At 49.9% G+C, this 144,179-nt stretch overlaps 2 protein-coding genes across 2 annotated transcripts; both read left to right on the forward strand.

Moving 5' to 3' along the window:
* The first annotated feature begins 25,741 nt into the window (after window positions 1-25,741).
* Window positions 25,742-26,985, forward strand: LOC149344199 (uncharacterized). The gene is made up of 2 exons (XM_089547173.1): window positions 25,742-26,570; window positions 26,780-26,985. The coding sequence occupies exons 1-2, from the start codon at window positions 25,775-25,777 to the stop codon at window positions 26,983-26,985; spliced, it is 1,002 nt and encodes a 333-aa protein (XP_089403299.1). The 5' UTR covers window positions 25,742-25,774.
* A 28,960-nt stretch (window positions 26,986-55,945) lies between these two features.
* LOC149344200 (nose resistant to fluoxetine protein 6-like) lies at window positions 55,946-114,894 on the forward strand. The gene is made up of 15 exons (XM_089547174.1): window positions 55,946-56,321; window positions 66,732-66,955; window positions 72,354-72,465; window positions 80,589-80,673; window positions 83,404-83,492; window positions 85,012-85,191; window positions 86,846-86,939; window positions 87,754-87,840; window positions 88,920-89,085; window positions 90,956-91,038; window positions 98,162-98,287; window positions 107,041-107,161; window positions 112,569-112,758; window positions 112,918-113,060; window positions 114,688-114,894. The coding sequence occupies exons 1-15, from the start codon at window positions 55,946-55,948 to the stop codon at window positions 114,892-114,894; spliced, it is 2,283 nt and encodes a 760-aa protein (XP_089403300.1).
* The last annotated feature ends 29,285 nt before the right edge of the window (window positions 114,895-144,179 follow it).

Raw genomic sequence — 144,179 nt, forward strand, 5'->3', positions numbered from 1 at the left:
GATTATCGGCGGTGCGCCAAGGGTTCGTAGGGCGTCGTCGTATGCGAGGAAACGAGGCGGGGGGAAGTGGCATGGACTGGGGTGGAGCATAATAGGCAGGGCTGCTGCGATACGTGGGGGAGGCAAGCGAGCCCGGTGTCCGGGTGACGGCTTCAGCATAGGTGAGTGGTGCTGCGACAGGAGGAGGCGGGGGGCTGGATGGCAGGACTGCAGCGACCTGCTCCTGAACAACACGGCGGATAGTCGGCGCAAGGGAGGGCGCGAGGTCGGCAGTAGGGCACACAGGGTCTGGAACGTGATGGAGAAGAGAAAGCTGGCGGGCGACTTCCTCGCGTATAAAATCTTTTACGCGCTCCATGAATAGGGATTGGTCCGAAGACGAGGGACCAAGAGACAAGCCAGCAAGACTCTCGGTAGGCGCACCAGACTGCCGCGTAGAAACGCGTTGCTTGCGCAACTCGTCATAGCTCTGGCACAGCTCGATGACGGCACTGACGGAGGTGGGATTCTTCGCCAGGAGCATTTGGAAAGCGTCATCGGCTATCCCTTTGAGAATGTTGTTAACTTTGTCAGTCTCTGGCATCGAAGGGTTGACGCGCTTACATAAATCGACCACGTCTTCAATGTAGCTGGTGAATGTTTCAGCCGGTAGCTGGGCTCGAGCACGGAGACGTTGCTCGGAGCGAAGTTTCCGCACGGCGGGGCGGCCGAAAACGTCCGCGAAGCTTGCCTTGAATGAAGACCAGGTGGGAAGGTCGGCCTCATGGTTACGAAACTATAAGTTTGCAACGTCTGTGAGGTAGAAAAGGACGTTGCTCAACTTCACGGCGTCGTCCCACCGGTTGTAAGTGCTGACGCGCTCGTAGGAGGCCAGCCAATCGTCGACGTCCTGGTCGTCCGTACCGCTAAATGGGGAAGGGTCGCGCTGGCGTTGGACTCCGGAACAGAGGACGGTGGGAGGGATGGCCGGCGATGACTGCGTCGAAGTGTTTGGCATTGTTGGCGGTGCAAGTTGCGTTCCGCTCCGAAGTTCCCGGTTGAGCACCGGGACGGGGATCGAAGCACCTCCACCAAGTGTACAGGTGCGTCTTCGAAGCGCAGGCCGGAGGCCGTTCATCAAAGACGCGTCATGGCAGGCACACACCCAGAGTCACTCCGGAACCAGCACAGCACTTCGTTCACCTCTTCGTCGCACCGCGTGAACGGATGCCGGTCGTTCCCATTGCAATAGTACAAATAAATTTTTTACACCACCACCTAGCCACCACCGCTGCCACATGCAGATAGAGGAGAGTAAAAGATCACAGGAAAGAGAAAAAGGAAGAAAAGACGCGCATCGCAGCAACAACTGCGTCCGCCGGGGCGGACGCTGCTGAAAAAACAGATAAGCGGCCGAAGCCGCGCTCGCCGAAGCGAGAACAGATACACCCCTCATTGCCAATCCATTAAAGATCCCCAGGTGGTCGAAATTAATACCGGAGACCTCCGCTCGGCTGAGGCCTATGACTGGAGAAGACTCCAAGCTAGAAACTTCGCATCCCCGCTCTGGAGGAGCTGGACAGGAGGTGACACGAGGGAGGATGCGGAGGTGTGCGATTTCTGCGGGCATACCGCTACACTCGAACACATACTATGGAGATGCCCCAGTGCCCCAGGATATGGCAGAATCAATAATGCAGAGGAATGGGAGACCATACTCAGAAGTGCCGACCTTAGCATACAACGATACGCTACCCGCCTGGCAGCAGAAGCTGCGCGACTATACCGTTGCTAGTCTTCCAGCTGCGACGCTGCCCCTCCCCGGACGCTCCCCAAAGCAGGTAAAGCCGTGACTACGGACAACTTGAGACCCATCTCATTAACCTCGTGTGTGGGAAAGCTCATGGAGACGATGGTTCGGGATCGCCTCTCTCCATACATGGAGGGTAAGGGCCTCTTTGCAGACACTATGTTCGGGTTCCGCCCGCACATGTCTGCACAGGATGTCCTACTCCAACTACACAGGGACATAATACGACCCACAGCCATGCAACAAAACGACAAGGCCATTCTCGCCCTCGATCTTAAGGGGGCGTTTGACAATGTTAAACATGCCACCATACTCTCTAACTTGAACACCACTAACTGCGGGGCGAAGGTCTTCGCCTATGTCAGAGACTTCCTCTCTGCGCGTCAGGCACTCCTCCGGATCGAGGACGAGGAGTACGGCCCGTACTCTATGGGTACACGAGGTACACCACAGGGGGCGGTGTTATCACCGCTCCTTTTCAACATCGCCATGATGCACCTGCCCGGCCGACTGGCTCAGGTAGATGGCATAAAACACGCACTCTACGCAGACGACATTACAATCTGGACCACCGAGGGGAGCCTTGGGGAGATAGAGGACCGCCTTCAGCAGGCCGCCACCATAGTCGAAGCATATGCTGCCGACTGTGGTCTCCAATGTGCTCCCGCCAAATCAGAGCTTCTACACGTCAGGACAAACCACAAGGACAACACGTCTCTACACATATCTCTGTCAGGCGGTCCCATCAGAGAAGTGGCGGAGCTCCGGATCCTGGGTCTGTTCATCAATAACAAACTTAGGCCGGACTCTACTATAGCGAAACTCAAGAGCATAGGTGAACAGGTAGGGCGCATGATCCGCCGTGTTTCCAACAAGCGGGGTGGTCTGCGGGGCAGGGACGCGCTACGGCTCGCCTATGCCTTCGTGACCAGCCGGATCCTCTACGCCGTGCCGTACCTACGCACCACCAAACAACAAGACGAGCGCATTGACGCCATCATCAGGAAGGCAACAAAGCGAGCACTGGACCTTCCGGTGGCTACCTCCAACGCCAAACTGAAGGCGTTGGGAGTGGTAAACTCCTATTAGGAGTTGCGGGAGGCCCACCTCGTGAACCATTATACGCGGCTATCGCAGACGGTGCCTGGGCGCCGCCTGCTAAACCGCTTACACATCCAACACACATGCATACCAGAGGGGACGGAGAACATCCCGGTGCTTGGCGCCACATGCTCTTGGTCGCTCCGCTCCCGCGTAACATGGACATGGCTTCACATGAAGGCAGACGACAAGCGCGGGTTCGCACGCTTGAGAGGCAATAAGGGTATAAAGAGGGCGTCTATTACGTGGACATCACAGGACCGTCGCCCGCAGGATAATTCACGGCTGCCGTAGTCCACCGGGGAATGAATGTCGATGGGCTATCTTTTCGGGCCCCAAATTCAACACGAGCGGAGGAAGTCGCAATAGCTCTCGCTGCCGCCGATCCAAAATCGAAAACGGTTATTACAGACTCTCGCCGGGCCTGTGAACATTATCTTGCAGGCGAAATATAACCTCTGGCCTCGCAAATTCTAAGGCGCGCTCTCGCCGATCCAACTCGCACAAAAGTGATCTGGGCTCCTGGCCACCAGGGTCTACGAGGCAATGAGGCCGCTGATGCGGCCGCCCGAGCGCTCACACACCGGGCTCCTCATCCTAGCTCTCATGGCTCAGAAGCTCATAAACCGCTTCTGCGGTTCCGCGAAATCCTAATTTATTATTGCGACAGCCACCGTCTCTACCCGGCACCTGCCAAGGGGCTGAGTAAGGCGGAGGAGCGAACTCTGCGGCGCCTGCAGACAGGAACCCTTCTCTGTCCTGCAATAGCAAAACACTTCGATCCGAACACAGATGGGCGCTGCCCGCACTGTGGAGAGATCTGCGATATCTTTCACATGGTGTGGGCATGTACTCAGAATCCTCACCTTCCCCCCTCCCCCACCCCCACCCGAGAGGCATGGGAGACTGCCCTCCTCAACTGCTCCACACTGGAGTCCCAAAGGGCTCTGGTCAAGCGGGCGCGAGACGGGGCCTCGTCATGCGGTGTCCCGGACTAAGGATACCGACCATGCAGCAGGGTTATTTATTTTTTTATTTTTTTTTTATTTTTTTTAACCCTCAAGCTCTCTTGATTAAAGTTTTTCACCACCACCACCATCCCCGGACGCCTGCGTGCGGACCCGGAGGGGCACGGGTCTTCTTCTGGCGGAAATAAAGTTTCTTCACTCACTCACTCACTCCACTACGGAACCTCTTTCTCTCTTTCTTCCTTCACTCCCACCTTCCTCCCTTCCCTTACGGCGCGGTTCAGGTGTCCGCCGAGTTATGTATGACAGATACTGCGCCATTTTCTTTCCTCAAAAAACAATTTACCAATTTACAGGCGCCAAGTCGCTGATATTCCATAGCTCTCGCTCTCTGACCGGGTTCAGCTGTACTTGATAGGCAGCATTCTATTGCGTAAGGAATACTGCGCCAGGTTTCGAGCTGTCGCGTAGCTCCCGGCGGTGGCCATGGTTGACCTTGAACTCTTGAACGGCGTTGCTTCAGCCGCGCTCCGCCAGATGGCAGCGCCGGCGGCGCGCCGCGCGGCAGCGCCGAGCAGTTTGCTCTGTCTGCGACAGATGGCGCCACTAGGAGATCCGCCACTTTTGGGCTTTGAAGCCGGCGTTAGCAGCATTGGCGTGCAGTGAATCGACGGCATTCGAATCATATCAGTTAAGACCGCATAAGTAACACCGAGTAGGAAATTGCTCGAGTTGGGGAATCGAACCAGTGTCTCCAGAGTGCGAGACGAGCACGCTTACCACTCCGCCATGCACTCCATCATTCCATAGGTTACATCAATACTCGCCATTGCATCCTTAGTACCCATTTCATGGCCGCATTTTACCTTCGTTTTTTTTAACCTCTTCCACTCTGCTCTCCTTCTGTCTTTATCTCCCAAATTCCCCTCCCTACGCAGAGTAGCATGACAGCGATTTTTAAACCCCGGCTAAATTCTCTGCTCTTCATTAAATAGTCTCTCTCTCTCTCATGCCAGCTCGATGGTTGGAATGAAAAAAGGCGCGTCTATTGAATACGGTGTCTTCATTAACTCCCATCTTCCTCCCTTCCCATTAGGGCAAAGTTCAGGTGTCCACCGAGATACGACAGGCAGATACATTTCCTTTCCTCAAAAACCAATTTACCGATGAGCAAGGCATACAGCCGAATGGGCGATGGCGTTCTATGGAGGCCGCCACAGATTCCATAATTCTGCAGCGCGAAAGACGAAGACAAACGAGGCGAGACAAACGAGCGTTATTAAGCGTGCAAGACACAACACTTTTAACATCGGTGGAATATCAGCATCTGAAATATTCATGGAGCAGGAAAATTTGTCCATCTCGGCAGCTAGAAGTATCTCTGACGAGGTTGCGCTGCCGCATCCCCCCTCTAAATTTCTATCTGCACAGATCTGGTTTGGCGCTATCTCCCCTCTGTGCATTTTGCCGTGAGCCTGAATCTATCGATCATTTTTGGCTCCATTGTCGTCGTTTCACCTCTTTGAGAAGAAGACTGCTGGAGTTGCCCTTACAGCAACTTGGCCTCAGTTTGAGCAGCCCACATTTGCTATCATTTGGTGCCACCACACTTGGGTTCAGCCACAGGTCTGTTTGTGATGCTGTTCAAAATTTCTTGCTGGAATCTCATCGACTACCTTGCTAACGCTTTCAGTATTTTCTTTTTATGCTTCATTTTTTTTTCTTCGAATTATTCTCTTTTCTGTCTTTCTCTCTCTCTCCAATCCAATCTCCTTTATATATATATATATATATATATATATATATATATATATATATATATATATATTATTATTATTATTATTTGTTTTCAGTTTCGTTTTTTTTTAATCCTCTCCGTGCCCTTCTTGTGGTAGACTCCCCGGTGTTCCTCTACCGTGTGCTTTCCTTTTGCCTTTACTACGTACAGGTGAATTCCAACCTTTTCCACCCGATTCTTGGCCGATCCCCCAGAGTGGGTATGTGCCATTCTGTCGTAGGCTACAACAACAACAACAACAACAACAACAAACACGGCGCTGTATTTGCTGGAGCCTTCTTGCCAAAATAAATCTTGTTAAAGCAGCTTATTGCGAGTAGGTTGGGGCTGAAGTGATCACCTTAAAATCGCCTTTGATCTGCGATACGTTTTTGTGCCTGCACGTCGAACTGCTTACTGAGCAAGCGCCTTTTTCTGGGCCCCAGCATTGTCTTTACTCCTCTTTATGCACCCGCACTGAAACAGATGAATGAAAAGTAAAAGAGTTTGTTGGGGCCGTAGGGGCCCTGGAGTTGGGTGTGTAGTTCAGTACCGCAGGCCCCGTACTCCGATCTTAACAAGTTAGAGGAGAGAGAGAGAGAGAAAACTTTATTTACACAGGTATTCGGGGAACGCCCCAGGGTCCCCGCACGACCCCACTGCACTCAAGTGTTTATGTTCCTGAGGTCCATAACGCTGGCAGCACGGCCGGTGGCGATGGTCTGCACGGCCGGGTCTTCCGAGCGCAGCAGGGTCTCCCAGTCCTCCCAGGTCTTGAGGTTCTCTAGGTCCCGCGGGGGAGGCTCCGCCGGGCAGAGGGAAAGGATGTGGAGGGAAGAAGCGAAGGGTTCTGGGCATAGGGCACAAGCGGAAGTGGGAAAGGATGGATCATAGTGGGCTAGGTTAAGGGGTGAGGGGAGAGTGTGTGTTTGTAGTCTTCGCCAGAGTGTTGCGTGTTTGTTATCTAGGGAGGGGTGGGGCGGGGGGTAGAGCTGGCGTGAGGCTCTGTATGCCTGGGTCAGCTCACTGAATGTGTGCATGCGCTCCTTCGTGAATCCCCGATCCGAGGCCACCTGAGCCCGGTTTAAAGAACCTCGGGTAAAAGGTTGGCGGCCTCGTTTCCGGGATTCCCGGAGTGCGCAGGCATCCATATCAGCTCCACATGGCGGGGCGGGGGTGCATCGGGCGAGTCCAGTATGCCAAAAGCAGGGACATGAACTCGGCCTCGAGCAAAATTTAAGATCGCAGTTTTAGAGTCACTTAATATATACCGGGCTTCCGTGCGAGTGATAGCAAGTGCAATGGCGGCTTCCTCTGCAGCCTCTGGGGACGTGTCTGGAGGGAGAGGTAGTGTGAGGTGGGTGGATGAAGAGTCCACCACAGCTGCTATCGCTTCATCACCCGTGCAGGCAGCGTCCACCCATACGGCGTCCGGCTCGGGGCCGTACGCTCGATGGAGTGCCTCCGCACGGGCTCTGCGGCGCTGCTCATGGTGGGACGGGTGCATATTCCTCGGGAGCGGCCTAATGAGAAGCTCCCGGTGAAAGGGTCTTGGGATTGCGAGAAGGGTTGGGTCGTTGGCCAGTATTCTGATGCCGAGGGAGTCCAGGATATACCGACCTGTGGAAGTTCGTGTGAGCCTGATGTATTGGACCTGTCGGTGGGCCTACACCAGTTCCCCGACCGTGTTGTGGAGGCCCAGGCCTAGTAATCTTTCTGTGGGTGTGTTGAGGGGAAGGTGAAGTGCTACTTTGAATGCCTTGCGAATCAAAGCATTCAAAGTGTTTATGTCATGTTTGGATAGTTGTAAGTATGGGGTAGTGTACAGCACACGGCTGAGGACAAATGCATGAATGAGGCGACATAGGTCGCGCTCCTTCATGCCTCTATGACGCCCCGAAACCCTGCGGATGAGGTGCGATATCGCGCCTACAACCTGCTTGAGTTTCTTGAGGGTAGTGGTGTTTTTGCCATCGTTCTGGATGTGCAGGCCCAATACACGGAGGGTGCCAACCTCAGGTACTGGGTCACCATTCAGTTCAATGGCAATGGGGGAGCGGGGACAGCGGTGGTTCTTAGGACGGATGAGGAGCAGTTCGGACTTCTCTGGGGAGCAAGACAGTCCGATGGTCCGTGCGTAATTTTGGGTGAGGTTGGCTGCTTTCTGTAAGGTGTTCTCTATGTCGCCGTCACTGCCATGAGTGGTCCACAGGGTGATATCGTCGGCATAAAGAGTGTGCTTCAGGTGGGGAATAGTTGCCAATTTTCGGGCAAAGGGGATGAGGGTAATGTTAAAGAGAAAGGGGGAAAGGACGGACCTTTGAGGGGTGCCGATACTCTGAAGCGTATAGAGGGGGAAGACAGAGGGCCGAAGTGTATCTCAGCCGTGCGGTCAGTGAGGAAGGCTTGAATGTAGGCATACGTGCGTGCACCCACATTCAATGGGGATAGAGCAGTCATGATAGCCTGATGTTCAATGCGATCAAAAGCTTTGGAGAGATCCAAAGCTAAGACTGCCTTGGTGTGACCTGGAGGAAGCGGGTCGAAAATGTCGTGCGTGAGTTGCAGCATGGCGTCCTGTGCGGATAGATGGGGGCGAAATCCCACCATGGTATGCGGGTAAAGATTGTTGTCCGTCATGTGACTTGTGAGTCTCGCTAACACAACATGCTCGAGGAGCTTCCCGAGGCATGAGGTTAGCGAATTCGGACGAAGGTTTTGAAGTGTAAGTGGTTTGTTGGGTTTAGGTATGAATCTTACCTTCGCGTGGCGCCACGACTGCGGGAGGTTACCCTCCCTCCAGCACTGGTTGAAGTATTTTGTAATGTGGGTGATCGATTGGTCATCCAGATTACGGAGCATCGAGTTTGTTATCTGGTCTGCACCAGGTGTGGAGTTGGCGCGGAGAATCAGGAGGGCCGCTCTGACTTCCGTCTCTGTGATGTCGGTGTCGAGTGTGGGATTTGCTTGTCCTGTGTAGTGTGGTAGAGTATGGGGCCGCTTGGAGATGTGTACATGGTTTGAAGTGTGTCTAGAAGGGTGTCGGGATCGTCAATGTGTTCATGTGTGAGGCGTGTCACGTGGTGCTGTGTTGCTGATTTGGTGCGTGTGGGGTCAATGAGGTGTCGGAGAAGTTGCCATGCGCGTTTGCTGGACAGGTTTCCGGCGATGCCGTCACATATCTGTCCCCAGTTGGATCGGCAGAGCTTCTCAGAGTGCTGTTGGATTTGCGTCTGCAGCGCGGCCAGCCACTTTTTAAGCGTTCTGTTGAGTTTGTTGCATTTCCAGCGTACCAGGATGCTGTGATAAGGCTCCCAGAGGTGGGCTAGGCGTGTGTCAAGGGTAGGGGTTTCGGTTGTAGTTTCAATGTGTCGCGTGTTGTGGTGAACGTCATGCTTGAGTGACTGCACCCATGCGTCGATGTCTGCGATGGGAGTGTCTGGGAGGGCGGTGCGTGCAGCGCGAAAGGCATCCCAGTTGATGAGTTTGTGTGTTGTATTTGCGTGACGGGGTGGTTTGTACGGGACAGTGATTTGTATATTGTAATGATCACTGCCCAGTGTATATTGTGTTCTGTTCCAGGTAACGCCGCGGATGCAGCGGCTCAGCTTCAGGTCCGGACTGGTGTCCATGCTGACACTGTTGCCGATCCGCGTAGGCGTCTGAAACGTGTTGTGCACAGTGAGTTGGAGGTTCTGCAGGAGCAGCCAGAGCCTGCGACCTCGATGTGTAGTGGTTGTGCATCCCCAGTCAGTATGCTGACTGTTGAAGTCCCCACCGATGAGTAGGGGATGTTTCCCTGCTAGATGGTGTAGCTTTTGCAGAAGTGATTCTAGCGGGGCCATCGGCAGGGACGGGGGGTGGTATATGTTTGCTATAAATATAGAAGGAAGTGAATGTGTGTGATGTATAAGTCCTGTGATCACGCAGGGCGTCTCAGACGTGATGTGATGTGTTTTGTAGGTGAGGCTGCGGTGTATGAGTGTGGACGCCCTGGGTGTGTTAGTGGTATCTGAGTGTGTAGATGTGTAGCTTGGGAGGGTTGCCCGGTGTGCAGTCTCCTGGAGAAGAAGTATGTGGGGCGTTGGTGTGATGGTGGGAAGGAGAAGTTTCAGAGGTGCGCGCTTGGCCCGGAAGCCGCAGCAGTTCCAAATTAAAATTGGGACATGATTAGTGCTCCCCCCCACCATATTGGATAGTGGGGGGATTGAGGAGGGTAGTAAGACGGGTGTCAATTGGTATGTGTGGCTCAAGAAAGGTGGTTTGTGCTTGCGGAGGTAGCATGGGGGGAGTGGAGGGGGTTTGAAGTTGGGTGAAGCGATGGGTAAGGTTATGTTCCAAGAGCTCCATCATATTGTTAAGCATAGCGTCCATGCGCTGCTCTAGTTTTTCGGTGAGGGTGGCAGCAAGGTGATTGAATCTGGCCTTGAGGCGGGCGTCTAGCTCTTTTAGTTTGTGGTCAAATTTGGCCTCGAGTGCTGCTAATTTAGCGTCTATTTCTGGGGGCACGGGAGGGGGTGTAGCGTCTGAGGTGCGCTGCTGCTTTGCAGGAGGGGTGCTCGAAGTGTCTGTAGATGATGAGGTCGGGTTAATGACAGGGGGTGCGGGTTGAGGGGGCATGGAGGCGGCGGGGGTAATTAGGAGGGAGGAAAGGCGGCTTACCTCGTCACGCAAGGCCTTGAGTTTCTGGTCTCTCGGATCTGCCTGGGAGGACTGGTGTGGTGGGGGTTGACGGGTAGCCTTGCCAGAAACGCGGTCTGCCCAGGTGAGACGCGAGGAGTTGTTGCTGCCATTCTGTCTGGTTCTAGACGATGACCGGGAAGGCGTCGAGCTGCGTCCGTTGCCTGTGCTGGGTTGATTGCAGCGGCAAAGCCGTGATGCAGACGGGGGAGAGAGAGCGTTCCTCCGGGACGCTGGTTTACGGCCCCGTGCCTTACAGCTCCCAGTTCCGGTCATATGGGGGCCTCCGCAGAGAATACAGCTGGGGGTGCATGAGGGCACATCTTCTTTGGGATGCGACAGCCCACAGCGGGGGCACTTATGCGATCTTGGGTGGACGCACACATCTGTCCGGTGACCTGGGACGCGGCAGTTCGTGCAGGCCTCTATATGCCCTCGGTACGGTGTGCATCTGTGGAGGGCTCCTCCATAAAGAACGGCGCGTGGGACAGGTCCAGCCCGGAAAGTGATTAAAATAGAAGGCGTAGAACCCATTCGGCGGGCGTCCACGATGAGGGCGTCTGGGTTGCCGGTGAGCAGGTCTTGCAGGAGCTCTGTCGGGGTTTCATTCCAATACGCATTGGAGATGACTTCGCGTACCGCTCCATCCGGCGGGGCTATATAAGCTGCGACGCCGAAGTCCTTGCCTTGGTTTTTGATGTTTGTCACGCGAAGGAGGGCAAGCGCGTCATCTTTTAGGGGCGTGCTTACCGTGCAGGTATTGTTGACCGGGTGTACCCTGATTTGGATATGAGTTGGTTCTTGGAGCGGGGACGCGGCTTGGAGGATGGTCTCCCGTAGTTGTCGGGGCGGAAGCAGGTCCAGCTGCAGCCCGCCTCGTGACCTAAACACCACCTTGTAGTCTGCAGCAGGAAGCGGCGGCTGCTGCCGCGAACGCTGCGCAGCTGAGCGCGTTGCTTTCAGGTGCGCCGACGTGTCAGGGCTAGCAGGCTTGAGGGTAGTGGTAGCAGAGGCTGCGGCCTTCTGGCGTCTGGTTGTTGAAGGGACGTCCTTGGAGCGGGTAGGCACACTAAGAATGTGCGTCCAGTCCCTTGTGTCGTAGTTGTGGGGGTTAAGAACCTCTCCCTGCACCTGCACCTCCATGATGGCGTTGGTGGTGGAAGCGTCCGTCGCAGTAGGCCTAGCTTCCAGCGGAGCGAGGCCTAGCTCAGGCGAAGAGGTCACAGAGAGAAAGGGCCGTGGATGCCCGAAAAATGGCGTAGTCGGGCCAAAAATTGATGGCGTGTGGCACTCACATTCGCTGATCAGTGGGTGGTGAAATTTGGGCCGATGATGCTGGCGTTTGGCGAATTCCGCTGTCTTTGTGCGGAGCCGATGTGGGGTGCGTCTTTACTACACGGCCCCCTAGCCTTAGAGGATTGCATTTAAGTGTGCTTAAGAGCGGAAATGCGAAACCCTGTCCTCTTTTTCTCCCTCCATTTGTTTTCTTTTTTCTTCGTTTGTTGTAGATCACTGCGGCGACCCGCACTGGAGCAGTGTGAAATCAAAACGTCCACATTCCATAAAGACGCCATGGCTATAGCGACGACTTAATGTATTTTTGGCGTTTAATTTATTAATTACTCCACACCAACCAAATTTTGAATTTAGCGAGATTTTTTTACCCACTACCCAATGCAATCAAACTTTTTGTCATATATCGTATAGAACGGCATAAACGTGCGGATAAAATCTGCGGACACTTTGATGACGCGTACATAGCCACATAGTGCTCTCACATTTAAAAACGAATGACGCTTGTACAGCGGCCCGTACGCTTGACACGAACGCCCAAGCGAATGGCTTGGGCTGGTATTAGCGCCGCTTAGCGCTAACCGTTCAGACCGAGTCCGTGATGCACGGCACGTTTGCGACGGCTGATGGTGGCTCGCAGCTTGCCGCCGCCGTAAAATTGTCTCACACTTACCGGTCAACGCTCAGAGGCGATAATGTCAGTCCAAGCAACGCGTTCGAGCGTTGGTGTCAAGCATGCGGGGGGTGATAGAGTTGATGAAACACATGTTGATATGTACTAGCAGCTTGATATGCGCTGCTGCAGTAACAATATAATGTGTCAAAATTTAATGAAAGTAATAAATTTAACAGCACAAAGTAATAATTACCACTATTTTTTACCACGACTCGCTGTTGATTGCACTCAACATTCTTTAATGGGCCACTAAGGAGCAAATCATATACGTTTAAAGGGGCCTAAATAGAGGGGAATTTACACGTGGAGAAAGCAGATGTGAAGAGTGTAAACTGATCTCGCATCCGCCATTGTTTGAAATCCTGTTCGGAGCATCCTTGCTTGTTGGATTCTACCACCTCAAAACTCCGGCGTTACTGTAGTAACTACTTCGCCTCTTTGCTTGTGCTCTTCAAGCGTTGTGACACAGCATGAACCGCGCTTGAGGTGTACACCCCTTTCTGCAGAATGATTAGCGGCGGTCTGTCTCTTGGCGGTGTTGCTGTTTCTGGCAATAAGGCAAAAAAATATAAATTGGCTGTCTTGAACCCAAATCAGTTTCCACTGTAAATATACGCTGCTATATATTCTGCGAAAACCATATGTTGGGTTGTCATTAAAGCAACAGTTACTGCATTTTTCTAGCGCATAGCATTGTTTTTTATAGCGCCGAAATCGTAGCAGTAAACGGCATTCTTCGGGGTAATAGACGCTGGCAATATTCAACATGAAGAGTGGCAATCTATTTAAGCAGCTTCATAATAGACATGTAATTTATATGAATACCCCTCGTATAATTGTTTCAGTCACTAAGCTAATTTAGGCATGTTGAAAATTCAGGTGTTTCACTTGGATGCCCCAAAACGCTTTAAGCAGGGCAATACTTTCTACGGTGGCCCTAATTGTAGACATGTGAAAATAAACTTTACGAACAGATATAATGAATGTCAGGGATTACCAGTGGAAACTAAGAAAAGTAAGGAGCAGGTTATAGCAGTTACTAAAGAATATTAGAATCGGAGGCGGTTTGCTGTGCCAGAAGTAAGTACTAAACCCAAGGGACCGAAAACTTAACATGCCGCAGGATTCAGTAACTAACCAAATAGGACGCTTTAGCTTTAACTTTGCCCACACATACCAGTCTATACTTCAGTGAAATGTGTTTTTTTGTTCAGTCACTGACTCGAGGTCATTTGGAGTGAAGAAGCAGTCCTCGTAATAGTAAATAACGACCATGGTTTTGTAACTGTGTCCGTATATAGTCGCTATTTTGTGTACACGCAGTAGTGTGAAGACCATTTATTTGGCAGAAGGGATACAGCATGACCAATAACCACAGCGCGATCATTACTTTTACCGAGAAAAGTAACATTACCACTGCTTGGTATTCACAAAAAAAGATGCCTGTGTGCAAGCTCTTAATTCGAAAGCGACTCAGCCCACTGAATCTGATAATGGCATTGCTCCGGGAGAAAGCGTGAACTGATTGGCCTTGCGGGCAAGGACGCGGGATAAAGAAAAAGAAAAATCCCGAGGCGAGGCCCGAAGTACAGATCGAAGATGATAAGCAGACGAGTAACGGCAAGGTCCTGCTTGCTTAGCTTACTGATGAGCGCATGGTCGTGCCTCTCATGTAGTTGGACGCGCGCCTGTCGCTTCGTTCTTCGTCAGAACGTTACTTTACTGCTGTTACGAAACTGCATAAGCATACCGAAGAACACGGCCGTCAGTGGCTTTCTCATTCATTCTTGATCCAGCGAACGGTGCATGTGCGGTGCGATTGGGTACTTGAATGCGCAAAAACGGTCTATTTCCGTGTGCTTGCTCATGTTTGCAGTAACTTTTTTCAGAGATTCGTGTTTTCAATCACTGGGTGTTTGATATTGTCGGCGGCAGTTTTTAACGTCTCGCAGCGACTCCAGAAAAAACAACTGCGGCTTAACCCGAGTAGGGGCCTTTTTGTACCGAAGATTTCCGTGCAGCGGCCTACCGACATCAATTTTTTTTCGACAGGCGACGGGAACGTTCAGAAGCTGCTGCATCGAAAGACACGCTGAGGAAGCAGAAGTACCTACGGAGCGAACCCGGGTGCTACAAGGTGATTTGTACAACAGGCAACTGCTGCTTCGACACAAACATACACACACAAAAAATGAAACTGGGTTGACGTTCCAATACTCATTTCACTCAGACTCTGCATGAGTACGCGTCAGAATCGGCGTCACGAAATCATTACCTTTCAGCACACCTATTGAAAAACGTTGCCTGCAATGTGTTCCCTGCTCTCGACGAAAAGAGGCGGCTACAACCTCCCTTCAGGCGTAAAGTCTGTACTCGTGGGCATGTGCATGATGTTGCCGGTCGTCTTTGCTCAGCTGTCTACAGCCGGAAATACAACCGTGGCCCACATGGAAAGCCAGGAGTCGGTCTCATTCGTTGGGACAACAAGTGCAGTGGCCTCGGAAGAAGAAGGGGAAAACGTGGATTACGCACAAGCTCTGCGGGACGTTGTGGCCTGCGGCATGGCCAGCATACCGGCGTCACTACGGACCAGGCTCTTAGGCGCGGAGATCCGACCCGAGTGCAGTGTTGCCCTGCTCCGGACCATGCGTGGTTTCCAGAACCTCGAGCCGTGGGCGTTGAGGCGTGAGTGAAATCATTATTTTTTTACCATTTTGTTTTTGGGTTGTGACAGCACTCTTTAAAAGAGTGATAAAAGCTCAGAAAATGCAACCGTAACACATTCTAATGTTGATTACCTAAAGACTGCCTAGTGTTCTCACAATGCGCCACCAAAAGTCATCGAGGCCCCAGTCATCATAGTTATGGTGCGCTGATAACTTATAGTGCTTGAGCACCGAAACTCTACAAACTGCTTCTGAATTTAAACTTAGGGTACTGTGCAGAAATATTGGCCTCTATTTTGCTTAGTAACCGGACAGACCTCTCCTGTATTCGTTAATGTTTCTCTCTCTCCTCCTCCGAAGCGCAAGCTTTGTTCTCAGAAGTGCTGTGTAATATTCACGCGATAATTTATAATAATAAATATAATTATTTTTTTGCGCAAAAATTGAGTGCATCCTTATTACAGTGGAGGCGGCGCTAGCACATGCATACCCAACAATTCTGGACAAAAACATTTTTGATCGATAGTTCTATAATGAAAGCAGTTTTTTCATATACTATAAGGTTTCACTATAACAATAAAGTTATCCGACCATCACACGACGGCAGTCTTGCATCTTCTTCTGTTAATGTTTTCGTTACCGTCAATAGCGTTCCAATTGGTTGTCTATGGCAGTTCGGTGCGGTCGATGAAAAGACTTTAAAAGAAAGATTTTGCTACATATCAGAAGAATGGACCAGTACCTTCAATATTTCCGTAACAGTACCATACAATTTTCAAATTTTCAAATCTTTTCTCCTAGAATGCTGGACGTGCTAAATACACCAGTGACCTTTATCCTGATTGGCGATCTCGCCAGAAGAAACCGACAGCGCGGTTGCTGTTCTTTATTTTTTTTACGAAGAATATTTTTGACAAAATACGCATATATCATCTGTGGGCATGATGACGTCATTAGGTTTAAATAAATGTTTTTACCATGCTCGAAAAATAAAATACAACATCCGGCAGTGGGACGAGAAGACTTGCTCGAGTATGGCCACGGCGGCTTCCGAAGGGCAGGCATAATTGGAGATAAAAGTTTCAAATCAAATCAAATCAAATCAAACCAAATCGTCTTTATTTTCTCTCTCAAGGAGAAAAGGGGGTGACGGGTAAAAGCCGCATAACTGCGGCTTGACAAAGCCCGGCCCCCTCTATGTACAGTTCGGCAGTAGTGCTCGTGCAGATTATACAGGATTCAACTTTGCACTTCATCTCACAGACCTAAAATTTGCACCCTAAAGATCAAAAACCCTCCAAATGAAAGCACATGCAGTTTGAAATACTTTCGAAACACACATTCTAAAACAAGTCAGGTTTGAAACATAAAAATTTCAAACACACTCAGATTGAAACACGTTCAGTTTAATAATTTTAAGTTTTTAAAATTCTGGAAAACATAACCTTTAGCGGTAGTAGAAATAAGAAGACATTTTACAGCAAAACAAAGCATCAATTAAAAAAATAATAATGAAAAATAAAAGGCACCGAGAAAACACAAAACATACTCACGCAGGAGATCATGGGACGCTGGGTTTGGTTTCTTCGCGTTTAACGTCCCGAAGTACCTCCGGCTATGAGAGACGCCGTAGTGAAGGGCTCCGGAAATTTCGACCATCTGGGGTTCTTCAACGCGCACTGACATCGCATAGTACACGATTTCTCCTTCATCGAAATTCAGCCGCCGCGGCCGGGGTCGAGCCCGCGTCTTTCGGGTCAGCAGCCGAGCGCCGTAACCACTGAGATAAAGGAGCTGCGCATAATCCTCCTCACGATAAAGGAGCAGGTCATGATAAGATCTAACAGTGCTAACTTTACCATGGCTGCATGCGCTATATTGTTGCAAAAGAGGGCTTTTGGAATGAAAGCCACCATAAGCCATGCAGCAAGCATTTTATTCTTTTCGATTTGATGCGGCCCCTCTCTACTGCGCGCTTCCCGGGGTACCTTCGCATAGAGACCTGGCGCTCTTAACTGCCGCGCGTAGCAATTCAGTTGCTTTGTTCCTTTATTTTTCAGCATATATATTGGCACATGAGGTATGCCGATCGAGGCGCTGAAAGTGTCGCATGTCATATTTATTATACGTAACACTTCCCAGCACGCCGTGATTTCGCAACGTTCGAGTGGTGCGTTCAATGCAAATAACATGACATACCTAATCAAAAGGTTCGTCCTTCGCCGGATTGAACACAAAAGCTAAATATTGCGCTGGGTATTACGTAAGGCAAAATCTCCCGCACGGTGATTACAACGCATACTTATTAGCGTCTATGGCTGGCTGCCTGCCAGTCTTTCCAGTGGCAGAACAAGCGCGTTTGCTTGCGCCGGCAGGTGTACTCTAGTGTTGCAGAGTATTTGGCGTTCCTCTGGTCGAAAAGCTTGTTTGTTTGTTTGTTTGTTTGTTTGTTTGTTTGTTTGTTGGGCTTTAACGTCCCAAAGACACTAAGGCTATGAGAGACGCCGTAGTGAAGGGATCCGGAAATTTCGACCCCCTGGGGTTCTTTAACGGGCACTGACATCGCGCAGTACACGGGCCTCTAGAATTTCGCCTTCATCGAAATTCGGCCGCCGCGGCCGGGATCGAACCCGCGTCTTTCGGGTCAGCAGCTGAGCGCCGTAACCACTGAGCCACCGCGGCGGGTGGTCGAAAAGCTATGCCTCACTTAAGTAAAACAAAACCATTGGTGGAGGCGTAGTGCCCGAATGAATAGACCAGAACTGAAACTTCCTTCAGATTGTTCTAGAAGCACTGCACCGTACAGGATTCGGAAACGTTGAGCGGGGAAACAGCCCTCTTGCATAAAATTAGCCCGTATTCGCAAAGATAAGAGGGAAAGTTGCCACGCAGCACAAGAAAAGGGCGCTAGCACTGAGGGGAAGCTTGCAGCTGTCTCTCTCTCTCTCTCTCTCTCTCTCACACACACACACACACACACACACACACACACACACACACACACACAAACACACACATACACGCACACGCACACGCACAAACACGCACGCACACGCACAAACACGCACACGCACACACACGCGCGCGCGCACGCACGCACACACACACGCACACACACGCACGCACGCACACACATTTTTTTTGTCCTGAGGAACAACTAACATGAGTAATAGCGGAAAAAACAACTAGAAAAGGGCAATAACTGGTATTCAGCAAGTATATAAATGTGGCGGAACAACAAACCGCAAAATGAACACAATGAAAAAAAAAACAAATAAAAACAAAGATATAACAACGTAATAAACAGAATGAGAAAACAAAACTCAATCATATTACGGTGAGCAAAACAGAACCTGAAGAAAACTACACATCGCTCTGATTTGTTAAAAGTTCATCAAATGATGTCGCGTCATCGCAGTTGCGATTGTGGAAGGCAGCCGGTTCTAATCAATAATGGTCTTGGGTATGAATGATTTGGCAAAACTTGAAGTGCGTCATGTGAAGCGTTTGATCTTGAAAGGATGGTCCCGGCGTGGAAACACTGCTGAGGGTAAGTGAAGGAAATCGTCGTGAAGAAACCGCGGTAAGTAATACTTTCCCACTAAAAAAGTTCAGCCGCGGTTGACCTCAGGGCATGGAGAGTGGGCGGCGTTAACTGGCTCACGAAATGATTAACACAATGATGACGCCAAGCCAGGCCGGACTATAAGAGTGCAAATAGCCGCAGTATCCAACGAACGTTTGGGCAAATTCATGGCTGAGCGGAAGTACACTATTGGTCACGATCCGGGTAGGAAGCTCCACTTCGAATGCGGTTGCCCAAACTGTCCTCCGCAGGAGGGTGGAGCTCTTACACGGGTGACCAGGCTGCCGAGCCAGCAACTTTCTTGTGAAAACTCTTGTGAAAACAACGATGGCGACTTAGCTAGGGGCAATATACTTTTTTTTAATTTTTATCTGAGCCTTGCTTTGGTGGGGCATTCCTACCCTGGGGAGGAAGAGGCATGCGGATGAGGTAACGGGGCTAATACAGCGAGCGCGCACCCAGTTCCTCTTGTGCTGCACCGAACAGAATGTGCACTAGTTAAAGGTTTAACGCTGTGATACTTGGCCATTTATCCAACGCACGCACACTACATCATATCAAAGTGGTAGGTTATACAGTTAAGACAGTGCTATTAACTAAGCCACCTTCCTCCACCCCTCATCACTGCTTAGTACCAGGCACGCCTGGGAGCGCATGCGTCTGACTATATCAGAGTACCCCAGCTGTCACAGCCAAATTACCACATACCTCGAGCGGGCAGAAATAAGACCAAAATGGCGCACTAAAAGCCGGCGATCAAAAAGTAGATGCTGAATGCGTATCTTTCGAATAGAAACAGCGCAGTAGACGGGACCAAGAAGAGAGAACACACAGACACAGGCGCTGACTGTCAACTGAAAACTGTCTTGTGTGTTCTCTCTTCTTGGTCCCGTCTACTGCGCCGTTTCTATTCAAATGAAGTACCAACTATCCCGGCTTATTCCTCTCTTGGCGTATCTTTCGTTTTGCAAATACTACCGGCAGTGTTTTTTTTCTTTTTTCAAATTTATACATTTCTACATATATATTTACATAAGCATATGTATGTATATGCATATGTATGTATATTTACATACATATTTGCATATATATTTACATACATATACATATGTGTATAATTTATGCATATATATATTATTTAGGCGGAAGCCTTTTTTATCAAGGCAAGAGGCGACATGTGTGTCGGCACCACCTCTGTCTTCCCACACACCAGCGAATTCACTTTGCTTAAAAATAGAGGACGAAATGGAGTCTGTCATCACTGGGGAAAAAAAACTTTCCTCCCTTTTTTCCTTTCCTGCAGTCGTAGATGTGCGTGCGCTCACTGTGGTCTTTCTTATATGTTCAACAAAAATACGTGTCAATAAACATAGTTGGAGTCAGCGCCCGTCCTGTCATGTCTATCTGTGTATTCGTCTTAAAAGTTAGCGCTGTATAAATTTGAAGAAAAGGAAATGCATCACCAACTAGACGTATTTTACTACCGGCAATGTATTTCTCTGGAGCTATCCGTTCCTATCTAAACATCTCCTGCCCATTGTTGTGTGTTTGCAGTGCTCGATGCGACGGGAAAGTACCCGACAGGACTGCTCCAAGGGTCGCGCGCAGATTCGGGAGCATTCGACGAGTGCATTGAGACCGTCGTCAAGGACAACTACGGCAACGACCTTTCGCATGGCCAATACTGCAACCTAGTGTTGTACATGAAGAATTCTACGGTTTTTGGGGAAGCTCTTGAGTCCGTCTTGAGCGTCATGCATCCGACGGTGAGACTGCATGCTACTTGATCACGCTGCGTAGCCGCTTGACTCTCATCGGTGTACTTTAGATCGATGTTTTATTTCCAACTTATCGCTGGGGGTCGCCCGGCGAAAGAACCATTCATAAGCAGTTTGTGATTGCCTGGGGCCCGTACGAGGCAGCAGCGTACAGGATGTCACAATGATTTAATGCTGCACACACAAAAACAGTCAAAACTTTTTTTTTTACCACAAATGTCAGTAGCGGAATCGAAACAAAGATTACGAATAGCGTTAACAGAAAATACTAACAGACAAAAATAATTAGTGAGCGTCATTTTTTTGCGAACATAGTGAACATAGAAAATTGTTAAAGCCGTCTTCATTTAGGCACACAAAATTTGATTATTTGTTTTTGGATTGGAGTTGTCACGTTATGGTGTGAAATATCATATAAGTAGAAATGCTACGCAAAGAATTTTGTGCTTTCTAACTATTTAAGTTGGTGTATCGCCTAGCGATATGCATTGTGGTGCGCGTACTTACTGCAGGGCAATAAACGATGGAGGCCTGTGAAGCGATTCATTAGCTGAGGGCCTCTGGACAGCCGGCTGAGCGAGAGCTTTAGGCGATTAGTGACGTCTCGGTGCTGTACTTATCGACGCAGAACAGTGCGCGACAAGCGCAATGTGCATTTCAGAAGTCGATTTCGTTCGAGAAAGTATTGTCATAGCTAGGCTATGACCCCAAAAAAATAACGTGTAGGGGGGAAAGTTTGTGTACGCTACTCCATCGCCGGTGTACGCGAAACACAGGAACAAAACTTCGCCTCACTGATACAGGACCAGATGTAGGCTGCATCTTGAGTTTCATGAAGAAAAAGCACTATTACAAGGGCCTGTCTGGATCAGTGGTCGAGTGAAAGCCAAACCTCGAGTCAAAACCACACGGAACCTGATCAATCGGTGTTGAGGAGCATCTTGGCCAAATGACATTCTGACTAATGGTGGGCTAAAATAACACTGCTTCGGCAGATTCTTGAGCAGAGAGGCACAAGATCCATAAGTCATCGCTGCGGGGGTGTACCATGCCGAAGACAGACAGATCCGGACCCACCCAGAAGCTGCAGACCTTACGAATACCGTGCAGAGGACACTTTCTGGTCGGATGCTCAGCACACTGGTACTGCCGACCACCAGTAGGACCCAAGCGGGCAGGTTGAACAAAACTACGCTAGCTCGTAGTGCTACGGATGAAGGGGCTGTGTACGTCACAGCCGCATACGCCCGGCACCTGTTCCGTATTAACCTAAATACTGGCCGCCGGTAACTAACAAGAATCGCGCAGCGCCCCGCCATTGCTGCTATCATCAGGCAACAAAGTAGGATCTGCGGAACTTAGCTGATGTCGCCCGCGTCACTCAAACTTCGAACCCATGTGTGAGCATGTGTGACGAATTTACTGCAGGGCCGATTCCTACTTCATGCAAATTAATAACTTTTCGAAACCTTGAGACCCTATTTGGTTCATTTCGAATCATTTTGAACATGCACTATTTGATTCGTTTCGGCGACTGAAATAGCGAATTAAATAGCGTAATTTTAGATAGAAAATCGTATATCTTCTTTTTAGTTACGCGAATAAAATAGGAGGATATTCGATTCGCTGTGCGAACTTTTTCGCATATTCGCACTTTATTATTCGGGACTGCCAGAACCGCGGCCCTCGTTAACCGATTCAGCAGACGACGGGTGGTCGAATGAGGCACTCCTCGTGACATACATATTAATTAAGCGAGCATATTGAGAAAGTCATTCAAAACCAAGCAAAACGTAGCGGCATGCATTTTGGTTAAATGATGTGCATTAAGGGGAAGTGAACAGTATAAAAAGCGATAAGGTGTAAACACCTTATCGCTGCAAATTATTTCTTAAGCAACTAGTGCAAAAAATGAGGGTCGATTTGCGTAGAAATGCCGAATGCGAAATACGTGAGCAAGCATTTCGGTTTTCACCGGAGTTCCGTATCCAGTCTTCGTGGAGTGCAGCTGTTCAGATAGCGATAATGCGTTTATGTCCATATATGCAGAATTGGCGATTCCGTAAATTACGTTCATATACCCCTTAGAGTCATTATACCACTCCTAGTGCAGCAGTAATGCCATGCGCTGCTATGGCAGGTGCTGACATCGTGGGAGTTAGGTTGCTTGCGTTGGGTCCCATTTGGCTGTTCCAGCGTAATCTTTCGCGATGAATTGAACTTCCATGTGCCACGGTTGACAGGTTGCTAGGTGTGTATATACAGGGTGTCCCAGCTAACTTGGAGCAAGATTTATAAAAAAAAAAACTATGCGTTCTTCAGAACTGAAATTGCATGGATGTTGTTAGGGTTTATCTAAAGTTACAGTACTATTTTTTCGGTCCTCCTATTTGAATAACAGTCGAGATAAAAAAATTAACTTTTTAAATATAGCTTGAAACGTTCAGGAGTCAATAGGAAAGTTGTGGAGCTCCCCAAATATTGTCTAAACAAGGCACTCCCAACGAGGTAGACTTAGCGTGGCCGTTTTTATTTGGGGTAAAAGGAATCCCGCGGAGTTTAAAAAACACCACGTGACAGCGCGCTCGGTGCGCCCGAATGCGCCGAGATTACAGCGCTCTCATCCGAGCTTTGTATAAACCATCACTAGCTTCGCGCGTTTCGTGCTACCCAAGACAGGGACTTCGCGTTGCGCCTGGTTCCAAGATAAGCGCCAGTGGGTTTGGGCGGCAATTGAAAGAAAGCGCGGCTGCTGTTCTTCAGCGTAATTCACACGACATTATCAGGCTTGTTATATGCATCTTTGCTTGTTGGGATCTTGTTCCCGAATTCAAACTCATGAGATTGTCATCGTTCTTTCGCATGCATTCTGCTAAACCTGACAGCGCAATTATCGCCGCAGAAACGGCAGCCGTGCTTTCTTTCAACTGCCGCCCGTACCCACTGGCGCTTATCTTGGAACCAAGCACAACGCGAAACCCTGTCTTGGGCAGCACGAAACGCCCGAAGCTAGTGATGGTTTTTACAAATCACGGATGAGAGCGCTGTAATCTCGGCGCATTCGGGCGCACGGAGCACGCGGTCACGTGGTATTTTTAAACTCCGCGGGCTTTCGTTTTTAAGAAAGAGGTGCCGTAGTGGTCTCCGGAATATTGTCGACCACATGGGGATCTTTTACGTGCACTGACGTCGCGCAGCACACGCGCGCCTCTTGCGTTTCGCTTCCATCGAAACGCGGCCGCCGCGGTCGGGTTCGAACCCGGGTACTCCTTCTCGGTAGACGAGCGCCTTACCACAGAGCCACCGCGGCGGGTTCGCTGTGTGTCCTGTTCTCCTTTTCGTGACGTCGTTTTTGCGCTGTGACCACGTTACCATGGCGATTCCAAAGGTGGCGCTGCAGTGACGCTCTCTAGCAATCAGGCATTGCAAAACGCAAGTTCGGCAACGGCTCTCATGTAGCATGTCTCTAAGTAGAAGTAAAGTAAAAAGCTCTTTCGCACTCTCTACGTATAACGTCGCCAATTGGCGGGTGCTATTTTATTTAAGAAATCCCGCGATTACAGGGCATGAATTCTGCTCAAAACTAGTTCACATGCACGTGTTTTGCGCCGTGGCTTGGTTCAAGCAAGTGGTTGTGACAGTCGTTGCTTTGAGAGCGGTTTCCAATTGCTCACTGCGTCCAGTGTACCGACTATCTGCAAATAGAGCGCACGGTAAGTTATTCGAAACAAACTCTCTGCTTATCGAGGAGCGCGACCTATGTCGCCTCATTCATGCCTTTGTCCTCAGCCGTGTGCCGTACACTACCCCATACAACTATCCAAACATGACATAAATGCTTTGGATGCTTTGATTCGCAAGGCATTCAAGGTAGCACTTCATCTTCCCCTCAACACACCCACAGACAGACTACTAGGCCTGGGCCTCCACAACACGATCTGGGAACTGGTGGAGGCCCACAGACAGGCCCAATACATCAGGCTCACTTCAACCTCCACAGGTCGGTATATCCTGGACTCCCTCAGAATCAGAATACCGGCCAACGACCCAACCCTCCTCGCCATCCCACGACTCCTTCATCAGGAGCTCCTCATCAGGCCGCTCCCGAGGAATATGCACCCGTCCCACCATGAGCAGCGCCGCAGAGCCCGTGCGAAGGCACTCCATCGAGCGTACGGCCCCGAGCCGGACGCCGTATGGGTGGACGCTGCCTGCACGGGTGATGAAGCGACAGCAGCTGTGGTGGACTCCTCTTTATCCGCCCTTCTCACACTACCTCTCCCTCCAGACACCTCCCCAGAAGCTGCAGAGGAAGCCGCCATTGCACTTGCTATCACCCGCACGGAAGCCCGGTACATTTTAAGTGATTCTAAAACTGCGATTCTAAATTTTGCTCGAGGCCGAGTCCATGTCCCTGCTTTTGGCATACTAGACTCGCCCGATGCACCCCCGCCCCGCCAAGTGGAGCTGATATTGTTACGCGGCGGCCAGCCGAAGAATGAGGCGTGGTGAACGATGGCTATGAGATGATTTAATGGCCGCTGGCCTAGCGCGGGCGCTCCGTCCCGCGCCACTGCCAGCTTCGTCTTCGTCACACTACCCGGGGCCTCCGAGCGATCGTCCCTATCGGTGACGAACAGACGGCGAAATGGCGATGGTCTTGAGTGGGGGGTCGAACATGTAGAAGATGGTGCAGTGCTGGCCGCCACGATGAGAAAGATGAGAGAATGAGTCCCGGTCCACGAAGCATCCGGGCCGTAGGGTGCCAGGAGCTGACGGCCGAGGTCCGTGGACGCACCGGACGGCAGGGGCAGGGGGGCGGTGTCTACACGTTTGGGTCTTGGGTCAGTGGGGTCTTGGGTCGGTGGGGTCTTGGGTCGGTGGGGTCTTGGGTCGGTGGGGTCTTGGGTCGTCGTGTCGTGTGGTCCGGGCGGTTGACGGGGCTGGGGTGAGCGTCGGGGTCGGTTCAGGTCGGGCAGGCTGGGGCGCGGCCGTGCGGCGCTGACCAGGTACTCACGGCCGACGTCCACGGCAGGCCCAGGACGCCGAAGCTCCGTGACCAGGATGGCGATGAAGAGACCCCAGCACCTCACACCAAATATTACGGGGGGTTAGCCCAGCGGCAGACGGTACAGGCCACAGTCAGAAGGCACACCGAGCTAAATCACTCCAGCACAAACTGCCACGTCCTCGTCGTCGTTCACTGCCGAACGTCCCAAAACAACGTCGTCTTCTCCTAGCAACTATGCACCGTAACCGTGACGAAGACGAAGCTGGCAGTGGCGCGGGACGGAGCGCCCGCGCTAGGCCAGCGGCCATTAAATCATCTCATAGCCATCGTTCACCACGCCTCATTCTTCGGCTGGCCGCCGCGTAATATTTGGTGGAGGTCGTGCTGGGTATCAAAACCGGGACCCTGCCCTGGACCTCCGCAGCGGTCGTCAGCTTCGAGCCACCACTATGCCGTCCAACCCACCTCCGGCCGCAGCATCACCACCAGCGCCGACCGTTGTCGTGGCGCAGCCTCGCGACCCAGGCACCTTTTGTGGCACCGATGACGTCGATGTCGAGGATTGGCTCGCCATGTATGAGCGAGTCAGCAAGCACAACCGCTGGGACGCGACGCTCATGCTTGCTAACGTTATTTTCTACCTGGCGGGCACGGCGCGCGTCTGGTTTGAGACGAATGAGGAAGACCTCACCTCTTGGGACAACTGCAAAGAAAAGCTCAGAGACTTATTTGGCAAACCAATTGGGCGCAAGCTGGGAGCTAAAAAAGACCTTGCTTCTCGAGCACAGTCATCTACGGAGTCATATCTCTCCTACATCCAGGACGTCCTCGCTCTGTGCCGAAAAGTAGACAGCGCCATTCCAGAGACCGACAAGGTGGGCCACATCCTGAAGGGGATTGCTGATGATGCATTCAACCTTCTTCTTTGTAAAGATTGTGCAACGGTTGACTCCGTCCTCCAGGTATGCCGGCAATTCGAGCAGGCAAAACAACGCCGTATTGCTTCTCGTTTTGATCGCCTTCCGAACACTGCGGCGACATCCTCCTGCGAAGACCTGCCAACACTGCGACAACCGTCCCATCCTGCCAATTTAACTAGAATCGTCCGCAGAGAACTGGAAGCTATGACTCCCGTCACCTTCGCCCCTCAAGCGGCCGACTCTACGATTGCGCTGATCCAGGCCGTCGTTCGCCAGGAGTTTGCGAACGTGGGCCTGAATTCTGGCCTGCCGTCTGCGTCACCCTGTTTGCCAAACACCGCTCCACTGGTTGTGCTGCTTCACCGACTCCGACCGTACTACCACGTTACGGCTACCGGAATCCTGCGGATTGGCGCACCCCGGACGACCGCCCAATCTGCTTCACATGTGCGCGTGTCGGCCACATTTCCCGTCACTGCCGCGGCCGTTGGTTTTCGCCACCTCACCTCCGTTCCACTTACGATCGTCGTGCAGACTACGGACCTAGCTCCAATTATGATCGCCGGGCCGGCTTCGAACCACGCCAGACGTCTTCTCATGCTGAGTCTCCGCACGCTTTCGACACTTCGGCCCCGCGAAGGTCCAGCCGCTCGCCTTCCCCTCAGATCCGCCGCTCTCGTTCGCCGCAATTTCGACCCCCGTCCACTCCACCCTTACCTGGCTCTCACTCGGAAAACTAACCAATGCAGCTCCCGGAGGTGATGCTGCATTGATGACCCGGCCCGAAAATCCTCTCCTGACCCTCGCTCCTCGCCGCAACCTTCTTGATATCTTCGTGGACGGTGCACCAGTTACCGCGCTTATTGACACTGGCGCCCAAATTTCTGTCCTGAGCTCCTCGTTTCGCCGTCGTCTGAAGAAGGTTGTGACACCTGCCGTTTCCTCAGCCGTTCGCGTCGCCGACGGAAGTGCTGCTGCCGTTGTTGGACTGTGCACTGCGCGTGTTTCCATTGCTGGTCGTACAACCCCTGTCGCATTCACTGTCCTCGACCATTGCCCCCACGATGTGATCCTCGGTATCGACTTTTTAACGACGCACGCGGCTCTAATTGATTGCGCCACTGGCCTTCTTCGTTTGGACTTGCCGCTCTGCTCCGAAAGCGCCGATACCAAGCCGCCTCGCTTACGTGCCGCTGAATTTACTCGCTTGCCGCGTGACGCTGCAGTCTATGTCCCTATGTCCCCGTTTCCCGCCGTTCCTGATGGTGTCTACGTCACGTACCCAATCAAGGACGTTGTCCTCCAGCGTAACGTCATCCTTCCACACACAGTCCTGACCGTCACCGGCAACCGCACCTACCTTCCGATTCTGAACTTCAGTCTCTCTCCCCAAGTTTTACCCTGTGGCATCGCGCTCGCTGAACTGGTTCCATTGGCCGAATGTACAGTTTCTGCCCTAACAGCTGTGCCTAACGCTGATCTCCATGCCCTTCCCCGCTCGGCCGCTTCACGCCCGGACCCTACTTTTGCGATGATCGCGGCGGATTTGCCACCTGACCCCGCCAACGCCCTCTGCACTCTTTTAGCTTCCTACAGTGATGTCTTCGATTTCGGGAATCGTCCTCTTGGCCAAACTTCTGTCGTGACCCATCGCATCAATACGGGCGATGCCAGCCCTATACACAGAAGGCCCTATCGTGTTTCTCTTCCTGAGCGCCATGTCATCCAAACCGAGGTGGACAAGATGCTGGCGAACAACATTATCGAGCCTTCTAGCAGCCCTTGGGCATCCCCTGTAGTGTTGGTCAAAAAGAAAGATGGCAGCTGGCGCTTCTGTGTCGACTATCGTCATCTTAATCAAGTAAAGAAGAAAGACGTCTATCCTCTTCCGAGAATTGATGACGCCCTCGACTGTCTACATGGTGCCAGCTACTTTTCTTCTATTGATCTCCGTTCAGGCTACTGGCAAATCGTTGTTGACGAACGGGATCGTGAGAAGACTGCCTTTATCACCCCCGATGGCCTGTACCAATTCAAAGTTATGCCTTTCGGCCTCTGCAACGCTCCTGCCACCTTCGAGCGCATGATGGACTCGCTTCTGCGTGGCTTCAAATGGACAACGTGCTTGCGCTACCTAGATGACGTTGTCGTTTTCTCCTCAACGTTCGAAAGCCACATACGCCGTCTTGCTACTATCCTTGCGGTCTTCCGTCGCGCTGGTCTCCAACTGAACTCCAAGAAGTGCACCTTTGGCCAGCGCCAAATTAAGGTCCTCGGCCACTTGGTTGATGCGTCTGGTGTAAAGCCCGACCCTGACAAAGTTCGTGCCGTTCGTGAGTTCCCCACTCCCCGTTCCTCGAGCGATGTGCGCAGTTTCCTCGGGCTCTGCTCGTATTTTCGCCGGTTTATCCCGAACTTCGCCGACACGGCCCGTCCCCTTACCACCCTCCTGAAGAAGGATGTCCCTTTCTCCTGGGGCCTTGACCAAGCTCGCTCCTTCACGGCACTTGTTGCGGCCCTCACGGCTCCACCTGTGTTGGCCCATTTCGACCCATCTGCGCCTACGGAACTTCGCACAGACGCCAGTGGCCATGGTATTGGCGCCATTCTTGCGCAGCGGCAACACGAGCACTTTCGTGTGATTGCTTACGCCAGCCGCCTGCTCTCTCCTTCCGAACGTAACTACTCTATTACGGAGCGGGAGTGCCTTGCTCTTGTTTGGGCGATAACAAAATTCCGCCCTTATTTATTTGGAAGGCCCTTCTGCGTACTTACAGATCACCATGCTTTGTGCTGGCTGTCCTCTCTTAAAGACCCTACAGGACGTCTGGGTCGCTGGGCCTTGCGTTTGCAAGAATACACATTTAATGTTGTCTACAAGTCCGGCCAGCTGCACCAAGACGCTGACTGTCTGTCCCGCCATCCTGTCGATCCCCCTGACTCCCACACACGTGATACCGACGACTGTGTACTGTCCGTATCAGACTTTCTGAACATTGGTGACGAGCAGCGCCGTGATCCAACTCTGCGCCTCATAGTCGACCGCCTCCGCAGCGACCCTTCCGATCCTGCTCTACGAATGTTCGTGCTGCATCACGATATTTTGTACCGGCGCAATATGCACCCAGATGGCGCCGACCTCCTGCTCGTCGTCCCGACCCATCTCCGCTCCAGAGTACTTGCCCAACTTCATGACGCTCCTACTGCCGGGCACCTAGGCGTCTCACGCACGTACGACAGCGTGCGCAGGCGGTTCTTCTGGCCTGGCCTTTACCGCTCTGTCCGCGGTTATGTTGCTGCTTGTGATCAATGCCAGCGCCGGAAAACGCCCCCACTTCCACCCAGTGGCCAGCTTCAGCCCATCGACATCCCGACTGACCCATTTTTCCGTGTTGGTCTCGACCTGCTTGGTCCTTTCCCCCCATCAACATCCGGGAACAAGTGGATTGCCGTTGCGACCGATTACACTACCCGTACGCTATCACGCGCGCTATCCCTACCAGCTGTGCCTCCGATGTCGCCGACTTTCTTCTCCATGACGTCGTCCTACTTCATGGCGCTCCTCGTCAACTGCTTACGGATCGCGGCCCCTGCTTTCTTTCTAAAGTGGTCCTCGACCTTCTGCGCTCCTGCTCTACCCGCCACAAGTTCACGACGGCCTACCATCCTCAGACCAACGGCCTTACTGAGCGTCTTAATCGCACCCTGACGGACATGCTGTCTATGTATGTCTCAGACCACCATCGAGACTGGGACGTCAGCTTACCTTTCGTGACGTTCGTCTACAATTCCACACGCCACGATACCACCGGCTACTCTCCCTTCTGCCTGCTCTTTGGCCGCGACCCGTTGCTACCCTTCGACAGCCTCCTGCCTCACGACCCTTGTACCAGCAGTTACGCTGGTGACGCCATTGCCCGAGCTGACGCCGCCCGCCAAATCGCTCGAGATCGCCTCGACGCTTCACAAGTCGCTCAAAAACGACGGTACGACCTTCATCACCGTGACGCCCATTACCCTCCCGACTCCCTCGTACTCCTCTGGCTCCCTGCGCGTCGTGTGGGCCTGTGTGAGAAGTTGCTGCCTCGTTACGTGGGTCCTTACCGCGTCTTGCGGCAACTGAGCGATGTCACCTACGAGATCGCGCCCCTGCAACCCCACACTCCTCGTGCGGCCTCCTCCACACAGCTCGTACACGTCGCCCGTCTTAAGCCCTACCATCCAAACCCACCATCTTAGGACACCCAGGGACTGTGCTTCCTTCCGCCCGGCGGAGGAGGGGGGAGTAGTGTTACGGTGCATAGTTGCTAGGAGAAGACGACATTGTTTTGGGACGTTCGGCAGTGAACGACGACGAGGACGTGGCAGTTTGTGCTGGAGTGATTTAGCTCGGTGTGCCTTCTGACTGTGGCCTGTACCGTCTGCCGCTGGGCTAACTCCCCGTAATAATATGGGTGCCCGCGCACTCCGGGAATCCCGGAAACGAGGCCGCCAACCTTTTAGCCCGAGGTTCTTTAAACCGGGCTCAGGTGCCCTCGGATCGGGGATTCACGAAGGAGCGCATGCACTCATTCAGCGAGCTGACGCAGGCCTACAGAGCCTCACGCCAGCTCTACCCTCCGCCCCACCCCTCCCTAGATAACAAACACGCAACGCTCTGGCGCAGACTACAGACACACTCTCTTCCCTCATTCCTTACCCTAGCCCACTATCATCCCTCCTTCCCCACTCCGGCATGCTCCTTATGCCAAGAACCCTTCGCCTCTTCCCTGCACATCCTGTCCCTCTGCCTGGCGGACCCTCCCCCGCGGGACCTAGAGAACCTCAAGACCTGGGAGGACTGGGAGACCCTGCTGCGCTCGGAGGACCCGGCCGTGCAGACCATCGCAACCGGCCGGGCTGCCAGTGTTATGGACCTTAGGAACATAAACACTTGAGTACGGTGGGGCCGTGCGGGGACCCTGGGGCGTGCCCCTAATTCCTTGTGCAATAAAGTTTTTTCTCTCTCTCTCGAGGGAAAGATTCACTACGAGACATCACTTCAAATTACCTTGAGCTTCGGACGCAAACACGCATAACTGGCCCCCTGGAACAGTGGACACCTTAGTCTCAATTTAACCTACGAAACCAATGGACCGGAAGCTAGTCACATGGCCAACAACAATTTTTTCCCGCATAGCATGGTGGGATTTGCCCCCATCTATCCGCACAGGACGACATGCTGCAACTCACACACGACATTTTCGACCCGCTTCTTCCAGGTCACACCAAGGCAGTCTTAGCTTTGGATCTCTCCAAAGCTTTTGATCGCATTGAACGTCAGGTGATCATGACTGCTCTATCTATCCCCATTGAATGTTGGTGCGCGCACGTATGCCTACATTCAAGCAATCCTCACTGAACAACGCGGATACGACCCCACGACTCTGTCGTGGTCATCTGTCCCTGTAAGCCAGCCAGAGGACGGCCCATCCACCATTTCGGCGCAGCAAGCTGCCCTTTTCCAAATCGTTGAGAGCCGGCGCCGCCGCCGGCAGAACGCACGAGGAGCGGCAATGCCCAAGACTCCTCTCAACAATTCAACAACGGGAGACGCTCGCGCTCCGTCTTCTACACCTCCACAGAAGACTTCTTCACCGGTCTCGAAGTGGACTCCCAAGCCAACGGTCAGGATGAACCCTGACGACTACGTGGTCGTGCTGCGGCCACGCAGTACGGTCTCCCTCAAGACGGCCTTCCAGCAAGGTGAGCTCGGCGCTGCCATTTCGCAACTCATCGGTAGGCAGCACATGAACACCATCACCATTTCACCAAATTGGGAACAGAACATCATCGTCTGTGGCACGCAGAACCCAGAGGTGGTTAAAAAGCTGCTCACGGACCTTCAACTCAACACCAGCAGAGGATCGCTCGCATTTCACGGCCACCTCAAGCTCACCGGTGATGTGTGTCGCGGTGTGATATCTGTTCACAACTTAGAAACCAGTGAGTCACTAAAACATAATGTGCAGTGGCGCGGTGGTGAACTAGTTCATGTGCGCAAGCTGGTACAATCAAACGTAGCTGTGCTGACTTTCGAGGGACGCACCGTTCCGCGTTACGTCCACTATAACGCAGAACTGACTCCCGTCAAGGAGTACAAAAAAACAGTGCCAGCGTGCTACCGTTGCGGCACACTGGGGCACCGGGTGGACAACTGTCCCACCCCGGTCAAGGAAAGATGCGGCATTTGTGGCCAAAACGTGGGGCTTGGTACTGAGGGGATGGCCCCCCACGTCTGCAATCCTATGTGCTTAATCTGCGGGGGCCCGCACCTCACCAGCTCCCGCGAATGCACCGCCAAATTCATTAAGTTGCCGCAGCCAGGGCCCAGGACGCCATCCAAGGGAGCCAATGCCGGCGCTACACGGGGAGGGCGGCAGCAAAACAACCAGAAGACGCCACCGCGTGGCGTGATGCCTCCCCCTGCCAAGACAGCAACGGTAACGCCACCACCCGGAGCAGCGGAGTTCCCAGCTCTCAGCGCTTCATCTGGCGGCGCCGCCTGCAACCAAGCCAAGGTAGGCAGCTGGGCGAGGGTCGCCTCCTCTCCTTCCCCTCCTCCCTCCTCCCCCACCAGCACCGCCGAGACGCAGGAACTCAAGCGCGAGCTCGCCCTCTTGCGAGCTCAAAACGAAAAACTAGCCAGCGAGCTTAACTCGCTCAAATCCCAATTCCATACTCCGCCCGCGTCGAGCGACGAGGCAGAAAACATCGCGCCGCGGCCATGGAGACCTGGGTGACCGCAATTGAAACACAATTGGCTGACCTCCCCAAAATTATCCATGATACCATCGCGCGTCAGGTGGAGAGTGTCATCGCACAGGTGACACAAGCCGTAACGCGCATTATCCAAAAATGGATAAAACACAATCCGCGCGTCCTCAAACGCGTAGGACCCATCAGGGACGCTAACCGCCCCTCAAATTTCAATAGAGCTATTCCCGATGACTTTGACTTTTCGGAAGACTCCTGCACGTCTGCGCCGGGCACTAGCGGACTGGGGAGTCTTAACAACGTTACCCCACCCTCCGCCTCCGACCATGGCCCCCAACCCTAAGTCGCGAGCAAGAACAACTCAGCCGCTTACACTAACGCAGTGGAACTGCCGGGGTCTCAAGAACCACAAGAAGCGGACTCATCTCCGCCTCTTTCTTGAGAACCTGGAGTTCCTCGTCGCCGTGGTTGCCCTTCAGGAACCCGGCGCCGGTACCAAACTCACAAACTACACTACATTTCAACACAACCCGCAGACATGTATACTTGTTCACAAGCGATACACTGCGCAGGAGGTCACACTTCCCACAACACCGTCTTTCCCATACACGATGGTTTCAGTGCTGCCTCTAAAGCGGTCTGACCCACCTGTACACATTCTAAATATTTACTGCCCACCGAAACTTAAGAACGTCACGTTCAATGAAATTTTCACTCAAGCTATGCAGGTGGCGGGTACGGATCCCCTCCTAATCGTCGGCGATTTCAACGCCCTGAGAAGGCTGTGGGGATACCCCCGGGAGGACAGGCATGGGAGGAAGCTTGCGGAACTTCTTTCCGCACTTGGACTCACCCTGCACACTGACCCCGCATACCCAACACGTGTCGGCAATTCCATTCAATGAGATACTTGCCCGGACCTCAAATTTACACGCAACATACGCCATGCCGACTGGCTGAATACAGAGGACACTCTAGGTAGTGATCACTGTATAATCAACACAACCATTTACATGCGTCCCCTGAAACGCCCACTAAAACAAGCTCGTATCCCTGACTCGACGACTTTCCGCACCTCTCTACCTATCGTAGACCCCCTCCAGTCGGGATACGACGCCTGGTCCAGGTCGCTCACGTCTACACTCACACAACACGATAAGCAGATACAGCTCACAGAAACACAAACAGACGTGGACAACCACCTTCTCCATCTTTAGGAGGCCCGTCGAAGCCTCACGAAGCGATGGAAGAAACAGAAACATAACAGACGCCTAAAGAACCGCATCCTCGAACTCACACAACAGGCAGCGGAATATGCTACTCAGCTAGCCGACACTAACTGGGTGGACCGGTGCAACGCGGCTGCTCGCCAGATGTCTGGCCGCAACACGTGGCGCCTGTTCCGCGCTCTCATCGATCCAACACAAACACGCACGGAAACCCAACGCCAATTACATAGGGCCTTGCACAACTTTACAGGAACGACAAAACAGCTAGCGCACACGCTCAGGGATCGATACGTGTGCACCACTAAGGACCCCCGGCAGGCGGCGTTCTCGTATGCAGGCGAAGAGAACACGGAGCTGGACAAGCCTTTCCAACTCCACGACCTCCGGGCAGCCTTATGCAAAATGAAGCGGGGCACTGCACCCGGGCGCGACAAGGTTACGGTCAAGCTCTTGGCCAACCTTCCCGACGCAGCCTACGCCGCGCTCCTCAAATACATCAATAGCATTTGGAACGGAGAGACTCCTCTCCCTCTCGATTGGAAATCGGCTCTCGTGACCTTTATTCCGAAGGCCGGAAAACCTATTGATGTGGAGAACCTTCGCCCCATCTCCCTCAGGTCTTGTGTCGGCAAGCTGATGGAGACGATGGTGCGCGACAGACTATCCGATTTTCTCGAAACACAGCACACTTTCGCAGACACCATTTTCGGTTTTCGCCCTCACAAGTCAGCACAGGATATACTTCTGCAACTTCACCACGACATCTTAGATCCTGTCGAATGTCCCCACAACGACAAGGTGGTCCTGGCCTTGGATCTTAAAGGCGCATTCGACAAAGTCAAACACGAAGTAATCCTGGACCACCTCAGTAACACCAACTGTGGCCACAAAACATTCACCTACATAAAACAATTTCTTACAGACGGTCAAGCCTACATACGCATACAAGGTGCGGAACACGGGCCATACACCATCGGCTCGAGGGGAACACCTCAAGGCGCGGTCCTGTCTCCCCTCCTCTTCAATTTGGCAATGCTTCGCCTTCCCTCCAAATTGTCTTCTCTGCCCGGGATACATCACGCTCTTTATGCGGATGACATTACAATCTGGGCCACGCAAGGTAACCTGGGCCACATGGAGTCCTGCCTGCAAGTAGCGGCGACCCTAGTCGACGACTACGCGGCCTACTGCGGACTCCAGTGCGCGCCAGCTAAATCAGAATTTCTGCACTTACGTCCCTCCCCTCGGGACACAACACCGCTTCGCATCAGTCTCCCCTCGGGACCGATCCGGGAGGCCAAGGAGATCCGCGTCCTTGGCCTCTTCATACACCACCGACGCAGAGTCGACACCACCCTAGCCAAACTTCGCCCGGTGGGAGACCAGGTGGGCCGAATGGTCCGCCGGGTCTCCAATAAGCGGGGCGGATTACGAAGCAAAGATGCACTGCGTCTTGCCCATGCTTTCGTAACGAGTAGAATCCTCTACTCAACTCCCTACTTGCACCTACGCAAACACGATGATCACCAACTGGAGGTCATCCTGCGGAAAGTCATCAAGCGGGCTCTCGATCTCCCGGTCACCACATCCAACCAGATACTTCTGGCCTTGGGCGTGGTGAACACATTCCGGGAGCTTCGAGAAGCCCACTTAGTCAACCAATACACGCGTCTTGCACAGACCACGTCCGGTCGCCGCCTCTTGGACCGGCTACACATCAAACACGACTGCCACATTGAGGAAAGAGAGAGAGTGCCAGAACCCTGGAGACGCGCCCTCCGGGTCCGACCCCTTCCCCGCAACATGTCCAGAGAAGACCATAGCGGTCGTCGCCAGGCGCGCGCGGAAGCGTTGGCGCGATACTATGGTAACCAAGAACATGTGTATTACGCAGACGTTGCCGGCCCACACCACGGGGGGTGGTACACGGCCGCAGTCGTACACAACACAAACACAGTTAACAGGCTCACTTTCAAAGCCTACAGCGCAACACACGCGGAGGAGATTGCCATTGCTCTGGCTCTCACCAATCCCAAGTCAAAACACGTCATCACCGACTCGCGAGGGGCCTGTCGGAACTACGAGTTGGGCTGGGCTCCCCCGCTTGCCTGGCGCATACTGGAATATAGCTGTCGATCTGAAGATCCAACTCCACGCAACCTGATTTGGGCCCCCGGTCACCAGGGACTCCAGGGAAACGAACAGGCCGATCGGGCCGCCCGCGCACTCTCTCCCCGGGCTATCTCCCTGTCCTTGGAAGGGTACTCCCAATCACACAATCTGGCCATTACATTCAAACAAATCACCGATTACTACAAGGAGGAGCACCGGCGCTACCCGGCCCCTTGTAAGGGTCTGGATCGCGCTGACGAGCGCCTCCTCATCAAAATTCTCACTAACACTGTACTGTGCCCGGCGGTGCTTAAACATTTCAATACATCCTTTGATGGCGCGTGCCAGTTCTGTGGGGAGGTGTCTGACACCTTCCACATGGTTTGGGCGTGTCAAACTAACCCATCTATCCCCCCAACCCCACCAGAGAGGACTGGGAGGCGGCCCTGCTCGGCTGTCAAGATCTAAAGAGCCAAAAGGCCTTGGTTCAACGGACGCGGGCGGCGTTGCTTGCCAATGGGGCCCCGGAATAGGGGCTCCACCTAGTACTGTGAGGGGAAAGGGCCAATAGGGTCCTACCCCAATCATCTTTCTGTAAAATATTCAGTTGCCCATAAATGTTTTTCACCACCACCACTGACCGCATGGCTGAGATACACTTCTGCCCTCTGTCTTTCCCCTCCTACACGCTTCAGAGTATCGGTACCCCTCAAGGGTCCGTCTTTTCTCCCTTTCTCTTTAACATTACCCTCATACCCCTCACCCGAAAATTGGCAACTATTCCCCACCTCAAGCACACTCTTTGTGCCGACGATATCAGCCTGTGGACCACCCACGGCAGTGACGGCGACATAGAGAACACCTTACAGGAAGCAGCCAGCCTCACCCAAAATTACGCACGGACCATCGGACTGACTTGCTCCCCAGAGAAGTCCGAACTGCTCCTCATCCGGCCTAAGAACCACCGCTGTCCCCGCTCCCCCATTGCCATTGAATTGAATGGTTACCCGGTACCTGAGGTTGGCCTTCTCCGTGTATTGGGCCTGCACTTCCAGAACGATGGCAAAAACACCACTACCCTCAAGAAACTCAAGCAGGTTGCAGGCGCCATATCGCACCTCATCCGCAGGGTTTCGGAACGTCATAGAGGCATGAAGGAGCGCGAACTATATCGCCTCATTCATGCCTTTGTCCTCAGCCGTGTGCTGTATACTACCCCATACTTACAACTATCCAAACATGACATAAACGCTTTAGATGCTTTGATTCGCAAGGCATTCAAGGTAGCACTTCATCTTCCCCTCAACACACCCACAGACAGATTACTAGGCCTCGGCCTCCACAACACGATCGGGGAACTGGTGGAGGCCCACCGACAGGCCCAATACATCAGGCTCACAAAAACTTCCACAGGTCGGTATATCCTGGACTCCCTTGGCCGGTACTCTGATTCCGAATCAGAATACCGGTCGACGACCCAACCCTCCTCGCCATCCTATGACCCCTTCACCGGGAGCTTCTCATCAGGCCGCTCCCGAGGTATATGCACCCGTCCCACCATGAGCAGCGCCGCAGAGCCCGCGCGAAGGCACTCCATCGAGCGTACGGCCCCGAGCCAGACGCCGTATGGGTGGACGCTGCCTGCATGGGCGATGAAGCGACAGCACCTGCGGTGGACTCCTCTTCATCCACCCTCTTCACACTACCTCTCCCTCCAGACACGTCCCCAGAGGCTGCAGAGGAAGCCGCCATTGCACTAGCTATCACTCGCACGGAAGCCCGGTATATTTTAAGTGACTCTAAATCTGCTATTCTAAATTTTGCGCGAGGACAAGTTCATGTCCCTGCTTTTGACATACTGGAATCGCCCGATGCACCCCCGCCCCGCCAAGTGGAGCTGATATGGATGCCTGCGCACTCCGGGAATTTCGGATACGAGGCCGACAACCATTTAGCCCGAGGTTCTTTAAACCGGGCTCAGGTGGCCTCGGATCGGGGATTCACGAAGGAGCGCATGCACTCATTCAGTGAGCAGACCCAGGCATACAGAGCCTCACGCCAGCTCTACACCCCGCCCCATCCCTCCCTAGATAACAGACACGCAACACTCTGGCGCAGATTACAGACACACACTCTCCCCTCGCCCCTTACCCTAACCCACCATCATCCCTCCTTCACCAGTCCTACTTGTGCCCTATGCCCAGAACCCTTCGCCTCTTCCCTCCACATCCTTTCTCTCTGCCCGGCGGACCCTCCCCCGCGGGACCTAGAGAACATCAAGATCTGGGAGGACTGGGAGAGCTTGCTATGCTCGGAGGACCCGGCCGTGCAGACCAACGGCACCAGCCGGGCTGCCATTGTTATGGACCTTAGGAACATCAACACTTGAGTGCAGTGGGGTCGTGCGGGGACCCTGGGGCGTGCCCCGAATTCCTCTTACAATAAAGTTTTTCTCTCTCTCAGTCGTGTTTTAAGCTACATGGCAGTGGAGACAGATTTAGCATTGACAACGTTGAGCCAGAAACGCGGCACTGAAGTCATGGCCGTCAGCGTTCATTTTGTTCGTTGGCGTTGGCAACGTATGATGATTTTAAGAAAAGAAAGTGCGCATAACCAGCTTCCAGGGTCAGTGGACGCCAGAATCGCGCTTATAGCTGCGTGGAGTGATGAGAGAGAGATGTGAGCTTGCGTTAGCGCTGACAACGTTGTGGCAGACACGCGGCACGACTGCAATAGGCCGCGGCGTTCATTGGGAGCAAACTCTCGCGATCAACCATTAACTGCCACCTTCCAGGATGGCAGGGCGGTTGCGCTGCCTATCGAGTGTCCTGAACGTACTCAACTTACCCACCGCGGTGGCTCAGTGGTAAGGCGCTCGTCTACCAAGCCGGAATACCCGGGGTCGAACCCGACCGCGGCGGCCGCGTTTCGATGGAGGCGAAACGCAAGAGGCGCCGGTGTGCTGTGCGATGTCAGTGCACGTTAAAGATGTGTTGTTGTTGTTGTTGTTGTGACTGAGAGAAGGATGAAAAGAAAATTGCACGGGCCTGCCAACTGGCTCCAGCCTAGCCACCCTGCTTTCCCACCCCACCCCCCACCCCACCCGAGAGGACTGGGAGGTGGTGGTGGTGAAAAACTTTAATCAAAGAGAGCTTGAGGGTAAAAAAAACCCTGCTGCATGGTCGGTATCCTTAGTCCGGGACACCGCATGACGAGGCCCCGTCTCGCGCCCGCTTGACCAGAGCCCTTTGGGACTCCAGTGTGGAGCAGTTGAGGAGGGCAGTCTCCCATGCCTCTCGGGTGGGGGTGGGGGAGGGGGGAAGGTGAGGATTCTGAGTACATGCCCACACCATGTGAAAGATATCGCAGATCTCTCCACAGTGCGGGCAGCGCCCATCTGTGTTCGGATCGAATTGTTTTGCTATTGCAGGACAGAGAAGGGTTCCTGTCTGCAGGCGCCGCAGAGTTCGCTCCTCCGCCTTACTCAGCCCCTTGGCGGGTGCCGGGTAGAGACGATGGCTGTCACAATAATAAATTAGGATTTCGCGGAACCGCAGAAGCGGTTTATGAGCTTCTGAGCCATGAGAGCTAGGATGAGGAGCCCGGTGTGTGAGCGCTCGGGCGGCCGCATCAGCGGCCTCATTGCCTCGTAGACCCTGGTGGCCAGGAGCCCAGATCACTTTTGTGCGAGTTGGATCGGCGAGAGCGCGTCTTAGAATTTTGCGAGGAAAGAGGTGATATTTCGCCTGCAAGATAATGTTCACAGGCCCGGCGAGAGTCTGTGATTACCGTTTTCGATTTTGGATCGGCGGCAGCGAGAGCTATTGCGACTTCCTCCGCTCGTGTTGAATTTGGGGCCCGAAAAGATAGCCCATCGACATTCATTCCCTGGTGGACTACGGCAGCCGTGAAGAATCCCGCGGGCGACGGCCCTGTGATGTCCACGTAATAGACGCCCTCTTTATAACCATATTGCCTCTCAAGCGTGCGAACCCGCGCTTGTCGTCTGCCTTCATGTGAAGCCATGTCCATGTTACGTGGTGGTGGTGGTGAAAACATTTATTACGAATGAGCAGGAGGTACCCTACTGAAAAATCCGGTATGAATTTTAAACCGGAACCGCATACCGGGTTATTGTACAGGATTTGCGATACCGGACTACTGGAATACCCTGTATAAAACAGGACAGTCCTGTATAATACAGGACTCTCCTGTTTTGTACAGGATACTCCGGTATCGCAAATCCTGTACAATAACCCGGTATGCGGTTCCGGTTTAAAATTCATACCGGAATACAGGACAGTCCTGTATTAAACAGGCTAGGCCCGTATTATACAGGAGGGCCCTGTATCACAGGACAAAGGCAGAATAAAATGCTTCAAATATATCCCACTTGGACTAAATCTGCCCAAAAACTGGGGCCATAAGTGTACATGCCAAATGCTGAAATATACAGAGCCTCAGAAACTGGTAATCTGCGATTATCAGCAACTCGCATTGCAGTCGATGTGCCATTGTGTTATTTGCTCCCACCTTTTACCAAAGTATTGTTAGCTTGGTGAGTATTATAATGCATCAAAAACTCCAAAAGATGTTTATTTTTTCCGCATGTCTTGAACCAGCTCACTAAGGTAATAATTTAACTCTTTGCGACGATCTACCGGCGCTGGGGTCTCTACAGGGTGCTGGCCAATGAAGTAGTCAAAAGCACCTGCAGAAAAGAAAATATGATTGGTAGTACATAATGCCCCCAGCTTATCATTTAATTGCGCACTGATACACAACATAATGCATTGAGCACTGTGACATGCAACTTACGGTCAATGGCTTGTAGCTTTTCAGGGGTCATTGGCTTTCTGCCCACTGTGGAGGCTTCTGACTTCAGGTTCCGATGGCAAGCTTGCCCTGTAACGCCCCTTTCCAGGAGTTGTGGAGTCGTCCAAAGGCTGCGTCTTTACAGAAACGCGAATCTTTGGGTGCCACCATAACTGCTGCGCACGTTGCCGAAGGAATAAAAATTCCATTCCCGAGGTGGACCTGTATGCAATAACAAATGCATACCCCAGTAGCACAAACGGGGCTCTGAATTGCGGGCCCCCGTGGGCCCAGACAAGCCACAGACAAGCCAGGCGTCTCAAGACGCCAGGCCCTGAGCAGTGGCAATGCTCAGTATCGTGAATGCACCTACCGCCTTCCATATTTGAATCAATAATGTATTGCAAATCTGCGTCGTAACATTGTTGGTGTGTAAACAGGTTGCTCAGACGATTGCGATGCTTGCGTGGTCATCCTCCATTATTTACGGCACATACCGCAGCATTGATGCGATGCGTGATGTTTGTTCAAGGTCTTGAGCCGCTCCCCCTCAGGACGCTTATCAATTATTGCTCTCGCACGTATACACCATGTGCCTCTGTAAAGAAATAATACAAACTATAAAACTAATTTTAGTCGTGCTATCATGAAGGACAAGCAATTTCGGTATGTAACTGAAAGAAAATTTTGCGCTATTTCGTCCCTCTACGCTGTGCAGTCTACAAATTTTTAGTTAAAAAGACACTGAACAGTTAGAACGTTTCTGTTGACGCCGAGCATATAACCGAGACGGAGGCAGTACTTAAAGAACAGAGTGATTTAAAATGCGTACTTACGTCCTAGCAGCACGACGTCGCCGTCATAAAATCCGCCTTCCACCGGTCAAATGTTCACCACTCACGCCTTTCGGAGCGAAGTCATTCATCACTGAGACAAGGATGATAGGGTTCCATCATATTTGCACTGGACGTACGAATGAAAGGCGATGTCATCTTTAATCATGGATTGATCAAGGCAACACGAAGAAAGTCGCAAAAAATTGTATAACACAAATTCAACGCCAACGAGCGAGTGCCAGCGTGTTTTCCCAGCTACCTTCATCGCTTGACACTCAACCCAGCCGCAGGAGAGAAGTAAAAACCTGTTCCAAACAAACGCAGGAAAGGCGGGGGGGGGGGGGGGGGGGGGGGGGGCACTTTTGCAAAAAGTCACCGCGAAGCGGCCGGGGACAGTGAACAAGTAGAATCGGAACCTCCTCGCCACTTCATGGAAGTCGCGGGAAGCGTGGTCGGGAGGGCGGCTTAAAATGTTCGGTCGTGGGTTGACAGACACAGAGGAGCCCAAGGGGAAGGAACAAAGCCCGATAGAAAGACCAGGAATGCGCAGGTTTTTTTGTTGTGACGGACCCAGGAAAAGCAGAGAAGGCAGTGATGAGAGAAAAAAAAAAGCTTTAAAAAATTTGCGTAAAGACGGGTTACTCGTGTAAGGTTTCTACAGGTGGTTTTTGTTTTTATTTTGTTCTCTCGAGCGCTGTATCTTCTAGCTAGCACGAAGCGTCGCCCTTAAGGGAACACCGCAAGCTGCCGGCTCCGTTGATATCTTGTTCGTCGATAGAAATGTTCTGGGCGATTTGTGATTAGTATGCCTTCCTGATAAAGTGAAGGGTGGGGCCGCTCGGGATGGCACTTGGACAAGTTGCGTTATCAATGGGCAATCACTTGACGAAGAAGAAGTGCAAAGAATTCCTGCCCGAAAACCAAGAATTTTCTTTCTTCATTGATGCGTCGCTACAGACTGCCGCTAGCGAACAGCTGCTGCAATGAACGCGACAGTAACAAACCTTTTGGAGCCTCTGGCGCAGTCACCGGAGGCTCGCGATGTTTATCAGCCAGTCGTGAAGTTCTGCACTGTGAAATCCAGAGTAATCTGCGCAGGACTTACGAAGGCTGTTGGCGGATATATACTAGCCGTGTGCCCGCACACAGCCGCCTTGACTTTGTCAGGGTGCTGCACGGGAAGCCAATATGGCGGTTGCCCTCAAATCACCAAATCATGCACAAACTGCATGTTTTGCCACTGCGAAGCTCACGCTTAGCCCTTTTCTTTTCCTAGCCCTTTCAATAAAACCGTGTATGTGTTGATTATCGCACTTATGCGCGCGCTGCCCCCACCTTTCCCCTAAAAAATATCTGCTGGCGTACAACAGTCAATCTGCAGACCAAGCACCAAAACCGCGGCACATATCGCTCTGAATACAGGCTGGTATGTCCGGTTTGAGCTCCGTACCGGACTAGTCTGTCCGGTTTGAGCTCCGTACCGTACTGGTCTGTCCAGTTTGAGCTTCGAACCGGGAATGGACTGTCCGGTATGAGCTCCGTACCGGAGCGGTCTGTCCGGTTTGGGATCGATACCGGACCGGTATGAACCGGTATAGCCATCAAACCGGACGGGTCTCGCCGGTATGAGAGTGATACCGGACCGGTATGAAACCGATATGTTCCGGTAAAATCCGGTTTGCCGCGATACCGGATTTTTCAATAGGGTATGTTTGGATCAGCCCGTAAGGGACCGATCCTTACAAACACTAGGTGGAGGTCCCTAGTATGGGACCCCTTGGCGGTTGCCGCCGCCCGGGCGCGCCCGACTAAGGCTTGTTGGGCCTGTAAGTCGTGGCAGCCGAGCAGGGTCGCCTCCCAGTCCTCCCGGGTTGGGTTGGGGATGGGGCGAATAGCGGGGTTGGAGGGGCAGGCCCACACCATGTGATAAGTGTCAGAAGACACTGCACTACAGTGTGGGCAGCTGCCGCTAAAGGAGGGGTCAAAATGTTCTAGCGCTGCCGGGCACAGCAATGTATTGGTGAGAAGGCGGAGAAGGAGCCGCTCATCCGCCTTCTTAAGGCCTTTACATGGGCTAGGGTAAAGGCGATGACAATTTTGATAATATGTTGTAATATCTTTGAATGTATAGACCGGATTAAAATCGGGTTCCTGATCGGACGGGGAGGAGAAACGTGGGAGCGGAGCGACCAAGAGCATGTGGCGCCACAGCACCGGGTTTCTCCGTCCCCTCTGGTATGCATGTGTGTTGGATGTGTAAGCGGTTTAGCAGGCGGCGCCCAGGCACCGTCTGCGATAGCCGCGTATATTGGTTCACGAGGTGGGCCTCCCGCAACTCCTGATAGGAGTTTACCACTCCTAGCGCCTTCAGTTTGGCGTTGGAGGTAGCCACCGGGAGGTCCAGTGCTCGCTTTGTTGCCTTCCTGATGATGGCGGCAATGCGCTCGTCTTTTTGTTTGGTGGTGCGTAGGTACGGCACGGCGTAGAGGATCCGGCTGTTCACGAAGGCATAGGCGAGCCGTAGCGCGTCCCTGCCCCGCAGACCACCCCGCTTGTTGGAAAAACGGCGGATCATGCGCCCTACCTGTTCACCTATGCTCTTGAGTTTCGCTATAGTAGAGTCCGGCCTAAGTTTGTTATTGATGAACAGACCCAGGATCCGGAGCTCCGCCACTTCTCTGATGGGACCGCCCAACAGAGATATGTGTAGAGACGTGTTGTCCTTGTGGTTTGTCCTGACGTGTAGAAGCTCTTATTTGGCGGGAGCACATTGGAGACCACAGTCGGAAGCATATGCTTCGGCTATGGAGGCGGCCTGCTGAAGGCGGTCCTCCATCTCCCCAAGGCTCCCCTCGGTGGTCCAGATTGTAATGTCGTCTGCGTAGAGTGCGTGTTTTATGCCTTCCACCTGAGCCAGTCGGCCGGGCAGGTGCATCATGGCGATGTTGAAAAGGAGCGGTGATAACACCGCCCCCTGTGGTGTACCTCGTGTACCCATAGAGTACGGGCCGTATTCCTCGTCCTCGATCCGTAGGAGTGCCTGACGCGCAGAGAGGAAGTCTCTGACATGGGCGAAGACCTTCGCCCCGCAGTTAGTGGTGTTCAAGTTAGAGAGTATGGTGCCATGTTTAACATTGTCAAACGCCCCTTAAGATCGAGGGCGAGAATGGCCTTGTCGTTTTGTTGCATGGCTGTGGGTCGTATTATGTCCCTGTGTAGTTGGAGTAGGACATCCTGTGCAGACATGTGCGGGCGGAACCCGAACATAGTGTCTGCAAAGAGGCCCTTACCCTCCATGTATGGAGAGAGGCGATCCCGAACCATTGTCTCCATGAGCTTTCCCACACACGAGGTTAATGAGATGGGTCTCAAGTTGTTTGTAGTCCCGGCTTTACCTGCTTTGGGGATGAACGTTACAAGCGATATTTTCCATTCGAGTGGGAGCGGACACCCATCCCAGATCTGATTTATGTATTGTAGCAAATGTAGGTATGCAGAGTCGGAGAGGTTCGCCTACAGTTTCACTGTTATGCGATCCCGACCCGGTGCCCCACCTCGGCGCATTTTAGCCAGGGCCGCCTTAAGGTCATTCAACTCAAAAGGGGCGTCTAAATCCTGATTTGGCTTGCCGGAGTACGTGTACTCGGGCCCAACCGGGTCATTTGTGCGGCAGAGATACCTGTCGCACAAATTGTCCGCAAGTTGCGCCTTCGTACCTTGGTACCCGTGCAGAGCCCGCCGGAGCTGTTTTTGCGTCTCCCCTTTCGTTTGAGAAGGGTCGATGAGGCTGCGCAAGAGACGCCAAGTCCCCTTCGAGCTCATCGGACGCGCTGCGGAGTTGCAGCGTTCTATCCAATTGGTGTCTGTGAGCTGGACTGGGAGGCTGCCTTGCTGCTCAACTCTCCAGGACCAACGAGCCCTGGTGACAAGAGCCCGGGCTGCCGCGGAGGCCACAGGGGTCCCGGACTAGGGATCCCTTCTAGTGATTGTGAGGGCCGGGCCCTTCAGGCACAGTCCAAGCAATAGCTCTGTATATAGTACAAATAAATTTTTTACACCACCACCTAGCCACCACCGCTGCCACGTGCAGATAGAGGAGAGTAAAAGATCACAGGAAAGAGAAAAAGGAAGAAAAGACGCGCATCGCAGCAACAACTGCGTCCGCCGGAGCGGACGCTGCTGAAAAAACAGATAAGCGGCCGAAGCCGCGCTCGCCGAAGCGAGAACAGATACACCCCTCATTGCCAGTCCATTAAAGATCCCCAGGTGGTCGAAATTATATCGGAGACCTCCACTACGGAACCTCTTTCTCTCTTTCTTCCTTCACTCCCACCTTCCTCCCTTCCCTTACGGCGCGGTTCAGGTGTCCGCCGAGTTATGTACGACAGATACTGCGCCGTTTTCTTTCCTCAAAAACCAATTTACGAATTTACAGGCGCCAAGTCGCTGATATTCCATAGCTCTCGCTCTCTGACCGGGTTCAGCAGTACTTGATAGGCAGCATTCTATTGCGTAAGGAATACTGCGCCAGGTTTCGAGCTGTCGCGTAGCTCCCGGCGGTGGCCATGGTTGACCTTGAACTCTTCAACGGCGTTGCTTCAGCCGCGCTCCGCCAGATGGCAGCGCCGTCGGCGCGCCGCGCGGCAGCGCCGAGCAGTTTGCTCTGTCTGCGACAGATGGCGCCACTAGGAGATCCGCCACTTTTGGGCTTTGAAGCCGGCGTTAGCAGCATTGGCGTGCAGTGAATCGACGGCATTCGAATCATATCAGTTAAGACCGCATAAGTAACACCGAGTAGGAAATTGCTCGAGTTGGGGAATCGAACCAGTGTCTCCGGAGTGCGAGACGAGCACGCTTACCACTCCGCCATGCACTCCATCATTCCATAGGTTACATCAATACTCGCCATTGCATCCTTAGTACCCATTTCATGGCCGCATTTTAACTTCGTTTTTTTAACCTCTTCCACTCTGCTCTCCTTCTGTCTTTATCTCCCAAATTCCCCTCCCTACGCAGAGTAGCATGCCAGCGATTTTTAAACGCCGGCTAAATTCTCTGCTCTTCATTAAATAGTCTCTCTCTCTCTCTCATGCCAGCTCGATAGTTGGAATGAAAAAAGGCGCGTCTATTGAATACGGTGTCTTCATTAACTCCCACTTCCTCCCTTACCATTAGGGCAAGGTTCAGGTGTCCACCGAGATACGACAGGCAGATACATTTCCTTTCCTCAAAAACCAATTTACCGATGAGCAAGGCATGCATCCGAACGGGCGATGGCGTTCTATGGAGGCCGCAACAGATTCCATAATTCTGCAGCGCGAAAGACGAAGACAAACGAAAACGAGGCGAGACAAACACGGCGCTGTATTTGCTGGAGCCTTCTTGCCAAAATAAATCTTGTTAAAGCAGCTTATTGCGAGTAGGTTAGGGCTGAAGTGATCACCTTAAAATCGCCTTTGATCAGCGATACGTTTTTGTGCCTGCACGTCGAACTGCTTACTGAGCAAGCGCCTTTTTCTGGGCCCCAGCATTGTCTTTACTCCTCTTTATGCACCCGCACTGAAACAGATGAATGAAAAGTATAAGACTTTGTTGGGGCCGTAGGGGCCCTGGAGTTGGGTGTGTAGTTCAGTACCGCAGGCCCCGTACTCCGATCTTAACAAGTTAGAGGAGAGAGAGAGAAAAAACTTTATTTACACAGGTATTCGGGGAACGCCCCAGGGTCCCCGCACGACCCCACTGCACTCAAGTGTTTATGTTCCTGAGGTCCATAACGCTGGCAGCACGGCCGGTGGCGATGGTCTGCACGGCCGGGTCTTCCGAGCGCAGCAGGGTCTCCCAGTCCTCCCAGGTCTTGAGGTTCTCTAGGTCCCGCGGGGGAGGCTCCGCCGGGCAGCGGGAAAGGATGTGGAGGGAACAAGCGAAGGGTTCTGGGCATAGGGCACAAGCGGAAGTGGGAAAGGATGGATCATAGTGGGCTAGGTTAAGGGGTGAGGGGAGAGTGTGTGTTTGTAGTCTTCGCCAGAGTGTTGCGTGTTTGTTATCTAGGGAGGGGTGGGGCGGGGGGTAGAGTGGCGTAAGGCTCTGTATGCCTGGTTCAGCTCACTGAATGTGTGCATGCGCTCCGTCGTGAATCCCCGATCCGAGGCCACCTGAGCTCGGTTTATAGAACCTCGGGTAAAAGGTTGGCGGCCTCGTTTCCGGGATTCCCGGAGTGCGCAGGCATCCATATCAGCTCCACATGGCGGGGCGGGGGTGCATCGGGCGAGTCCAGTATGCCAAAAGCAGGGACATGAACTCGGCCTCGAGCAAAATTTAAGACCGCAGTTTTAGAGTCACTTAATATATACCGGGCTTCCGTGCGAGTGATAGCAAGTGCAATGGCGGCTTCCTCTGCAGCCTCTGGGGACGTGTCTGGAGGGAGAGGTAGTGTGAGGTGGGTGGATGAAGAGTCCACCACAGCTGCTATCGCTTCATCACCCGTGCAGGCAGCGTCCACCCATACGGCGTCCGGCTCGGGGCCGTACGCTCGATGGAGTGCCTCCGCACGGGCTCTGCGGCGCTGCTCATGGTGGGACGGGTGCATATTCCTCGGGAGCGGCCTAATGAGAAGCTCCCGGTGAAAGGGTCTTGGGATTGCGAGAAGGGTTGGGTCGTTGGCCGGTATTCTGATGCCGAGCGAGTCCAGGATATACCGACCTGTGGAAGTTCGTGTGAGCCTGATGTATTGGACCTGTCGGTGGGCCTCCACCAGTTCCCCGACCGTGTTGTGGAGGCCCAGGCCTAGTAATCTTTCTGTTGGTGTGTTGAGGGGAAGATGAAGTGCTACTTTGAATGCCTTGCGAATCAAAGCATTCAAAGTGTTTATGTCATGTTTGGATAGTTGTAAGTATGGGGTAATGTACAGCACACGGCTGAGGACAAAGGCATGAATGAGGCGACATAGGTCGCGCTCCTTCTTGCCTCTATGACGCCCCGAAACCCTGCGGATGAGGTGCGATATCGCGCCTACAACCTGCTTGAGTTTCTTGCGGGTAGTGGTGTTTTTGCCATCGTTCTGGATGTGCAGGCCCAATACACGGAGAGTGCCAACCTCAGGTACTGGGTCACCATTCAGTTCAATGGCAATGGGGGAGCGTGGATAGCGGTGGTTCTTAGGACGGATGAGGAGCAGTTCGGACTTCTCTGGGGAGCAAGACAGTCCGATGGTCCGTGCGTAATTTTGGGTGAGGGTGGCTGCTTCCTGTAAGGTGTTCTCTATGTCGCCGTCACTGCCGTGAGTGGTCCACAGGGTGATATCGTCGGCATAAAGAGTGTGCTTCAGGTGGGGAATAGTTGCCAATTTTCGGGCAAGGGGGATGAGGGTAATGTTAAAGAGAAAGGGGGAAAGGACGGACCCTTGAGGGGTGCCGATACTCTGAAGCGTGTAGGAGGGGGAAGACAGAGGGCCGAAGTGTATCTCAGCCGTGCGGTCAGTGAGGAATGATTGAATGTAGGCATACGTGCGTGCACCCACATTCAATGGCGATAGAGCAGTCATGATCGCCTGATGTTCAATGCGATCAAAAGCATGGTGTCCTGTGCGGATAGATGGGGGCGAAATCCCACCATGGTATGCGGGTAAAGATTGTTGTCCGTCATGTGACTTGTGAGTCTCGCTAAGACAACATGCTCGAGGAGCTTCCCGAGGCATGAGGTTAGCGAATTCGGACGAAGGTTTTGAAGTGTAAGTGGTTTGTTGGGTTTAGGTATGAATCTTACCTTCGCGTGGCGCCAGAACTGCGGGAGGTTACCCTCCCTCCAGCACTGGTTGAAGTATTTTGTAATGTGGGTGATCGATTGGTCATCCAGATTACGGAGCATCGAGTTTGTTATCTGGTCTGCACCAGGTGTGGAGTTGGCGCGGAGAATCAGGAGGGCCGCTCTGACTTCCGTCTCTGTGATGTCGGTGTCGAGTGTGGGATTTGCTTGTCCTGTGTAGTGTGGTAGAGTATGGGGCCGCCTGGAGATGTGTACATGGTTTGAAGTGTGTCTAGAAGTCTGTCGGGATCGTCAATGTGTTCATGTGTGAGGCGTGTCACGTGGTGCTGTGTTGCTGATTTGGTGCGTGTGGGGTCAATGAGGTGTCGGAGAAGTTGCCATGCGCGTTTGCTGGACAGGTTTCCGGCGATGCCGTCACATATCTGTCCCCAGTTGGATCGGCAGAGCTCCTCAGAGTGCTGTTGGATTTGCGTCTGCAGCGCGGCCAGCCACTTTATAAGCGTTCTGTTGAGTTTGTTGCCTTTCCAGCGTACCAGGATGCTGTGATAAGGCTCCCAGAGGTGGGCTAGGCGTGTGTCAAGGGTAGGGGTTTCGGTTGTAGTTTCAATGTGTCGCGTGTTGTGGTGAACGTCATGCTTGAGTGACTGCACCCATGCGTCGATGTCTGCGATGGGAGTGTCTGGGAGGGCGGTGCGTGCAGTGCGAAAGGCGTCCCAGTTGATGAGTTTGTGTGTTGTATTTGCGTGACGGGGTGGTTTGTACGGGACAGTGATTTGTATAATGTAATGATCACTGCCCAGTGTATGTTGTGTTCTGTTCCAGGTAACGCCGCGGATGCAGCGGCTCAGCGTCAGGTCCGGACTGGTGTCCATGCTGACACTGTTGCCGATCCGCGTAGGCGTCTGAAACGTGTTGTGCACAGTGAGTTGGAGGTTCTGCAGGAGCAGCCAGAGCCTGCGACCTCGATGTGTAGTGGTTGTGCATCCCCAGTCAGTATGCTGACTGTTGAAGTCCCCACCGTTGAGTAGGGGATGTTTCCCTGCTAGATGGTGTAGCTTTCGCAGAAGTGATTCTAGCGGGGCCATCGGCAGGGACGGGGGGTGGTATATGTTTGCTATAAATATAGAAGGAAGTGAATGTGTGTGATGTATAAGTCCTGTGACCACGCAGGGCGTCTCAGACGTGATGTGATGTGTTTTGTAGGTGAGGCTGCGGTGCATGAGTGTGGACGCCCTGGGTGTGTTAGTGGTATCTGAGTGTGTAGATGTGTAGCTTGGGAGGGTTGCCAGGTGTGCAGTCTCCTGGAGAAGAAGTATGTGGGGCGTTGGTGTGATGGTGGGAAGGAGAATTTCTGAGGTGCGCGCTTGACCCGGAAGCTGCAGCAGTTCCAAATTAAAATTGGGACATGATTAGTGCTTCCCCCCACCATATTGGATAGTGCGGGGATTGAGGAGGGTAGTAAGACGGGTGTCAATTGGTATGTGTGGCTCAGGAAAGGTGGTTTGTGCTTGCGGAGGTAGCATGGGGGGAGTGGAGGGGGTTTGAAGTTGGGTGAAGCGATGGGTAAGGTTATGTTCCAAGAGCTCCATCATATTGTTAAGCATAGCGTCCATGCGCTGCTCTAGTTTTTCGGTGAGGGTGGCGGCAAGGTGATTGAATCTGGCCTTGAGGCGAGCGTCTAGCTCTTTTAGTTTGTGGTCAAATTTGGCCTCGAGTGCTGCAAATTTAGCGTCTATTTCTGGGGGCACGGGAGGGGGTGTAGCGTCTGAGGTGCGCTGCTGCTTTGCAGGAGGGGTGCTCGAAGTGTCTGTAGATGATGAGGTCGGGTTAATGACAGGGGGTGCGGGTTGAGGGGGCATGGAGGCGGCGGGGGTGATTAGGAGGGAGGAAAGGCGGCTTACCTCGTCACGCAAGGCCTTGAGTTTCTGGTCTCTCGGATCTGCCTGGGAGGACAGGTGTGGTGGGGGTTGACGGGTAGCCTTGCCAGAAACGCGGTCTGCCCAGGTGAGACGCGAGGAGTTGTTGCTGCCATTCTGTCTGGTTCTAGACGATGACCGGGAGGGCGTCGATGTGCGTCCGTTGCCTGTGCTGGGTTGATTGCAGTGGCAAAGCCGTGATGCAGGCGGGGGAGAGAGAGCGTTCCTCCGGGACGCTGGTTTAAGGCCCCGTGCCTTACAGCTCCCAGTTCCGGCCATATGGGGGCCTCCGCAGAGAATACAGCTGGGGGTGCATGAGGGCACATCTTTGGGATGCGACAGCCCACAGCGGGGGCACTTATGCGATCTTGGGTGGACGCACACATCCGTCCGGTGACCTGGGACGCGGCAGTTCGTGCAGGCCTCTATATGCCCTCGGTACGGTGTGCATCTGTGGAGGGCTCCTCCATAAATAACGACGCGTGGGACAGGTCCAGCCCGGAAAGTGATTAAAATAGAAGGCGTGGAACCCATTCGGCGGGCGTCCACGATGAGGGCGTCTGGGTTGCCGGTGAGCAGGTCTTGCAGGAGCTCTGTCGGGGTTTCATTCCAATACGCATTGGAGATGACTTCGCGTGCCGCTCCATCCGGCGGGGCTATATAAGCTGCGACGCCGAAGTCCTTGCCTTGGTTTTTGATGTTTGTCACGCGAAGGAGGGCAAGCGCGTCATCTTTTAGGGGCGTGCTTACCGTGCAGGTATTGTTGACCGGGTGTAGCCTGATTTGGATATGAGTTGGTTCTTGGAGCGGGGACGCGGCTTGGAGGATGGTCTCCCGTAGTTGTCGGGGCGGAAGCAGGTCCAGCTGCAGCCCGCCTCGTGACCTAAACACCACCTTGTAGTCTGCAGCAGGAAGCGGCGGCTGCTGCCGCGAACGCTGCGCAGCTGAGCGCGTTGCTTTCAGGTGCGCCGACGTGTCAGGGCTAGCAGGCTTGAGGGTAGTGGTAGCAGAGGCTGCGGCCTCCTGGCGTCTGGTTGTTGAAGGGACGTCCTTGGAGCGGGTAGGCACACTAAGAATGTGCGTCCAGTCCCTTGTGTCGTAGTTGTGGGGGTTAAGAACCTCTCCCTGCACCTGCACCTCCATGATGGCGTTGGTGGCGGAAGCGTCCGTCGCAGTAGGCCTAGCTTCCAGCGGGGCGAGGCCTAGCTCAGGCGAAGAGGTCACAGAGAGAAAGGGCCGTGGATGCCCGAAAAATGGCGTAGTCGGGCCAAAAATTGATGGCGTGTGGCGCTCACATTCGCAGATCAGTGGGTGGTGAGATTTGGGCCGATGATGCTGGCGTTTGGCGAATTCCGCTGTCTTTGTGCGGAGCCGATGGGGGGTGCGTCTTTACTACACAGCCCCCTAGCCTTAGAGGATTGCATTTAAGTGTGCTTAAGAGCGGAAATGCGAAACCCTGTCCTCTTTTTCTCCCTCCATTTGTTTTCTTTTTTCTTCGTTTGTTGTAGATCACTGCGGCGATCCGCACTGGAGCAGTGTGAAATCAAAACGTCCACATTCCATAAAGACGCCATGGCTATAGCGACGACTTAATGTATTTTTGGCGTTTAATTTATTAATTACTCCACACCAACCAAATTTTGAATTTAGCGAGATTTTTTTACCCACTGCCCAATGCAATCAAACTTTTTGTCATATATCGTTATAGAACGGCATAAACGTGCGGATAAAATCTGCGGACACTTTGATGACGCGTACATAGCCACATATTGCTCTCACATTTAAAAACGAATGACGCTTGTACAGCGGCCCGTACGCTTGACACGAACGCCCAAGCGAATGGCTTGGGCTGGTATTAGCGCCGCTTAGCGCTAACCGTTCAGACCGAGTCCGTGATGCACGGCACGTTTGCGACGGCTGATGGTGGCTCGCAGCTTGCCGCCGCCGTAAAATTGTCTCACACTTACTGGTCAACGCTCAGAGGCGATAATGTCAGTCCAAGCAACGCGTTCGAGCGTTGGTGTCAAGCATGCAAGGGGTGATAGAGTTGATGAAACACATGTTGATATGTACTAGCAGCTTGATATGCGCTGCTGCAGTAACAATATAATGTGTCAAAATTTAATGAAAGTAATAAATTTAACAGCACAAAGTAATAATTACCACTATTTTTTACCACGACTCGCTGTTGATTGCACTCAACATTCTTTAATGGGCCACTAAGGAGCAAATCATATACGTTTAAAGGGGCTTAAATAGAGGGGAATTTACACGTGGAGAAAGCAGATGTGAAGAGTGTAAACTGATCTCGCATCCGCCATTGTTTGAAATCCTGTTCGGAGCATCCTTGCTTCTTGGATTCTACCATCTCAAAAGTCCGGCGTTACTGTAGTAACTACTTCGCCTCTTTGCTTGTGCTCTTCAAGCGTTGTGACACAGTATGAACCGCGCTTGAGGTGTGCACCCTTTTCTGCAGAATGATTAGCGGAGGTCTGTCTCTTGGAGGTCTTGCTGTTTCTGGCAATAAGGCAAAAAAAAATACAAATTGGCTGTCTTGAACCCAAATCAATTTCCACTTAAAATATACGCTGCTATATATTCTGTGAAAACCATATATTGGGTTGTCATTAAAGCAACAGTTACTGCATTTTTCTAGCGCATAACATTGTTTTTTATAGCGCCCAAATCGTAGGAGTAAACGGCTTTCTTCGGGGTAATAGACGCCGGCAATATTCAAAATGAAGAGTGGCAATATATTTAAAAAGCTTCATAATAGACACGTAATTTATATGAACACCCCTCGTATAATTCTTTCAGTCACTCAGCTAATTTAGGCATGGTGAAAATTCAGGTGTTTCAATTGGATGCCCCAATACGCTTTAAGCAGGGCAATACTTTTTACGGTGTTGCTAATTGTAGACATGTGAAAATAAACTTTACGAACAGATATAATGAATGTCAGGGATTACTAGTGGCAACTATCAAGAGTAATTAGCAAGCTATAGTAGTTACTAATGAATATCCAAAACCGGAGGCGGTTTGCTGTGGCAGAAGGAAGTACTAAACCCAAGAGACCGAAAACTCAACATGCCGCGGGATTCAGTAACTAACCAAATAGCACGCTTTAGCTTTAACTTTGCCCACACATACCGGTCTATTCTTCAGTGCAATGTGCTTTTTTGTTATTCAGTCACTGACTCGAGGTCATTTGGAGTGAAGTAGTCCTCGTAATAGTGAATAACGACCGTGGTTTTGTAACTGTGTCCGTATATAGTCGCTATTTTGTGTACACGCAGTAGTGTGAAGACCATGTATTTGGCAGAAGGGATACAGCATGACCAATAACAACAGCGCGATCATTACTTTTACCGAGAAAAGTAACATTACCACTGCTTGGTCTTCACAAAAAAAGATGCCTGTGTGCAAGCTCTTAATTCGAAAGCGACTCAGCCCACTGAATCTGATAATGGCATTGCTCCGGGAGAAAGCGTGAACTGATTGGCCTTGCGGGCAAGGACGCGGTATAAAGAAAAAGCAAAATCCCGAGGCGAGGCCCGAGGTACAGATCGAAGATGATAAGTAGCCGAGTAACGGCAAGGTCATGCTTGCTTAGCTTACTGATGAGCGCATGGTCGTGCCTCTCATGTAGTTGGACGCGCGCCTGTCGCTTCGTTCTTCGTCAGGACGTGACTTTATTGCTGTTACGAAACTGCATAAGCGTACCGAAGAACACGGCCGTCAGTGGCTTTCTCATTCATTCTTGATCCAGGAACGGTGCGTGTACGGTGCGATTGGGTACTTGAATGCGCAGAAACGGTCTATTTCCGTGTGCTTGCTCATGTTTGCAGTAACTTTTTTCAGAGATTCGTGTTTTCAATCACTGGGTGTTTGATATTGTCGGCGGCAGTTTTTAACGTCTCGCAGCGACTCCAGAAAAAACAACTGCGGCTTAACCCGAGCCTTTTTGTACCGAAGATTTCCGTGAAGCAGCCTACCGACATCAATTTTTTTTCGACAGGCGACGGGAACATTCAGAAGCTGCTGCATCGAAAGACACGCTCAGGAAGCAGAAGTACCTACGGAGCAAACCCGGGTGCTACAAGGTGATTTGTACAACAGGCAACTGCTGCTTCGACGCAAACAAACACACACACTAAATGAAACTGGGCTGACGTTCCAATACTCGTATCACTCAGACTCTGCATGCGTACGCGTCAGAATCGGCGTCACGAAATCATTCCCTCTCAGCACACCTACTGAAAAACGTTGCCTGCAATGTGTTCCCTGCTCTTGACGAAAAGAGGCGGCTACAACTTCCCTTCAGGCGTAAAGTCTGTGCTCGTGGGCATGTGCGTGATGTTGCCGGTCGTCTTTGCTCAGCTGTCTACAGCCGGAATTACAACCGTGGCCCACATGGAAAGCCAGGAGCCGGTCTCATTCGTTGGGACAACAAGTGCAGTGGCCTCGGAAGAAGAAGGGGAAAACGTGGATTACGCACAAGCTCTGCGGGACGTTGTGGCCTGCGGCATGGCCAGCATACCGGCGTCACTACGGACCAGGCTCTTAGGCGCGGAGATCCGACCCGAGTGCAGTGTTGCCCTGCTCCGGACCATGCGTGGTTTCCAGAACCTTGAGCCGTGGGCGTTGAGGCGTGAGTGAAATCATTATTTTTTTACCATTTTGTTTTTGGGTTATGACAGCACTCTTTAAAAGAGTGATAAAAGCTCAGCAAATGCAACCGTAACACATTCTAATGTTGATTACCTAAAGACTGCCTAGTGTTCTCACAATGCGCCACCAAAAGTCATCGAGGCCCCAGTCATCATAGTTATGGTGCGCTGATAACTTATAGTGCTTGAGCACCGAAACTCTACAAACTGCTTCTGAATTTAAACTTAGGGTACTGTGCAGAAATATTGGCCTCTATTTTGCTTAGTAACCGGACAGACCTCTCCTGTATTCGTTAATGTTTCTCTCTCTCCTCCTCCGAAGCGCAAGCTTTGTTCTCAGAAGTTCTGTGTACTATTCACGCGATAATTTATAATAATAAATATAATTATTTTTTGCGCAAAAATTGAGTGCATCCTTATTACAGTGGAGGCGGCGCTAGCACATGCATACCCAACAATTCTGGACAAAAACATTTTTGATCGGGAGTTCTATAATGAAAGCAGTTTTTTCATATACTATAAGGTTTCACTATAGCAATAAAGTTATCCGACCATCACACGACGGCAGTCTTGCATCTCCTTCTGTTAATGTTTTCGTTACCGTCAATAGCGTTCCACATTGGTTGTCTATGGCAGTTCGATGCGGTCGATGAAAAGACTTTAAAAGAAAGATTTTGCTACATATCTGAAGAATGGACCAGTACCTTCAATATTTCCGTAACAGTACCATACAATTTTCCAATTTTCAAATCTTTTCTCCTAGAATGCTGGACGTGCTAAATACACCAGTGACCTTTATCCTGATTGGCGATCTCGCCAGAAGAAACCGACAGCGCGGTTGCTGTTCTTTATTTTTTTTACGAAGAATATTTTTGACAAAATACGCATATATCATCTGTGGGCATGATGACGTCATTAGGTTTAAATAAATGTTTTTACCATGCTCTAAAAATAAAATACAACATCCGGCAGTGGGACGAGAAGACTTGCTCGAGTATGGCCACGGCGGCGTCCGAAGGGCAGGCATAATTGGAGATAAAGGTTTCAAATCAAATCAAATCAAATCAAACCAAATCGTCTTTATTTTCTCTCTCAAGGAGAAAAGGGGGTGACGGGTAAAAGCCGCATAACTGCGGCTTGACAAAGCCCGGCCCCCTCTATGTACAGTTCGGCAGTAGTGCTCGTGCAGATTATACAGGATTCAACTTTGCACTTCATCTCACAGACCTAAAATTTGCACCCTACAGATCAAAAACCCTCCAAATGAAAGCACATGCAGTTTGAAATACTTTCGAAACACACATGCTAAAACAAGTCAGGTTTGAAACATAAAAATTTCAAACACACTCAGATTGAAACACGTTCAGTTTAATAATTTTAAGTTTTTAAAATTCTGGAAAACATAACCTTTAGCGGTAGTAGAAATAAGAAGACATTTTACAGCAAAACAAAGCATCAATTAAAAAAATAATAATGAAAAATAAAAGGCACCGAGAAAACACAAAACATACTCACGCAGGAGATCATGGGACGCTGGGTTTGGTTTCTTGGCGTTTAACGTCCCGAAGTACCTCCGGCTATGAGGAACGCCGTAGTGAAGGGCTCCGGAAATTTCGACCATCTGGGGTTCTTCAACGCGCACTGACATCGCATAGTACACGATTTCTCCTTCATCGAAATTCAGCCGCCGCGGCCGGGGTCGAGCCCGCGTCTTTCGGGTCAGCAGCCGAGCGCCGTAACCACTGAGATAAAAGAGCTGCGCATAATCCTCCTCACGATAAAGGAGCAGGTCATGATAAGATCTAACAGTGCTAACTTTACCATAGCTGCATGCGCTATATTGTTGCAAAAGAGGGCTTTTGGAATGAAAGCCACCACAAGCCATGCAGCAAGCATTTTATTCTTTTCGATTTGATGCGGCCCCTCTCTACTGCGCGCTTCCCGGGGTACCTTCGCATAGAGACCTGGCGCTCTTAACTGCCGCGCGTAGCAATTCAGTTGCTTTGTTCCTTTCTTTTTTCAGCATATATATTGGCACATGAGGTATGCCGATCGAGGCGCTGAAAGTGTCGCATGTCATATTTATTATACGTAACACTTCCCAGCACGCCGTGATTTCGCAACGTTCGAGTGGTGCGTTCAATGCAAATAACATGACATACCTAATCAAAAGGTTCGTCCTTCGCCGGATTGAACACAAAAGCTAAATATTGCGCTGGGTATTACGTAAGGCAAAATCTCCCGTACGGTGATTACAACGCATACTTATTAGCGTCTATGGCTGGCTGCCTGCCAGTCTTTCCAGTGGCAGAACAAGCGCGTTTGCTTGCGCCGGCAGTTGTACTCTAGTGTTGCAGAGTATTTGGCGTTCCTCTGGTCGAAAAGCTTGTTTGTTTGTTTGTTGGGCTTTAACGTCCCAAAGACACTAAGGCTATGAGAGACGCCGTAGTGAAGGGATCCGGAAATTTCGACCCCCTGGGGTTCTTTAACGGGCACTGACATCGCGCAGTACACGGGCCTCTAGAATTTCGCCTTCATCGAAATTCGGCCGCCGCGGCCGGGATCGAACCCGCGTCTTTCGGGTCAGCAGCTGAGCGCCGTAACCACTGAGCCACCGCGGCGGGTGGTCGAAAAGCTATGCCTCACTTAAGTAAAACAAAACCATTGGTGGAGGCGTAGTGCCCGAATGAATAGACCAGAACTGAAACTTCCTTCAGATTGTTCTAGAAGCACTGCACCGTACAGGATTCGGAAACGTTGAGCGGGGAAACAGCCCTCTTGCATAAAATTAGCCCGTATTCGCAAAGATAAGAGGGAAAGTTGCCACGCAGCACAAGAAAAGGGCGCTAGCACTGAGGGGAAGCTTGCAGCTGTCTCTCTCTCTCACACACACACACACACACACACACACACACACACACACACACACACACACACACACACACACGCGCGCGCGCGCGCGCACACACGCGCACACACACACACATACACGCACACGCACAAACACGCACACGCACACACACACACACACACACACACACGCGCGCGCGCGCGCACGCACGCACACACACGCACACACACGCACACACACGCACACACACGCACACACACGCACACACACGCACACACACGCACGCACGCACACACATTTTTTTTTGTCCTGAGGAACAACTCACATGAGTAATAGCGGGAAAAACAACTAGAAAAGGGCAATAACTGGTATTCAGCAAGTATATAAATGTGGCGGAACAACAAACCGCAAAATGAACACAATGAAAAAAAACAAATAAAAACAAAGATATAACAACGTAATAAACAGAATGAGAAAACAAAACTCAAACATATTACGGTGAGCAAAACAGAACTAGAAGAAAACTACACATCGCTCTGATTTGTTAAAAGTTCATCAAATGATGTCGCGTCGTCGCAGTTGCGATTGTGGAAGGCAGCCGGTTCCAATCAATAATGGTCTTGGGTATGAATGATTTGGCAAAACTTGAAGTGCGTCATGTGAAGCGTTTGATCTTGAAAGGATGGTCCCGGCGTGGAAACACTGCTGAGGGTAAGTGAAGGAAATCGTCGTGAAGAAACCGCGGTAAGTAATACTTTCCCACTAAAAAAGTTCAGCCGCGGTTGACCTCAGGGCATGGAGAGTGGGCGGCGTTAACTGGCTCGCGAAATGATTTACACAATGATGACGCCAAGCCAGGCCGGACTATAAGAGTGCAAATAGCCGCAGTATCCAACGTACGTTTGGGCAAATTCATGGCTGAGCGGAAGTACACTATTGGTCACGATCCGGGTAGGAAGCTCCACTTCGAATGCGGTTGCCCAAACTGTCCTCCGCAGGAGGGTGGAGCTCTTACACGGGTGATCAGGCTGCCGAGCCAGCAACTTTCTTGTGAAAACTCTTGTGAAAACAACGATGGCGACTTAGCTAGGGGCAATATACTTTTTTTTAATTTTTATCTGAGCCTTGCTGTGGTGGGGCATTCCTACCCTGTGGAGGAAGAGGCATGCGGATGAGGTAACGGGGCTAATACAGCGAGCGCGCACCCAGTTCCTCTTGTGCTGCACCGAACAGAATGTGCACTAGTTAAAGGTTTAACGCTGTGATACTTGGCCATTTATCCAAAGCACGCACACTACATCATATCGAAGTGGTAGGTTATACAGTTAAGACAGTGCTATTAACTAAGCCACCTTCCTCCACCCCTCATCACTGCTTAGTACCAGGCACGCCTGGGAGCGCATGCGTCTGGCTATATCAGAGTACCCCAGCTGTCACAGCCAAATTACCACATACCTCGAGCGGGCAGAAATAAGACCAAAATGGCGCACTAAAAGCCGGCGATCAAAAAGTAGATGCTGAATGCGTATCTTTCGAATAGAAACAGCGCAGTAGACGGGACCAAGAAGAGAGAACACACAGACACAGGCGCTGACTGTCAACTGAAAACTGTCTTGTGTGTTCTCTCTTCTTGGTCCCGTCTACTGCGCCGTTTCTATTCAAATGAAGTACCAACTATCCCGGCTTATTCCTCTCTTGGCGTATCTTTCGTTTTGCAAATACTACCGGCAGTGTTTTTTTTTCTTTTTTCAAATTTATACATTTCTACATATATATTTACATAAGCATATGTATGTATATGCATATGTATGTATTGTAGCGGCCTTTATTGGCAAGAGATGACTGGTTGTTAAGGCCGGTTAGAGCGGGCAAGGGCAGGTCCGGTCCCGGAACAGTTGATGCTTTTGCCGCGCGTCGGTTCTGCTGCTTCAGCTGCCGATCGTCTTCTTCTCGCCTCGCGCCGCGCATCGGTTCTGTTGCTCCGTCTGCTAAGCGTCTTCCTCTTTACATTGGCCCCCGGGGGAAAAAGAGCCATCCTGGCGATTTAGGGAGTCAACAGGACGCAGGGGTCGTAATACGGCTTCAAACGCGAAACGTGCACGGTCTCGCGCCCACGTCGTCGGAGATCGGGTGATGGCGTCACGGGCTCAACGATGTAAGTGACGGGAGAAGTGCGCTCAAGGACACGGTAGGGTCCGTGGTATTTTGGCAGCAACTTGGTAGAGAGACCTGGGGCAGCAGAAGGCACACGGAGCCAAACAAGGGATTGCGGCTGAAAAGTGTCTGTGCCATGGGAGTGGTCGAAACGGTATTTCTGGCGCCCTTGGTCGTCAGACGTGAATGACCGGGCGAGCTGGCGGCACTCTTCAGCGTGTCTGGAGGCTTCAGATACGGTTGTGGATTCCGACGAATCAGGATGGTACGGAAGAATAGTGTCGAGCGGCGAGGATGGTTCACGGCCGTATAGAAGGAAGAATGGTGAGAAACCAGTAGTGCTCTGCGTAGCGGTGTTGTAGGCATATGTGACGAAGGGGAGGACGACGTCCCAGTTAGAATGGTCTGCCGCGACGTACATTGACAACATGTCACCTAATGTTCGATTGAAACGTTCTGTCAAGCCTTTCGTCTGGGGATGATAGGCAGTAGTGGTGCGGCGAGTAATGTTGCATTGCTGCAGAAGAGATGAAACTACGTCTGACAGAAACACCCGCCCACGGTCGCTCAACAGTTCACGCGGGGCTCCGTGCCGAAGTATGAAATGGTGCAAGAGGAAGGCTGCAACATCCCGCGCCGTAGCAGCTGGGAGGGCGGCTGTTTCGGCGTACCGTGTCAGGTGGTCTACAGCGACGATGACCCAGCGGTTTCCTGCAGCAGTGTAGGGAAGTGGTCCATACAGGTCAATGCCAACTCGGTCAAATGGCCTGGATGGGCAAGACAAAGGCTGCATAGGGCCGGTCGAATGGTGATGAGCGAGCTTGCGGCGCTGGCAATCGGGGCAGGAAAGGACGAATTTTCGTACGTAGTTATACATGCCGCGCCAGTATTAGCGGAGGCGAAGCCGGTTGTAGGTCTTAAAAGCACCGCCGTGACCAGCTTGCGGGTCGCTATGAAAGGCTGCGCATATTTCTGAGCGTAAATGTCCAGGGATCACTAGGAGCCATTTGCGCCCATCAGAGAGGTAATTTCGGCGGTACAAAATCCCATCATAAACAGTGAAGTGGGCAGCCTGACGGCGGATTGCGCGCGGTACCGGCACGACAGAACGGTCTGAAAGATAACGTACAAGAGAAGTGATCCAAGGGTCCTTGGACTGCTCGTTGGGCATATCGTCCAATGACAAGGAGGCGCAGTCGATGGCGGGAGGAGAGGCACGTTCATTGGCTAGAGGTGAACGAGACAGAGCGTCGGCGTCGTTATGCTTCCTGCCAGAGCGATAGATCACACGAATATCGTACTCTTGAAGGCGTAAGGCCCATCGAGCGAGGCGGCCATTTGGGTCTTTTAGGGAGGACAGCCAACATAGGGAATGGTGGTCCGTGACGACCGCGAAAGGCCGGCCGTACACGTAAGGCCGAAATTTCCCGATCGCCCAAACGATCGCCAAGCACTCTTTTTCAGTTACTGAGTAGTTTTGCTCTGGCTTCGTCAGGGTGCGGCTCGCGTATGCAACAACATACTCCGCATACGCCGGTTTGCGTTGAGCAAGAACAGCACCGATACCAACGCCACTGGCATCTGTGTGGATTTCAGTTGGAGAAGCAGGGTCAAAGTGGCGCAGTGTGGGCGGAGAGGTAAGTAGACGGCGCAACGTGATGAACGCGTCGTCACCGGCAGGACTCCAGCTTGATAGGTCGCTACTGCCACGAAGAAGTGCAGTCAGAGGTGCGATGATACAAGCGAAATTTCGGATAAAGCGCCGGAAGTAAGAACATAAGCCGATGAAACTGCGAAGTTCCTTCATCGTAGAGGGCTTCGGAAACTCAGAGACAGCACGAAGTTTGGCTGGGTCAGGAAGGACACCCTGTTTCGACACGACGTGGCCCAAAATCGTCAACTGACGAGCAGCGAAGCGACATTTCTTTAAATTGAGTTGAAGCCCGGCTGCCGCGAGGCATCCCAAAACTTGCTCCAGGCGAACGAGGTGCGTCTGGAAATCTGGGGAGAAAACAACGATATTGTCCAAGTAACATAAGCATGTTTTCCATTTCAGGCCGCGCAGTATCGTGTCCATCATCCGCTCAAAAGTGGCAGGGGCATTGCATATTCCGAAGGGCATGACGTTGAATTCATAGAGCCCGTCAGGCGTCACAAAGGCTGTCTTGGAGCGGTCAGCGTCGGCCATCGGGACTTGCCAATAACCCGAACGTAGATGTAAAGAAGAAAAGAATTCGGCTCCCTGCAAGCAGTCAAGTGCGTCATCAATGCGGGGCAGCGGGTAGACGTCTTTGCGGGTAATTTTGTTCAGGCGCCGGTAGTCGACGCAAAAGCGGATAGAGCCATCTTTTTTGGTGACAAGGACGACGGGGGAAGCCCAAGGACTGTGCGATGGTTGTATGACGCCCCTCTGTAGCATGTCATTTACCTGGGCGTCGATAACTTGGCGTTCGGTGGCAGAGACGCGATATGGGCGTTGGCGCAACGGCGTATGGGCGCCAGTGTCGATCCTATGGGTAACAGCTGAGGTGCGACCCAAACGGTGGTTGGAGAAGTCAAACGATGACCGAAACTTATTTAGCAGGGTCTCAAGCTGGGTCTTCTGCGGTGGCGAAAGATTCGCGTCGATTGGGCGCTCAAAGACGGCTTCGGGAGCGGCATCAGGAGACGATGGGGAAGAAGTAAGTGAAGACACTTGCATGCGGCAGGGGTCATCCTCATAAGGGTCCCAGGCGACGATGGAGGCGAAAGGCTGGACACGTCCCAGGCATTCACCGCGAAGAAGATTAGAGGGGCACAGGAATGGATTTGACAGGGGCAAGGCGCTGCAGCCGGCTGAGACGGTAAGGACGGCGAATGGCAGGGGTAGACAGTGACGAGAAGCGAAGGAGTCGGACGGGATGAAGATGACAGGACCGTTGGATGCAGAGTCGCAATGAACAGAGACTAGCACAGCAGAGCACGGCGGGATCACGACGTCATCAGCCACAGTCAACTTGGAGCACGGGTTAGTGGAAGCGCTCACCGATGCGTCGCCGAATGGAAGAAGGGTGACTTCGGAACGAGTGCAGTCGATGACAGCTTCATGTCGCGAGAGAAAGTCCCAGCCTAAGATGACGTCGTGAGACGGCGATGCGAAGACGATGAATTCAACAACGTACAGAACGTCCTGAATAGTAACTCGAGCTGTACAGGCCCCCAAAGGCGCGATAATTTGCGAATTAGCGGCGCGAAGCATAAAACCAGATAGCGGAGTCATAACTTTTCGTAACTGGCGGCACAATTTTGCACTGAGTACAGATACAGCAGCACAGGTGTCAACAAGCGCGAAAGCATCGGTGCCCTCCACAGAAACGGTGATCAGATTGGCCGGAGAAAGTCGAGGTCTTGAGCTTGGCGACGAGCACGCAGTTCTTGCCTCCGGAACTGCGGGCACTAGTTTTCCGAAGGGGAAGAGGGACGACGGCGCATCGGGGAAACCGAGCGGCGACGCGGAGATGGAGAACGGCGGCGAATAGAGGGGCTGTAATCGGAGGAACCAGTGGGCTCAGAAGGCGAAGTGCGGTGAAAAGGCTGGGGAGGGGCGTAGGCGTAACCTCGAGGGTCGGTATCCGCAGCAGGGGACGAAACTTGGCGGCGGCAGTGACGCATCACGTGGCCAGGAATACCGCAGGCATAAAAAATGGGTAGGTTGTCTGGTGTGCGCCATGGACGGAAACGTTGCGGTGGTGGCCGGGCAGGACGAAATGGGGTCGACTGCGGTGGATGTTGGTACGACACGAATGTGTCTGGGCGGGGACGCCTGACTGCTTCGGCGTAGGTTAGTGGCGCAGCGACGGGAGACTGGGAGGAAACCGGCGGCAGGGCCTCGGACACTTGCTCCCGGATCACGTGCTGGAGTGTCGGAGTTAGGTTAGATGGACTCGGAACGGTAGGAAGAAGCGAAAGCTGCCGCGCAACCTCCTCACGGACAAACTGCTTGATCTGGAGCAGTAGCGAGCTGTCCTCTGTCGTCATGCTCAGGCTAGTTACTGTGTCTGTCTGTGCAGAGGGCTGCCGAGTGAAAACGCGCTGTCGGCGGAGCTCGTCGTAGCTTTCGCAGTGGTCGAATATATCGGTGACAGATGTGACATTTTTGCCCACAAGCATATTGAAAGCGTCGTCTTCGATTCCTTTCAAGACGTGTTTAACTTTTTCGGCCTCCGCCATGGACGCATTGACGCGCTTGCAGAGATTGACGACATCTTCTATGTAGCTGGTGTATGATTCACCACTCTGCTGTGCGCGAACGCGAAGACGCTGCTCGGCGCGAAGTTTGCGTACTGCCGGACGGCCGAAGATGTCGGTGAAGCTGGTTTTAAATTCGGTCCAGGTGTTGAAGTCCGATTCGTGGTTTTGGAACCAAAGGTGAGCGACGCCGGTTAGGTAGAAGATGACGTTGGTGAGTTTCATAGTGTCGTCCCAACGGTTATGAGCGCTCACCCTGTCGTAAGAGGACAACCAATCCTCCACGTCGTGATCGTCCGTGCCGCTGAAGACGGCAGGGTCGCGCTGGCGGAGCGCACCATGGCAAGCAACGGGTGCCGGCGAGGAGCTGGCTGGCTGGTTGGCAGGCATGGGGGTAGTGATGGTACGGTTACGTAGCTCCAGGACGGAATCCCGCACCTCCACCAAGATGTAGCGGCCTTTATTGGCAAGAGATGACTGGTTGTTAAGGCCGGTTAGAGCGGGCAAGGGCAGGTCCGGTCCCGGAACAGTTGATGCTTTTGCCGCGCGTCGGTTCTGCTGCTTCAGCTGCCGATCGTCTTCTTCTCGCCTCGCGCCGCGCATCGGTTCTGTTGCTCCGTCTGCTAAGCGTCTTCCTCTTTACAGTATATTTACATACATATTTGCATATATATTTACATACATATACATATGTATATAATCTATGCATATATATATTATTTAGGCGAAAGCCTTTTTTATCAAGGCAAGAGGCGACATGTGTGTCAGCACCACCTCTGTCTTCCCACACACCAGCGAATTCACTTTGCTTAAAAATAGAGGACGAAATGGAGTCGGCTCGTCTTAATCTACTTTTGCTGTCATCACTGGGGAAAAAAAACTTTCCTCCCTTTTTTCCTTTCCTGCAGTCGTAGATGTGCGTGCGCTCACTGTGGTCTTTCTTATATGTTCAACAAAAATACGTGTCAATAAACATAGTTGGAGTCAGCGCCCGTCCTGTCATGTATATCTGTGTATTCGTCTTAAAAGTTAGCGCTGTATAAATTTGAAGAAAAGGAAATGCATCACCAACTAGACGTATTTTACTACCGGCAATGTATTTCTCTGGAGCTATCCGTTCCTATCTAAACATCTCCTGCCCATTGTTGTGTGTTTGCAGTGCTCGATGCGACGGGAAAGTACCCGACAGGACTGCTCCAAGGGTCGCGCGCAGATTCGGGAGCATTCGACGAGTGCATTGAGACCGTCGTCAAGGACAACTACGGCAACGACCTTTCGCATGGCCAATACTGCAACCTAGTGTTGTACATGAAGAATTCTACGGTTTTTGGGGAAGCTCTTGAGTCCGTCTTGAGCGTCATGCATCCGACGGGGAGACTGCATGCTACTTGATCACGCTGCGTAGCCGCTTGACTCTCATCGGTGTACTTTAGATCGATGTTTTATTTCCAACATATCGCTGGGGGTCGCCCGGCGAAAGAACCATTCATAAGCAGTTTGTGATTGCCTGGGGCCCGTACGAGGCAGCAGCGTACAGGATGTCACAATGATTTAATGCTGCACACACAAAAACAGTCAAAACTTTTTTTTTTACCACAAATGTCAGTAGCGGAATCGAAACAAAGATTACGAATAGCGTTAACAGAAAATACTAACAGACAAAAATAATTAGTGAGCGTCATTTTTTTGCGAACATAGTGAACATAGAAAATTGTTAAGGCCGTCTTCATTTAGGCACACAAAATTTGATTATTTGTTTTTGGATTGGAGTTGTCACGTCATGGTGTGAAATATCATATAAGTAGAAATGCTACGCAAATAATTTTGTGCTTTCTAACTATTTAAGTTGGTGTATCGCCTAGCGATATGCATTGTGGTGCGCGTACTTACTGCAGGGCAATAAACGATGGAGGCCTGTGAAGCGATTCATTAGCTGAGGGCCTCTGGACAGCCGGCTGAGCGAGAGCTTTAGGCGATTAGTGACGTCTCGGTGCTGTACTTATCGACGCAGAACAGTGCGCGACAAGCGCTATGTGCATTTCAGAAGTCGATTTCGTTCGAGAAAGTATTGTCATAGCTAGGCTATGACCCCAAAAAAAATAACGTGTAGGGGGGAAAGTTTGTGTACGCTACTCCATCGCCGGTGTACGCGAAACACAGGAACAAAACTTCGCCTCACTGATACAGGACCAGATGTAGGCTGCATCTTGAGTTTCATGAAGAAAAAGCACTATTACAAGGCCCTGTCTGGATCAGTGGTCGAGTCAAAGCCAAACCTCGAGTCAAAACCACACGGAACCTGATCAATCGGTGTTGAGGAGCATCTTGGCCAAATGGCATTCTGACTAATGGTGGGCTAAAATAACACTGCTTCGGCAGATTCTTGAGCAGAGAGGCACAAGATCCATAAGTCATCGCTGCGGGGGTGTACCATGCCGAAGACAGATCCGGACCCACCCAGAAGCTGCAGACCTTGTTACGAATACCGTGCAGAGGACACTTTCTGGTCGGATGCTCAGCACACTGGTACTGCCGACCACCAGTAGGACCCAAGCGGGCAGGTTGAACAAAACTACGCTAGCTCGTAGTGCTACGGATGAAGGGGCTGTGTACGTCACAGCCGCATACGCCCGGCACCTGTTCCGTATTAACCTAAATACTGGCCGCCGGTAACTAACAAGAATCGCGCAGCGCCCCGCCATTGCTGCTCATCATCAGGCACCAAAGTAGGATCTGCGGAACTTAGCTGATGTCGCCCGCGTCACTCAAACTTCGAACCCATGTGTGAGCATGTGTGAGGAATTTACTGCAGGGCCGATTCCTACTTCATGCAAATTAATAACTTTTCGAAACCTTGAGACCCTATTTGGTTCATTTCGAATCATTTTGAACATGCACTATTTGATTCGTTTCGGCGACTGAAATAGCGAATTAAATAGCGTAATGTTAGATAGAAAATCGTATATCTTCTTTTTAGTTACGCGAATAAAATAGGAGGATATTCGATTCGCTGTGCAAACTTTTTCGCATATTCGCACTTTATTATTCGGGACTGCCAGAACCGCGGCCCTCGTTAACCGATTCAGCAGACGACGGGTGGTCGAATGAGGCACTCCTCGTGACATACATATTAATTAAGCGAGCATATTGAGAAAGTCATTCAAAACCAAGCAAAACGTAGCGGCATGCATTTTGGTTAAATGATGTGCATTAAGGGGAAGTGAACAGTATAAAAAGCGATAAGGTGTAAACACCTTATCGCTGCAAATTATTTCTTAAGCAACTAGTGCAAAAAATGAGGGTCGATTTGCGTAGAAATGCCGAATGCGAAATACGTGAGTAAGCATTTCGGTTTTCACCGGAGTTCCGTATCCAGTCTTCGTGGATTGCAGCTGTTCAGATAGCGATAATGCGTTTATGTCCATATATGCAGAATTGGCGATTCCGTAAATTACGTTCATATACCCCTTAGAGTCATTATACCACTCCTCGTGCAGCAGTAATGCCATGCGCTGCTATGGCAGGTGCTGACATCTTGGGAGTTAGGTTGCTTGCGTTGGGTCCCATTTGGCTGTTCCAGCGTAATCTTTCGCGATGAATTGAACTTCCATGTGCCACGGTTGACAGGTTGCTAGGTGTGTATATACAGGGTGTCCCAGCTAACTTGGAGCAAGATTTATAAAAAAAAAAACTAAGCGTTCTTCAGAACTGAAATTGCATGGATGTTGTTAGGGTTTATCTAAAGTTACAGTACTATTTTTTCGGTCCTCCTATTTGAATAACAGTCGAGATAAAAAAATTAACTTTTTAAATATAGCTTGAAACGTTCAGGAGTCAATAGGAAAGTTGTGGAGCTCCCCAAATATTGTCTAAACAAGGCACTCCCAACGAGGTAGACTTAGCGTGGCCGTTTTTATTTGGGGTAAAAGGAATCCCGCGGAGTTTAAAAAACACCACGTGACAGCGCGCTCGGTGCGCCCGAATGCGCCGAGATTACAGCGCTCTCATCCGAGCTTTGTATAAACCATCACTAGCTTCGCGCGTTTCGTGCTACCCAAGACAGGGACTTCGCGTTGCGCCTGGTTCCAAGATAAGCGCCAGTGGGTTTGAGCTATGGCGGTGGTTGTACAATCTTCTACTTTAGGGTGTAATTATGTTGTGTGTAGCGTAATGTTAAGAGTGCGACGTGATATGTTCTGATATGAGGTGGTCCCGTGGTGTAACCGTGGTGTTGTCCATTAAACAGGGAGTTACTGTCACGTGACCGGTGACGTTGCATCACGTGACCAACAGCTACCAGCCATCCATTCGGGCTCCGCTCAGGTTCCGGTGCAGTCTTCTCATTTTATCGCAAAAAATGAAAAGCACAAATCGCAAAAGCGCAAACCCCTGCTTCCCTAGTACTTACTCCCGCAAAAACGTCCTGTGGACCCCGCCACACAAGGGCACCACGGATAAAGAAACGGCCGAACGGACAGCTCGAGGTCGCACTTTCCGAGCCCCATCACCGCCGGCCCCGAAGTCTCCATCCCCCAAACGTACGGAGCGATTATCGACTGTCATTGATTCAGTCGCTAGAAGTTTGCCCCTCCGTACAAAGCCCTCACTAGAGAAGAAGCCACAATTTCGAGAAACTTCCTGGCGCGGACGTTCCCCAACCTCGCGCGATAGGAAAAAGATTTTGCCGGACAAATTTCCTACATTCGAGTGCCAGGCCCGTGGTGAGACACGCACTGTCCTCAACATGGCCTGGAAGTGTACAGCGCAATCGACCTCTATGACAGAACAGAAATTAGCTAAGAGCAGTGGGAGACTAAGCTGGCTCACTCAGAGCTGTCTTTGCCGCGCCAACTCATTCGCCAAGCCTGGCAAACGGCCTTCGTTAGCGGGATACCGTGCAGTGGAAGGCCGCCCGAGTAACACACAAAATTAATAATGTTTATTGCTCCTACTACAACTCATCACTGGAAGGTGTCCTACCAGAGCGAAACTGGCCAGCTTCCCCGCCGTAATCAAACCGGTGATTCACTAAGCTTTTTACTTGGCAGAAAAGGCGCAGAAAACTCACAGGAAACAGAAAGATGTGTCATAATGCGATGAAAGTTTTCTTTATTTTTCGGCAGTGATAGCCAAATTAACTTTAGTTTCCAGCGAAAAATATTGTGGCATCCAGAATTATGAAGAGCTCTAATATTGACAAACATTTTCCCTCTGTCTTTGTGCTGAAGGTACAATATCCAATAATGTGCCGTCAGTAGGAGCTTTTTTCGGCATTCTCGCAAGGGAAGAGCCATTGACAACTGGTAGCGAGCTGCTGGAAATCTTAAGGGAATACGCCTATTTAGAGCAGGTAGTGATCGCTGATCCGGATCATGACAGGGAAATAAGAAGAATAAGAATGGGGAGAGCACATATGGCAGGTTCTCTCAGATCATGAATGGCAGTTTAACAATATTCCTCAAAAGAAAAGTATACAACAGCTGTATCTTACAGGCACTCACCTATGGGGCAGAAACATGGAGGGTAACAAAGAGGGTTCAACCTAAGTTGATGGCAATGCAGCGAGCTATGGAAAGAAAAATGACTGGTGTAACATTAAGAGACCGGAAGCGGGAAGAGTTGGTGAGGGAACCAACACGGATTAATGTCATCCTAGTCGAAATCTAGAGGAAGAAATGGGCTTGGGCAGGGCACGCAATGCGAAGGCAAGATAACCGCTGGTCCTTAAGGGCAACGGAGTGGATTCCAAGAGAAGGCAAGCGTAGCAGGGGGCGGCTGAAAGTTAGGCGGGCGGATGAGATTAAGAAATTTGCGGGAATACGGTGACCGCAGCTGGCGAAGGAGAGAGTTAATTGGACAGACATAGGAGAAGGCACGTGTCCTGCGGTGGGCGTAGTCAGGCTGATGATGATGATCATGATGCAGAGGAAAAGCGTTTTTAAAGCCAACATGACCAAGGCAGAAGCTCTACCTCGCCTTTCAAACTGGAATAGTAAAAATGCATTCCTGTTTCGCAGCGGTTTTCTTTATTTTATAGCTGTCATGGTGGCTCAGTGGTTATGGCGTTCAGCTACTGACCCGAAAGACGCGGATTCTAGCAAGGCTGCGCCAGTCGCGTTCCGACAGAGGCGAAATGCGCTCTGCAATGTCAGTGCACGTTAAAGAACCCCAGGTGGTCTCAATTATCGCTAGTATCTTTTGGACGTTCAGTGCTATAACCGGAAACAAACCAAATTATTATTTTCTGTGTGCCGCTGAAGGTGAAGAGGATGTCCACGCAGGTCTCATTCGATTGATAATTAGGCTTCAAGATGGCGCGGTGCTTTAAAGGGAACATTAATTCTCCGTTTTAAGTAGAAATCGATTCTGTGCCTCCATCTATGCTGAGATTTGTCCGGTATATAAAGTCTATATTATTGCTCGGGAAACTAGAATTAAAAGTTCAGCGTTCTCTTCCCACCACTCTACTCCTGCTTGTGGCGTCGAGAACGAAAATGACTCCGGGATCACCGCTGGTAGTGAATGGCAGTCCTTGCTGGCCTCAGGGATCCGCTGACGGCAAATTGTCTCAACGTTACTGCACCTTGTGATACAATGATTGATGGCAGCACCCGCTTTTCTTTATTTTACGTTTTCAAGCTTAAAAAAGGTCTGTTTTATTGCAAGTCCTTTCTTCGCCATAACAACGCGGAAATCTATGATACAGGCAGACTTAGCTTTTCCATACAGTGTAACATTAAGATGCTTGCCTGATTTGCATCCGTTTATATCTGCTGTCCAGATGCGTTACTACAAGGGCCACTTTTCGTACACTGAAATTCTCATAGCTCGGATCGGCATCTGCTTTCTAGACGACTGCAGCCAAGAGGACCTGCAAAACATGGTGAATGCAGGTATGTCTTCGTCGTAACTGCTACCACATTTATTTATTGATTTATTTTATTTTGAACATACTGCAGGCTGAGCGCCCAAGCAGGAGTGGTATATATTTACAAAAAATTAAAATAAATCATGACAGCACAAGTTACAAAACATATCAACACATTGCGTAGACCAGTTGAGACGGTTATTACTGCACTTTCTTTCCTTTTTCATTATGCCTAATGGCAAACAGCTCGAATAAAAAAAATAAGCACTAAAAAAACTGACACAATCAAAACCGACACCAAAGAACTGACAGGAGGCAAGATTTAATAGCCATTACACACTTAATTCCAGCATATCTAAAGATTGGAGGGAAGAAGCAGGCAAACTATTCCAATCTATATTTTTATTAAGGAAAAAGGAGAATTTCTATAAGTTAGTCTTTGCAATGTGAGGCGTTAAAGAGAGGGCACGAAAATGGCGTGTCTGCCTAGTGGTAAGAGGGCAGACGTAAAGGCTAGGATGAAGTGCGATTTTGTGATTAAGTGAGAGAAATAAAAGTTTAAGACGGAGGAATTTTCTTCTTGCTTGGAGAGTGACATTACCATTTTCTGCCATTAATTCAGATACAGAATCGGTGCGACGGTATTTGGAATAAATAAAACATAATAAAGAAACCAGCACAACAAAGCTGTTGTTTTCTGGGCCATTTGGCATAGCATAGAGAAATTTGACAGCGCAGGCAAGAACGAAGGACAATAGAAATGGAGGAGTCAAGCGCTGGAAGGTTACAAATAAAACTGCCAAAAGAGGAAGAATTATGGCCTAACAAATTTGTCCACTGGGCTAGTTGGTATTGCATACCGTTTCAGCTCTCCTGTCCTTTGTCTTTACCAATGCTTCCGAAATTCAGAATTCTAGAGAGCATAAAGTAGGCGAAAAATATGCATGAAGTTCATGCCATCTTGGATCTATATACATGAGCTAAACATGTCATTCGCAACTAATAAACTATTGCTTCATCTTTGCGAATTTTACTCTGCACATACTAGCGTGCCGCAAGGGTTACCTATTGTGTCGAAGAGTAATACACTACTCGCTCGTGTTCAACGCTGGCTTAAAATTTTTAGGCTTTTGAGCGCCGGCTTGCAGCGCCCCTTCATGCTAGACGAGGCGATGCATGAATCCGAAGTATGGCGTAAACACGGTCCCTGTATCGGCAAAAAGCTGAACCGGCTCTGTCGGAAAAATCCGTGGCAGTCTAATGATCCCCGTCGTAAATTAACTCGCGGTCCTCCGTCTTGGCGCCCGTCATAGCTCTCGGTGGTGCTTCAGCAAGGAAAAATTCTGCATTCATCCAGCGCCGCAGGCCAGCGCGTAAACTTGCATCCAAGGCCGACTCTCGGCGCATGCGTGTTGTTTATTTGTTTTCGCGCAGCCAGCGCCACAACGTTCCCACGCTTGCACCCCGTTCGTCCGGATTTGTCGAGCATATCGATCTTGAACGGCCTTGTCAAGCGTGTTGCGGATCCCTTATCCTTCAGTGTCTTTTGAATAACAACGCACTGGGCAAGATAGCTGCATTATGAACCCGGCTCATAGCATTACCAAGAAGCGATCAGTGGTTGCGTCACCCGTATACTGTGCGAGAAATATCTGCTCCGATCCTGGTGGCCTCGGTGGCAAGTTTAAGTTGGTAAAAAGAGGTCTCGAGCGAAACGGTTTCCACCGAAATTTCGTCAGCGAAGTGAAAAATACCGTCGAATACACGCGAGTACCACGGCAGCAACAGCATGTGGCGCAGTGCCGCAAGACAGCAGAACCCCGCCTCGAACGATCACAAAGCACGAGGTGCATATCGCACAGGTGCCAATAAGTAAGCTGAAGTTGTCGAGGTGAAGGAACCGCCTGCCACGGGCCAAGCTCTCTGGTGTGGTTTATCGAATTCGGTGCTGCGTTCCCGTCTGTATAGGGAGAAGCGGGACTTCTAGCGGCGCAAAAAGGGGCATTGCATTAGGGAGGAGAAATACGAGGCGTGAAGAAAAAATAACCACAAATAATAAAGAGAAAGATCCAATACCGGAAATCTTGACATTGAAAAATAAAAAGGCGTATGTTTTCCAAAGACTTGAACGTGGCTTTTAATGAATGCAATGCTTTCGGGAAGTTTATTCCTGTGATGAATTATGGGAAAGAGCGCTTAATAACGAAGTAAGTTAACAGAGCGAATAAAGGCTCAACTCTACCTTTTTTTCCTTTTAAATTACGAGCGATACTGAAGGGTGTAAAGCCCCCTTTTTTTTCAAAGAATCTTATTATGAACAAAGTTTCTGTACGGGACCCGAAACATAAGTATTGCTTGTTTTCAGAAGTGAATTTGTGTAACGTTCACCTCATAACAACGCTTAAACAGCGTTCAAATGTAGTGTTCGCGTTTTGTTATAAAAAAAGAATGTGTCGCACACGAAAACCGTGCGAACATGTAGGTTATGCTACCAGGCACACAAAATTAGGTAGTAATCTTTTGCCGCCAATATTCTAATCAGATAATGTCTATTAAGTAACCTATTCAGGCGCTGCGTGCAGTTCACACATAAGTTTATGCTGAAAACATAGAGGCGGTAATATTTCCAGACTGTACAGATTCTCCAAATCCTCGGAGGACTTGCATGTTTCGACACTTCCCCCAACTTCTGCATTATTATTTATTTGTTATAAATTCCTACAGTGCCACTTTGGCGTTTTTGTAGGTGCGTATTTACAAACACAAAGGTAAAAGTAGAGCGCATGCAAAGGCATCCAACAAGTTATAGTAACAAAAATACAGACATTTGTCGTAACTTAGGGGTGAGACAACACATATTTAATTCCAAGCGTAAAGCATCGAATTAGAAAGCTTTTTACGCAATTCATCAAACCGCAGAGTGGAAAAATGGACGAAAGGAGGTTTACGAATGCCTTCTACGGCAGATGAAAAATTGGGTGCGTACACTATCTCGCCAATCTTAGTGCAGACAGTTGCGCATACAAGAAGGTGACGAGCGCTCGAGTTTCCATCGTGCCATGTCGCAGATTTCGCATATGGCGTTCCTTCGAATTCGCTAGCCAACCGTGAAAAGGGAAGACCACGTAGTCGAAACAACAGAAAAGTTTCTGTCGTCAAATCAGATTTTATGTAATGGTTTTGACCAAGGGCTTTTTACAAGAGCACGCATTTGGGCTAGTTAGTGTGGGTTCATTTAAAAAAACAGCGCAAAGGACGTTACAATAAAGAGACCACAGGTCCAGCACTTACTATAAACTGACATTGTATTTCAGAAGGCGGTAATATATAGGCTTGGATGGCTTGAGAACAGAAATAAAAAGACAGTTATACCAGGCACAACTCATCATACTAAGACGAGATGGAGCCTTCCCTCTCACCTTCGTATGTGGAGTTGTGCCTGTTACAATTTTAGTTTGGCTGTGGCTAGAGTAGTTCCGTCCAGACAGAACTACAATTTGCGCTGGAGTTCCGTCCAGACGGAACTGCATGCTGCGATGGGGTTCCGTCCAGACGGAACTGCATCTGACGCCATACAGTTCCGTCCAGCATTATCTGCCACAAGAGTTATGTCAAGACGGAATTAATGCTGTCGTTAGGGATTGGGAAACCAGTTTGCTTGCATGCTTTGCATGTTCATTTAAAAAAGTGGCAATCCTATTCCGCCAAATGTGTGACAGGATATTCTGATGCATCATTTTATTTTCCAAGCAGTAAGTGAGAAATAGCAATAGAACGAGTTTTGGCTTGGGTTTGTTGGTGCGTTTGCATCATGCTTGTTGACCGTTTGTGTACGTCTTAGTCTTTTTCACGCTACTTCATCTTGCAGCACAAACAGCGACTGGGCTTCACATCACTTCGCGAAGAGTTTCTGCACTCTGCTTCTAACAGTGTCATTGCCCCGATCCTGCATGCATGCACGGCAGTTATACCTTCGAGGATCCAACTAAACGAAGTACGCGGACAGACATTTTGGTGCCGTGTACATGCGTAGAGAGAACATGTGGACACAGCTCCGTCAGCCGGTTATTCAAGAGGCAAAAAAAAAATGCTTTATGTGGGTAGAAATCACCCATTTTGTACAGTATGGACAGTACGGACATTAGACGGTTTTAGTTTTACGTACGTAGAACCTTCATGTACTTTGCGTACATGAAGGCTGTCTACGTAGCGTACGCTCGTGTCGCTTCGTACAGTTTTAGCTACACGTACGGGACGCAAACTCTGTAGATCTGCCATAGAACCTAAAAAATGCGCTACCATGTTGTGCATCGCCATCTAGTACAGATAAAGAAAACTAATTTTGTTTAGTCGAGCTACTTGGAGCGGAGCTAGGCCAAGCTACAGTGTGGGCGGTAAATATATTCCCCCTTTCTTCTGACAAACGTTGAGCGATTTCATTCCACCGAGCTGTATGTTGCACGCTACCTTCAAAGAGATTGCATTCCTTCACGTACCGCAGCATATTTAAATCATCATCGCTGAAGGCGCGCTGGTTTCCCACTCATATCGACGACGTGTGCGTGTGGAGCCAAAACGTGCACCGTTTTGCTTTTTCCGCTGAATGTGCCGAGGGTCTCGCGATATCCCGCGAGGTTTTGAGCTTCGCGTGGTTTCGCGAGACCAGCGCCTTCTCGCTGGCGAGACCGTCGGCACACTCGTTGCTATGACGACCACAAACGCTTCTCCGTCAGGCTTAGGAGCTGCTGAAACGGACTTCTATCTAGAAAACAAAAGCTAGTTCTCACCTAAAACTTCATGCGAGAGCAAGAATGGACCAACTGAAGGCAAACAGAGTAGTTTACAGCACGATACCACGTCGAGGAATTAGCGACGAAGCTTTTATCGTTGTGAAGCGGGCGGGCAGGGCGCCGCCATCTTGCCAACGCCACGTACGCAAGCAACGCTAAGATCCGAATCTCACGTACGTCCGTGAGACTCACGCAGACACTTCACGTTCTGCGCATGCGCACTGGTGACACGTAAGCGCTCTACTTACGTGAAGCTTCTACGTACGTGAAACTAAAACTGTCTATTGTACGGACGGAACTCTAGCTGCAGTAAATAATCCGTCTGGACGGAACTGCACCAGCAGCAAATGTTCCGTCTGGACGGAACGCTAGACACTCCGTTTTAAATTTTTACGTTTATTCTCAAGCCTTCAAAGCCCATATATTCCCGCTTTCTGAAATAAAACATCAGTTGATAGTAAGTGTTCGAGCTGTGGTCTCTTTCTTGACCCGTCCTCTGGGCTGTTTTCTGAGGTAAAGAACTTCTAGTAGCTACGAAATTTTAGGTTATTACTAAAGAACAGCACCGCAGACTATAGAACCTTGATACAGAAAAAAAACGTGGTGCTTCTAAAATGCCCAAAAAACACAGAAATCTGTCGTTACGACAAAACTACAGACAGCTTTGTCGTGTTTTTGACACGGTTCTGTCGTCTTCTACTGGTTAATGAACTCAGCCTGTTGACAAAATGGCGTACGCAACTGTTCAGGGAAATCGAAAGAGCTATGCAGCGCCGTGCAGGCTCTGCGCCAGAGCCATCAAGGTCAGATGCTCCGCCAGCTCGTTTGAGGCGAGACGGTCTCGCCATGTGGGGGGAGAGGGGTACGGATAATAGATGTGTTTATTTGCCACGACGCTGAAAACCAACGCACTGATAGTAAATGTATTTATTTGCCCCGACGCTGAAAAGCGAGGCACCGAGAACGAAGGGGTTTCCCGCTAGTCGCCGGCGCCTTCGATCTGCAATTGCACGGCCCGTACTGTTGCAAACTGGAAGGCGGATATCTTGAAACACGATCTCGCGACAAGAATTCTGCGAGTGGAATAATGCAGACATAACATAGCCTCGATGTTTGTGACTTCAAAATAGCCAGCTCTTTTAAGAGAAAAATCATTCGGCGATTTCAGTTCATTATAAATGTCTGCGGGTTGTCAACAGTTGTCATCAGAGTTTGTTCCTTCCTCGTCGCTTAAAGTAGCTACAAAAAATTGCTGGGGCTTAACTTTGGTTAAGCCTAGGTAATTGCGAAAGCCTACAATGCGTTGCCTGCAAGGTATTTACTAAGGTAATCGCTAATAGAGTCAGGACAACCTTGGACTTTAGTCAACCAAATGATCAGGCACGCTTTCGTAAAGGATACTCGAAAATCGACCACATTCACACTATCAATCAGGTGATAGAGAAATGCGCAGAATATAACCAACCCTTATATATAGCCTTCATTGGTTACGAGAAAGCATTTGATTCAGTGGAAGCCTCAGCTGTCATGCAGGCATTGCGGAAGCAGGGTGTGGAAGAGTGTTATGTGAAAATATTGGAAGATATTTTTAACGAGTGCACAACAACTATAGTTCTGCATAAAGTCAGCAATAAAATTCCTATACGGAGAGGTGTCGGGCAGGGAGACACGATCTCGCCAATGATCTTCACTGCCTGCTTACAGGAGGTATTCCGGGGACTGGAATGGGAACAGTTGGGGATAATAATTAATGGAGAATACCTGAGTAATTTGGGATTCGCTGATGACATTGCCGTGCTAAGCCACTCAGGACAAGAACTGCAAAGCATGATCAATCAGTTAGACAGGCAGAGCAGGACGGTGGGGCTAAGAATTAACATGCAGAAAACCAAAGTAATGTTCAACAGCCTAGCAAGGGAACAGCAGTTCGCAATTGGTAGCGAGGTGCTGGAAGTAGTAAGAGAATATGTCTACTTAGGGCAGGTAGTGACCGCTGATCCGGATCATGAGAGGGAAATAACTAGAAGAATAAGAATGGGGTGGAGCGCGTATGGTAGGTTCTCTCAGATCATGAATGGTAGCTTACCAATATCCCTGAAGAGAAAAGTATACAACAGCTGTATCCTACCGGTACTCACCTATGGGGAAGAAACGTGGAGGCTAACAAAGAGGGTTCAGCTTAAGTTAAGAACAACGCAGCGTGCTATGGAAAGGAAAATGATAGGTGTAACGTTAAGAGATCGGAAGAGGGCGGAGTGGGTGAGGGAACAAACGCGGGTTAATGACATCTTAGTTGAAATGAAGAGGAGGAAATGGGCTTGGGCAGGGCATGTAATGCGAAGGCAAGATAACCGCTGGTCCTTAAGGGTAACGGAGTGGATTCCAAGAGAAAGCAAACGTAGCAGGGGACGGCAGAAAGTTAGGTGGGCGGATGAGATTAAGAAGTTTGCGGGGATACAGTGGCGGCAACTGGCAAAGGACAGGGTTAATTGGAGAGACATGGGAGATGCCTCTACCCTGCAGTGGGTGTAGTCAGGCTGATGATGATGATGAATTGCGAAAACAATATCCCCTTGGCTACGCTATGTGTTTCGCTTATGGGTGGTTAAGATGTTAGGCTTCGCCTCTAAGAGTGGAACGCGACAGCGTCTTGCAACGCTGCCAGGGAGTCCACAGAACGCCATCGCCCATTCGGCTCTACGCCTTGCTCGACGTTAAATTGGTTTTTGAGGGAAGGAAATGTATCTCTCTCGCATATCTCGGTGGACACCCGAACCTCGCCTAAGGGAAGGGAGGAAGAAGGGAGTGAACGAAGACGCAGTATTAGCTAGACGCGCCTTTGTTCGGTCGCAGGTGGTAGACCGGCCGCGAAGTTCTAGCTGCGGCGCGCTGAAGAGCCGACTTGGGGCCCCATCTCTCGCTATGGTATGACGTCAGTAGTCACATGACCGACCACCGACCGTGAAGGGTAGGCTGCGGTACCGCGATGAGGCGACACCTGGTGTAGTCTTGCTTTCGCAATAAAAACGGGCTTGTTTATAACTAACTCATCGCTTTGTTAAAAATAAACGACACCACCTCATTTTTGAGCACTCCTCGAGTATGCATCAGAACACGGATTCATTAAGGGCATGGCACTAAGCAAATCGAATTTATGATGCGCGCACCACGCAGGAAAGTTGCAAGCGTCATGGCTCAATGGGCGCGGGTATTTAGGCTCTGTACCGTACTACGGACATTTTTCGGGCAAGTGTGAATAGTTCACACCACGAATGCTAACGGTCCAAAGCCTTCACTTTTTCATCCAAGCATCTTTACGAATTATGCGACTAAAAACCCCTTTTATTTTTTGTTACAGTGAAGCCTTCAGTTATAGACATCAAAGTGTCAAACTGCGTGACGGCAGAACCGGAATCGTGGAGCACAACACAGAAGGCAATTGTGTAAGTTATTACGCCAATTATAAAGTATCAACAACGATGTAGAGGTGGCCACAGATGTGTTTGAAGCTGAGTATACACAAAAAAGTGCCTGCGGCTCAAATCAGCTGAGACAGGACATATACAGGGCGAAAGCTCTGTCTGCAAGCACTCTGATTATACAAGCGAGAGCAAATCACGTGGTCATCAGGTGGAACGAGTGCAAGAGCGAGCGCCCAGAGCCGCTGTCGGCGCAGCAGCGGACCTGGCTGCCAAGCGCAGCTGCGGCGTCGGCAAGTCACATTGCATGACGTCATAGCCACGTGCGGCGCGCCACCCTTTAGAGGTCAAATCTAAGAGCCACTTAACCTTCAGGCTCAGCATGAGAGGCGTAGAGCTTTTCGCTTTAAAAGCTTAATGTCTTCGCTTCCTGGAATCGTGGCCTCCCATTGAGTAGTAAAGCGAACACTCTTCAGTGCGTGCACATGGCTGCATGCTCAAGCTGCCAAAAAATTGAGGCTTTGCCAGCTTTCCGTTTTCCGCAAAGTGTGCTTCGGACATCTGCACATATAACTGACATGTGTTGTATGCGGTTGTATTGGACTTTCGTAAAGACTAAGCAATCCATGACACTTAGGCGGTGGAGTGTTCGAAGCGCGTTTTCATTCGTTGTAATTCGTGACAAGCGCTACATACAGCGACTCCGCGGAGAGACTTTTTTTGATGCCTTTAACTGAGTACGTGATGCTGCCTAGCAAATCACAGTTCATGGTTCAGTTGCTCCATTTATTTGTAAATTTATTTATGTTTGTTTAATTTTGCACAATGTGAATCCCCTTGCACCTTATACAGGCATGGCGACTAGAAGCGTTCGGCTTCCCCTGGGCGGAAGAATCAAAATTTATTTTCGACAGGATTTCATGTTTCATTTGCGACCAGGCCAGGGGTAACCTTGTGCTCATTAGGAAACCGTTAGGTACCCGGCGACACTCTACCACAGGGTGGGCCGCGCTTCGATTTAAAAAGGGCCACAACTGGGCTTTTACCGCATGAGGCGAATTTAGGGTTGCTTGACAGCGGAAGGAATCGCAGGCCTGTCAAAGCAATGGTTTGGTCCAAGTCCCTTTTCCCAAGCATCTCACCCAAGAAGAGCCGAGCACTGGGCCGGGGGAAACCTTGTACTCATTAGAAACCCGGTGGGTACCCGGCGGCGCTGGGGATCGAACTCATCACTTCCCGAATGCGAGGTGGACACGTGTGTGACAACTGTCACACGGCCAAAAGAGCGCTGAAACAGTCTCAAGCCACAAGGATTTCGCGACATGGCTGGGCGAAAATGAAACAGTACAGACGGAGATGCTCCAGCGTTTCCACCACGCTTCTACCTCGGCAAGCGCTACGCCAATCCGTGGCGCACCTGTCACGGCCACCAGTGTACGAACTTGGAAGCAATGCGCGCTGCTGGAGTGAAAGAAAGTGTGCTCTGATGAAAAGAGATGCGCTTGCCGCGCACGATGTATGGAAGTGGGCACTGCTGAGGGAGGTGGCCGCAGATCACCGCATGCACATCCTCCAGCACCTTCAGCGGCCGGCGCGCGACGATCAAGGAAGAGTACATGCGTGCATCGATTCCCCTGCGCGATGTTTTTAACTGACGCAGGGCAACCCACCAGTGCCGACGTGCAGTTAAGCGCGTGGGACGCGAACGGCCGCAAAATAATTCCCTTCCGTTGTTACTTTATTAATAAAGAGCCACTAATAATAATAATAATCCTCCAGTGGGAGGCAGGCTGCTGGTTGGTATTTCTTGTGCGGCGGCAGAAAGTTCGTCATCAGGCTGGCAATGCCTCCGTGTCCGGACACCTGCTGCGTGCCAGGTGCAAAGAACGTGTTGCGCAAGACGTTCTAAGAGCTCGCAAGTCACTCATAACAGCTGGGATCCACGGGTTCGAATCTGCAGGAGGCTCAGCGCAGCGCGAGAGTCGCATAGCGGAGTGAAGGAGAGGACAAGCTCCAGTCCGTGCCCATCGACCGCGTCGTTGTTGAGACGTGTCGTTGACTGGGAGGTGGACCTGGTAGCGGCCGCTGGGAAAGATGTGCTACCCACGCCTACCCACCTGTTTTGTTCCGAATGGCTGCATTTGGAACCCTCTGGCGGTCTGTTTGGTTCATTTGAAGCGAACAACTGCGCAAAGAGAACGAGACGAAAGGCCCGTTCATGTGTGTCCTCGTTCTCTTTACGCAGTTTTACTCGTTCGCCGCTGCGAGAAGCTACGTGGAAGACCATTTCAATATAGGCATGCGAAGAATACGCGGAAAATCGTCTTTAAAATTGAGGCCTCCTCGTTTTTTTTTTTTTTTTGCAGCTCTGGTATGGCTTGGGTTAGTGTGTGTTTTCGCTCGCTTGTTTGCCGAGCGTGAGCACCATAGGAAGCCTCAGGTATACTGATCTATTCCCACAGCTAATTATTATGAGGGAATGGCTCAGAACACGACTACTTAATTGAGTCCGTAAAAGCAGTCTTCGGTCTTGATGCAGCCTTTAAAACCACTCACAAGTTGCATGAAGTGATATCTGGAATTGTCTGAATTTGCTCTGTTGAGCAATAACGTGTCTCACACAAAAATCTGAAAGCCTGAAAATTAGCTTTTCACTACATTACAAATACTCACTCAAAGGGTAAATCCTTTAAATGAAATAAAACTTTCGCCTTGTACAAGCACTGCCACTTATTTGCATGATTCGTAATCCAGAATCTTTCTAGGCCTCCTGGTTTTCATCATCGCAGTTGCCACTTGCGCTGACCTCATTCTAGGCAAGCGAAAACATGACGCGGAACGAAGTAAGTTTCACTTTATTTTTGCGTATTTATTTCTTTTATTTCAATATACTTGTAGTTCCGATTGACACTGTTACAGGAGTGCGTTTGTAAGCGTTTATAATGCAAACCAACCATCAATATTGCAAGCAAGCATGAATCAAAGCAAAGCATTTATAAGCGTACCCATGGCCAAGAAACGATATGAAAATTGAAAACAAACTGAAGATGATCATTAAGTTTGGCTATAAAGGTTGCACTTTGCCCTAAAGGTGCACTTTGCTATAGAGGCCGTACATTATATACAGAAGATGTTTGCAAGACACACTCATGCTTACTATATCACAAGCATGTATGTGTCCACGTAAGAGTAAAATGCTGTTCTTAACATGGTGTCCTGTGTGCCGTTACCACAGCCGTGTCAGTTAACCGCATACCAGACGAGATATGCGATTCAAGTTTTTCAGTATTACCGGAAACCGTGGTAACAGTAGCTGGAAAGTGCACTTTTCCTGTACATGATTGTGTAATTTCATTCACCTTTCCGATCTTCCCAACTGCTTGCCTGAAAAACTGAAGAATGCATGAGTAATCGATACTGATTAGGTTTTTCGCATAACGGAGCACACAGGCAAAGCCAGAAAATACTTAGCCTTGTGCCATAGCCACGAGATAATTTTATCGATCTTTTTATAGAAACATGAATATTCTGACCACTCTTCAGAACGGAAATATCAGCAGCTATACATGTATAACGCAAGTTCTAAGAAAATGACATTTTTGGGTGGAACAACCGGCGCAATACATGTGGTCATTAGAAGACACAGCTTCGAAAAAGGGCCATTTCAGTTCCAGAGGAGCATTAGAGAGCAAAGCAGACATTTGGGCTCATTGGTGTGAATTCATGGTGGAAAAAACAGCGCAAACTAAGACAGAAAACACAGAAAAGAGGGGAGACACTACAAGCGCTGTTCGCAACTAAGGTATATTAGAAAGAACAGAACAGAATATATACAATAACCACCCACGACTGCATGCGTACGTCATAACAGATTACGTGCAAGGGAGACACTCAGCGCTTGTAGTGTCTCCCCTCTTTTCTGTGTTTTCTGTCTTAGTTTGCGAAGTTTTTTCCACCATGAAGCATTAGAGAGGATCGCGATCAGCAATGATTTCGTACCTGTACGGAAATATGTGCACCTCTTTCTTTCGATGCTGAAAGACTTCAAAACTTTATTTTGTTGGCACTTCCATTGAACTGCGGCAATAGAGACCAACTGTCACCAGCGGTTGCAATATGCCGCTAAAACGTAATCAGCAAACATAGCGCTCAACACTTACCACCTTTTTTGTGCCAAACTCTTGCATTATAAACAAAATAATTAGGCTAACTTTCAGCCATGCCGACTTAAGTTCATGAGGAGTCTCGCGAATCGATTCGGCTTCACGAGGAGCGCTGGTCGGCCGCAGCGGAGGATACGTTAGCCCGTCTGGATCCCTTTTGCAGGAGTAGCACTAAGAGATCGTTCTGCGGGCTGCCCAGGTGCGTTGGTTCAGTTCGTGACGGCGTTCTCGGCGGCGTCGAGCACGCGCGCACTGCTCAAGGTGGCCGACCGGGTCGACGGCGACCACTGCGCCCTGCAGTTCTTGCACGGCCTGCGCGTCTTCAGCCTGTCCCACATCGTTCTAGGCCACTGCTATTTCGCATTGTCCGACAACTGGTGTAAGAACGTGTTCACCTCATTTGCATGTTCGGTGCCATTTCAGTGGACACCCAAACTGCCTTTTCATTATGCTACGGGATTTCTATAGGACGGCGGTAGGGCATTTCTGAAAGAGTAGTTCCATGTCAGCATTGTGTATGCGTGTGTGTATGTGTGCGTTTAAATTGTGTCAGAGTGAGAGTGAAAATGAGCATGGTACGCTGTGTTTCTGCGTAGACCTAGGTATTCTTTTATGTCCTGCCTCTTTCTCCTACAAGTCGTTTTTTTTTCGCGTGTTCTTCTACTCGGTCCTTTAACCTTTCACTGACCGCCCTTCAACTTGCTAAAGGCAATGCGCCATATTTCAGTGATAGTGGCCCATTTTTTTTAAACTTCTAGTATTAGTAAAAGAAATGTTGGGCGGAGAATTCTAACCAAAAATTTCACTCCTTTTGGATGATTCAGTTAAAAACATAGCTAATTATTGTGGTAGCCGCGGCGCCAGTCGGAATGGGCGTTTTTCGGGTTACTGTATCAAGCAACGCTACAATTTATACATCGATAGTTATTGGAGCTTCACGTTTTTCCCCACACTCATGTTATTACTCTAAAAAATATAACTAATCACTGCAGTGTAAATTAATCCGAAGGCGGCACTGCTCCTCGGGATTTCGGTTCGAGCTCCTGCTCGCTGAAACTGCAGCGATTTTCTTGGAAACAGTTCATGCTTTTCCCAGCACCGGCACCAAATGTTTTTGACTGTTCAAGGCATTTTTGCGAAAATTTAGATAAAATAACAGCTAATTTCTTTCGCGCGTGAGGAATAAAAGTTTTGGGCTATAAAACAAAATCGGGTTGAAGAATATGCGTTCTTTTCTACAGCGCGGGTGTAGAAGCATTTTCTGGAGCCAATGCGAACTAATCAATGCCTTCGGCGAGTCGCTGACAGCAAATTGAAATATAAAAAAAAATGAAGAAGGCTCTTGCTTTTGACTAACCATTGAAAAACCGTGGATTCACGTGGCAACCGCACTTAAGCAGCTCCCGCGGGGGCGGTATTGGACATGTATCGATAATCATAATTCGTTGGCACCTCTTACAAAGCTCCCACTCTCAGGGTGTGACGCCAAGCACTGAATTTTTTAAAGCTAGCTTCCAGAGGCTTCACCGTTGCTGTGGCCAGTCTCCTGCGCACTGCAACTTTTTTTCTCTCGACATCATCATGCTGAAACCAGTTCTGACCATTGCACCTGAATAACGCAAATGACAAGACTGGCACCTAAAGTGGCAGTTTTCGACCAATTAGTGCCTGATATAGAAAAACTCTGCCTCGTCATCATCATCAGCCTAATTACGTTGACTTCAGGACAAAAGCCTGTACCATATCCCTCCAATTACTCCGGCCCTGTGCCAGATGCGACCACCTAACCAGTGCTACCTTTCTGATGTCATCCGCCCGGCTAGCAACACCTGCTATGCTAGCCTTCTATAAAGTCTATGGGGCGTGCAAGATATGGTTATGACTTGGTTCGGATGTACTGGATACTATCGTGGCAGATATGCCATAATCATGATAAACGATTTATTTCGACTGCTTTTCTACACATTACTTGCGCACATGATTCGACATGCAAGTAGGATTTGAAAAAAAAAAAAACGGTTTCATTCTTTCAGCACGTTTCCTAAACTTGCTCATCTACGGTCGGCGTTGGCCTTCCATGATCATAGCAGGAGCATTCAACAGCGTTGAAACTTTCTTCTTCCTCAGGCAAGTAACCCACTACCGTTGGCTAAAACGTAAATAGCAATAAAGCGTCCTTGAATCTGATCAACAGCTCTTCCCCTCTTCTACGGGATCTCTTCGGCTGCCCAAAAATAATCAAGGGGCCTTAATAGCTGTACAAACGGGCTCTTTGAAAAAAGTGGCTGTGGCTCAAATCAGCTGAGACAGGATGTAGACAGCGAAAGCTCTGTCTGCAAGCCCTGCAATTGTATTAGCGAGAGCAAATCACGTGCTGCATCACGTGCTACGAGTGCAAGAGCGAGCGCCCAGAGCGTTGGTCGGCGCAGCAGAGGACGTGAGTGCTAAACGCAAGACCCAGTCACGGGACACATCACGTGCACAACTGGCGAGGAGGAGCGGCCGAGCAGCGTGACTGCCGAGCGCGCAGCTGTGGCGCCGCCGAGTCACAAGGCATGACGTCATAGCCACATGCGGCGCACCCGCTTTAGAGGTCAAATCTAAGAGGCCGCTGACCTTCGGGGTCAGCAAGGCAGGGGTGCTCTTTTCGCTCTAAGTCTTTTCAAACTCGTTTTTTTCACGCGTTTCCTATTTTATAATCAAGTTATTTAACATTGCGTTCTAAAGTAAAAAATTAAATGGAATAGCATGCGCAGGGGAAAAATTTCAGAGGCTGCACACGAATATTCTGGGTGTAAACATAGCAGGCAGCTAGTGCTCGTCTTTAAATTGATCGTACGGTTGCTTCAGATTCCTGTACATCAATCGTTCTTTTGCTGATGTTTACTGGAAATTTCATGACTGCTTAACCAATTTGCACTCTCCTCTTGCCCTTGTGCAGCGGATTCTTCCTTTGCCTTACTGTTGTGAAGCAGAGGAGAAATGGACCCTTCGTTTTCGCGGTCGGTGTGCTTCGAAGGTTGATCAGGTAAAGAAGACAATCTCGAATCGATTATGTCCAGCTTAAGCATAACGCTAACGACTGCTGTAGCTCCGGCCCTTTTCAAAACGGGGCACTTTACCAACATTTTTAGGCGGCTTGAAAAACAAGGACGTTTTCATAATTTCAGGCAGTGAATTTCGCCATTATTCGGTTACATCACGATGAATTTTTCGGGCTTATATTGAGTCGAAATGCAATTATTCAATATGCATGGCATTGCCAGAATATTTGGCATCCCTAAGTGAATGCAGTCATATTTATTTCGTTATTGGTGCCAAACTCTCGGCTGATGTGCACTGAATCTTGAAACAATAAAATAATTTACCAAGCACAAACAAGGACATATATTCGAATCATTAGAGCGAGAATTTGCGTCAAGAATATTTTTATCTCCGTTCAAACCAGATGGTTCCAACGATGAATTTTATTTTCCTTTGGCACACTAATCCGCTAAAGTGATCATCAAGACAATACCTACTGCCACTAAATTTCCCCGCTTTCCATGTGTTTCTGCTCAACATATTAGCGAGGGATAAAATTTTGGCGCATAGTTCGCTCGAGTTGTCACAAAAATTGGGGAAGTACAATACAGGGTTGTACACTGTAGAAAAAAAATGGCAGTGGTTTAACGCTTCTAAACGTAGAAAGAGCGAAACCGCCATTACACTTGGCTGCGCATGGTTAGAGCTCGACACGCCTCGCAGGCGTTTCAGGCACACTGTCAGCCGCGCTCTCATCCATGGCGAAACTGTGTGCGTCAAGCGAACGCCGACTTACGTGCATAATCACATGACCACATTTGGAGAAGCGGCAGTCGGCGCACCGCGGTCGGAGCAGTGGCACGACGGCTGCAGCTGCGGCGAGTCACGTGGTCTTACGTCACAGCCACACCTTCGATGCTCCTCCTGCTGAAGGTTAAACTGCAACACCCGTTGACCTTGGTGAAATATGTCGTAGTGGAGCTCTCGCTCCAAAAGCGAACCATGAAATGCAGTAGTGAACCCTAAGGATGGCTGCTTAAGCCTTCTCTTTATGTATGTCGGTTTGCATTCTATTTTTTCCAGAACATGCATTCCCTTGTTCTTCATCCTGATGTGCTTCTACGTCCTCCCATTGTTCGTCACCGGGCCAGACAGCAAGGCGTTCTTCATAAGATTCCGGGAAGAAATGTCAGACCACTACTGGCACTGGCTCCTACAGATCAAAAATTTCTACAGAATGGACATGGGAGTAAGCCTCCATCGAAGCCAAATCCTTGCGAGTGGCGCTAAAAGCACAATAGTAGTCTGTCGGGCTAATTGGTAATTTATCCCTATTCCGGGAAAGGCAGAGCCAACGAATCAACTTAGAACACTTCGTGTAAAGGAACTGTGCAGCGCCTGAGCAAATATTTATATTTTTCATTTATAATGAAGAAAATTATGCTCGTAGGAATCTGTGCATTTGAAGTGTAGACAGCGCAGAAAAGACGGAGACGTAGGAGAAACACAAATACGAGCGCTGTACTTTCAAATGAACCTTATTTGCTTGCGCTGCGAAAATGTATACATTGGGCACAACCAACAAAAGAAAACATGAAGACAATTGTCATCATTTCGAGCACTTTAGCGTGCGTTCCCAGAAACCCTTAGAGCATGGGGGGGTAGCGGCCTCGGACACAAAGGAGATGCCCTCGACTCAGCGTGGCACGCTCAGCGGAGACCAGCTACCAAGTGACAAGAGGTTTTTGGTCGTTTGGTGCCCAGCTTTCGCCGGTCGCATGCCAGAGAATGGGTGGGAGCCAAAGGTTCACAAACAAAACAAAGTTTATACAGCAGTGAGACTATACAGAGGATTATGCAATCACTCGTACGAGCACATACAAAGTGATTAACGAAACAATGCAACTCGTGTAAAGTTACAATCGAGAAAGAATACAATACAAAGAATTATTGCACCTAAAGTGCACAAACACAAGAGAGAGGCAAACAAACAAAACACAATTTGTTCACTGGGCACTGCGACAGTCTGATGACCAGAGGTTCACGAAAGTGCCCTCCCGGAGACTGGCGCGCGCTGCCTCGTTGAACCGTGGCTGGGCGAGTGGTGCTGTCCCGGGTGTCGAGCGGGCGCGCTTCTCTGAAGCTTAAACGGCGGCTCGGGCTAACTGACAGCGGTCAATGCCCTTCTTATATAGGCTTGATCCATGTCTGTCTGTTCTTCGCGCCAAGGCAGGCGTGCACATACGCAGAGTATCAGCTGTGCTATCTCTCTCCTTTTCGCGCCGGGCGCGCGACCCTGATTGGTCAAAACGCTGTGACAGGCTTCGAGTAGCTTCCAGGCCTTCCTACGCTGGCGCCACCGGCGACGCACGAGTGAAGACGGGGAGAACCTCTCTTAGCACACGCAAGGCTACGCCCTCTCCGTCGGCTTCGAGTAGAAACGTCCCCGACATTCTAAAACATTCGACGTCATGGTTGACGCATCCCCTCGGCGCCGTGTCGGCGAGAGATGGTGGAGGGGGCAGCCACACACACAAGGCTACTCGCTCTCTGGGGTTTCTTTCTCCCCTGTTTTACGACGCGCGCTGGCGAGATGCGTCCGCGCGGCGCTGTATTTGTTTATATTTTTTTTTTCAGAATTGCGCCGAATTTTGTGACAATCACATGAACAGAATACATGCTAACAGTTGAAAGTCGCAACAGCGGCGTCATTAGCTTGCGTCTAAGAACCTTATTTCTCTCGCTGTTAATGCCATCTGAAGTAATAAAGCTTCATTTGAAAGTCAACATTCATATTTGTGTTCTTCCTACGTCACCCGAAATTTTCGCGCTGTCTAAACTTATGGATTACCAACTCTCCCAATCGTCTGTTCTAGATAGTTTTGTGCATTTGGGTCTGTTTTTTTATACCAGAGCGTTTATATTTCGCCTCATAGAGAAAATGCATCCACGTATTCAGCGTCTGCAACTGGCATTGTGTATTGTGAGGATGGAACGTGTGAAAGGACAAGACCTACCTTATTATGCTCCCGAGTGCAATATTTTGTCCTCAATTCGGGCATGCTATTGACTTCATGAGCTGTGACAAGCTGCAAAATGCACTTTTTTGTCTACAACAGACACTGCTTGGTCACACGTGGTTCCTGTCTGCAGACTTCCAACTCTTTGTAATCGCTCTTCCTACTTTGCTGCTTCTTAAAAGGTGAGTTTTTTTTTATAAACGTCCAGGAACAAAGGTGTAAATGTCATTTCCGGACGACGCTCCAAGGAAAGCATGCTCTGAAATCTAATGAAAGCGAGTTAGTTCAAAATGTATACTTTAGTCTTGAGTCCTCGTGATTAGGAAGCTAGTTTTAAACTTCAGTTTGTTTCACAGGCTTACGCAAACAAGTTGATTGCGATTTTGCAGCTCAAAATCAGTTTGAGGCCTTATTCACTGCCAGAACATTTGTGAGGAACTGTTCTTAAAAAAATTTCTCTTTTTCTTCGTGCAATTTTCTTGTCCTTCGGCGAGATTCTCCAGTTAACTGCAGTCCTGCCATAGCACATGCATGTACCAATGATATGAGCAGTCGAGATTCTTTCGCCATTTCAACCTGCGGCGGTGGCTGAATGGTTAGAGCGCTCGGCTTCTGATCCCGAGGGCGTGGCTTGCATCCTGACCGTGGCGGCCGTGTTTTGATGGAGGCGAAACTAAGGGCGTCCATTCCCTGTGCGATGTCAGTGTATACGGTAAAGAGCTGCAGGTGGCCGAAAATATTTCATAGCTCTAGAGTACGGCATTTCTCATAGTCCATATCGCTTTGCGACGTTAAGACCCGTATGCCGGGCTAAACATTCCAACCTTTCATCATTTCTGTGTTGTCAAGCAAAGGAGAAGCTGTTTGTCTTCTTAAAGGGACCCTGTAAAGCTCTTTGCCAAGGTTAGCAAAAGCGCACGAGAGATCGGTATTCCATCACTTGTCACCGCACCGCAAAAATTGTTAAGCACACTTCATCAAAACCGAAGATATCACCGATTAAAAATGATGCCCCTCTCTCCCCCACATATACTACCCTCAACTCATACACGCGGGGCTCGCTCCGAAAAAAAAAAGAAAAGACGGGCCGATGCTCCGCCCATGCACACGTCAAGCAATGGCGCTCTGCTTGTTGACTTCCGGTGGTCGCAGACACATGTGCGAACAGTGAGTGCGATTCACTGTGGTGCACTGTTGCGAACGGCGTCGCAACGTCCGATCGCAGCTCCTCGCCTGCGTGCAACATGCTCGATGTCAACGACCAGCCGCGCGCGGCAAACGCAACGACGGGAAGCGGGAGCCAAAGCGAGCGCGGAGAGCGGCAGCGTCGTGATGACGTACAGCGCGCTCCTCAGGGCGCTCGGGGCCGAGCCACGCCGAGCCGGCCTGCCAAATTTGATGCCGGCTGCCGGCGACTGAAAAACGCGCTATTATTGTTTGTTCAAGTTTATAGCGAGCCCTGGGATAGATGCATGTCAGAAATTCATCATTTGTGACGATCTTTGGTCAATACCGAGTTTATCGTAAAAGTGATGAATGCGATACAAGCAAATTTCATCCCATAGCCGCTTTGGTGCTGCTGCGGCGCTTCGCCTGCCGCCTGCTAGCTCCGTTGCTGAAGGCGTCGTGAAATATATTTCAATTCCAAATCTAATATTTCAAATCTAATATATTTTCAATTAAGGGACGAGTTCGGAGTAAAGCGATGTGAAGAGTAGGCCTTTTGTTATAGCGCAAGCGACTGCCGAAGCGCCGTCAGCCGCGGCCTCGTGTATTTTAAAAAATAATAAGCAGTCAATAAAATAGTATTTCAAGGAGCATCAGTGCTCAGTTTCAAATGAATTATTGCGAAAATTGCGCGTGACGTCATTGGGCAGAGCCAATGATAAGGGTCGCCCAGTCCATGGCCAAGGCTGCCTAGTTGTCGTCATAAGGTCATCATCATCATCATCAGCCTGACTACACCCACTGCAGGGCAAAGGCCTCTCCCATGTCTCTCCAATTAACCCTGTCCTTTGTCAGTTGCTGCCACTGTATCCCCGCAAACTTCTTAATCTCATCCGCCCACCTAACTTTCTGCCGTCCCCTGCTACGTTTGCTTTCTCTTGGGATCCACTCCGTTACCCTTAAGACCAGCGGTTATCTTGCCTTCGCATTACATGCCCTGCCCAAGCACATTTCTTCCTCTTGATTTCAACTAAGATGTCATTAACCCGCGTTTGTTCCCTCACCCACTCCGCCCTCTTCCGATCTCTTAACGTTACACCTATCATTTTCCTTTCCATAGCTCGCTGCGTTGTTCTTAACTTAAGCTGAACCCTCTTTGTTAGCCTCCACGTTTCTGCCCCATAGGTGAGTACCGGTAGGATACAGCTGTTGTATACTTTTCTCTTCATGGATATTGGTAAGCTACCATTCATGATCTGAGAGAACCTGCCATATGCGCTCCACCCCATTCTTATTCTTCTAGTTATTTCCCTCTCATGATCCGTATCTGCGGTCACTACCTGCCCTAAGTAGACATATTCTCTTACTAGTTCTAGCACCTCGCTACCAATGGCGAACTGCTGTTCCCTTGCTAGGCTGTTGAACATTACTTTGGTTTTCTGCATGTTAATTCTTAGCCCCACCGTTCTGCTCTGCCTGTCTAACTGATTGATCATGCTTTGCAGTTCTTGTCCTGAGTGGCTTAGCAATGCAATGTCAGCAGCGAATCGCAAATTACTCAGGTATTCTCCATTAACTCTTATCCCCAACTGTTCCCATTCCAGTCCCCGGAATGCCTCCTGTAAGCAGGCAGTGAAGAGCATTGGCGAAATCGTGTCTCCCTGCCTGACACCTTTCCGTATTGGAATTTTATTGCTGACTTTATGGAGAACTATAGTAGCTGTGCAATCGTTATAAATATCTTCCAATATTTTCACATAACACTCTTCTGCACCCGGATTCCGCAATGCCTGCATGACAGCTGAGGTTTCCACTGAGTCAAATGCTTTCCCGTAATCAATGAAGGCTATATATAGGGGTTGGGTATATTCTGCGCATTTCTCTATCACCTGATTGGTAGTGTGAATGTGGTCTATTGTGGAGTATCCTTTACGAAAGCCTGCCTGATCATTTGGTTGACTAAAGTCCAAGGTTGTCCTGACTCTATTAGCGATTACCTTAGTAAATGCCTTGTAGGCAACGGACAATAAGCTGATTGGTCTCTAATTCTTCAAGTCCTTGACGTCTCCTTTCTTATGAATTAAGATAATGTTAGCGTTCTTCCAAGCTTCTGCTACTCTAGAGGTCACAAGGCATTGCGTATACAGGGTGGCCAGTTTTTGTAGCACAATCTCTCCTCCGTCCTTCAACAAATCTGCTGTTACCTGATCCTCACCAGCTGGTTTCCCTCTTTGCATTGCTCCTAAAACTTTCTTTACTTCCTCCTTCGTTACTGGCAAGATGTCCCATTGCTGTGCTCGACTGCCTCCCTCAGTAACTTGATGATGACATTCGCTACTGTATAGATTTTTGTAGAACTCTTCGGCTAATTCAACTATCTTATCCATGTTGCTGATGACATTGCCCTGTTTGTCTTTTAGAGCATACATCTGGTTTTTACCTATGCCTAGTTTTCTCCTCACTGATTTTAGGCTACCTCCGTTCCTTAGAGCATGCTCGATTTTCTCCATGTTAAACTTTCTTATGTCGGCTACCTTGCGCTTATTTATTAACTTCGATAGCTCTGCTAGTTCTATCCTGTCTGTGGAGTTAGATGTCCTGACATAAGGTAGGAGCGGCTAAAAACGTGCCGTGAGGTGTCGCCCTAATCGGCCGTGAGCGAGAAGTTTGAAAAATTACTTGTATATTATTGGTTCCACGCGCAGCTTTCTGAATCAGACTAGAATACTCGCAGAGAACACCTCTACAGAGTTGTTGCAATAAAATATGATTGAAGAAGCCATTTCAGGGTCCCTTTAATTCGTGTGTGTTTTCCGTCCCGTCTTTGTTGCGCTGTTTCAAAAATGAATACGTACCAACTTGCCCAAATTTCTGCTTTGCTCAGTGTTTTCCTTCAATTGCGCCAAATGCTATCTTTTAAGTTGTACCGCGTTTACGAAACCGCTACTTGAAACAAGAAATGAAGGCGGCACCGAAAACAATAGATTTTTTAAAGCATAATTTGAGTAGAAAACCACATTAACTCGTTCTTCCCATGCAAAGAGCAAACGAGGTAAAGACTAAGATACGTGAGACCTAACTAGTTGGTACGATAACGTTCCTCAAATTTCATATTATATAACTCGGTGCAGTCAACTCTATGAGGAGCTGATATAACATTCTTCAACTAGGTACTATCTTCATAGAAAGCAGATCTAGAAGCCGACATTGAATTTGCAGAAAAGGAAGATGTGAATAAATGCGTTACTTTAATTACTTACTTTTCAGACGCATAATATTAACAACCAAATTATCAATGTTGCCGCATACATGTGAGACATCGCCACAGCATTACTCGTTGTACTAAAACAAAGCGATTGTTCTGTGACGGTCAAAACGCAAACAAGCGAATTTGCCCACAAGAACGATGTTAAGCGAAAACTTTATTCTTCATTGAAAAAAAAACAAGCGATTGAAGCAAACACACACTGCCAGTTTTGCTTCTGGTAGCGCAGTGAAGCTAGTCCAAGTTAACTGAAGCAACTGCGGGCTTGACATCATGAGCACTGCTTCTTCTGGAGCTCGAGCTCTATTAAAGGTTGTTAAGGGCAGCTTCGTGGCACACGCATTTTGCCGTCTGTTTAAAAGTTAAACGCGGAAGCCTTTAATGCCTCATCGTTGTAAGCAAGAGTTGTCGACAGAAATGTCACGCTTTTCAATTGGTCGAAATGGTCGTGACGTCACAGTGCGCGAATTTCAACGGAGCCAATTGTACATTGGGTAGCAACCATGCAACCAATTAAAGGGAATGCATGCTGATGCTCCAAGTCAGTGGGACTGAGTTTAGTTAACCAATTAGCCTAACTAACCTTTCTAGTCAGGCCAGAGAAATAAATAAAACTGAATAGGAAATTGGTCGAGTTGGGGAAATCGAACCAGGGTCTCCGGAGTGCAAGACGAGCACGCTAACCACGCCGCCATGCCAGCTCGATGGTTTGTAATCAAGAAAGGCGTGTCTAGTGAATACGGTGTCTTCGTTCACTCCCATCTTCCTCCCTTTCCTTACGGCGAGGTCCAGGTGTCCACCGAGGTATGCTAAACAGATACATTTACTTTCCTCAAAATCCAATCTACCGACGAGCAAGGCGTAGAGCCGAACGGGCGATGGCGTTCTGTGGACTCCCTGGCAGCGTTGCAAGACGCTGTCGCGTTCCACTGTTAAGAGGCGAAGCTTAACATCTTAACCACACATGAGTGACACAAGCAGCAACACCGCGCTTAAGGCTTTCGTCTCACCGCAACTTTAGGTCAACAAAGTGCCCCCCTGAATTTTCGTTTCTGTTGATGGGGAAGCACCGGCGTAAAGCAATGCAAGAAGTGCAGACACACTCTGGGGGCCGAGTTTGGGCTGCTAATGTGCGCGCCCCTGTTACCGCCATGTTAGCGCCCCTGTTACCGCGCGGAGGACACAGTTTTAAAGCATCGTTACTTAGTTCCTAACTGAAGTCCGCTTGCTGGCAACAACAGAAATCAACAGCGGTAGCACGCTTATATGCAGTCGGAAGAAACCGGGGCCAAATACCATCCGCTCATGGGCTCAAAAGTCTATAGTATAGACGATGGGCAGACCTTTCTTGCCTACCAGCTGGATGCAGCGCTGACAAAGATTTCAGAAATAATTGGTGAACGACAGGGCAGTGGGTGTATGTTCCTTCCTTCCTGCCTTCTTGCCTTCCTCCTTTTCTTTCTTTCTTTCTTCCCTTATTTCTTCCTTTCTTACCTTATTACTTTCTAACTTTCTCAATTTTCTTTCTTCCTTTCGTGTTTTCCTATTCTCGATGTTCATTACTCTAGCTCTATCCTCGTTTCCTTGGTTTCTATATATATAAACGTAATTCAGTTGACACACGGTAGAAAAACAACAACTTTATTCTAACGTTTCGACCAGGGTCTGGCCTTCGTCACTCTCAGAAGGCCAGACCCTGGTCGAAACGTTAGAATAAAGTGGTTGTTTTTCTACCGTGTGTCAACCGAATTACGTTGATGTTCTACCGGACCCATCCGATCTTCACCCCCTTCTAATATATATATATATATATATATATATATATATATATATTTCTTATTTCTTTTTCTAATTTCGCCTGGCTCTGTCTCACGGCTTTAGCCTCGTTATGTGCATCGGGAGTTCAATATCTTCTATAATCCTTGTTTTGTTAGCTTTGTTCGCAGCTTCTTGGTGGTTCTGGAGCGTGTTTTATTTTTGTCTGCTTTTGGGTTACGGAAACGGACTTATGCGTTACTGGTTCAGATTCAAGTTAGCTAATCGCGATTCTTTGTTTCAAGTCCAATCTCTTGATTTCCGACAGAGGTAAAGATACACTAAACGTCTCTGCGCAAAATTACGACCGAAGTCCACCGCTTGCATATTGCAGGCCAGCAAATTACTGCGCGAATATTTGCAAACCCAGGCGGAGCACCAGGGCCTGTTCCCGTTTGTACCTACTCTCTGCCGCTGTACTAAGAAAGCCGATAGAGAAAAAAACGAGATGTCTTTAAGGGCTTAGTAGCTCGGCAGGAGAGGTAGGCCACCCTGTACTGAGACAATAAACAAATATAGGAAAGAAAGAGAGAAAATGAGAGAGATTTAAACTAAAAACCATGTGTTCTTGCGTGAAAAACATCGAGACAGCCTGAAATATGACCAGATATCATTTCTTCTAGGCATTGTATCGAGCGAGTTTGGTTTGGTTTGGTTTATAGGGTTTAACGTCCCAAAGCGACTCAGGCTATGAGAGATGCCGTAGTGAAGGGCTCCGGAAATTTCGACCGCCTGGGGTTCTTTAACCTGCACTGACATCGCACAGTACACGGGCCTCTAGAATTTCCCCTCCACCGAAATTCCACCACCGCGGCCGGGATCGAACCCGCGTCTTTCGGGTGAGCAGCCGAGTACCATATCCACTGAGCCACCGCGGCGGCTTTGAGCGAGATCTAACAGCAATTAATTCTAATTGACAATAAGGAAATTAGATGCGTTCGAAATGTAAAAAGCAAATGTGCTCTAATGTTTAAAACAGTAGTTTTTTTTTTGTTCGTCATCTAGCAGCGGGTAGACTGTCCACGTCTTCCATCCTGGAACTCATTACTTTTGTACAGTCGAAAGGCAGTGGCTGTGGGGGTGTTCGTCCTGCTGTCTCTGCTGAGTTACGCGCTGACTGTGTGGACACTGGCAAGCGATCCTGACATCGATCCATTCGTCCTCACTCCCGGGACCACACCACAGTGAGTGCAACATGTATACGAGCGTGCAAGTGTGTGCTTGCACATACGCGAGTACCAGGCACAAAGGCGCCGCTCTTTAAAACCAATAAAAACTGTGAAGAGGTGAACCTAAATGATATGAAACACACACAGACTCCTCGAATTTTCTGCATTAGAGTTCACGGATTTTACATGTTTAAAAGCAGAAACTTCGTGCGGTGCAGACTACCTATATGTATGGAGTACAGATAGATGATTTTATTTCTCGGGGTGGTTTGTCACAGCCAGAGGATACTAGGGTTGCTGTTACAGTAAAAAAAAATGGTCCGATTGCACCTGTGACATTTCAGTGCGTTCAGTTCGGAAGTGGAATGAGCTCTGATATGCAATTCTGTTCGTGGTGGCTGAATACTCCTCGGGGTACAACTTATGATTTCGATGTGGATGAGACGATGACCTTCAGTGTATCACAAGGTCAAACCAAACTTAACTTCGTAGTGGTATGGCCCAAGTTACGGTAGTATGAGCACGTGATCATATCACTATAACCATTCGGTACCAGACCTTGACTTTGACATTTGATTTGTGACAGTGGAGACCATGCTTAAAGGGGCTGCGAAACACCGCTAGAAGAGATGCCGGCTATACTTCAGGTGGATTCTTTATGTCATCCAGATAGTGACTCAAAAAAGAATTACAGGAATCAGTGCACAGGAACGGGAGTTATTCAATGGTGAAATTTCAAAATACAAGCAAACGAAATGCTGCCCTCAACTCGATTTTGGCGGGGCTTTCCATTACCATTTCGCTCTCCTAATGACGGCATTGGGAGAGGACCAATCAAAACAGCCTATCTGAGCACGTCGCGGAAGTTGGCTCATCATGGTTGCCTGTTCTATGTAACTCATTCTTGCCAAAGCGGGCAGCGTCGTTTCCATGGTTAAAACAATCATGTGGATGCCCTGCTGGTCAGGCGCGCTTCATCGTCCCGTCGATGGCGCAGATAAGAATATTGATCAATGGCCTTCCCTGACTTATTCAAACTCGAACGCGAGGACCTTTTGGAATAGCGGGTGCCGCTACCGCCACCGTGTACGGTGCCGAGCTGCTGCGCGCTGATGACGGGAACGTGGCGCCATCTGGCGGCCGCGCCCGGTGATCCTCCTCAAGTTGCCGATGTGCACTTGTAGATGTGAAACGAATGTCTTTTTTTCTTTTTGTCCTTCCTTGGGATCGAAACAAACGCTTGTAGGATGCAATTCCTCGATCAGGTCGATTCCGCCAAGCCGTTCTCAGATAGACTGCAGTTTCCTATTTAATAGATGTGTAGAGAGGTGAAAAGTAATCCGATGCAGAACAATAGCCAGAGCCTCTGGTGGTTTTTTTAAAGGGTCTACTTTGGAGACTTACACCCGTGCCACACGGCCAGATTTAATGTCATTAAGTGCTTACTGCCTTAAGTTTTAATGGCATTCGTGCTGTGCCACACGCATAAATTTAATGGCGTTAGCCTTACTGCCATTTGCGACCTACTGAGTTCACCACAACTCATTTCTTCCATGCAATGCGTGCTCTCGTTCTCATTCCACACGCAGAAAAGCATGAGTAACAACTTCCTCACCAGTAGCAGATGGTTAATTCGCAACTTTTAGTCAGATGAGGCATCTATATATGCCGCGTTTTCGATGCGAATAGCGCCATTTTAACCAGTCTTTTTGACAGGTACTCTCGACTTGTGTGCCAACATGCGAGTTTATGGCTACTTTTTCGACTTGTAAATCAAAAGCAGCCGTATTTTATAGAAAATAATTTTTACATTACATTTCAACTATCCTGATATGTTGTACTCATTAGCAGTGTTTATATTCAGATGAAACTTTTTACTGCCTTGCTAGCGTTATCGTCATCCTCACTTTCGATAATGGCATTAATTGTGGACGTGTAGCACCAACTCCGAAAATAATGATATTAACAAACTTAAGGCCGGTGGCGCTGCAAGCAGCCGTCTCGAACAGACGCACGTTCGCATCGCTCCGACTTTTTGAAATTTTTTGGCCCGGACGTTTTTGGGCTAGGCTCCCAAAAATGAATGGGCCACCCCCATCGTGTTCCTCGCCACCTGTGGACGACGGTTTCAACGCTTCCGCGTCAACGACTACCCCAGGAAACCATCCGGATGCATCGGATACGCCTACCGCCGAAGCCGCCAACATGGCTTCACAGCAGCCTCGGCAAGACGCCGCGGTAACATCGTTTTGCAGCGGCACAGATAACGCGGCCCAACCTGACGCCGTGCTCGGCGCCGACGAAAGCATGGCAGATGACGAAGCCATTCAAGTGGTTGCGACGATACCTGTCTCCAACCCATTCTCTGTTCTTTCAACGGAAAACAAGCCGGGAAGCGCCCCTTCCGAGGTAGGATCTTGCACTTTTCCGTTTTCGAAATTTGCCAAGCAACCTAGGATGGGGTCAGGCACCTCGCGGATGGCTCAAGAAAGCACTCGCTTTGAGAACAAACGACACGGCCTAAAACATTCCCACTCGCAGATAGCTATAAATGCTCGCTTCACGGATGCGCATTATCGATCGCTAGGCTGTGCCTCAGCGTCCATAGTCACCCCTATGGGCAGAATCGATCACTTGGCTAATAATGAACATACTGAAGAAGATGATTGGCAGCCTGTTAGGCGAAAGAACAAGGCCGCAGCCGCCGATCCAATCAGTGTTAAATACACTGTGATAATTAAGCTAACCTCACCTGGACAACTAGGGACACTCCCCGCACACTGGCTGCAGGAAGCTGTTGCTAATGAGCTTGGGAAAATTCATTTTCACTCTGGCTTTCAAGTATGGCCTCTTGAACGAAGCAATCAGTTTGCTGTCGACATATCGCATATGCATGCCAGAGACCATCTGATTGGACTGCAGTCTCTCCTAATTTCTGGAAAGGAGACACCTATTCAAGCTTATGAAACCATACGCCCCAGCCAGATCCGCGGGGTCATTTATCGTGCCAACGGGTTAACAAGCGAACAGCTCATGGCAAACCTCACGTGCTACTCGTGCAGGATAATAAACGCCAGGCCTATGGGCAAGAACGCAGCAGCTCTAATCACGTTTGAGGGCTCCAGACTTCCCCGAAAAATTCATCTGTACAGCATACTCCTTCCGGTGACACCTTATCACCCGAAGTCTATCATATGTGAGACTTGTCACAAAATCGGACACAGGGCAATTTCGTGTCCACTAGTCGACCAAAGTCGATGCTCGTACTGCGGTCGCCTTGCACATGGAAACCTCGAGGTTTGTCCGACGGAACCACTATGCCGCAATTGCAGAGGTCCCCACGTAGCCACGGACCCAAAGTGCCCTGCTCGGCGGCAGGCCACAAAAACCTTGAGGAATGGCATTTTCCGTCGTATCCGAGTATCGCGACGAAAAGAACGCAAACAACAAGCCGAGATTCTACGTGGTAACCAAACGGTGTCGACGACGGCGCACAAGAGCCCTGTCAGTACACAGCAATCAGCCTCGGAGTCAATTGTGCTTGTTAATCAGGACTTCCCTCCACTACAAAGTCAGCCGATGCAGAAGACACGAGACAGCGAACATAAAACTAAACGGCAAGGCGCGCACAAGCCCTCCACACAATCTGAGAGCAATAGTCAAAGGAATGCCACCTCACCTCTAACCGCAGTTTTTGAGCATACCGCGACGGCACCAAAGCAAGCGCGCATTTATCGGGTGTACGCTGAAACACTCCGTGATACGCAACGCGGCGCGCAAACGAATCTTGCAAAAGATATTTCGCGTACGCTACACTTAGATGAAAACCAGCTCACGCGCATTATCGAACTGGTTACTGCCGAGGTGATCAAGCGTATGCTCCCACTCCTGGGAATGTCACCGGTTTCTCCGAAACAAGAGCCCGAAATTGGGCACACATAATCTTCACTTCCGTGTACCTTTCAGTTTAATAATGGCAGGAATTAGCGCGAAACCACATGACATTTTTGCGTCGGACTCTCCTATATGGCTCTTGCAATGGAACTGCCGGGGAATCCGTCGCAAACAAGCGGAACTTCAGAGGAGACTGTCCATCACGCCAACGCCTCCTCTAGCTGTCCTGCTTCAGGAGACTGGCATTAATAAGCCCAATCTAATAGGGTACAAACCTTAGTGCACCCCTTCCATAGAGCACCGGCGTCCCGGGCCAGGATCGCGATCTGCGCCTCCAATAGCCAATGGGCAGGCATGCGTTCTTGTTCTGTCGCGCACGGCCCACACTGAACTAGATACTTCCGCGTGGTGCACGCAAACGCAGGAGGTAGCGGGAGTACGCCTTAGCTTAGATGGCGACCAACAAGCCTTAGTTTTTTCAATCTATGCGCGATCATTCGGTACTACGACATATCGAGTAGATATGTCTTTTGTAGAACACTTCTTAAGGATATATCCCCAGGATCGCGTTGTAGTTGGGGGTGATTTTAATGCCATGCACAGCAGCTGGGGATATCATCACTCAGATGCTAGGGGAAAGCACCTTTGGCAGCAAACTGTCAGAGCGAAACTGACCGTAGCCAACGACCTCACGCTACCTACTCGCCTTGGCCAGCACAAAGGTCAACAAGACACTTCCCCAGACTTGACACTAGTGTCTCATCCCAGTGAGATCCTATGGTCGAGGGCTGATGATGTCATGGGCAGTGATCATTATCCCGTGGTGGTCTCATGGGCTCCTCGAGGGCGAAAGTCATTACAGCGGCAACAACGCCGTCGAATAGAGGAGCACGTCTCATGGGACGATTTTCGTAGAATGCTCGGTACGGTGAACGCTCCCACAGGGTTAGACGAGCTCATTACTCAGATCAGCAATGCCGAGAAGAAAGCTACAACGAAGCTTTCAGTCGAGTTTGATGCCCCAAAGCCTGACTCCCAACTTTTGAATCTGTGGAATCGTAGGCTTCGGGCTCTCAAGGCGTATCGCCGATCAGGCCGGACACCCCATCGGAGGCGTGCTCTCACTCGCATCAGTCAAGAAGTTGAGAAGTATACTCTGCAGCTCGCTCTCCAAGACTGGAAGCTGCTGTGCCTTTCACTCAATGGAGCAGCTAACTTATCGAAGACCTGGCACATATTTCGAGCTATCCTTGGACGCAAGAAGCCAATTTCCCCTGCCCAATGCATGGCCTTGAAATTGAATGTCTCCCCGGCGAAGTTGGCTATACAAGCAGGGAAGGTATTTTTTCCCCAACCTGAAAATGCAGATGTCTTGCCTGCGGACCGCGTATCAGGTACATCAAACGATTACGACGTTCCCTTCACATTAGAGGAACTGGAGGCAGCTCTGTATGGCTCCAATCACAATAGCGCCCCAGGGCCGGATGATATACGCTACTCAACACTTCTGAACCTTCCCAAGTCACATAAAGTTGCCCTCTTGAAAGAGATGAACAAGTACTGGGCCAACGGTGATCTTCCTCTAGCCTGGAAGAAGTCAGTGGTAATACCAATTCCAAAACCTGGCAAGCCAAGTCGAACGTTACAAGACCTCAGGCCAATATCGCTGACGTCCGACCTTTGTAAGGTCATGGAACGTATGGCACTAAGAAGACTTGAATGGTACTTAGACAAGTACAACGTCCTGTCTCCTATGCAAGTAGGTTTTCGTCGAGGGCTCTGTGCCCAAGACATTCTCAGAAGGCTTTGTAACGACGTTCTCGCATACCCTAGCAGCGCACAGCTCCGAGTGGTTGTTGGGGTAGACGTCAAAAAGGCGTTTGATTCCGTGCCCCACTCGACCATACTTCGCCGGCTACAGGAAGTGGGGATAGGCGGCAACCTCTACCGCTTCGTGAAAGCCTTTCTTGCAGAAAGAACTTTCTCAGTAATGGTTGGAGATACTCAGGGTGAATGGCAACATAACCAAACAGGTGTCCCCCAAGGCGCTGTCATATCACCGGCTCTTTTTAACATTGCTATGTCAGGTCTCCCGCCAATGCTGTCGTCGATACCCGGTCTTAATTTTGCCGTGTATGCGGACGATATAACGTTGTGGACTAATTCAGGGTCCCCTGCAGAGCAAGAACTAGCCCTACAAACAGGCCTTAATGCCGCGCATGAATACATCAAGGAGTGTGGAATGGAAACCTCTCCCGAAAAAACCGAGTATGTGGTTGTCTTGAATGGTTCGCGGGTACGAGCCGAGGCCGAACGCAAACTTATCTCTCTTCATTTAGGGCACTCAGTAATCTGCCGGAAACAAACAATCCGTACACTCGGCATGCTTATTGACGAGGATGGAGGAGCCAAAAGCTGGCTTCATAACACGATGCATAGCTGTCATCAGGCTTTACACCTTATGCGCCGCGTCTCTGCGCGTGGATGGGGAATCAAGGAGGTGGGGCTCCGTCAGGTTACCCTGGCACTCATAACATCAAAAATCCTGTACGCATATTTGTACATGCGGCTTAACGCAACCCAACGCCTTCAGCTTGAGCGAATCAATCGCAAGGCGATGCGCCTGGTTACTGGTCTGCCGCAGTACTGCCCAGTAGTGAGCCTACACGCATGCAGCAAAATCAATGCCCTACAGGATCTAGCAGAGCAGCAATCGCTAGCGCAGCGAGTCCGTCTCTCCACAACGGCGGCTGGCCGAGAGATCCTGCTGGCATTAGGCTACAACGTTGACAACTTAGAGCCACTTTCGTCCGCTGCCCCGCCATGGGAACTGATCGACTTAGTAGATGGTATGCCATTACCAAAGAATATGAGTTCGGCTAATCCTCAAAGGCGCAAAGCTGCCGCCAAACGGCACGAGAAGACATCATACAAGTTAACCCAGGAAGGAGCCATCCAACTATACACAGACGCCGCTCAGTTTCAACATTGCGCCGCTATAGCTTGTCACGATTCTGTGTCAGATACCTCTGTAGTTCAACGGCTTTCCGAGGAACACACCGTCACCAATCTCGAACTCATTGCCATACGACTTGCCATTACTCGAATAGTAGAAAGACAAGATCCGGCTCCTTGCAGCCGGATCTTTACACAGATTCACAAGCAGCGTACCCCGCCTGCCGCGCAGGGGGAGTTGACTATGCCGTTCTCAAAACTATTAGAACAGAAGAACAGAAGCCCGTCGCCTGCGAGAGGAGGGCTACACTGTCATTATGAAATGGATTCCTGCACACGAAGGAATCACTGGAAACGAAAAGGCACACCAGGCAGCGCGCGCAGCAGCTCTTTCCGCACCTTTGCCTGGATCCACATTCGTTTCCGCTTCTTGGCCCCCTGATGACGTTGCGCACCCGTCGTCGCCCCACATGGATAGGGCGGAGACATGGCATCGCGCACAACGCTATCGTCGCAGCATACTCCAGCACTTGGCCAACCCTGAGCAACTATATCGCCGTCCACATAGCGCATTAAGGAGAGTGGAGGCAGTGCTCCTTCGCCGAGCCCAGACCGGCCAGCTTCTATCACCAGCGAAGCTGCACCTCATAAACCCGCGCTCATACCCGACTCCTCAGTGCCCGACGTGCCCTGCCAGAGGCACGGCCGAACATCTCCTGTGGAGCTGCCCTACCTTTGACGCAGTACGGGAGAGAGCACTCAAGTCCCTGGGCGGGCTTCGACCTGGAACCCTGCAGGAATGGGTCGATCCGCCATCGCACATCGGGCCATCAGACGCACTCCGGCTCTGGCGAACTTTTCTTTCCTACTTCAAAGAAGATGAAGGGCCAGGCCATCACTTCGCGGAGCCGACCTCGGGACGACACTACCTCGAGGAAGAAGCGGACACCGGTCCCCAACCCGCACTCCGACCTTCACCCCCACCCCCATCCTCACCCCCACCCTTAACCACTACCCCACCCCAACCTCCATGAAGCACCTTAGTTCTGCCGCAAGGTATCGGCCTACGAAATGCAGAAATAAAGACGTTAAAAAAACTTAAGGCCTTAAGCATTTACTGCCATTTCTTTTGCGCGTGCGGCACGAGTATTATTCTCTTCCCACAAGGCCCATCCATTTGGTCAGACATAAACCATGACGAATGGAATCATAAGCGCCTTTGTGCTGTCATTAAGTCCCTTATCTCTGAGGAATGTTTTGGCATTTTGTCATTATTCGTCCTTGTCTGTGTTTCTAAACCGAGCGCCTGAAAATTGCTGGGAGGCCTTTTTTGTCTCCTGCGTCGCAGGTGATAGCTCCCAATAAAAAAGGACGAAGGAATTATTCAGAATAAAAATCTTTACAACATAAGTCTACAATTTTGATACAACAGCAAATAAGTTCCCCAATGTTTCTTTTTCTATAATGTAGCACATGTCCCCTCAGAACGGGGTTTACGGAACATCTCGTTCCAAATTAAATACTTGACATTCATTTCACGCTTTATGGCTTTGCAATATCCTTGCTGGCTGCTTCCACGTGACTGCAGTCCCGGATGATGTGGTGGGAGATATTTAGGACTGGACAGTACTGCCCGAACACTCGTCAACAAAACAGGGTTCCATGCAGTAGAAGTCGCGTTAATATGCCTATACACCTTACTTGCCGTGCCCCTGTCTCGACCTTTCTTTGTCGAACTAAGCTTCCATTCAGAATCGTGCGTTACCAACTAGCCCAAACTGCGATTTTGCTTAAGTTCATAAGCGCCGCACGTGAAAAAGCTATTACACAGGAAACAAGTTGAACATTCAGTAGCTGCAAGAAAAGTGGCATTTTGTGTTTTACTTACGCAGCTGTACACATTGTTTTATGTCTTACAGAAGGACATCGAAGACCTTCAATGAGTACTACCAACGGCCTTTCTACCACGGCTTGTGCTACTTCGGCGGGTGCATCACATTCCTCTTAATGGACAACTTCAGGGAGCGCAAGATCGCCAAGGTTTGCTATGAGCAAAAGAAGCGAACCATCTTTTAAGCACACGACAGAGCGCAGCGTCGTGACGCCAGCAGCCACTTCTGGTGGCAGCTAATTTGTTAGAGTTGTTATAGGTACATTACGCCACCATCAGATGTCCAAGAATTGTCCTTCCAAGGCTACATTCGCAGATTATTGTGAGGACAATAGTAGCGTTGTAACGGAAGCATCAAGGCTTGGATTGGCACAAAACGGAGAAAAACCATGGACTAAAAATCCAGGGGACACTTATGCCCAAACTCTGAAAGCTTCCGTTCCTTCAAAGTGTTCCTAACCTTACGTGAGGCCTCCTTTCTGCGAATTTTCAATGGAGGAAGCTCTCCTCGCCTCTCAAGTAAGGAACGCATGCCGCGCGTCTGGGTTTAAGGGTTTCTTCACAAGATTTACGCGAACGCCCTTATTCTATAAAAAAAAATAGTCGCACAACTATCTAATTTTTTTTCTAATACACAGGAGCGCCAATCGGTACAGGACCGATTTCTGTCGCCGGTTGTGCTGAAATTATGCCCATTCCCATAGGCCAATAGGACGCCGAGTAGGAAGTTGTACTCCCGCGGCGACAAACACGGCGGCGCCCTTATAAGCTGGACCCCTCGATTCGGTCTGAATTCGTCGTTGTTACTGCCTTTTTCAGTGCGTTCGCTTGCCACAAATGGGGCATCGGTCTTTCGCTTCGTCTCACCTCGCCTCTAAGGAAACGTAGGATTGATAAATTTGCCTAATTTTTTTGTTTACATTGACGATTCTGCCGCTTTTAGGCTGAAGAGGATTGTCGGTTTGTAGAACAAAGTGTTTCTATCACAACAACCAGATGGCGGCACTAGGCTGAGCTGGGCGGGAACTTGCACATAAGATGCAAAAGGAATAGCCATGCCATTGCGTCGCTGTTTGCATACGCTGAACTAAAAGTGGGAATGTGAGAAATGGCGTAACGTCTTGCAAAATACTAGCGTTTAGCGTACGTCAGCAAGCATACGCTCATGGTATATAGCGTCGATTTATGCTCTTTTTTAACCACATCTCTGTACGCCACGAGCGGCGACGTGGTGGCCGGGAGGTGCCCAAGTGTGACCGAGCCGTACCCGTGTGGTACCTGAACAGAAATTCTTCCTCTGAGTGCACTTCCATTGGATTCACCGCGTTGCGAAGCCACCTAGCTGTTGGAGGATACAGGTACACTTCATCGAATGCATATTCACAAGCACGGTCAAAAAATAGCGTCTAGTCGCCCGCGTAGCTGTCAGTCCACGCTGTAATTTTTTTCCCGCTTGCTCAGCTACGCTGACGTCGGGGTCGGGTCCTTGCGTCGCGTCTCGCCACCCTCGCGAGACTGCGGAGTCACATGTGACAGTAGTGAGGTGAAGCACTCATCTAAGGGCAGGAACGACTAAAGGACGCATGAAGGCAGCTACTATAGTCGGATACAACTTAAGTCTGCAGTGAAGCTCCGCCCAGATTCATTTTATGTGAAAGACCACACGACATGCATACAAAGCCTCACTTTAACCACTAGCGCGCCTGCGGAACTTATGGGTAGCGCGCCTTATTGTCAGTGGTTCGATTCGGGACTAATTACCCGACTTTTCTTTCGAACGCTATTCATTTACTTTCTATTCTAAGGTGTCCTAAATACTGAGTCAAATTTCGGCCTTCTAATCACCAGTTCTTTCATTTTTAATGATTTTTCAAGTTCACCGCTTCCCGTGTGATGTAGTCAACTTCCCTACCAGCCCGAACTTTTTCGCTCACTACAGATGATGCAGTTTTCTGCAAAGAAGGAGCCACAAAACTATAGCTTTAAAATCGCCTCGCCCTTCAATACAGGCATCTATCATCGGCACTCTTCCCAATGTCGAGGCGATGTCCGAATGCCCACCGGGGTAGCGCGGCATAGCAGCAACCATGCATGACGACAGTGACAGGCGCGTAAGAGAGCGAGGCGTAGGTAGGAGGTGCGTACCGGTTGGGGAGGGCAGAGGAGGTAAGGAGAATAGCGGCGTGCACCTGACATCGCTTAAGAAGAGTGAAAGGGTGCACGCTGGCGAGAAGGCTTAGCGGAGAGAGGTGTTTGCCGGCTAGATCGCGAAGAAAAATTACCGAAGACACTTTGGAAATTCTAAAGTGTGCTTGGCGAAAGCCCTGCGGTCAACCCACAGCCGCTTCCCCGAATCGCTTGGCGTGGAATCACTGGGCCGCTTCGCAGCCATGTGTCTCACTCACTCGACTGCAACGAGACGTCTGGCGAAGGAGTGGCGGTGTAGCGGCCACCGCCGACTAGCGCGTTCTACCGCTTCTGTGTGACGTCACGGTTCCAGTGCACAGCTGCACCTCCCACTGGCGCGCATCGCCGTCTTCTTCATCTTCTTCCGTTCACCGTGAATCCAAAAAATTGGCTGAGCTTTAGTTCTGGTTAAACCGGGGAAGTTGCGTAAGCAGCGTCGAGAGCGCGCGTCTAGGCGCGCGGCAGCGGCGGCGGCGCAGCGACTGTCCTGCCACCTGGTGGAGCGCGGCTGAAACGGTTGCTATGGCAACTGCTCTCGACACTGCTTACGATGGCAAGACCGTCGCTGCGCCGCCGCCGCGCGCCTAGTCACGCGCTCTCGACGCTCCTTACGCAACTTGCCCGGTTTAACCAGAGCTAAAACTCAGCCAATTTTTTGTTTCTGCTCTTATTTTTGTTTTCTATTTCTTTTATTTTATTTGTGAAACTCCTGCATTCATTTGATGCGCCTTTAATCATGCTGATACCCTAGCCTTCGTGGCGGAGTGGTAGCGTCAAATGCCAAAGGCCTTGTTTGGATTCCCAGCCTCCACACAGTTTTTTTTTATGTAGTGACGCCGAAACGCTGAAACAGTTGCTATAATTACGGCGCTCCATCGCTTTGACTTCGCTGGGGCTAAAAGTCAACTGTGTCCACCGCCGGGAGCTACGCGACGGCTTGAAACCTGGCGAAGTATTGCTTACGCAATAAAAGGGAAACCGAAGTGAAGAACAAAGTGCTTGCGTACTGAATTCACATTTGGACTGAGTACCTCACTAGCAAACAATCCGTCTAGTCGGGGGGTTAATTAATTATTGAAAGAGCCACCTGCCACACAGTTGACAGGTGTCAAAATAAAGAGGGAAATCTCCCCTTTCGTCTTGCAGGGGAGAGGTGGAATAATAATAATAATAATGATTTATTTCCATCACCATACAGTGTTGGATGGGATGGGAATAAAAGCGGTTATCGCTTGACAAGGTTCCCACCCCTGTACAGCAAGTAGGCAGTTGCATGCGACGGCACTTCTAAGAAAATAAAAGAGAAAATAGAAGAGACAAAAATTTAAATTAAGAAAAAAAACAGACACAACGGAAGACTTGGATGCAATGAAAGTATTTGGCGTGCTCCTCATTACTGCTTAAGCGGATTCGAATAAGCGCATGATTTCGCATTTACTCCGCATCAATGAAATGGGTCGCCCTAAATTTAACCCCGTATTAACCCCGGCAGGACAATCACGAAGATTAACGAAGATACACAAAGTTAAGCAAAGTATTTAGTTTTTGGTTTTATTGAGCTTAACGAAGTGTAATGGGGGTTAATTTTTTTGGTACCAGCCCTTTAACGGTGTAGAATGTTTAGAAGTGTCCATTTGTGAGTCTCGAGGGTTTGACATCCTAGCTACGGAGCGTACTATCTTTGTTATGAACAGCCGTGTCCACTGTAAACGCAAACATTTTCATTGGCAGTGCACTCGAAACAGTATATAAACTTGATCATGAAATTTTTGTATATTTTCAAGGCGAAATGCAAGAGAGGTATTATTGATGCGCGGAAATAATGCAGCGCGTAAAAAGCTTTCAGTTGAACAAATAATCAGCAGCCTTCCCCAGGGGTGCTCATCGTAGACACCAATGTTGATATGACGCGCAACTTGCATGAAGCAATGAGCAATAAGATATAAAATACATTTTTTTACCACCATCTAAAAGCATAATGCTTAACTGTGTATTTAACGTAGCCATCTGTCACAATATCCGCGAGTGAACGCTGCTCTATTAACTTTTCCGACAAAAAGCAGGCAGTCGCATTGAAATCAGGATATTTTCTGTTCAGCTTGTAATTAGGGGTGTGCGAATATCAAATTTTTCGAATACGAATCGAATACGAATACTTGATTCCGAATATCGAATCGAATATCGAATAATCAAGGACTGACGCATTTAACCACTACAAAGCATTAATTTGAGCACCCAAGAACATCACAGTTCAACTATCGATGACTAAATGAACACAAAAGGTGTGTGTGGCTGCACAAAAAGTACCAAAGTGTCCAACATTATTCTTTGAAGAGGGAAAATATCCGAGAGGACGGCTAGTACACGGCATTGATAAAGGCTAGCTTTCCATCAGCACAAAAGCGCGTTGCTGGGATGAACATAAAAGGTTGTCGTGAAGGAAAACCAGCTGCTACACATGGTCAGGCAGTAGTATTTCCCTTCTAGCTGAAACTACTACTCCAGCCAAAGAAAATGCCCTCTCACTTGGCACTGACCTGGCACGTATTGCGAGGTACCTCGTGCAGAGCTCTGACTATTGCAGCTTCTCAGGTATAGCCACAGAAAAGCTCACCAGCGCAGTCAGCTATGACATGGCCCTTGGAGGAAGGAAAAATTTTCCTTCCTCAATGGAAAAATTCGAAGGAAACATTTTCCTTCATCCATGCGCATTGCTTGGCGCCGCCATGTTGTTTTGTCTCTGTCGATAGGGCTTGCGGACCGAAATGAACGCCGGTGCTCACAATGAATATTCGGCTAGATACGAATATTCGAATATTCGAAAGAACACGAATACTTGGATTTCGAATCGAATACGAATATTAAAAATTTAATATTCGAAATATATTCGAAAATTTCGAATATTCGCACACCCCTACTTGTAATGTAACCTTTCATCGGCCTGCCGCGCTGACTTACAGGCGAGTCCGTTTTCTAGATTTCCGGTTTTTTGCAAGGCGGTAATTGACTGCCTCGGTAAACGGGAGTATGTAGCGGGGGATGGCGCAGTCTGCCGCATTTCTCAAACTATCGCTGTGCAATCTACACAAGAGAGTAAGATAACTTGCACTGGCGTCATCGTCGCTAATAATAAAAAGAAAATGACGGTGCTGACCTGAGCACATGCCTATAACTGTTTTGCTACAAGATACAGCATCAGGGCACTTTAATATGATTATGCTAATGGTTCACCTTCAGATTCCATCACCTTGGACGCTATCAGCCTAATCAGTTCAGCGCTGACAATTTCTTCGGTGCACAGCAAACTGAAAGCGTACAGTTTCTCTGGGACGTGCACTCTTCGCTGGTTTCGCATCTTTCTGTCGCCAGGCCGTGCAGCTAGCCGGCTGGTGCGTCACTGCGAGCAGTATGCTGTGCTGTGTCTTCATGAAGTTCTCCTGGTACAAGAGTCCGCATCCTACGTCGTGGGCTGGAACCCTGCTGGCCGTCTTTTCCGACCGCTTTCTGTGGTGCATCTCCCTTGCCTGGATCACGCTGGCCTGTTCCACGGGCAGAGGCGGTAAGACTGCATTATGTAACGGATGGTAAAGCTAGAATAGGTTGACAGAATAGTTAAGGTATACCTATCTAAGCTTTGCATATTCCAGTCGTTCACAGCCTTGTTACTTTTACTTTCTGCCCACTTGAAGTGCAGTATATGTGGGTTTTATTTTTGCAGGCCTCCTCAGCAGGTTCCTCTCCAGCAACGTGTTTGTGCCGCTGAGCAAGCTGTCATTCGGTGTCTACCTCATCCACGTGCCATTCATCGAACTCGTGCTGTACTCATCCAGGGAGCGAATATATTTTTCGCACTTCAACCAGGTATACGCTCCCACATGACCGACGCGCCCTTAGAGAGGCCACCCGTGCAAGACAATGCACGACCAAGTGAAGCCCCGCACCAAGGAAGCATGTCCTCTCGTGCAGACGTTAGCTCGCTTGTGTAACGCGAGCATTCGCTTACTGCCAGCGCGATCAAGTAAAGGAAATACTTGAAAGTGTGGGGCTTCAGCCTATCGGTCGGCTTGGTGGGCTTCTACCGCGGAAAAAAAATATCGCTTTCAGGGTAGCAGTGTCAGCTTTTTTTTTTTTGTCTGGAGTGCGGTGCAGCTCAGGCTTAGTTTTTTGAATGGCTGTCTCTCCTTTTTTGGACATGTAAGTTCAAGTACCGCCCGCCGCGGTGGCTCCAGCCGCGGGAGTAGATTTTCGATAAAAAGCGATGTTATAGAGGCCAGTGTATTGTGCAATGTCAGTGCGCGTTAAAGAACCCCAGGGGGTCGAAATTTCCGGAACCCTTCACTACGACGTCCCTCATAACCTGAGTCGCTTTGGGACATTAAACCCCGATAAACCTAAACCTTGCAAGAGGCTGCTATCATTGATAATGCAGCTTTGATAAGCGAGAAAAAGTGTAAAAACGAAAAGAAATCAAATACGCCTACCGCCTCCTAGAGCCGATTCCACAAGTAAACTGTGGACCCAGCTTCACCTCGGATCCCGGAGGCTAGGCTGTACTGCACATTCACTTCGGAACGGTAGTCACGGAGTAGTGTATACTTCACGAGTTTGAAAGGATGCGGGGAGGCGATTTTTTAAATGCGATTTTCTCGGAAACAATTGCGTCTTTTGCTGCCGAACAAGCATCGACACGAGCAGAAAAAGCCGCAGAACCGAGTTTTCCTCACACAAAATTCTCTGGCAAATAAAGTTGCCCCAGCATTTCTTAGAAGCGTTTTATTTCTAAACAGATCTTTGATGTGCGCAAAGGATTTCTCCCTTCTTTATTTGTATCTGTTGTAGCCTCGGTGGTTTGGTTGTGTAAAAAGCGGCACCGACTATGCAATCCTAAAAATAATTGAGGCCTGCAATGTGACAAAAAAGAAGCAGTTCTGGCCAATCCTGGAGATTTGTGTTATAATATCTAAGGGCGTGAACTTTGGGCACCATTTTTGGAACAATGTTTAGAAATTTTGTTTTTGTAACTGAATATGATCGCAAGAATTCATTTTTGATCTTTTATATTCGTGCTTGTGTACTCAATTCGTCAATGTGCCAACGTATTGATAGAACCGTTAGAAGTCTGGTAGAAGCGAATCGATGCAAAGTCTTCAAGTAATCGTTGAAGCAATATACTTAATCGGATCAGCTTTTTTCACGCTATAGAGAGCATTCGTCTTGACCCTTCTAAACAAACCCGAAGTTTACTGAGAGTTGCTGAAACGGCCTGGCTAGATGGAGATCACAATCCGCTTGTGCCTTGTCAGTAATTAGGAGAAAAATCGCTTGCGGAACTTTACATGGCACGGTCGCGCGCTGGCACTGATAAGCAAAGTACGCTGATGAAAACAATGAATCGTAACAAAGCCCATGAGGCGATGAATTCTTTGGCATAATTAGAACCAGTCCTCTCCCGGATCCGCATAATGACGCACCATGCATCTCGTTTCAGGCGTCCCTTTTTTTCTCGGTTTTTGTTTGGAGTTTGCTACTTTCCTACCTGGCTTACCTGGCGTGCGAAGCTCCAACCAGTGCACTCGACAAACTGGCCTTCGGCGGGCTCAGAGGCAGCGGAAGTTGGTCGAAGAAAACCCGGGAGAACACTGTCGACGTTTCAGCAGATAAGAAGGCAGAAGAGACAAGTGCTTCCCGTCTCTAACTCTAGATAAAAGTTTTGTGTTTCGGAGCATGGCTATTTTTTCGAGATTTTGTTCGTAGCCTGGCTTATGAATCTTTCGATGCAACACAGGAGAATTTATGAAAAGATAGCATCCACTGTGTATGCAATGAAGGCAGATGTTCACCTTGTAGCTGTGAAATTAAAGTTCTTCATTTGAAGACACCCAACTCTTAAATTTTCTCTCCACTTACAAATACCTGTAATAAAATGCTGATGTTTGGCGTGTTTCCCGAAAGAATGAAAGTTGCACTTTTTTGCAAGTTAAATGAATGAATGAGCTCAATAACTACTGACCACAATCAGTATGCTTGCTTTCGGAAAAACTGTCCTCAGGCGTGTTGTTTTTAGAAGAGTGCACCAGTTTAAGGAGCTTAAAATTATCTGTTAACGACATTTTAAACCGATTACATATTAACCTCAATTTTAAACGCCTTTCGAGAAGCACCACTGCATTCAACTCATCAGCCCTGCCCCGTGCAATTATGTATTGGAATAGTCTTCCAGACAACATTGCTCACAGCTCAGATTATGTTATCTTCAAAGAAAAAATAAGCAGCATTTTGTTCTGAAGTGTGTTTTATCTGAAGTGTGTTCTGTACAGTGTTTTTCAATTTAGCTCTGTTTTCTGGAAGGTTGCTTGTATAACGATGTTAAAGTAACCATCTTCTACTTGCTTCTTTTTCGCACCCCAGTTATGTAACCTGGCTCACGTAATACTCCAGTCGGAGCCTGTGAGGTATTTGAATAAATAAAAAATTGAGATTCAAGTCGGGATAACTGGCGGAATCTGTCAACAGCATCACAAACAAAAAATATCCGTGAGAACTTTGAGCGCAGACATTTCATAGTGAAAATATTTATCGATAAGGAAACCATTGAGTTGCATTAAACGTTAAAATTTACTTTAAAAGCAAATTACAGTAATAGACAGCTAGCTCGCTCGTAGAATACAGTGCAGCTTCCCCAAAAGTAAAACGAAGCGCACCACAGCGAAAGAACTGCGCTGCTTTACCTTGGCCGCGGATTAGGCGAGTATTAAAGGTGCACTAAAGGGGAATCTGAACTCGTCTTTTTAACTCGAGACCTCGATGTGCATGTTCCGAGCATTATCGGAAACTTCGAATTACTGTCCCGTGTGACCTATTTCCGTAATTTAAATCGGGTTAAACGTCCTTGCTCCTTCCTTTTTTTTTAACTCACCGCTGACGGCAGGAGGAGTCAACTAACGCGGGGAGTGCCTTTCAGGCAGTCGCGCGGGAAATCCGCCCCCTCGAACCCTACTGCCGGCTCCCTCCCAGGAGGGATGAAACCAACTCCTCAGAAGGCCAGACAAGACCATCCAACTGGCACTCATTTCGTGGGTCCAGGAAGTCGCCCCCCCCCTCCCCCTCCTGGAGGCCACACCAAGCCCACCTGCCTTAAATCCCGCCAATCTATGGCAATAAAGTTGTTTCTCTCCCTCTCTCTTCAGGCAGTCGCGTGATGGCATCGCTTTCGCTTTTACTTTTTTTTTTAGGTTTCCGTGAGTAAATAGATCCAGTCAGAGACTACACTGCTGCAAATTGTGTCCTCTGAAATAAAAGTACTCATGGTTTCGCCGATCGCTACGTGTCACTCCGCCGATGGCAGACGGGCAACGGCCACGGGACTGGCTGAAAGGTTGGTTGACTCCTCCCACCGTCAGCGGTGAGTTAAAAAAAAAAGGCGGGAGCCAGCAAGTTTAATCCGATATAAATTATGGAAATAGTCATACAGGACACGAATTCATAGTTCCTAAGAATGCTCGGAACGCGTAGATCGAGTTCCCGCGGTAATAAGACCAGTTCAGATTGCTCTTTATTGCACCTTTAATAACACAGAGCGGTTCAGCCGGATGTTTTACGTGCGCCCTTGTGTATGCGTACGCATTCGCTGATAGAAAGCGCAGCGAAGTAAAGTTTAAACCACTCGCATTCTCTGGTATAATTTCCGGGCTCCTGTAGACACAGCTACAAGGAGCCCAGCGAGCTACAGGAAAAATAAATTCTGTAGAGGCATGAATATCAATTTCCGGCCCTTTGCATCTTTTCATGCGTAAATTCATGCGTATATTCATGCGTATTTCATGCGTATTTCATGCGTATTTAATGCGTATTTCATGCGTATTCATGCGTATTTCATGCGTATATTCATAAAGTTCATTTAAACCCTATAATTGCTGTGCACGCTGAAAACACACCAAACTTTCCGTTTCAGATACAGAAATTTACTGATAACAGGCGCGTGCTAGTCTCTCACATAACGAGCTCCATATTTGTCTTAATGTGAATGAGATTAACCTAAGCATACAAACAACGCAGTTCGTATTATTTCGACACAAAAATAATCCTTCATGCATGAGACCAAGTTGACCTCGAATAATTACGAGGTAATTCTCGCGAAGTATTGCTGTCTTCAGTTATCAGGAGCACGTAAATTAAAACTGTAAAATGAACGCGACACCGTTAAGGGCCTCGTGTCGCAGAAAAGCCGGTGTCGTCGTCGGCGGCGTTGGCCGTGAGCGAAAAATCGCAGAGGCATTAAAAAATAAAGCCGAATACGAAATTGATCGAGTATGAGACGAGTACGCTAACCACTCCGCCACGCCAGCTTTTTTTTTCTTTATTGCCTGTTTTGACAGATTGCATCAGACCACAAACATACGTTCTGCGCTGTACTCTCAAACATCAAAAGCGGACATATGTTTCACTCTCATGAGAAAATCAAAATTGTTTCAATGAACTTTCCCATCAACTTGATAAATTCCCCTCCAAAACATAGCTCCTTGTACACTTAACGCAGCTTAAATGCGTTTTCTTTGAAGTAACCTCGGACAGACCGCGCATCTTCATCGCAGTGTCGTGCAGCCATCCTGCTTCGCCAAATACTGTGCAGGCCAAGAAGGAAAATTCCATCGTATTTATAAAGATCCGGCTTTGTAAAGATCCGGATTGTTCGCTGCCCACCACGTAATTCCTGCATCCCCACTCGGCCCCACTGCGCCCGAACGAGACGAGCGGGAGGCGCTGCCATTGCGCGCTCTCTGTTGTGGCAATGGCGTACATTGAGAGGAGGAGGAGGAGGGAATGGTTTTAGTGGGCGCCGCCTGATGGCGCTACTTGCGCGCCAAGCGAGGAGGAAAAGTAGCGGAAACGTGCTTTGCTACTCGCTTAACTGCGACATCTGTAGTTTCTGTGCTCATAATTACTAATGTACATCACAGTACATGTCTTCTAAGACAACAACGTATTCACTAGACGCTCCTTTGTTCATTCTAAACCATCGAGCCAAGCGAAAGTCTTAACCAAACGTCTACAGTCAGTTATGGACATCTTGGTTCCTCCCACTTACCCAGCCGTGTGGAATTCAAGGGCGGACCGTCTTCACGAATATTCACGTCACTCGGAGTATACTGGAATGCTTTGACGCTGACTTTCACGTGACATTCTTCTTAAAATCCTCAATCATGTCTGTACTGGAGAAGTTCTTTTAAAAAGAGTTAAAATGACCTGTAGTGACTGCACCACGAATCTGGTAGTTAACCTAGAGCTCACAGACAGAATTGGCGTTTGAGCATCCGTGACGCAAGGCTGCCCATTGTCACCGCTACTTTTCGCTCCCTACCTAGAGCCACTTTGCCGGAGTGTAAGAAATAACAGCTGTATTCGTGGTTTGGAACTGGAAGCCTGTGAACTTAAAATATTGTCTTATGCCGATGATGTGGCAAGTTTTTTGTAGCGACCACAGCAGCTAAGAACATGCGATGTCTGTTGCTCGAGGGTTCTGTGATGTAACCAATAGCGTTGTTCATCTGGACAAATGTGTCGGCCTTTGGCATGGGAACTTGGATCAGCGCATTTGTTTCATGCAAGTGTAAAACGGTAACATGTCCCTGCTAAATACCTAGGTGTTACTCTAGCCAAGTATCGAGATAACGATATGACCTTTGGAGGACGAAATTCAGGAACTCTTCACGCGTACACAGAAATGGGCGGGAAAGGAACTGTCGATATTCGCGCGCGCAAACATTTGTAATGCATACCTGGTTTCAAAAGTGGGCTATTTTTTGCACGTCCTTTCGTGCTCTAGACTTCGCATTCAAGAGTTTCATCGTCTCTTCATAGTTTTTATTTGGCAGTCCTCATGGGAGAGGACTAAACGTGATAATTTATTTCTGCGTTTGAGAAAAGGGGGCCTTTTCTTGCCACACTTGTACCTGAGGCAGGTGGTGTCAAGATTTATGTTTCTTGGAGATACTGCGGACTTTTATTCAAGCAGTTTTCTTCAGCTTTGCGAAACTATGTTATTCCCACCGTAGATGGGTATTCGCCGCTAGGGGGCCAATGGAAGCGGATGCCTGCAACGTCGGCTCAGGCAAACGGTACGTGCTTCTCCTACCAAATTTCTACTACGACCACTAATCTGCTCGAAAATCGACGTAACTGCCTAAGGAGGACAGGGAGTCGCCCATTACGGGCAAAATCCGACCTTTCCTGAGAGAAGAACGATTATCGGATCGAGACGCCAAGCCGCACAACTAGGCCGAACTCGAATTCCTCCCCTCCGCCGACTCCGTCGGCGACGGTAGCCGTTGTCATGGAGGTAGCGGTTGAAAGCCGCACCATCACCTCGAAAGAGCAAAGTTCAAGTGACTGGACACCGGTGCTGCAAAAAGCCTACGCCTCCCGACCAGCCAGTTCGCCGACACCTTTCCGCTCCGACAACGCTACCTCAGACGCAGCTCACTCGAACGCCAACAACGCGTCGTGCGACGCAGCAGCCGTAACCGGCAGCGGCAAGACGCCGGCACGTCTAACACCTGCGACTAAGGAGGCTCGCCTCGCAGTGCAGCGCAGCAAGCGGCTGCCACCGCTCCCACCTAACGCTATTCGAGTAGTCGTTCGCCCGCGAGGTGAACTACGACTCCAAGACGTCCCAGCACACCGGCTCTTGAGGACAGTGCAGACCCACCTCGACATCATTCCACCGGACGACTTCTGCCTGCGCATCCACCCGACCAACAATACTTTCACCATGGCAACAACACATTTCCCAATAGTTGAGACTCTCAAGACGCTGACCTCCCTCACCATCGGAGACAAAACAATCCGTGTGCGGCGTACGTGGCAACACCACCGGGGGCTACCAGAGGAGTCATCACGAACGCCTATGGCAACGAGACGCTGACGCAACTCTACCAAGATCTGGTCAAAAGAAATCCGGAATACACCACATTAGCAGCACGACGCATGGGAAAGACGCACTCTATCCTGATTACTTTCGACGAAAGCACAGTCCCTCACTCCAACAAATACATGGGAGCCATCCACCGCTGCACCCCATACCGTGGCAGTCCAGATGCCTGTACTAACTGCAGACAGCCGGGTCACCGCCACGACGTATGCCCGAGCCCCAAGACCGATATCTGCCCCCGTACGTAGTGGAACACAACACTGCGAACAAGACTCTCTTTGCACGCCCAAGTGGATCCTGTGCGAGGGCCCACACCCGACAGGCACAGGATCCTGCAAGAGACGAAAACTCCACCAGCCACGGGCACAGCCAAACCACCCGCAAACACAGCAGCAAGGCTTGGTCCTATCCAGAGAAAATTTTCCCCAGTTGTCGTCCGGACTCACACAGCCCAACCAAAGCAAACAAGCCTGGACAGTGCCATTGAAACCAGTCTGGGACACCTCCCCCTCTTCACACAGGCACATGACACCCATGACAGCACATTCCAGTCTGTAACAAGCCCTGGAAAAATCCCAGGAAGAGGCAGCAGCGGCAAAAGCAGAAGCTACAGCAGCCCGAGCAGAAGGCGCCGCCCTCCTTCAACACATCGCCAAGCTGGTAGCCCAGATAAGTGCTCATGCCGCTGGTTCTACCGTTCCACCTGCCCCCGCTCCTACGACATCCCAAGCTCCGCCTCCCAACCCGCCTACCACCCATACCTCATCCACCCACTCCGAGCCTAATTACTCTCCCGATTTGCTAGCAATAGAGGCTGACACTGATCCCTTTACAAATTCACCTCCGTGCACAACGCCCCCTCCCTCCACACCCATCTCACTAAACAACATACCAACCCTGCTTGAATCATTTACAGCTCGCTTTGAGGGAAAATTTCAGGACGCTATAACTCGCATCAACGAGGAGTGCGCATCCCTCAAAGACGGAGTAATCCGCATAACCCAAGACAACGCTATTCTTAACCACCGATTCGACGTGCTAACGCAAGGATTCTCCGACCGCTGTAACAATATTTAGTTCCGGCTCCCAAAGCGTGACCCCACACTAAACAGACGCAAGAAGCCCAAAGCACCGGAGGAACAGGCCAACCCTATTCCTACCATAGTTCAGGGCTCCCAACCCCCGTTACAGCTGCCTCCTCTATAGATTGTCATGATGGCAGTTCCAATCCGTAATCTTACACTCTGGCAGTGGAACTGCCGGTGATTTGGCCAGAAGCGTCACGTGGTCCACCAAATGATGTCCTGCGCTACAGGACCCGACATCCTCGCCCTGCAGGAACCCTCAAGCTCACTCACCCTACCCGGCTATACTCCTGTTCTGCCCACATCCCCCACACCCCCTCGGGTAGCATTTCTGGATCGTCGTTCAATCATCACCATCTCCCATTCCATAGTGATTGAAGACATTGATCACCTTCTTATTGAGCTTGTGCAGCCACACGCTCGAGCAAACAGTATATCCATCCTAAATGTATATAGCCACCCTAAGTGCCTTCAAGGTAACTTCGAACGCCTCTTTACCCTCGCGAAGCGCATAGCCAACAAGTGCCCCTTACTCGTCGTGGGAGACTTTAGCGCCCCATATACAGCCTGGGGTTATCCACACAGCACACCGAAAGGACGTCGGGTATGATTAGCCGCGCAAAGAGCCGGTCTCTCCCTGCTCACAGACCCCACCTTTCCTACACGCACGGGAAACAGTCTCTGTAAAGACACTACGCCAGACCTCACGTTCGCACATCGCCTCCCTCACGCCACATGGTGCAACATACAAGAGAATCACGCCACATGGTGCAACATACAAGAGAATCTAGGCAGCGACCATTTCATCATCGAGATTCTCGTACACATTAAACTACACCGCAGGCCTCCCAGAGGCTCCACTCTCACAAAGTGGGACCCTTTTCGCTCAAGTAGAACAGCACGCACTTTCGCCCCCATCACGGACATCACCGAATGGACCGAGCAGCTAGAAAGCGATGTCCGATCCGTAACTCGCACTCTACCCGAAGACTGCCTGTCAGAGCAGTGGCGGCAGCCTCTAAATTACTTTTGTTTGTTTAAAACCGATGCGTCCGCGTTTCTTTGTACGTGTCTCGGGAAGAGCAAGAATACTTGCACGCTTTTTCAGTTATTTAGACAACCCTCTCGAATTGCGAAAGCGGAGGCGGCTCAAGGTCGGCCCCGATACTGCCGAAGGCTTGAGCTGACCATTAGCAGCAAAAAAGTTGCGGGGTGCGTGACTGCCTTTTTATTTGTGTTTTACTTTTTTTGCGGCTCCAAGGTCACCGAATCCAGAGTCCAAACCTAGGGCTTCTTTATGCGTAGCATATTGCAATCACTCAGTTCAGCCCTTGGGCGCGGCCGGGCAGCCACCAAACCACGTGACGTGACGTCACGTGGTTTGGTGACGTCACGTGACCACGTGATGTCACCAAACACGTAAAAAAGAAAAAGGAAAACAAAGAAAGAAAGAAAAAAGAAAGAAAAAACAACAAAAAAGACGGCTGAGCATGGTGGCGGTTGCCACCGCCCCGTTTCAAAGGGGGCGCTCCTATCTATCCATCCATCCATCCATACGTCACGGAGGAAAAGCTGCTGAGAAAATCGAGTGCCGCCAAGCAATACCTCGCGCAAAAAGACTGCGCAATATGCAACGCATTCTTGGCTTAACCAAGCTAAGCCTGGGCATTTTTTAGTTGTGCGTTAATTTTTCCTCCTCCAAGATGGCGGCCATGCCATGTCAAAGTGCAGGTGCCTACGTGCTCTTGCTGCGCTTTTTGGTGTTTGCTTTTTTCGACGCCGACTCTGTGGCGCCGCGAGTGCCTCGCCCGCTTGCGCCCGAGGACTATAAAAGGGGGCCGTATGGGCACGAACTTCAGTCCGCTCGTCGGTGGAGACGCTGCCGCCGCGAACTCCCGGGACTCCAAGCCGCCGCACCGCATCCTCGAAACCGCAAGCTGCCCTGGACGGACGTCGCCATCGGGGGCCGCACTGACTGCGTGTTTGTGGATGGAGTGCAGCCGCGCTTCCCAGTTGACTGTATGTTTGTTCCCCTTCTGTACTTTTATCGACTGTAGCTTATTGGCCTCTCACTTGTGTTCTGACCTGTGTAGAGATATTCAATGTGTAACTTAATTCAGTGTATTTACTGCTATGTGATTTCCGCAATCGTTTTGTAGAATGTACATTACGTGTCTGTAAAAGCTGCCGCCTTCTTCAATCGAAACTATAAACGTTGTTTTGTTGTTGTTACCTCTTAACACGCCTCGGTCTCATTCACTACGTTTGCTTACCGGCTACGCCGGGCATCAAACGGCCACCCCCTCATTGTCAGGATTCGGCGATGACGTCGCGTAGTCACCGAACCCGTGACACTGCCCAAGCGACACAATTGACTCCCGCCTCTTACATTTATGGGAGGCTAAACCAGGCCTAGAGCGACGCTGGCAAAGGCAGCGATGGAACCGGACACTTAGCGTCGCCTCACCCGCCTTAACAAAGAGATAGAAACACACGCAGCGAATTTTTCACGTCAAAACTGGGAATCTATCTGCAACAATTTTGATGGCAATATGAGTCTGCCTCATACCTGGAACCTCTTTAGGCACTTAATAGACTCCAGTCATCCTAAGACTACCGAGAGACGCCCTCACCAAACTCATACATACTTCCGATATACCTCCACCAGACCTCCTCCAAGAACTTCGAAATCAATACTTCCCCACATACCCTCCTGCACACCAACCTGATTATGCAGGCCCCCAACGACCAGCTTGACCAACCCATTACAGAAGCAGAGGTCCAGGCTGAAGTCCAGACACTTAACACGTACTCAGCATCCGGACCAGACGGTGTACATAACAAGGCTATCGGGAATCTCGACGCACACTCGATTGCTGCACTTACAGAATACTTTAATGAGTGCTGGCAATTGGGCACCCTCCCACCACAATGGAAAGTGGCGAGAGTCATCTTCATACCCAAACCTGGCAAACCTCTGCTCACTTCTAACCTCAGACCCATCTCCCTCACATCTTCTGTTGGCAAACTCATGGAGCATGTACTCCAGCGCAGGCTTTGCCAATACCTAGAAAGCAACAATCTCATGCCCACTAGCATGTTTGGATTTCGAACAGGGCTTTCCACACAAGACGTCTTCTTGCAGCTAAAACATCACATTCTCGACTCACAGACCTCCGACTTCACTTCTTCACTTCACTTTATTCACCTTAAAGACCCCCTCAGGGGGTATTACATAAGGGGTGGGTTAATATATTCAACAATAATAAATACATGTCATTGCACTATGATACAAGTGGTTACAGCGGATAAGAATGAAGATGGGCACGTGATGGCGGCAACATCGGCGGGGAGGGCATTCCAGTCCACAATGATGCGGGGAAAAAAGGAACCTGAAAAAGTTGCAGTGCGCGATAGAGGCCGGGCGATCTGAAACGGGTGTGCTGAGGAAAGCTATCCTATGGGTGGATCTCACTAATGCATTTGATAACGTTACACACTCAGCTATACCAGAAAACCTTACGACCCTGAGAGTCGGCGCCAGGATGTACAACTACATCCGAGACTTCCTCAGCCACCGCACAGCCACGCTTACCTTTGGCGACCACAGCCTACCAGTGATCACACTGGGAGCACGAGGTACGCCCCAGGGAGCCGTCTTCTTCCCTATTTTATTCAACGTAGTACTTCTTCACCTACCACAACAGCTAGCTCAAATTCCCGACATACATTTCAGCCTCTACGCCGACGACATCACTGTCTGGGCAAACCATGGCAGCGATGCCGAAATAGAAGAACACCTACAATTAGCACTAACCACTTTCGACGCATATGTACGGGAGCGTGGCCTGACCTGCTCCCCTTCAAAATCGGAGCTTTTCCTCTACCGGCACAAGCAACACGATTCAGTCAATGCACCCATCTTCCTCACCCTAAGTACCCATCCCATCCCAGCCGCCGCGGTGGCTCAGTGGCTATGGTGCTCGGCTGCTGGCCCGAAAGACGCGGGTTCGATCCCGACCGCGGCGGCTGAATTTCTTTGGAGGAGAAATTCGAGGCCCGTGTACTGTGCGATGTCAGTGCACGTAAAAGAACCCCAGGTGGTCGAAATTTCCGGAGCCCTCCACTACGGCGTCTCTCACAGCCTTAGTCGCTTTGGGACGTTAAACCTCATAAACCATAAACCAAACCATCCCATCCCACTAGTACACAAAATCCGCGTGCTAGGACTGATTCTCCACACCCACGGTGCGCAGGGAGAAGTCATAAAGACACTTCAAACACACGCTCAACACACCACTTGACTGATTCGCCGCATAGCGAACCGCAGGGCTGGCCTACGCGATCGAAACAAGACTCGCGTCACCCAGGCTTACATCATAAGCCGCACCTCATATGCCCTTCCATACCTACCCCTCAAACAGAAGGAGAGAGCGGGTAAATGCACTTCTACGTAGTTGCACGTGAACGGCTCTACGTCTTCCCCCCAGTATATCCAACGACCGACTCCTCAAAATCGGTGTACACAAAACCTTTGAGGAGCTCAAAGAAGCTACCTTTACGGCACAACTATCCCGTCTATCCAGCTCACAGGCTGGTCGTACTTTATTGTCCCACGTGAGCCTGGCCCTAATTACACAGCCTACCGAGGGGGTGCCCCTTTCTGCTACCCTCCGCTCTAACCTCAACGTAACCCCCATCCCCAAGAACATCCACCCTGAGCGAGACAGAGAACGCAGAGTAGCAAGGGCTCGGGCCCTCCGCAAACAGAATAGCGAGGACCATGAGGTGGTCTACGTGGACGCAGCGGAATATACGACAGGCTCCCGTATGGCCCTGGCGGTAGCCGACAATAATGCAAAGCTTCTAAACTCCAGCTCAATCATTACCAATTCGACCACAGAGGCACAAGAGGCAGCCATCCCGCTTGCTCTCATTCCTACATCTGCCACAAAAGTTATTTCCGATTCCAAATCTGCAATTTTAAATTATGCCAAGGGCTACATATCCAGCCCCGCTGCTCAATTACTACGTTTCTGGCAGCCCCGGCACCTCATCACCCTCATCTGGACGCCAACACAGGCTGGCCTCCCTGGCAACGAGGAGGCTCATTCCCTAGCCCGAGGTCTCACATTCCGGGCAGGAGTTGAGCCCCCTCTACGATCCTCAGAGCTCCTGCTCTTCTTCCGTGATATTCTCTCGTACTACCGAGACAAACGAAGGGAATACGCACCCCCAGCTCCATCCCTCACCATAGCGCAGGCTGACATTGGCCACAACTGCAAACCCGAACTGCTCCATACCCAATACTGCTGCCAGCCTGATACCCAGACCAATTCCCGTCATCATACAAACTTTGCGGCAAACCAGGAGACTTCTTACACACCCTCCTCACATGCCCCACCTTCCCTCATCCCCCATCACCAACGGCGGCGGAGTCTTACTGGGAATCTCTTCTGACCAACTCGTCCGCTCCAGACCAGCGCCGGATGATCTCCAGCGCTCACAGAAGGATTGCGCTGCAGGGGCTATCCTTCGCGTTGTAAGGGTGCCTCCTCCTCACATTGAGGAGGCATCCAAGTGCCATGTAGGGGGCTTCGCCACCATGATTTACATCATTGGCAATAAAAGTTTCCACCACCACCAGGCGTAGATGGCCACCTCCCATGCCAAAGCCCGAGGCACTTCGACCAATTAGCCGCGCTGCCTGTAGCTTGGCTGAATTCGCGTACACATTTAACAGCCTCGCTTATGCCTCCCTCGTCAACAGCAAACACAGCAATGTCATCTGCGTACGCCAAGAGCTTTACTTCGGCTGCTTGTGAACTGAATCCATTGATACTCCCGTTTTTCAGTATTTCCAAACAAAGGCTCTCGACGCAAATTCAAAATAAAAGGGGGCTGAGGGGACAGCCCTGGCGCACCGAACGCTGCACGCGAATGGTGGCCCCCTAACTCTTGTTAACAATCAATCTCGTCGTGCACTTCCTGTATGCCAGAGCCACACTCTCACGGATAACAGAACCTACATTAACGTGGCCTAGTACAGCAAACAGAAGTTCATGGGCGACGTAGTTAAATGCCTTTTCTTGATCAATTTGGAGAATAGCCACCTGACCATTAGTGCCATCACAGCATTCTAAGACACACCGCGCTACGTAAATATTGGCAAAAATGGACCTGGCTTTAATCCCGCAGGTCTGATGGGGACCAAGTAATGAATGACAGTCTGCAATCTTTGCGCCAAAACCTTCATGAAAATTTTGTACTCGACGTTAGTGAGTGCTATTGTTCGGTATGCTGTAACCAGTCGTAATCTATCTATGTCTTCCGTTTTGGGAACCAGAACAGTATGGGACGACCCATAGGACGGAGGCAGTGCTTCTACTTTAAAGGCTTCATAAAAGATCACATTAAAGACCGGGGAAATAACATGTTTCAATTCTTTATTGAAAACCGCACTGAACCCGTCCGGCCCAGGCGACTTACCGGGGTTTAACCTGTCTATTGCTTGCTCCACTTCCTCTTGCCTTATGTCCCGCTCTAATCTGTCTTTTGTTTCGTCATCAAGACGCGGTATGTCGGCTAGAAACACCTTAAATGTGATAGCATCAGCCGGATGCGATGCGAAGAGCGCCTGATAATGCTCGAAAAAGGCTCCTTTGATGTAATCGATGTCCGTTGTTAAAACATCGCTCCATTCTATTTCGTTAATGTGGTTTCTTTCGGCACGAGCTTTTTCTAAACCAAGCGCCCGTTTCATTGGCGCTTGCGCTGCAGCTGTGTCTTCTGCCCTTGCCCTCACCAGCACTCCCTGATAACGTTTTCCTTCGATTAGCTCTAGCTTTTGTTTGGTTTTTCTTATGTCTTCTATGCCAGCTCGATGGTTTGTAATGAACAAAGGCGCATCTAGTGAAACAGAACGCTCACACAGTTAATACTCGCAACACAGACACTTGGTTTGTTCCCCATTTTCGCACTGACTATAAGTTCCAAGCATTACAGCACAATCTTCCAGTAATTTTAAATAGATATAAAGACATAAATAACCCTACTAAGAAAGCATTGCGTGAATTATTTCTTCAAAAATAATTCCTGACGTATAATTCGCGCCAAAGTACAGCTGCTCCCTTGTATCTTATGTAAATATGTTTTCTGTATTTCCCTATTGTAATTTATTGATGATTTTGTGCTTTCTGGATGTCCTGTTTTGTGAAAACTGTAACCTGACTATGTGTTCGTTTTTTTTTGTGTGTATGTCAATGTTCTCAACAATGTCTGCTCCTATGCCTTGTAACGGCTGCCTGGGCCTCGTCAAGCTGTATACCTACAGCTTTTAGTCCAGGCAGCCGCCAGAATTTTCTGGGAAATAAATGAAATTGAATTGAATTGAATTGAATAGTAAATACAGTGTCTTCGTTCACTCCCATCTTCCTCCCTTCGCGTTACGGCGAGGTTCCGGGTTCGACCGAGATATGCGAGGCAGATACATTTCCTTTCCTCAAAAACCAATTCACCGACGAGCAAGGCGTACAGCCGAATGGGCGATGGCGCTTTGTGGACTCCTTGGCAGCGTGCCGGAATAGTCACGTGACCAAATATGGCGGGGCCCATGCTCCCGGGCTGCTAAGCGTCTATAAATGCGTGCTTGCCTTGGTGTGAATGCTTTGCTATGCAGTCTTCTAAAGAGAAGTGGCAACGACAGGAAAAAGCGAGAAAGCGACAACGTGCACAAGAGACGCCAGAACAGCGCGAAGAACATCTTGCAAAGCGTCGTGCTAAGGATGCAACTCGGCGATGAGGTTCTACCTCGCAGAGTGGTTCCACGTCATCGGTCACCGATGAATCTCAACACCTGACTGCTCAGGAACGGCGTCATGCTACCAGGCGAAGGCAACGCGCCGAAGAATCGTCAGAAGAACACGCGCAAACACTCGAAAAACAGCGGATTACCGAGGTTATCATTGTTAACGCAATTTACCTGGTTTAAGCAGAGCTAAACCACTGCCCATTTTTGTTTACATTAATCGGTAACTAAGAAATTCACCAATTTCCCCTGCGTGCCTGAAACGGTCAGTTAATTTCTTCCTCTCTATGCCTGAATCATTTGGCCAAAAAGCTTCCTCGAACTGACTTCGTTCGAGCTTCCCTTCTCACTGTCTTTTAGCTCCTTTGATAGCCCTACTCATGTGCACGACTGTAGATTGGCTGATGTATACGCTGAAAGGCCAAACACTTGCACCTTATTCCTCCCTGCAATTAGTTTATATTATGGGAAGAGAAATAAGTGAACATTACCATCACTGAAAGCAACCGTTTTCGACCAGAGTCCGTTTTTAATTTAAAAGTTGTTAGCACCTCAGCTGGTTTCGTACATAGCGTCGTATTGCGTCTCCAGAGAGGCGCACGCGTGGATAGGGAAAGGAGCGTGTGACCGCGAGCCTAATCATCTTTCTCTTCTCCAGTTCCAAGCGAATAGTTCGATTGATGACGTGACATGTTGCAAACGCCATCTAATTGAGTAATAAACATTTTAGTGAGTGATGTAGACACCATAGAGATATCACGCCTCGTGGACGGGCAACCTTCGGAGAGTGCGTGAGACAACGAACGAAAGCTTCGAATCCGAAAAGATCCAGCTCGTCATGCCCGACACTGAGAGGGCAGTGGCGACGCCGACGTCGATGGAAAGCGACATCGAGGCGGAGATAATGCACTGTTGGCCACCGGACGAGAGAAAAATGAGGCACGGCTATTCCTCACTAAGTGAAGTTAGGTGGTTTGTCTAAACTTCTAGAGAGTCAACAGAGAGGCTCTTAGGGCTCGGCATAAGCAACACGCTAGATGAACTCTGCGAGGCACACCTCACGACACAAGCTGAGAGACTCGCTCATACTAGTGCGGGCAGAGCCATTCTCTCCAGACTAGGAATGGGCAACGCACCTCCGAGAGGAGGCGCGACAACTCCGATACCGAAACATATTAGGAAGAACCTGCTCATAAAACTCTTCCCCAAGAACATGCATCCCGTGCACCACGAGGGACGTCGTCGGGCCAGAGCATGCGCTCTGCATGAAAAGTACAAATAGCACTCGGGAGCGGTGTACGTGGATGCTGCGGAGTACCAACACAACAAGGCCTACGCATTGGTGGCGGTGGATGGGCCCGACGGACTGCTCGCTGCCGTGACTATCAAAACAAGATCCTCTGAGATCACGGAGGAAGCTGCAATAGCTATAGCTATAACTAATACCACTGCTGATATTATTTTCAGTGGCTCAAAATTCGCCGTTCGCCATTTCGCGAGGGGCCGAATAGCACCCACTACCCTCAGCATTCTTGAGAAAGCAGCCCACACTCCCAGAGAGGTCGAACTAATAATTTGGGTGCGTCCCACTCGGACAATCCGGGGAACGAGGCAGCTCACAATAGAGCCCAAGGTTTCGTCAACCGGGCAGGGAGCTCACCTCTTCGTCCGGGGTTTACGAGAGACGGTATGACCGCTTTTCATGACATTACCCACCATTACACCTTGGGCAGGCGGGTTTATCCCCCTCCGGCTAAAACGCTGTCCAAAGCACAAGAAACCACGTGGAGACGGCTTCAGACGCGCTTCCTGACGAATCCCGCGCAACTGTCACTCATGTACACCTCGCAATACGAACCCCAATGTTTCCGCTGTGGCGAACACGCCACTTACGACCACATCTTATGGGATTTTAGGGAAGAGCCGCCTCTGGCGGAGCTGTTACGAATCCCTTCTCTCGAGCGGTGGGAGGCTGTGCTGGCCAGCTCAGACCCGAAGACGCAAGTCCGGGCCGTCGAGTGGGCCAACAAGGTCGCCAACGGTCATGGACTAGCGGCCACCTAACACGGCCCTCTGGTCACCATGCTCTTATTGACGAAATAAATGCTTTCCAATCCAATCTAGAGAGTGGGTGGGGTGAGGAGGTGCATTGAGGATAAGAGAGAAGCTGTCGTAATTTTTATTTTTATATTTTTGCCGTGTATGCGTCGCGTAGTAATAGTAACGTGTATGACTCCAACATTCAGGACAAAAATGATGGGACTCCTCTTAGTGTGCATAAAAAAGTCTTGCGAATAAAAGAGGTCTCTATAGCACAATGGAAGTGAACCCCCCACTCCCCCCCCCCCTCCCCAAAGAGGCTCTCTAGGGAAATCACTGGGCCACAATGCTAGACCCCACAGTAAGTGTAGCGGTAAAGGATATGATGGTATGTAGGCGTGAATATAGAGCAGTACGTGTGGGCAAAGCGGACGCAAGGACGTGCAAGAGTGAAGCAAAAGCCGATGGAGCGACAAAGGTCTTCACTAGAAAACTCCAGGCGAACCCATTTGGGCGTCGTCATTCACATGACACTGAAATTCTCGCTATACACTGCAATCACCCTGTCACTGCTTTTTCGTCGTTCATTTACAGTGGTGGTGGCGGTGTAAAACATTTATTTATACTATGTACAAGACAGGTATTGCATGGACCGTGCCTGAAGGGCCCGGCCCTCACAATCACTAGGAGGGATCCCTAGTCCGGGACCCCTGTAGCCTCCGCGGCGGCCCGGGCTCTTGTCATCAGGGCTCGTTGGTCCTGGAGAGTTGTGCAGCCGAGCAGGGCAGCCTCCCAGTCACATTTGGGGGGGGGGGGGGGGGGGGCGTGGGTTGGGAAAGCAGGATTGGCGGGGCATGCCAACTTCATGTGATACGTGACCGCAAACACTTTTCCACAGTGTGGACACTCGCCCGAAAAGGCCGAATTGAAATGTTGAAGCACTGCTGGGCACAGTAACGTGTTGGTGTATAGGCGAAGAAGCCACCGCTCCTCTGCCTTCTATAAGCCTTTACATGAGGGTGGGAATCGGCCGTGATCGGTTTGATACAGGAGAGAGATCTCCCGAAAAGTAATAGCCGGATTAAAATCAGTAGCCGGATCAGGCGGCGAGAGAGGCGATGCCCGGTGGTTAAGCGCGCTTGGCGGTAGCGCCCGCTACCTTATTTGCCTCTATCCCCGCATGTGCTGGGGCCCAGATGATGGTGCGCCGGGTTGGGAAATCCCGATACTCACATCTGTGTAAAATTTCGAAGGCACGATCTGTAATTTGGTCCTGTTCAAAATTGCGGCAAGCTCCCCTTGAGTCGGTGAAAATGACTCGGGACGCTGGATACGCGGCTGCAAGTGCGATAGCAACTTCCTCCACGAATGTAATGTTGGGGGCACGGAAGGTGATGCCCTGAACTGGGTTGTTTGGGGGACAACGGCAGCCGTGTACCAAACCCCATGTTGTGGACTGGCCGCGTTCGTGTTAAATACCCCTGGTCGAGCACCATACTGCTCAGAAATGGCCTCCGCTCGGGCGAGGCGGCGGCCATCATGGGCATCATTTGTCATGTTATTGGGGAGGGGGTCAACCTGCAGTGCGAAGCGCCAGGCCTCGGGCATGGATACTCGCTTATCCTCTTGGGTTGTGTAATTGATGTGGAGGCGGGTCAGTAGGCGGCTACCCGCACGTGTTTTGCTTAAGAGCAAGTATTGATTGCTGAAATGAGCCTCGCGCAGCTCCCTAAAGGTGTTCGTCATCCCCAGGCCGAGGAGAAGTTCGTTGGATGTTGCAATTGGGAGGTCGAGAGCTCTCTTATAGATTTTGTGGAGAATCACTTTCAGAGCGTTCTCATCGCATTTGCGCAGGTGGAGGTACGGTGCCGAATACAGGATTCGGCTGGTTACGAATGCATTGGCCAGCCGTAGGGCATCGTTGCATCGCAACCCCCCTCGTTAGTCTGATACCCGGCGGACCATACGGCCCACCAGATCCCCCACCTTGCGGAGCTTCTTCAGCGTGGTGTCGATCTTGCGGTTCATTTGAATGTAGAGTCCCAATACTCTGATTTCATCGTGTTCAGGTATCGGGCCACTAAGCAGGGAGAAGACAATTTTGGTTGTGCACCTTGGATTGGGACGTATGTGCACGCATTCCGATTTGCTCAGGGAGCACTCAAGGCCGCAGCGGTGTGCATAATCGTCCACAATAGCCGCCGCTTGCTGCAGGTTGGCCTCGATTTCTCGAGCCGAACCATGTGTTGCCCAGGCTGTGATGTCGTCCGCGTACAGGGCATGCTGCACACACGGAACCTCACCCAGCAGGGTAGGGAGCTTCGTCATGGCCAGATTGGAGAGAATAGGCGAGAGGACTGCTCCCTGTGGAGTCCCTGGAGTACTAAGTTGGTAATGACCATGTTCACTGTCTTGGAGTCGGATATATGATTGCCGATCTGTGAGGAATTGATTAATGTATTCTAATGTGTCGTACCCACAGTTCACTTGGGAGAAGAGGCAGAGGATGATACCATGCGTCACATTGTCGAAAGCACCCCGCAAGTCCAATGTGAGGACCACCTTGTCGTCGCTAGGGTGCTCGACGGGATCGAGAATCTCTCTATGAAGTTGCAGCAGCACATCTTGTGCGGACCGGTGTGGTCGGAACCCGCACATGGTGTCTGCAAAGGCGTTGTGTGTTTCTAGGTAGGTGGACAGTCTGTCACGGACCATGGTGTCCATCAACTTCCCCACATAAGAAGTGAGAGATATGGGCCGGATGTTGTCGGTCTTGAGAGGTTTGCCTGGTTCGGGTATGAATGTGACGAGAGCCGTCTTCCAATCCACTGCGACAGGCGCACCTCCCGTCCAGATGGCATTGAAGTATTCGAGCAGCCGCTCGTAGGCCGGTTGGGGTTGGTTAGTTAGAAGTTTCACCAATACCTTCTTCCTGGCCGGGGCTGTCCCTCGTTTCATTTTGGCCAGGGCCGCTTGGAGGTCGTGCAGCTGGAACGTTCGATCCAGGTCTGCGTTCTCAGAACCTGCATACGAGTACGCCGGACCACGCGAATCCTGGTCTGTGTACAGATATTCGTCTCGGAGCGCGTCAGCCAGTTTGGCTGTGTCTCCGTTGAAGGTGTGAATTGCTCGTTGAAGATTTTTTTGTGTTTCGGTGCGGGTTTGGGTCGGATCAATGAGGGCACGGAAAAGGCGCCACGCGCTCCAGTTCGACATTTGTCGAGCAGTGGTGTTGCATCGGTTTACCCAGTTCGAGTCGGCGAGTTGGGCCGCATACTCTGCCGCTTGTTGGGTCAGTTCCACGATGCGAATTTTGAGCTTCAGATTATGCTTGTGCCGGCGCCATCAGAGGACGAGGCTATGCCGGGCCTCCCAGAGGTGAAGGAGGTGGTTGTCTACCGCCGGGTTCTCCTTTGAGAGCTGAACGTGCTGTTCGGTATCTTTGAGTTGGCAGATGAGGTGTTGTGACCAGGTAGTCTAACCTTGATCCGCTATAGGGGTAGGGTTTTTTTTTCTTTATTGTGTCACGGATTTTCTCCGTGTAGGGGGCAGAGGTAAAGGCAAAATGCCTGACAGAGCCTCTGCGCCCCCACAGTTCAAGGCAGCATAACGTGTCATTTACAATCATATTTGCTAAACATTTTTAGCACACAACAGAAAGCAAAAAAAAAATCAGTTATTTAGATCACATGACTTCACAGCATTAGTTTTTCTTCAACATGGTATATTTTAAAGAGGAAGAAAAGGCATATGCAATAGTTATTATGTAATAACAAAATTGGCTTGCATCAGAAGCCAATCAAAGAAAAGAAAAACCACAATTCATTGGTCCGAAAAATAAATCGCATATGCAGTAAATAGATCAGTACACACAAGCATTTCCGGAAAAAACAAGGTTTGGACTGATGTGTGGGGTACATGCTGAAACAATGGCAAATATATTGTACAACCGAACAGAGAAATAACATAACATAATATAACATAAATAATAGAAATAACATAACATAATGCAACGTAGCTGAGGTTACATGTGTTATCAGGGACGAGAGCAAGTTAACAAAAAGAGAATGCAATGTCACTGCCCACTAATAGCTTTTTACAGTTCTTTTTGAAGTTGTGGAAGGATTGTGTGTATTGTACATTAAAGTGATCACTGTTTAATATGTTAATTGTTTGATAATTCAATTTTTGCCTTCCGTAATTAGTTCTTGTGGCGGGCTTGAGATGGTGTGGTCTACGTATTGGGTATGAAGTGCAACTGTCGACGGGTATTGTGTGCAGCCTATTTTTATAAATCCACTGAAGTAGTTTGAAATAATAAACTTGATCTGCTTTAAGCATGCTGTGTTTAATGAAGAGCGGTTTTGTTCGGAGTCCTCGTTTGTCACCAATATAGTTTTCACACATTCTCAATATTTTCTTTTGTATCATGATTAGTTTGTTGTAGTTTGAAGCTGTCGTAGTTCCCCATACTAGAATGCCGTAACTGAGTTTTGAATAAAAAAGTGAATAGTATAATGCTTGCTTCAACCAGGTGGGTAGTATATTTTGTATTTTATACATGCAACCAGTAACTCGAGATAGCTCACTTTTTAATTTGTTAACGTGAGTATTCCATGTAAGGTCCTCTGTAAACCATACGCCCAAGAACTTTTGCTCTGTGACTTCTTCCAGTAGCGTGTCCTCAAATTTCAGATGAACACAGTAGGGGTCTCTTTTATTTGCTGGCTTAAAAATTATGTATTTGGTTTTGCATGTGTTTAAACTCAGCCGGTTGCTTTTAAGCCATCTGGAAAGATGCAGGAGGTAACTGTTAGCTGATGATTCTATGCACTCTTTTGTGGTGCCAGTGAAGAAGATATTTGTGTCGTCAGCATACATTATTATTTCAGGGGAGTTTGGTATTGACGTTATATCATTTATGTATACAAGAAATAAGAGGGGTCCTAAGATTGATCCTTGAGGGACGCCATATTCGACTTTCAATTTTTGTGACACCAGACTGTCGACGCATACATACTGATACCGATTTGAGAGATATGATGTAATTAAATTCTTCGCTACACCTCGGACACCGTACACAGCAAGCTTCTTAAGAAGGATATCGTGTTGCACAGTATCGAATGCCTTTTTCAAGTCCAAGAAGATTCCCAGAGTAAGCAGTTTGTTTTCGATGTTTTCAATTATTTTGTCCTTTATGTTTATCAAAGCTTGTTCTGCAGACTTACCCTTTTGAAAGCCATACTGCGACTTGGTAATTACACCGTGTTTATGAAAAAAAGACGAGAGCCTATCATTGATAACACGCTCAAATATCTTGGAAAATACCAGAAGAACAGATATCGGCCTGTAGTTGGTAAGCTTTTTCTCATCTCCACGTTTATAAACAGGGGTGACCTTAGCTATTTTTAATTCATCTGGGAACACACCACGTGTAAGCATCTCGTTTATTATATGAGTTAATACAGGACTAATAAGATGAGCGACATGCTTGACAGGTAAGGTCTTTATTTCGTCTTCCCCGCCTGCAGCTTTGTTTTCTAGCGCCATGATAATTCTTTCAATTTCAGCAGGGGTCGCTGGTGCAAGCATAATGGAATCAACCTGCCCTCCAGTCATAAAACTATCCACTTCTGAGTTTTGTCCACTATATACCCCTGTGCTAATAAAGTGTCGATTCATTTCATTCACAAGCTCTTTCCCAACTACGCTGGCATTATCGATTACAATTTCATTCACGGTATGTGTTTTTCGCCCTCGGCCAGTTAAATCGTTCACAGTATTCCACAGTCTGCGTTGATCGTTCTGAATGTCGTGAAATTTTCTTTCGTAATAATCATCTCTTGCCTTTTTCAGATCGAAGTTTAATTTGTTCCTGAATCTTTTAAACTCTGTCAATATGTCGCAATTTCGAGAGCTAATGAAACTGTGGTACAATTTATTCTTTTTACGTATTCTTTTGTATAAGTCCGCAGTTATCCATGGTTTTCTAACTTTTTTATTTCTTTTTTTCTGCTTTCGCAGAGGGAAGGCTGTATTGTAGCACTGTTTGAATTTGTGTTAAAAGATCTTGTACGCAGTTGCGGGGTTATGCTCATCGTAGACTGGCTGCCAGCTTTCTTGGTTGATGGGTTAGTGTAGTTGGATCTGAATTTGGTCCAGTCAGGGAGGGTTGCTTTAGTGTGAGGCCTTGTAAGGGGTTTGGTGCGGATTGTGGTCGAAAGAATGCAGTGGTCGTTACCCAGGGTTTCCTCGGTGTTGTGCCATTCTGCATATCTAATATTTTTGGTAAAGGTGAGATCTGGGCACGTTCCGCGTGCCACGGAGTTCCCAATGCGAGTGGGTTGTGCAGGGTCCGTGTGAAGAGTAAGTCCCAACGTTGAATCAAGTTCCGCCAGCTTGCGTCCTCGTTTTTCTTCACGTATGTATCCCCATAAGGGGCTGGGGGCATTAAAGTACCCAACGATTATGAGGGGGTCCCTGTTCACCACCTTTAACGCCCGACTGAATAAGTCTGCAAATGTGACGTCTGGAAGTTTGGGAGAGCAGTAAACTTTGAGTACGTGTAATGGGGATCCTGTTTGCGTAGCGGCCTCTGAGCCGGTTGCCCCAATGACAGCAACTTTCCTCACGCTGGGTAGGCTAAGGGCGGGCTCCTGTTCCTCATGTGCGAGTTTTGGTCTACCAGCATTAATATTGGGGCTCTTTATACGCTTGAGTGGGCCGGAGCGCCTGGTAGTTAGAGTTTGTTTCGTCATATGTGCGGCTATAATGGCCGGAATTTTGTCTAGAGCCGCCTTGATGGTGACTGCGATTTGCATTTCTAAGGCGGAGAATACGCAGTTCATCTGGGCCTCCAGTGCGCTAACCCTCGCCTCAAGCGCAGACTGCGCTGGTGCAGTCTGCGCGTTCGCCGGTGTGTGGCTATCCATCTCCTCTACCGCGGGGGGAGTGGGCCTCTGGGAAGGAAAATTTTGGCGCGCCTCAGTCAGGGCAAGATGCTTCTGTAGGTTAGCGATTTCCTCTTTGAGGGCGGAAATTTGGGATTGTTCGGCAGTTTTTGTCGGCGGTTTGGAAGACGGGGAAGGAGGGCTGCCCTGCCCTTGCTGCTCACCTGGGATCCCTGGATGACGGCTTGTTCCCATGTCCGCGAAGAACCTGGTGAGGGAGCACCCGTTCGTTTCTCGACGTCGGCTTGGGGTGGTGGTGGTATTGTCTTAGGCAACTCCGGTTTGTCGGTAGATGGACCGCCTGGCTTTCCGGTAGATGGACCACTTGGCTTTCCGGTAGATGTATCGCCTGGCTTGCCGGTAGACGGACCGCCTGGCTTGCTCGGAGGCTGGTTGGCTCCCTTGTCCTTGGTTTGACGGGGCCGCCGTTTTCGGCGTTTACGGCGGCCCTTCTTGTGCGTCGGTCCCTGTTCCGAGCGCAGGGGCTGGAGGGTTCGGTGCTTTGCTATGCACCCGCAGGCCCCAGTGGTATGGGCTCCGCCTCACAGAGAGCATTTTCGAACGCACTCGTGAGGGACCCGCACCATCTCAACGAGCTGGGCTTGTTGGCCGCACACCACATGTGTCCGGTCTTGGGCCGGGGCAGGCGTCCATACGGTGGCCGACAACACCGCAGTGACCGCAGGCCGAGATGGTGCGGTGGTATTCACGGACTTGAATGAGCATGCTCTCGTAATGTGCGTAGCGCGGCTTCTGCTTCCCGGAAAATGTTATTCGCGCCTTGTTTGACGTGCCAAATTTGCGTATCTCCAGAATTTCGCCATGGTGCCACTGGAGACTTGAGTGGAGGAATTCCGCTGTATCTGTATTTCGTACGGTTACCACGCCGTAACAGACGTTACGATCATCTTGCCTCAGGTGGCCCGTAAGTGGGACTTTCTTATTCTGCATATTTATCCCCTTACCGCATGGTGTATCATATATGATACACACCAAACTTCTTTTTTTTCATACCGCAGAAACGAAACTAAAAAAATTATTCTGCATTTAGCGGGAATCTACATTATGTCTAGCAACTACACCGGCGGTGGCTCTACCTCTCGAAATTGTTTTGAGCTTCATTTCTGTTTGCAAACACGAGGACGCCGCGTCGCAAGTAGTGCGCACCAAGTTGGTAAGTGAATCCTTGGTTTTTGTAATTCTGAAACATACTCCCGTTTCAAAGAAATTATTAACGTAAAGAATTTGCTCTTTCACTTCACCTGGACATATTTTGAGTGTGCAAAACTTTTTCATTATGCCGTGAGGGACACATTTAGTCCTGTATCACATGTGATACACTATGCAATTAGGGGTAATTTTTGTGTGTGAAAACGCGTTGGCACTTTTTTCGGAGAAATAATAAATTTGTACTGTGATTTGCTTTATTTGCGTTTGCCAGACGGTAAAGAATCCTTTTTTCTATATTCCAGGTCATGAATGACGGCACTTTTTACGGTGAAACGAAACATGGAGTCCGGCCCATTCCAGGTGATGGCGATAGAAGCAGCGATAGTGAGCTGTCAGACGACGACAAGGAAGAGATTTTCAACGCGAAAGCCTTTAGTGGCTTATACTGTTGTGACCAAGACGTGTTAGCAAATTTTCCCGCGTTTCAGATTGGTCGAAATGGTCGTGACGTCACTGCACGCGAATTTTGACGGGTGTCCACCGAAATATGCGAGACAGTTACAAATAAAGTTTCGTTTTCTACATTACGGCCCCTCTTTCTCTTTCTTCTTTCACTCCACTTCCTCCCGTCCTGTACGGTGCGGTTCAGGTGTCCACCGAGAGGAGAGAGAATTACCGCGCCATTGGCTTTCCTCAAAAAGCGTTGCGTTCAAAGGGCAACGCATCGCGCCGAACGGGTGGTGGCGTTCCGTGGACTCCCTGGCTGCGCTTCAACACGCTGTCGCGTTCCACTCCTAAAGGCAAAGATTAAGCGTCATTGATTGACAGTTAATTAATGCACCAAGAGAATGTGAAGTGAACAATCGGGTAGCAGAATGCAGCACTCAGGCTTTCGCCTTTCACCTCTTTAGCCGCTAAAGTTACTCGTAATTTTTCCGACGCAGGCGCCGCCCCTCCTGGCAGATGAGTCGTCCGAAAGTGAGGACGATAGTGAAGATGGAGCTCCGCTGGCAACATTAAATACTCGAGGCAAAAAAGGGCCTCTCAAATGCCCGCCGAAGTGAACAAAAGCCTGCCTTGCGAGGGACCCAAACGAAATAGTGGTAGCGCTGAGATGCCGTCAACTATCACACACCTTGTCACACCCTTACAGTTCTTCAAATTTCTTTCTCCTGTAGAGATGTTTGAGATCATTTGCGAGGAGTCATTTGCGAGGATCTGCTGGACTCAATTTTGGGCTACTATCGGATCAAAATACGGTCCAAGAAGTGGTACCATCGGATCTTCTTTCACTTGATGGACCTCACCATGGTGAATGCCTGGCTCCTGTGGCGAAGACAAGGAAGCGCCTAAACTCCCCTTCTTGAATTCAAGTCTGCCGTCGCAGAAGGACTCTGCAAGGCAGGGAAGCCACACGAGAGCGCAGGGTGACCAAGGGCGCTGGGCCACCAAGGTCGGAAATTGTGACGCTCATCCACCCAAAGAAGAGGGCTTCGCTCGTGCCGCTGCCTACTGCTGACGTCCGCCTGGACAAAACGGACCACATGCCTAATTGGCTTCACAAGCGAGTGCGCTGCCGGCTGCCCTCTTGCAACCGGCTCACAAATGTTTCATGCAAGAAGTGCAATGCTGCTCTCTGCTTCAACAGGGAGCGAAACTGCTTTGCTTTGTTCCATTAGCAGAATCATCAGCATGAGAGGGGCAAAGTCAGTGACGCCACCTCAGTGCAGGAGTTTCACTGTTAAAGTTTGTTGGGCTCGACGCGCCGTCTGCAGCGACGACAGTTGGCGCCAGCGGGACTGGCTACGTGAATAACGGCCGGTTTCAGCACGCTGAGTGTGTGTGTGTATTTGTGTACGCGTTTGCTTGCGGTGTCCCGTTCTGGGAAGTGTTTTGGTCGCGCACACGTGCGCCCGCCGGTGGCTCCTTACCCTCTCCTTCGAGGTCGAGAAACGGCCGTCGCCCCCTCCTTCACGGCCGAGAGACACTGCTGGCTAACCTTTGCGGCAGCTGTTATCGGCGGCTGCGGCGGGGTGGGGGAGCGTGGCGGCGCAACCAGGGGACGGAGGCCCCTAAATCGACTGTCGGCGGAAACGCGGCTGTTTGGATTCTCAAGTTCGCTCAAAACCGACAGCGGACCGACAGCGAAAGGGAGTCCATCACGGGGCGGAACGGCTCCGACTTGACAGCGAGAACGTGTATATCACCTTAGTTGCCGCCAAAGGACTCCTAATTCCACGGAACGATGGGTGAACAAAATACACAAATCGACCATCTGTGCGTGGGAGGACCGCCGAGAGTGTGAATGTCCCGCCTTTTTGTCACGGTGGGAGGATCGGCGAGAGGGTGATGTTCCGCCCTTTTGTGGGCGGGTTTCGTCAAGGAATGTGATTGGCGATGTTCGAACAACCAAGTTTCCCCAGATAGGTACCTGGGGAATTGAAAATGTATAAAACATGGCTTCAGTGTGCTTCTAGGAGAGAGACTCCTGATAACCTGCTATGTAAATAAAATCGTCTGTCTTGTCTGGCAGTAACCGGCTGCATCTTATTCCGCACGTTGCTGGAGAGAAGAACAACTTCGGAGACCACCCGAGGTACGAACCACATTGCACTAAGTTATCTAAGTTGAACAGATTTTAATTTTTCTGCAGTAAATTTTGTTATTTCACTTACTCTCTATATATTTGACAATCTTTCTTTTCTTTTTCTTCATATTCTATGTTTTTGTGTATATCCACAAAATATACCCGTAACTGCATGGTGTATCATATGTGATACGCGAAGAAAATACTGTTATAAATTGCAACTGCGTGTTTTTTTTTTAAATGAAGCATTGCATGAGTGTTTCTGTCACAAATCCAGGCCAGTATAATTTTTTGCGTAGAAATAAAAATTCATGCGGCAAGTTATCTCGAAGTCCCCGATAATTTTGTCGGCAATTATGGGTTTTGGAGTGTGTTGTGTCCCCTTATTGCTTTTGTGTGTGTGCGCCCCCGCACCCTCCTCCTAACGACCACTCGCATCCTCCTCCTAACGACCACTCGCATCCTCCTCCTAACGACCACTTGCCCTTCGTCGCACGCTGTCGCCAGATGCCCCCCCCCATGGTGCGCCCCCGCATCCTCCTCCTGTTTTGGGAAGCCACTCCCTCCCGTGGACGCTTCTCCGCTCCCTCCTTTCTTCGGGCGGCCAGTTCGGCTCCTGCCTCGGTCGACGCTGGTCGCACCCTCATCGGCTTTAAATAAACGAAGTCTTAAAGTACCGTGTGCGTCTTTCGCTGCATTCAACACAGCGACCGGACACGACAGTGGCGACGAGAAAGTGGATTCGACCCGCGCTACGCAACGCTATTGACAAGCCATGGCTACGCGAGGGTTTCCCAATCAGATACCAGAGTTCAACGGCTCATCGTGGTCATCGTGGGTTGGACGCCTTCAGTTCTACTTTGAAGCTAACAACATCACAGACCCAGCCTTGAAGAGGGCCAACCTGCTGACGCTGTGCGGGGAGCAGACCTACGATACTGTCTGCGCCCTTATTCAGCCAAGCACACCAGCGGCAGTGTCTTACGACGACATCGTAAAAGCGCTGCAAAAGCACTACGACCCAAGGCCATCCGAGGTCTACAGCCGGGCTCGCTTCCAACGACGAGATCAACTGGGAGGAGAAACTGTGAGCGCCTACGTAGCCGCGCTCAAGAAGCTCGCTGCCGACTGCAATTTTGGAACGCTGTCGACAACAGCTACCGGGCAGGAGGGAGACGCAGCTTCTTCTGCTAACACCACCATGCTTCCCTTGGACGTGATGTTACGCGACAGATTTGTGTGCGGACTGAGTGACGAGTCACTGCAGCAGCGCCTGTTCGCTGAGAAGGACCTCACATTCAGCAAAGCTTACGACATCGCCGTTCGAGCGGAGAGCGCCGGTCACCAGCAGAGAGGGATTCGCCGGAACACCGAGCCAGTACACCAGACAAGCAACCAGGTGCGCAAGCCTTCTGTTGTTGTAAAATCGGTCAAAAAGGCACAACGCTGCTGGCGGTGTGACGACCAACACAACCCCCAGGGATGTCGATTCCAGTCAGCCACGTGTAATTTTTGCCACAAGCGAGGGCATATCGAAAGAGCATGCATTACGAAACGGAGACTTGCCAAGATAAAGTCACCTTCCCAGCCTAATCACAGCGTCAACGCCTCAGAGAATACGCCGCTATCTGATCTCCATGGAACAACATCAGCAACACCATCTGTGTTGTACGACCTGAACACCATGAATCTCGGCACGCGACCGGAGATTTTTACAGAAGTAAGCGTACATCACCAGCTGATTAAGTTCGAGGTGGACTCCGGCGCAGCCTGTACTCTGATCAGTGAGGACACGTTCCGAACTTCATGGCCATCTGACGCACCCTCCCTGCAACAAGACGACACGCACCTGCGAACGTGGTCAGGACAGAATCTGCCACTATTGGGCTCTGCCAACGTGCAGGTTAACTACAACGGCCAGACCCATACGCTACCTCTGCTTGTTGTGAAGGGCACAGGATCAAGCCTTCTAGGGAGAAACTGGTTTTCTCCACTAGGCGTGATGATATGCGGCATACACCAGACGCCGAGCCAGAACATGGTTGAGCAACTGCAAGAGAAATACGAAAGAGTATTCTCGGAAGAGATTCCAGGAAACGAAGGGCCCCCGGTCACACTGGAGTTGTTGGACAACGCGCAACCCAAATTTCTGAAGGCCAGGCCGGTGCCGTTTGCTCTCCGAGATTCAGTTGAAAAAGAGTTGGACAAACTGGAGCAGCAAGGTGTCATCGAGCCGACGCAGCATTCAGAATGGGCCACACCACTTGTCGTAGTTCGCAAGAAGAACGGAACCATACGCCTCTGCGGAGACTACCGGAGCACCGTCAATCTTGCGACTAAAGCGTCCTCTTACCCGCTACCGACACCTGAAGAAGTATTCAGTGTACTACGTGGCGCAAGAGTCTTCAGCACAT

Source organism: Amblyomma mixtum, chromosome 5, assembly GCF_055824585.1.
Source record: "Amblyomma mixtum isolate Tamu chromosome 5, ASM5582458v1, whole genome shotgun sequence".
NCBI classification, from domain to species: domain Eukaryota; kingdom Metazoa; phylum Arthropoda; class Arachnida; order Ixodida; family Ixodidae; genus Amblyomma; species Amblyomma mixtum.

Bases quoted from the DNA above. Each gene is read 5' to 3' on its own strand.
- LOC149344200 (XM_089547174.1), top strand. From the start codon at position 55,946: ATGTGTTCCCTGCTCTTGACGAAAAGAGGCGGCTACAACTTCCCTTCA. The intron at 89,086-90,955 runs GTAAGCCTCCAT...TGTCTACAACAG, and splicing joins TCTACAGAATGGACATGGGA to ACACTGCTTGGTCACACGTG. The intron at 113,061-114,687 runs GTATACGCTCCC...ATCTCGTTTCAG, and splicing joins ATTTTTCGCACTTCAACCAG to GCGTCCCTTTTTTTCTCGGT.
- LOC149344199 (XM_089547173.1), top strand. From the start codon at position 25,775: ATGCCGTCCAACCCACCTCCGGCCGCAGCATCACCACCAGCGCCGACC. The intron at 26,571-26,779 runs GTTTGCCAAACA...ATCGTCGTGCAG, and splicing joins CCTGCCGTCTGCGTCACCCT to ACTACGGACCTAGCTCCAAT.